We start from the raw sequence: 144,179 nt of genomic DNA, 5'->3' as shown, positions 1-144,179 counted from the left end.
TGCTCATTTGTCCTTTCCTCATCCTTGGCTATTTGATCTTCTGCTGATATGACACCCTCGGCCCGATGCGATTCCACTGTATCGGATGTAGGGGTTTGTCGTGGTGGCACGTCATGTTTTGTAAGATCAATAGTGCGCTCATCCAAGCCGCTATCTTCAAGCTCTCTAGGGCTAGACATAGTAAGCAGGTGTTGTATTAAACTTACCCGGTATCTTTGCAAATAATCATATGTGTAGTTTTTCAAAGCACTCTGCAAAATTGAAAGACCACATGGTGAGAATTCTTTTATAGACTAAACCAAAACTAACTGCATGCATTGCCAAATGGGTACCTTAGTCATGAAAGGTTTTAATGCAAAGTAGCTTTGCAAGACATATTCTGCATGGAGAAGACATCTCCAGCCGCAAGAATTCCCATCGGTTTGATTTGGGACAGGTACTTCTTTGATTGGGGCCTTGTATAGTTCATACCTTCCACATAGCTTGCCATAGGCAAGCAACAACCTCTTTATACAACTGCACAAAGCAATGTCAAGATGTTAGCATGAGGCTTCAAATTTACATGGATATCTATAATAAACACTTTCTGATACAAAACACTTACAGCCTAATTTCAGGGTGGGTTCCTTTTATTGAATTGAACACCCACACTGCTGGTTGGTCAACATCAAGGCATATGAGACTACCAGTGATGGTTGTTCTCATATGGGAAGATGATCACAGTAACTTCCAGCATAGCACAGTGGAGAAACCAGCTCTCAAAGGTCCCAGATGGACTGTTCTTTTGTCTAATAATTACAGACATTTGTGGATCAAGGAGAAACACCTCTGTGTGAGTGTGCAATGGGAGTTGACTTTTGATCAGGCTGCAGAGACTCTACCTGAGTTAGCAAACCTATTATCTGAGTTTTCAAAGCTAGCAAGATAGTAACACTTACTTAAGACAAGCATAGATAATTGTGTCTGAAATCTCAGCATCTGGATTCTGCAATAAATCAATGTCCACCTTTTCCAGAGCTAGCTTTCTGGTTCCATCTACAAATGGTATCTCTGCAAGCAAACCATTCTTCATTGAAAGTAGAGTTTCTTGATTCATTGCCTCTATAGACAAGGTCACATTGCACTCTGTTTGTTTCTGGGACTCCACTGCTACTTTTGCTTTCTCCTTAAGCTCTTCTTCCCTCATTTCCTCTGTTTGGCGAGCAATAGTCTCTGCCCTTGCCCTTGTATTCACATCATGTGTGACATCTACAACTGTGAGCTGTGGCACTAGCTCCGGGGGGTATAACAAAATTTCCCTCATTTTTTTATCCTTGCAGACATTGGGGACCAGCAGTTTGTCATACCTCCACCTTATTCTTTTCAATGTCTCACTATCTTTGTCCATTATAGTAACCCTGTGGGCATGGGCTGCAACAATGGTCATGTCACTGAAGTACTCCAGTAGGAAGTCCTCTGATGCTTCCTGTAGAGCCATTAATGCCACCACCTTCCACCTTTTGGTGCCCCAGGTAGCTTCATCACATATGGACCTCACCATCCTCTGGAAGGGCAGCTTTGGTATGCATAAATCTACACATTTCTGTGCCTTTCTGATTTCTGTGAAAAGTCCCATGCAGGTTTGCAGCTTCTTCATCCTTGGCCCTTTCAGAATTTTATTTGGTTTTCCAAGTCTTTTCTTTGGGGTTGCAGATCTACCACTTGCTTTCGATGCTAATCCTGGACCCTTGCCTGCCTTCCTTGCAGTGGCTTTTGTTCTAGCCATCTTACTGTACACCAAAAGAAGAGTCTCAATCCCCTTCTCTCTTTCTATGAATCTCTCTCTCTCTCTCTCTCTCTCTCTCTCTCTCTCACTCTCTCTCTCTCTCTCTCTCTCTCTCTCTCTCTCCTTTCTATAGCTTAGCATATATAACTAGAGAGAGAGAGAGAGAGAGAGAGAGAGAAAGAGAGAATCCACATTACTAAAGGCGCGCACGGACCACTTTTTAACCTCAACAAGCACGTCCGCGCGCCGTTAGTATAGGGTAAAATAACACACCCATACTCTCTCTCTCTCTCTCTCTCTCTCTGTCTCTCTCTCTCTCTCTAGTCAATGGATAGTACTAACGGCGCGCATAGAGACATGCACTACGGGTATGGCTCTCTACGCGCGCCTTTGGTATAGAGAGAAAGAGAGAGAGAATGTGTGTGTGTGTGTGTTTGTGAGTGTGTCTGTGTTTGTGAGTGTGTGGGTGTGTATGTGTGTGTCTGTGTGTGTGTGTGTTTGTATTTTAAAGATGTGTGTCTGTGTGTTTGTGTGTGGGTGACAGAAACAGAGATAGAGAGATTAAGGCAAAGGCAGAGGGAGAAGCAGACCTTCGTTATGTCGCTGCATGGCCTTGCTGTCGGAGACGCAGGCGATGCTCTTGCACACTCTCTCTCTCACTCTCTCACTCACTCACTCTCTTTCACGAGGTGTGTTTTTTCTCTCTCTTGACCGCTTTATATGGCGTACAAAAAGTATACGGTCTCAATAATGACCACACATGCGACAGCATGCAAATATATTATAATTTATAGTGACACGTGGGGCGCCGCCGTGTGTATCCGTTATAAGTGTGATTTTGAGAGAGAGAAAGAGAGAGAACAATAGAGAGAGAGAGAGAGAGGGAGAGAGCCAGAGAAAGAGAGAGAGAGAGAGAGAGAGAGAGAGAGAGAGAGAGAGAGAGAGAGAGAGAGTCTTAGAGAGACAGAGAGAGAGAAAGAGTGATCAGATTGTACAGAGAGAGAGAGAGAGAGAGAGAGAGAGAGAGAGAGAGAGAGAGAGAGAGAGAGAGAGAGAGAGAGAGGGAGGGAGAAAGGCAGAGTCAGCTTGACACAGAGAAAAGCAATGGAGGAGACACCTCCCTTTGAGTTCCTGCAAACCCCACCAAAAAAAGGTGATCCCTCACTCTTTCTCTCTGTATTTCCAGCAGTTGGTACAAATTGTGTGTGTGTGTGTTTTTCAACACACACACACACCTCAATACCCTTAGTTCCATAGACAGAGACACAGACATAGCCTCTCTCTCTCTCGCTCTCTCTCTCTCTCTCTCTCTCTCTCTCTCTCTCTCTCTCTCTCTCTCTTTGCATTTGTCTATTGGACTAAAGGCGTGCGAGGAAGGAAAAGGGCCTTTTGCAACTCTCTCCGCGCGCCGTTAGTATTGTTATTGCTCTCTCAGTTGTACTTAAGGCGCGCGGAGAGGTTTGCAAAAGGCACTTTTCCTTCCTCGCGCGCCTTTAGTCCAATAGACAAATGCAAAGAGAGAGAGAGAGAGAGAGAGAGAGAGAGAGAGAGAGAGAGAGAGAGAGGAGAGAGAGAGAGAGAGAGAGAGAGAGAGAGAGCGAGAGAGAGAGAGGGGCTGTGTGCATTTTTTAGTGTTCTTTGGAGAGAGAGAGAGAGAGAGAGAGAGAGAGAGAGAGAGAGAGAGAGAGAGGCTGTGTGTATGTTTTAGTGTTCTTTGGAGAGAGATAGAGAGAGAGAGAGACTAGGTGTGTTTGTGTTTGTGCTTTGGTGAGAGACAGATATATATATATATATATATATGAATATATATATATATATATATATATCTATATATATATATATATATATATATATATATATTATTTATATATATTTATATATATATTTATATCTATCAGGAGAGAGAGAGAGAGAGATCATGATGGTTTGGTTTTGGCAGAGTTGTCATGTTTCCTCATGGTTTTGACTTGTTATGTTTCTTGATGAATAGGATTAAGGTCCAGTAGGCAGAAGAGGCTGAAACCAGATCCAGAGCTTGTGCCAGGATTTCAACCCTTGCAGGCTCAGTTGCTTAATGTATCTGCCAAAAGAACTGTTGACTTTTGTCAGGACATATTTGAGGAAAAGTCGATTGGTGAAGATCAATCAGAGAGGTCACCAGGGCAAGAGGATCCCTCACCCTACAAGGGTGTGGTGCCCTGTAAAGTATTTCTGAAGAAAAATACAAGAAAGAGAAATATAGACTTCTCAGATGATGCAGATGTGCTAGAAAGTACTAAATGTAAAGAGAAGGAGGATGTGTCTTCTCTGGAAGACCCAACTGCAACTGATGAGAGGCTGTTTGATTTTGCAGCATCTTGTGGTGCTGGGGACAAGTATGATCTAGTTCATTCTATGTTTAATCCAAAGTTTGACATTGAAGACCTGTTAGCTCAGCACAGTAATTTCTTGCAGTCCTACAGAGATAAGTTTGAAGTGATGGTGCAGGTAGGAAGGGTTGTTCTGCCTACTATGACTCTTGTGCATTTAAATGACTGTGGTGGAAAGGGACAGGGAGTGAAGAAGTATAGGGAATTACCACCCTCTTGCCGACATTCAGTCTGCCCTTTGCACCAAAAAGAATGCAAACTCATTCAGGAAGCCTTTGGCTTTATGATTTACCTCAACAGCCTGTTTGGATTCCTCATGCAGAATCCTGATGAGGTGTTAGAGGAGCAGGATGCAGCACCAGATGAGGAATGCGAGGAGACAACTCATATGCAAGAAGTCGAGGAGGTTGAAGACACAGTCGACCTTGAGGTTGAGGCAATTGAAGTACAAAGAAGTAAGATGCTCTCTGTGAAAACCACAGAAATCAAACTTCCATTGGATGTCAGTAACTTCACTGAGAAGCATGCTCAGATGATGTTGCCTGCTATGCCTGACTTCAAGATTGGGGACAGGACCTATATCTTCTTACATGATGTGCAAAGTGTGTTTTATTTAAGGGAGGATTTCTCCCTAGCTATTATTTCCAGAGTCCAAGAGGAGAGGAGTGGATTTGTTTCAGAGGATAGTAGTGATGATGAGGCAATGGAAACATCCAGCAATCCAATGGAATGCCTTCGAAGATGCTTTGAGAAAGCTGAAAAATACAAGGAGACACTACCTGATGAAGCCACCTTCCAAGCAATAAGACAAAGCCTAAGACCATCGAAAAGTAACAAAGAAGTGGAGGATTGGTTTAACCATTCAGGTCAGGGGTCAACTACATCTGTAGACCTGTGGCAAGAAAACCTCTTTCTGCAGGATGAGAGCTTCATGGTAAGTCTCTCTCTCTCTCTCTCTCTCTCTCTCTCTCTCTCTCTCTCTCTCTCTCTCTCTCTCTCTCTGTTTGTGTCATTTTCTGACATTGTATGTGCAGTCTTGGATTGCTGACAAGGATGACTTCCTTCGGCGCCGGACAAGAGAGTATCGAGGAAGGGATGCGGCCCTAGCACAGTACCTTTCAAAGCTTTGCGAGTCACCGATAGTAGTTTTTCACAATTCCATGTCACAAGAGGGTTCAATAGCAACTTACACATTCAAGACACTATCACGCTTCTTGGGTGGACCGGTGCTGCCCAAAAGTGCAGATAAAGTCATTCTTGTGGACAAAGTGTTTGCTAGAGATTGTTTTGGTTACTGCCCAGGCTATACAGGTGGTCGGGCAGCGTATTACTACACCTACACAGCAATGGCACTAGCTCTTGGTAGACATAACCCAGATGAACTTTTAGAGTATGGCAAACATCTCATGATTCGTTACAAGGGTGACGTGCCAAAAAACAAAATTGAACCTGCAAAATCTTGATACACTTCAAGTACCAATTGTATAAGATCATGTATTACATAAATTTTGTACAATGTCATCCACTCAGAGTATCTTTCTCCACTTGTGATTCACATACACCATTGTCTCTCTCCACCTTCGTTGACTTTCACGAGCTCCGGAGTTGTTGTATGCCATTGATCTTTTAGCTTTTTGTTGTTGTAAATGTCTGATGGCTTGTGCTGTTTCTGAATTTGCCAAGACTTCTTTTGCCTGCATTCGATGAATGATTCTACGATAGAACCATTCAAATAGTTCTCTCAAACTATTAGCCTTGATTCGAGAGCCACCATGTCGTGTGTGCCTGAAATAAGCATTTCTCGCCATGTAATGAGACTTTTCCATCCCTTGGGTATTCCATATTGCCGGGTTCCCATACTTCTGTATAAAATATGGCAAATGATTGAAGATGATGTGCTGGATATGAAAACAGATTAGTTAGAATGTTTTACAGTCACATATTTGCACATAAGAGAGAAAGAATACATTATAATACCATGTAGTGAGTAATCTGGGTGTCTGTCCATGCTGTCTTGAATGATTTTTTCAGAAGGTTGAGATTTTCCTTGAACTTGTTCATATCACCTTGTGACCAGTCATCTTTGTCGCACATCAAAAATAGGATGTCTATTGATCGCCAAACCTCAGCCTTCGCGTTACGAGTAGTTGGTTCGTGGTCTTTGACTGCAATATGTAGCTTTTTCCAGCTCTGATACTCTACCTTGCTAACATAAGATGTGTTATATATTTTTCCATGTTTTGTTAGCTTTGGATCTCTTGTACCTTGGGGCTTAGATAAAAACCTCCGTGCCTTCACCCCACCGATGGATGGTTTGCATGGGACATCCTTCTCAGCAGTTGATCTCTTTTCATCCCGTTGGATTTTCACATTGCCACCATGAAGCCCCATATCCGACAGTACCATTTCTAAGCACTGCAGGGCTACTTGTCGTTCTGCGGAGTTCTTAATCTTCCAAGCAAACCCGATGTATAAATAGACCAATTTCTCCACAATTCTACAAAGGGCATGCATTGTACAAATGTGGACATTCACAAGTGGTATTTTCAAAACTGGTCGAAAAGCAGGATCCTCAATGTGACGTGTTGGAGCTTTTCTCCACCACTTTGGGTCCATGACCATTGCAGGCTCCATGCAGAACAAACATGGTGACTTTGCCATTGCACCCATTCCACAATTATACATGCACTTTAATGTTTTAAGGTCACCTGCAAGATGCCACTGAACTTGAAAGTCTCCCCTTCCATCTAGACGTAGTACCTCTCCCTGGTTAGTCTGTCGATCAATCAGCTCCGGAATATATTAGTTCGATGGAACACCCAATATAGAATCTCATGATCTTCTTTCTTTACCTGCAACACAAAATAAATGAGACTTAAGTAGATCTGAACATTTGAGCTTACTTGAGAATATCGCTTACCTCAAACGCACCAAGCCACCATATGTTAGATTCTGATTGAACACTAAAATATAAAGGATCATCACTGGGACACTTTGAGAGGGCTCTATTCATTAAAGTAATAGTAACACGCTCTAGCTTTTTCTCTTTAACAAGCTCACACTCATCCAATTTTAACACAAAATGTAATAGCCCACGTGACTCTTCAAATGTGATGTTGTAAAACTCCACCATTCTCTTATGTAGTATCCGCAGGTCCATAAAAATATTATTGAACTCATCATATGCCATGTTCGCTCCATGGCCACTGTAAGTTGCTTTAATATGAAAGGGCTGTCCAAGATAGTCTCCCTGTGCCTCGTTGAGCTGAAGCCTCTCTTTCCAAACACTTGAGATTGATGGTAGAAGTTTGGATTTTATACCCTTCCTAACAAATATGGATGAGACAAACTTTTGGATAGCCGAATATCCTCTTTTGCTTACACCAAGTGAATCAAGTGTGCCTTGTATCTCTTTTGCAGGCACTGAGTTCTCTGAAATAAAGCGGTCCACTACATTTCTTTGTAGAACCTTAAACTTCTTGTCATGTACTATATCTGCTGCCAGGCTTTTACTTATAAGTGGCTTCAATCTCTTTCCTATATTGGCTTTGGGGTCAATGTTTTCCTTGTCAGGATAGATTGAATCTCTACATGAAGACAATGCATAAGTAAATAACAGAAAATTTGCTTCACATGAAAAAAGATAACTATTTAGGCACATGAAAACAATGCATAACAAGAAAAAACAAAGAGATTACTTAACTAAGACAATGTAGCCAACCAAGAAGCATCACCTTAATGCTCGGATTCTTTTCTTGAGACCTCCTGATGCAACCTACAATGTTTCAAGATTGCGCAATTTCTTCTTTCGGATACGACCACCCAAGATGGTGTCCCTCATTTGACAACTTCGCACCTTTCCTTTCAGTTCTTGTACCTCTGTTTTATGTTGCAAAATGGTAACCTGATCTGTAGAATGTAAATGTGAAAGGCGAACAATCTCACATTGTTGAGCTTGGAGAATGCTCTTGTAAGTTTCAGCTTCTCTTGTAAGTGATTTACAATAACCCAGAAGGCCCTTTTCTCCATCACCAGCAAAGGTCAATAAGCTTGTAGGATTGACAAACGGTGGAGACGCATTAGTTATTGGATTCTTAGGGTAGAGAGAGCCTCTCGTCCAGATATCTATGTGTTTAGCTCCTTGAGCTCTGAGCGTGTCTATGGAGGCGGGAGGTATATGTGTGTTTGTTTTACTACGCTTAATCAATGGTTGGTACTCATTGTCCAAATCAATGTGAAGGTGATATTTGGCTCGTTTCTGGGTAACACTTGTGCCATTTGAGGAGTGCGCCATTAGCCAAATGTGCAGGTTTAATGGAAAGTGAATAGCGGCTGCGGATTCGTCCCTCCATGTTAGCCTCATTCCCTCCGTATTGACGTTGTTCATTCAATGCAACTGAAAAGAGGATTATCCCTCAATCACTACGAACGAATGTTCAGAGGAGTAAGGAATCTACTTAAAGTACACTTTTTGAAGTTTTACTATGAAAGACCCAGCTCTTTTATATGCCATTTTTTCTAGAGAGAGAGTGCAAAAAATACATTTTCTTAGAAGGCCCTCCAAATGACCTCCGAAATTTCCTAATGGAGCCCCAGGTGGCACGGTTCAAGCAACCCAAGCTCACACGGCTCAAGAAATCCAAGAGACAAGTGCTTCAGAAGATATAGAAGGTAGCAATGTATTGCTTAAGAATATCATCATTCCTAAGTTTCACGGCGAAGAACGTGATCGCAACAAGGATGCGGTCAATACATTCTTACACAAATGGAGTGATATTCATAGGTTGAGACACACCCCGGATATAAAGACAGTTGTGGAAACGAGTTTGTCTCTTAAAGGAAAGGCCTATAAGTGGTGGATGACATTTACAATAGATGCTCATCCTCCGCCTTGGGCTGCGTTTCAAGCTTCTTTCTCCAAATAAGTTTTGGACTCCAATGAAGAGAATAAGATTTGGTTAGAATGGGATGCATGCCGCATGTTTGGCCTCTCTCTCACTTAGTACCTTTCCAAGTATCAAGAAATCATATTAAAACTAGAAGAGATACTGGGTTTTAATAGGGGTCTTGACAAAGTCTATCATCTTCATGTCAAGACCCAACATCCTAAAACTTTTGAATAAGCCATCGGTCATGCCCAAAGATATGATGATGACCAAGAGAGGAAGGAAAATGCTCCCTACTCTAAGGATAATTTTGCTAAGAGCAATGTGGCTAAGAGCCAATGGCGAGGTAGATCTCCCACACGTTCCAAGAGGAATAAGAGACAATCTACCTCTCCACACCCACAAGAGGCTAAGAAGCCTAAGCAGTCACAAGATACTCCACGTGGGTCTCTCAACACTGCTGATTTTGAGCGTGCAAAGAAACACAATTTGTGTTTCAGATGTCTTTCAGACCACCATAACAAGGAGGATTATCCTCTTTTGCAAGGCAAATAAAAGGCCATGCACATGGTGCAACACCTCGGATTAGATTTATCTCCTAAATATTGTGCTGTAGAGGTTCTTCATAGGGAAGAAAAGCACAATTATTTGTGTGCCCGCTTCAATGTGACAGATCACCTTTGCCCCCATGAGTCGATTCACATGCATGACACTATTAACGGACAACGTGTTTGTTTTTTAGTGGATGATGGTGCAACTCATAACTTCCTGAACTGTAAACTACTCAAGAAATTGAAGCTTACACAGACTCCTTGCTCCCACAAGTATGTGGTAGAACAGATGTCCAAAAATGATAAAGAAGTATGGGACACAGTAGTTCAAGGGATTGAGCTTATTGTTCAAGATCATACGATGACCCTTGACTTTCAAGTTATGAACATGGACCATGCTGATGTAGTTTAGGATGCCAGTGGCTGCATGGTTTAGGAAACACATTGTACACTAGTTATGAATAGAACTCCCTATCCTTTATGGACAATGGTAAACATGTGCTTTTGCTTGGTGAGAAAAATATACCATCTACACCTCTTATATGTATAGTGGAGCTTTCTATTTTACATAAAGCAGATTTAATAGATGAAGTCTTTTTGTGTTACTGCTTGTCTCCAAGTCTTGTGAATTCTCAAGAGCAAAGTGTTGTGAATTCTAGTTATGGTATGCAAAGTGCAATAAACTTTAAGAAAAGTGTTGAAGAGCGAAGTGCTCTCAATTTTAATTCTATTGAGCAATGTGCAACTATTGTAAAACAAACATTATAGGACTTACAAGATTCTCCATCCCATCATAACTCTAGTTTACTTTCTCCTTTTTTACGAAAAAATATGACTCATTTACTCACGGAGTATAGTGATGATTCTCAAGTGATTTCTCGCCGGGTTTACCCCCTGCGTGTGAGGTGCAACATGGCATAGATGTCTTGCCGGGCACTAAACCGATGAGTAAACCACCTTATCGTATGAGTGCTAGTGAGGCCAAGGAGGTTGAGAGTCAGTTAGCTAACTACCTCGCCCATGGTTTCATTAGACCTAGCACTTTGCCTTGGGCATCAACGATTCTATTGGTAAAAAATAAAGATGGTACTATGCACATGTGCATAGATTATCACGGATTAAACACCATAACCATCAAGAACAAGTATCCTCTACCTTGAGTGGATGAGTTGTTTGATCAACTTCATGGGGCAAGATATTATACAAAGATAGATCTTCATTCAAGATACCACCAGGTGTGTATCCTTTTGAAAGATATCTCTAAAACCGCCTTTAGAACACGGTTCGGGCATTTTGAATTTTTGGTTATGTCTTTTAGTCTAGCCAATGCTCCAGCTCCATTTATGACACTCATGGATAGTGTCTGACGTCCCTATCTTGGAAAATTTATTGTGTTTTTCCTTGATGACATTATCATTACAAAAGGATTGCAGAAACACATAGAACACTTACGATTACTATTTGAACAACTATGAGCTCACACTCCGTATGCTAAGCAAAGCAAGTGTGGTTTGTTTAAAACAGAGATACATTACCTCAATCATGTGATCTCTTATTCTGGCATCAAAATGGACACTGACAAGGTCGTTGCCATTCTTTGATGGCCACATCCCAACACGGTTGAAGAGCTTCAAATCTTCTTAGGCATGGATGGATTTTATCGATAATATATCCGTGATTATGCCAAAATAATTGTTAATATGACGGATCAACTTAAAGCTCATGACCTTTTCTTGGGAAGAAACCCAACAACACAGTTTTGAACAACTCAAGGTAGTTGTAGTCACTACTCCCATCCTAGCAATCATTGATCCACTTAAGCCGTTTGTGGTGGAGACTAATGCTAGTGATAAAGCAACTGGTGCGGTACTTCTTTAGGAGGGAAGATCTATAGCCTTTGAAAGTGAAAAGTTGGATAGAGCTCAAAAAGATTATTCTATCTATGAGAGAGAGAGTTCTATGCCATAATTCATGCTTTACAAAAGTGGCAACACTATTTATATGGTGCCGAGTAGTTTGGGACCATGAGAGTATTAAATGGTTTACTACTCAAACGGACTTGAAGGGTAGTAAAGCTAGACGGGCAAAGATCCTTCAAGATTATGATTGTAAGCTACGATATCGCAAGGGGTGATATAATGTAGTAGCGGATGCACTAAGTCGGATGGCTCAGATTAATGTACTTGCTTTCATAGAAATAAAGAGTGCATTTTTGTAGTCATTATATGGCAAGTGTGCATAAGATCAATCATATGCTAAAGTGTGGAGTGCAGTTTTAAGAAGGGATCCCTCACACTCACATGTCTTTGTACAGGTAGATCAACATGTCTTTGCATGTGCAGATTAAAACTCCAACACACAGAGCTCCACCCCTACTCAGGAAGAGCTTAAGCGATGGAAGAATTTTTCCATTGATGATGGCTACTTACTCCACAAGGGTAGAGTATGTGTGCCAAAGGACTCAAATACTAGGCACCAAATATTAATTGAGTGTCACGATAGTCCAAGTGTTGGTCATCTAGGTATTCGTAAGATGTATGCCTTAGTTCGATGGCAATTTTGTTGGCCATGCCTACATCATGATGTTCAAGAGTATGTACTAAACTGCCTACAGTGCCAAGTAAATAAGGCAGAGTGCCTCAAGCTAGCTGGCCTTTTACATCCTTTAAATAGATTCCACAAGGTAAGTGGGAGAGTATCTCTATGGATTTTATAGTAGGACTACCTACTAAAAATTGTGGCCATGATGCCATATGGGTAATTGTAGCCCGTCTAACAAAGATGGGTCAATTCATTCCCACTAAGACTACGATTAAGACACCAAATTTAGCACGGCTATTTATAGAGCATATATATAGACTCTACGGTCTTCTAGCTAGTATTATTAGTGACAGAGATTGAAAGTTTGATGATCACTTCTCGAGAGCTGTGTTTCAAAATTTGGAAACTACACTTAATCTTACTATGGCTGATCATCTAGAAAAAGATGTTCAAACCAAAAGAGTTAATCAAGTGCTACATGATATGCTACAAGTGTACATTAGCAAGAAGCAAACCAATTGGGAAGACTACTTACCTATATTGGAATTTGCTTATAATAGTTCAAAGCATGTGACTACAGGGTTTAGTCTGTTTATCCTTTGGTTAGTCCGTTTATCCTTTTATATGGTTTTCAACCTAGATCAACCATTATGGTGGGGTTGGCTAAGGAGAAGATACAAAAAGTGAAGGATTTTCTCCAAGAACATTTTGATATGCTTCGAGTTGCTCGACAGAATGTTAAGCAAGCTCAAGATCGATATAAGAAGTACGCAGATGAGCATCGTCGTCTTGTTACTTCTGAAGAAGGAGACAAGGTTTTCCTCAAAGTTTCGGAGCATTCAAAAAGTCTGAAGACGGGAAAAGTTTCTACACTTTCACCATGCTATTGTGGACCGTTTACCATTTTCAAACGTATAGGTCAAGTGGACTATAAGCTAGCTCTTCTTGAGCACTCACGAGTTCATCCTATTTTTCATGTTAGCCATTTACGAAAATAGCTAGGACAAAATGACAATGTCATTGACACAAATGACATTGTCATTGACACAAATGACATTGTCATTGACACAAATGTGTTAGTTGACCGTATTGAATCGCCAAGCATTCCTCATGAACCCAAATTTTTTGGATTCTCATGATATTGGCACCAAACATCATGTTAGATGACAAATGTTGGTAAAATGGTTAGATAGACTTAAAGAAGGTTCTACATGGGAGAATGTCTACGCACTTCAGAAACGTTTTCCTTCGTTTGTTTTTGAGGAAAAAAATGGTTCTCCAAGGGGGGGGGGGGGGGGGGGGGGGGGGGGTAATGTAAGGACATGGGCCCAATGGGCAAGGCCACCGGCACGGCCGGACAGTGTGTATGTTAGGGGTAGGCTATAAGATAGCATGATTGGGTGGAGACTAGCACACGCATTACTCTCCTCCTGTCAAATAGCTAAGTTTCTTAGACCACACAAAATATTACTTGAAGATTTGGGACTAATGCCTCACTCATTTAGTGGCTTAGCTGCTCGCCTTTGACTTTTATGCCGTGCATTTTAATGGCAACTTGGACGTACCTCTTCAAGGCCAAGTATGCTGGCTCCTCTTGCTTTGTTTGTCGAATGGCAATGCTACATTGTGAAATAGGTGCTACAATTGTAGTAGGGACTGATGAAGACTGCGCTTTGAGAAGCGGTTGTAGATGTGTGTGGGTTCTTTGTGGTTGAGTTTCTACTAACAATTGTGGAATCCACCTTTTCTTTGGTCCCCGTGTGACCATCCTTTGCATTTGCTCCATTTACTTGATAACTTGATGGACACTAGGTTTTGTTATCTAGACCTCATGACTATTGTTATAAAAGACTTTCTTTTGCAGTTGATGATGAAGTATCCATCTAGATGTTGTTGCACCCTCGATTGTGACTGGTTTCTACTGGATCTCTTTTGTGAATGCTTTCTTTTGGGTCAAGTTGTGTGCTACATGACTGATTTTCCTTGTTCCAGGTTGCGCTACTGCTTTTGATAACCATATTCAAGTGTTACCTTCATAAAACCCATGTGCTTCAAGTAGCTTGACTTGAATCATTTGTTGTTTCTCCTGTATTTGTTGGGTAGCCTGGTTGAAGTATGACTTTGACACACAAACTTGTCATGTTGGTTGCTTCTTTAAATGTCTTCACTTTTGCCTCTTGTGGGTGTTGTTTCTCCTAGTTGAGGTGCTCTTCCATTGTTGATGGCTCGACTTGCTCTTTGTAGAACTGCTTTCTTGGGGTGAGTAGGTCCAGAATATTACCTTAGCCTTTTTGGAACAAATATTTGTGTTTCCTTGGAAGTAGCATTGAGCAATGATTGATGCATTTGATGCGATCCACCCAATGACCTTTGGTTGTTGAAGTTGAACTTGTGCCTGATGTAGCCAAACTCAATCTTTGACTTTGATGTGTTCTTTGGATACCGACACTTGGTTGACTCTCTTTGGATTGTTTTGGAGTCTTTTTTGTGATAGAAGCTTTGATTGATAATCTTTTTGCTTTGCTTTCCATTGCATTGTTGATGGTGTGTCTCTTGATGTCAAGGCTATGCAAGAAGTTTGATGGAGTCTTGTGGAAGTAAAGTTGACTTGTGAGATTTATCTGCTTCAGTGTTTGATTTAGCTTTACCTTTTTGTGCTATAATTGGATGTTTCTTGTTTGCATGTACTTGAGGTTCTTCTAAGGCTTTTGGTGTTGTTGTTGAAGCTTTTTGTTGTTTTCAAAAGAAGATGTCCATCCAGGTTTTGGTGAGGATCAAACTCTCTTTGATATGTGATGGGAATCGATTATGTGGAAGGTGTCCTTGAACTCCCCAATGATCAACTTGAGTATGGATTTTATCACTCCAAAGCTAGGAGTTTTTGTTTTAGAACTTGTGTACACTATCTCCTCTAGTTCGGTGATTGGTGGCTTTCCCATCATTATCCATGTTCCATAAGACATTATATTCCTTGTTGCAAAATGATCTATCACAACTAAACATGTGATTTTGAGTCTTCTTTCTCCACATATGCTGAATTTGATCATTATAGGAGAAAATGTTTTTTTTCCCTTCTTCATGTTCTTCTCTAGATCTTGAGTTTGTTGGGCATTTGGTTGTTGAGCATCTGATTTAGAACTTGGTTCTTTATCTTCTTTTAGTTGTTCATTTTTTGGATTTGGATTCTTTGAAAACAACTTTGGTCAATTCTGTAGGTATGTCAATAATGACATATCTTCTTGTGGTTACTCTTCCTCCTTCATTTGCACTTTTGCATCACACTCCATGACATAGCTATCTGTCTCACATTTTCTACTTTTATACTCATAAATTTCATTAGCTTACTTCAACACTTTTATCATAAAAGAGGGAGTTATGTCATAGCCATGCTCATTGCAAAACTTTGTAGGTGTTATTTTGTTTACGCACACATCTAGAGTATCTAGTATCTATTCCCAACCAAAAGGCTCAAACAATTCTTTAGGAAATGAATCTTTGACATAGTATCTATCTTCCATCAATCTCTCTAGGATAAAATTTGGCTTTCTCAGGCTTCCATATTCAGATGCTCCCTCTAGGATACAATTTTGCTTTCTGAGGCTTCCATGTTCTGATGCTCCGCACATCCAAACATGTGCTGGTTTAATCAATCGAGTAGAAAATTGTGTTCCAAATTCCGTAGTTAAATCAAAGTCTTGTACTGGGGTTTGATTTATGCCTTTGTAACTATGGTCCTTTGTGGTAACCCTTGTCGTTACACCCTTGTGTCTCAAGTAGAGATGGTCATAGCCCCAATCTTGAACAATTTTGAGTTGACGCATGAATGGTCATCCCGAAATAACCTCAAAGTTATTGCTTTTTTCAAAGTCTACCACCACAAAAGTGTGCTTGTACTCAATTCCACGAGAAGATACACTTATTTTTTCAAGCATCCCCAAGGGTCTCTTTATCAATCTGTTTGCTACTTGCAACTTCATTTGTGTTTTTTTGAGAGCTATTCTACCCACTTATCCCAGATTTCCTTTGTAGCAATGCCCTTCTCTGACCCACTATCAAGTATGGCTATCAATTTTACTCCCTTGTACTTGAGTGGATTACTCCCTTGTACTCTAGTGGTGTTTCCTTCTTCAAATTCATAGTAGTCACCTACCTTATTCATCGGTACCTCTTTGCCTTTGGTTTCTCGGATTGAATTGTACCCATGTTCTCATCTACGAGTTTGTCATGTGAAGGCATTTTCAATCCTATCTTTTCTAGGTGTTTGCTCATTTCCCCCCGAAGATGTTGTTTGATCTTCAAAAGTTCTGTGAGAGTAATGGTGAATCTTATAAGGGATGACATCAATTTGTGCAGGCTCTTTGTGTCCATCATCTGTGGAATTGGATTCCATTAAAATGGCACAATTCTCACCTCAAATTTTGTCTCGTGTTCCCCTACAAAAGAACGTAAATTCCTTAACATTTTTGGTATACTCTTTGTGGATACTTTTGTCCCTGCATCTCCGTACAATGATTGTATATCCTAGGATAATCTCATGGTTCATGTTGATCTTCGAGATGGGTACTTACTACAACGTTGTTGTGATGCTGTCCATCTAAAGGGGGAAACTCAAAGACAATATCTCTTCCTGAGTGTTATCATCTTTCATACAAATTGTTGGCGGTTGTTATTGGACTACCATGGTTAATATGCATGTCATATGCTGAGGATTCATGCCAAATATGGTGCATTGGGCTATGCCCTAGCTGATATGCATGCCAAATAATGTGCACTTAAGAGTGCAATAAGTGCTTGAGGAGCTATTGAGTGTGAGATTATGCCAAATACACAAGGAAAAGTGGAGCTATAGGGGGAAAATGCCATGCTCATCATTTTCTTGGTCATTATGTATGTCAAATGATGTGGTGACCTTCTGAAAGAAAATAAAGTTCTTGATGAACTTTTAGTTCAAATGTCGTCTATTGGAACACATTCATTGTTGGGTATGCTCATTCTGGATTGTGGCAATGAAGCTTTGTCTTTGTTAACCAAATGCAAAGGGAAGGCATTCAGCGAAATGCATTCACCTATGCTTGCAACTTGAAGGCAAATGGCCACCACCCAAGGATGCTACCCATAAGGGTTTTGGAAATGGATGGGCCGCCCATGGGATGGCCACCATTGAGCAAATAAGGGCATACTATATGTGAAGACGGGAAAAAATAGAGGGAGGGCAAGGCAAAGCAGTGAGCAGGGTGTAGCAAAGGAGGAAATTAACCTTGCACTGGTGGGCTGTAGGGGGCTCAAGAGAAGCTCACGAAGAAGTCGCCTATGAAGCAAAAAACCCTCAGCAGCACATGGAACCCCTTTTTGGCCTTCCTCTTGCTGAGTTGCGAGTTGCTCAAGAATTCACCTACCATATCATCACACCCAATTCACATGTCACATCATTCATGACACCTTGATTGACGTGCAAGAGGAAAAGAGGGGAGATAAGAAAGGAGTAGCGTGTGAAAGGAGGTCACGAAAGCAAATGTGGTGATGAGGTGAAACAAAGATGGATAAAGGGAGCTTGATGGCAAGGGATAATAAAGGGGAGATAAGAATGGAATAGCATGTGAAGGGGGGTCACGAAAGCAAATGTGGTGATGAGGCAAAACAAAGCTCGATAAAGGGATCTCTCTCTCTCTCTCTCTCTCTCTCTCTCTCTCTCTCTCTCTCTCTCTCTCTCTCTCTCTCTCGGCAAGGGGTTCAAAGAAGGAGATAGAGAGGAATGAAGGGGAATTGTTGTATGGCTCTCTCTCAAGCTTAGGCACTCTGATAAAACTTGGCTCTCCCTCCCAAGCTCTCTAGAGCTCTCACCTTGTCACAAGGGCATATGGGGCAAGGAAGGAGCAAAGAGGACGGATGGAAAGCATAAAAAGGAATCTCTCTCTTTTGCTCACTCAACATCGGCAATGGATAAGTTTCATTCAATCTCTTGACTAAGCTCAAGAAGGCTTTCCCTCTTTTGACCAATTTGGAAGGGTCTCTCGCTATTATACGTACCTTGGGGAAAGAAAAGTTGTTTCTCTCTATCGTTCAAAAGAGGTGGTTTTCCTAACACACGTTGTGGTTTCTGCTGAATTCTACACCATGGGGTGGGATCATCCCCTCCACAAGTATCAAACCTTCTCGTGGTTTGTGGTCATTCCTTTAGGTTCTGTTTGAGGCCTTGGTTTATTCTCCTTACCGCTTCTTTGACCACTAGATCAATGCTCAGAACGTAGGAGTTTGAACATCTCTCTTTTTTTTGGATTCGATCATCATTCAAGAGGCACTACTAGACGCATTATTTCCATCCTTCATCACCTCTCCATAGGCCTTACAATTGTCAACTAGATATAAAGCTTCTCTAGTGACTTGTTTGAACATTGTGCATCCTTTTAAATGTAGGGCCTTTTTGAGAGTTTTGTTCCTCAATCCCTCTATGAAGAGAACTGATAATCTTTCATCTTGTGATAACTCTCTCACATGACACCTCTCTATGTATTGTTTGAAGTGAAGCAAAGCTTCCTTCCCCTTCTTGTTCTCTTTCTATTTGAAAGCATTGATTTGTGACACAGTGTTGTTCTTGATCCCTCGTTTGGAGAACTCCCATGAAAATCCTTGTAAGATTTGTTCTATGTGTGTAAGGTCATCTTTGTTTAGTGATTGGAACCATGTCAACGCTATCCCTTCCAATGTGAACCCAAATCCCTTGTATTGAGTATGAAAATGTGTAATCTGTTCAACTTTCAAAACTTGTTGAAAGAGTGAGACATGAGCATATGGATCCCCTAGCCCATTGTACTTTGCTTTAATATATTTTCCCACTTGAATGGTCTCATTTTTCTTGGTTCAGTCACCCATCTAATCAATTTTTGGTCTCTTGGAAATACATCTCTCTTTCTCTCTTTTCGTCTTGGAGAAAATCCTGGTGGAATCCTCTCTGATGTGCACTCTAATCGTTCTAGATCAATCGGATCAACAATTTTGTGCTCTCATCCATAATTATCTACCATCAAAACTTGGGCACTCATTGGACATCTGTATATGTCAATGCATAGAGGTTACTATGGTCATTCAACTCTCTCACATTGGGTTGCAAGCCCTCATGGGCATAATTTATTGAAACTCTCATGGCTTCATTGATTTTGATGAATCTCACATTTGATAATTTGTTGATCAGAGGATGCCTCTCTTCTAGATATTCTACCAATCCCACTGTTAAAGGTATTGTAGCATTTCTTGCGGTGTCTATATCTTTTAGCTGAGTAGAAAACCCTCATGGTGGATGATTTTTCATGGTCAAGGCTCACACAAATCTCTCAAGATATTCTAGGACAAGCCCATCTTGGCTTAGTGCAACTTATCCCTTTTTGCACTTATTTTTGGGTTTAGATCAACTTTTGGATTTTGACCATCAAATTTTCATTTTTTAAGAGTTTATGGTCTCTTACCAAAACATGGTTTGTGCATTCCCCCCCCCCCCCCAACTTCTCAGCCTAATTTGATGGTTTGGATTGTACTTACCTAACCTACTCCTAAGTGAAATGAGACTAGGAACAAAAACAAACAAAACAATGTAAATGAAAGTTGTAGATGAAAATGAAACAGCACTCTGAAAGTAACAAGAAAAGCAAATATCAAATCCTTTTGGTTGTCTCACTCACAACCTTCTTTACCTCTTGAGAATAAATCTAGCAAGTCTCCAACTTCTAGACTCTACCAAGCACTAAACCCTGTGTCTAGCTACTTCACTGCTAAGGTGTAAATGGAATGGAAAGACAAGTCTTTAAAAAACAATGCTCTATATATGCACTAGTTCACTCACCATCTAAGGATCATTCCCTGAAAATGGTGTCAATGAGTGACTTGAATGGGGCATGAAGACTCTTCGAGGTTGTCAGTACTCAAGAAGTGAACCTAACAAGAAAACACATCAACTCGACAAGCAAATCACTACTCAATGATCAAATTTTTTTCCCATGTCCTTTCTCATCACTCTCGATCATCACGCCATTTTGACACTTGAATGGATTTGAAATACAACGAAACTATAGAACTATCTAAAAAGGTCTCCCTATGGTCTAGGAACACTCTCCTATGGCCAAAACATAAAAAAATAGTGATTTAAGCACTCAAATCTGACGATTAATCTCACTGACGTGTAGTTGTGAACCACAAAAAAAATTAAAAATGCTTACACTTGAATGAAAGAGCATGAAAAGAGGAACACAATGCAAGTTTCAAAATAAAAACTGGATTACCCAATCATTAGTTATGTCGATTACAAATCTGAGCTAAGATTTGCTTGAGCGTATGTATAGTAGAGCCCCTTCTCTTCCAAAAGGTTGGCCTCCTTTCACATTAGGGTTATTGTCATTTATACCTAGGGCTTTCTAAATGGCTAGTGGCTAGCTCACATGGGCCTTTACAACTATCATGATAGAATTACAACGTAGGAAATCGACCTGCTACTCTGGAATCAAGATTTACACACAATGTAGCTACACTAGCGTGAAAAAATAAGAGACTGCACATGTGGCGTTTGTCTAAGTGTCCGGCCAAGCTGGCAATTATTCAGTGAATCCGCCAACATTGCTAGTAAGCACAACCAAGTGGTTGATGCTGTAATGGAATTGAGATTTTGATTTACTGTAGCTAACAAGTGGAAAATGGATAGCTGCTCTACGGAATGTGAACAGATAGAAGATTCATTATCATCGTATTATTAAAGAGCTATTTGTGAGCTATAGTCGCTTTATGTTCGGGTGAACGATGTGTATTCATTTTTTGAGCATTCAAAAATCTATCAGTAAATATGTGCAATAGGAAAATGCTCACTTTTGCACGGGAGGAGATTGCACCTAGTGCTCGTGTCCATTATTCTCTTCTCTTCTCTTACCTGCCTGCACATGCTCTCTTGCTCTATATCACTCTCTGTCAAGTATGCAAATGTGTCATTTTATGGCTTTTAGTATGTTATTTTTGGTATTTTGCAGGACCTTCCATGTCTCCGTTTGTAGTAGTGGTATCAAGGCATGGCTACGCTCTTGGCTACACAATAATTACAGATAAGCGTGAACGAGTGATCAAAGATAAGTATTACTAATTTTATTTATTTATTTACCTTCTTAAAATCTTGAGGTTAGGTCTTCTCCCTTTCATGGACTGTTTATGTTTAACTTATTTATCCTTGATTGATTCGAGCACGATTGATCGTTAGATGTAGCTCTTTGAAGTGTATAATAGAGAAATTAAGTACTTAATAGTGGATGTATGCTAGAAATAACACTAATCAAGTATATAGAAGAGTTAATAAGTGCAATTTCGATTGCAATTGTGGAAATATATACATGGACAACCATACTAGAAAATCGCAAAATGAGAGTTTATGGCGAGTGCAAGGATACATGTGAAGAGTAGTAGAGGAATGGGAAGTAGAGAAATTGTCAAGGGAGTGGAAGGGAGGTGAATTTTAACAAAAGAGGGCCTCAAAAACCTGATCTCTTGTTGACAAGGAATTTGATTGACAAATCTACAACACGTCAGCTTGGTGGGAATGAATCTAAAGATATCTTTGTGAAAATAACTGACAATTCATATAACAAGTAACATCGTGACTTGCAACAAGTGGGTGACAGATAGTGTGGGGATGGTGCAATACGTACTGGAAGGCAGTGATAGAATTTGAAGGGCTACCCCAAATGTCTAATGACAAGCATGTGCACCTTATACCCTTCTACATTGAAGGGCAAAATTTACAATTGCCCTTCTAATGAACAAAAAGAAAATTTTGCACCCTTCTACATCAAAATGGCCAAAAAATAATTGAGACAAAATAAAGACACTATGTAAAGATAAGCTAGATGTATCATTGGTAAGAAACTATAGCACAAGATAACACACCCGGTCAAGCCATATGACCATGTGGGAAATTGAGACCATAGAATTTATAACTACATAGAAAAGAAACTAACAATCTTAAAATCTATAACGCTTTTTATTGTAAAAAGAGGCACAACTAAACATTGGGTAGGAATGGATAGCTCAAGAGACCCGGTCAAGCCATATGGATAGCTAGAATAACTGAAGGTAAAAATCAATAGCTCAAGATAGCACACCCGGTCAAGCCATATGACCATGTGACAAATTGAGACTATATTTGTAATTTTATACAAAATAAAGACATTGTGTAAGTGAGATGTAAACATACCCAAGGTATGCTAGACATGTTTTGGCAAGAAACTATAGCTCAAGATAACACACCCGGTCAAACCATATGACCATGTGGAAAATTGAGACTATAGAATTTGTAACTACATGAAAAAGAAACTAACAATCTTAAAATTTTTAACGCTACGATGTCACACACCCAGTTTGAGATTAAGTGTACATTCTTTATTGAGTTAATACAACACTACCACTAAAATTGTGAGTATGACCAAAACAAAAAAGATTGCGGCGTATTAAACTCTTTAATGGACATTGAAAATTGAGATAATGTATTCTAATTTCTAAAGATTATCACTAACTTACAAAATCTATGCTAGTTTTGAGCTTGCCTTGAAAAAATTTGACAAAATGTGACAAGATTTAGTATAATTACCAAGAGCTGCTTCAAGCTGTGATCTAAAAACCGATTTAATGTAAAGTATGCCTTCAAACTGTGCTTTAGTGTAATTACCAACAGATGCTTCTAACTGTGAGCTAATATCATAAAATCCCGATTAGATTTTGAGCTGGCCTTGAAGTAAACCGAAAAAATTACATAAGTTTTAGTGTAAACATCGGACAAAAACTTCAAATTTTGACCCAAAACACAAAAGATTTCTGGATACTTCACATTACAACATACCCCCCGAATGCACGCATGGGGTCTATGATGCAACTAATGGTCCACATTACCATTGGTTAAGGCAACAATAACTATAATAGGCTGTCATGACTCATAAATTTAAACTTAAAAGACCACAAATAAAGAAAGTATTAAACTCACTCACAATAGCCTGCACTGTGCAGGCTGCAATGAAGACGAAGTCGGGACTCGGGGCTAGGAGATAACTGGTTGCAGCACACACGCAGAAGGCTCCAAGGGGTAGCAGGCTGCGGTGCGGCAGGTCGTGAGTTGAGAGGCTCAACCAGGTGGGCGCAGGTCGTGCCTCGGACAGAGCAATAGGGAACGACAGACTTGAGAAGACTCAGGCGCGCAGTAGCAACGACACACTCTCACTGGCTCAGGACTCCAAGAGTTAGTAGCGCCGATATCGATGCCTGCAGCTCGGATGCCATAGCTACGAGCAAGGAGCAGGCAAAAACGGGTGTCGCGCTGCGGGCAGTGAATTCAAAATTAAAATGTTGGCTCTTTAGCCTTTAGGCCCTAGGGATAGTTTAGAGCCTTACGCGTTCAAACCTATTATCTCACACGACCATGGACAAACCTCGGCCCCAGGTCCAGACTTCAAACTTTAAAAGTCAAATATCGATAAGAAAAATACCCCTCAAATTTCAAAAATTCCCAAAATACCCCCAATATTCTATAGTCTTTGACATTGGTTTTTGAAGGGAAATTGAATGGCTAGCCCTTCTAATGATAGATTGGACAAATGTTCTTCCTTCGAAGTTGAAGGGAAACTTCAATTCGATCCCTTCAAGTGCAAGGTTTTCCACCAATCGACCCTTCTTACGCAAGGTTGACAGCCGTTTGAAGGGCAGAAGGGCGTCAAAAACTATCGCTGCTGGAAGGTAGTAAAGGCGAGGGTCTCCTCAACCGTGGACCACAGAAGTAGTAGAGTAGAAAGCATGGTGAGAAGTGGAGCTAATTGCATGGATAGTTGGCATCAAATCTACCTATCACCCCGTGGCTTCAATGCAAACACAAGAAATATCCCTCCACTATGCTCTCTATTGTCATCGCTATCAGCACAATAACTAGTGCTCGTAGGCCATGAGGAGTTGTGTGCAGGGAGACCTTGATGAGCTGCATGTAGGACATCGACCACCAACCAGCAGCCAAATAGCTAGCATGCAACCACCAACAATTGGACCCTTCCACTTGCTTGAATTGTAGGCCCACTGCCCACCATCATCTGCACCATCAGGTGCATGAGTTGTTCATGACCAATCAAACTCTCTCTCTCTCTCTCTCTCTCTCTCTCTCTCTCTCTCTCTCTCTCTCTCTCTCTCTCTGCATGCTCTCCATTTTCCTATCTCTCTCACCCTCGATAGGTACACACACCACACAATCATGCAGATGGCCAACCAAACTCTCTCTTTCTCTCTATCTCACTACAGAAACCAATTGGTGGCAGGTTCAGCTCTTAGTAGTTCAAGCGCCACCACTACTTTTTTTTCCTTGCATGAGGTGGGTAGCACCCTCTAGCTCGCTTTTCTACCCCCACCAAGCCACTCTCTTTCTCTGTCTTTGACGACCAGTACAACGCTTTTTCTCTCACTCTGGTAACCCTCAGTTTGAGTGGTTGAGCATGGGTGATGACATGCAACCAAAGTTTGAACCCTATCCCAAGCAGTAGCAATCGTGATGCCCACTTTTAGTTAGCTTGTAGATAACTGATTGTTTTTATCTTTTAGTGGTCAATTGGCGGCTACACTGTAGGTAACATGAAGTTGCACCATCCAAAAAGACCCACCTTCAACTGTTCTTACCCACACAAAAGACTTCCGCCTAGGAACATCACATATCTCCTTTGCAGTATGTGGACCATCATTTTTTCCATCGTTCTTGGTGCTAAAGTGCAGCTTTCAAACTCGAATTTTTTCTCTTTTCTTCTAGCTCTTGGACGCGTCACATTCATTTATGTAGTCTTTCTTGTTATTTCATGTTTCTAAATTCTACATTCAAGACTCGGCCTCCTACTTAAACTCATTAATTCTATAGTCGGAGAAGCTAAAAAATTTGTTACAACCATAGCCAAGGTTTGATGAGCACATTGAGAAAAATCTTGGCCTAAGTTGGAGGCTAATTTTTCACTCACCACATGCTGAAAAGAAAAGAACCGTTGGCAATAGTACTCAATGCACCCCAGTCTGCAAAAGCCTCAAGCAAAGAAGAAGTTGGTTTGAGGGGAAGCACATCAAGTATTGCTACATACCAAACAAGAACACCTAAAGCTCGAAGGCGACAAACAGAGAAGGCCGCAACCACTGCCATGGAACCTTCTTGCTTTTGCAGGGCATCAAGAAGATGTGGGACCAAATTATCCCCAGAAGATGATGAGGTAAAGCTCTTATCTGAAAGAATTTGGAAATTTGATTGAAACCATTTCACAAAACGACCAAGCTCTATAATGGAGACATATTGTATGTCATGGAAATGGACATGATTTGGAACAATAGAAAGAAGAGATGCCTTGTGATTTTGAAAGACCTTCATGCATTGCATTCACCACATTGTGAGTGAATGGACCAACCCACACACTACCGCTCTTGATCTCACCCTAGGAGCTTTCTGCCATTGAACTCACTCTTTCCTCTTCCTATCCATCTCTCACTCTCCCTGATCGTTTGCAATAGGCGAACATGCCCAACTACACTAGATTTGAACTCTCCCTCTCTCTCTAGACATTGTATTAGATCCACAAGGATTGTCTCACTTTGTTTTCATAGGTAATTTTGGAAATTTAACAATGGTTACTATAGCATTTCATTTCATTTCTCTCTCTCTCTCTCTCTCTCTCTCTTCACAACCCCCCGTCACTGCCCTTTTGTTATGTTTTGGTAATTGACATCAATAATGTTATATTTTTAACATTAGATAACACTCATTTACCTGGTACTTGAAAAACACAAAAGGCATGGCTCATATATAATTTGGGCACTAGTGTCATGCACTAACCACCCTTAGAATTGAAGCTTATCTCGAGAAACTTTTCTCATTCTAGTTGAACATGGTCACCGAGTTGAAAGAAGTTTTTCAATGAAACTTTCAACCAAAATTAGGTGCTTCAAACCTACCTGAGCACAAGTTGACCTGCAACAACTCATAAACTTGATAAGTTCTTTCTATTGATATTAAAATGTTCATAATTGTTTTCTATGTTTATCTAGCATTCTTTTCAAATGAATCCACCTGACTTTTAATTACACAAACTATTTGTGCATTTATATTTCTACTTTTAATGCCAATTGTACATAGATATATCACACATTCATGTCAACTTCTAACTGTTAACATGGCATGTCCGTTGCATGTCTATCGATATGATTGTTCGCATTTAGTAAAAATTCTCTCTAGAATTATCAATTTTAAAATCAATAGACTCAAGATATTTCGGCTTTTGGCCACTTTACGTGGCACTTCTATGGATTTCAATTAAGCATATGTTGGGAAACGCTTACTAATGATTACTTACCTCTACACCAGAATTTGATACCAACAACTTTTGGAACACTACTTGTAGTCTATGCAAACATTTATACATTGAGCTTTAAGTACCACTTTGTTACGAGACCAACCCACTAGTTTTCCTAGCTTTGCAAACCACTCTGCAAATTTATATAGCACCTTTATTATCTATTTATTTGTACTAAATTTTGTTGGCTTCAATCCCAACATTGTATCAATTTTATCATTAATAGTTTTTTTTAAAATGTTAATGTATTTAATGTATGATTAGATTATTGTTGAATTTTTAACACTTAGTCATTTTTAGTGCTTCATTTTTTAGAAAACAAGTTTTTAGATAAAGCTAACTACAATGTTATCATATCAAGTCCCAGGTATGAAATTTCTTAATGCATTTTGATAATACTCCTCTTGAAAAAACATTTCAATTATCCTTGATAAGTATGATCTATTTATGTATCTTTAGACCTAAAACTAACATTATCTAATTTGCAACAAGAGCTTATTCCATTTCTTCTCTTATCTTGGCCCTTCCAAATTCCCCCACCCTTCACAACATCTCCTTATGCGAGATTCTTTTAGTTTAGCGATTTAATAAATTAATGTTGATTATATTTAATTTCTTTTAAGTGAGTCTTTTTGCAAATATTCTCAAACCCTTATAGATACCCAAGCAACTTTGAAACAGGTAAGAACTCTTCCAAATACTTTTAAGAAGACAAAACTTTGTTACTTGCTTACATTATGTTGCAAAATCCATTGTTTTTAATGTCATGGCTTCTACTTTTGTTGATTCGAATCTTTACTGCGATGACTTGTCATACCACTACTTACATGAGCTCAGGTGGTGTGCGATGATTGCTAACATTTGGTACATGCTTACACATTCCAGTCTATTCCAATTCATATCAAACATGTAGTCTATTTTCCACTTTTTATGCCATCTCTGGTCCATTGGTCACATGCATATAGATTTGCCGATCTAAGCAGTGTGTCAATGCTCATCCTGGTGTAGATTTGCCGATTTAGGTAGTACCAGTTGTCTGTGCAGATTTGTCAATCTAGGCAGCACAACAACAAACTACAGATTCATGATTTCTCAACAATACCAAATGCAGATTCACCAATTTAGGCAGCATTAGTACAAATTTTCTGATTTAGGCAACACATCTTATTGGTGTAGATTCATCGATCTAGACAGCACTAATCACCAAATCATGTTGCAATGGCTGGCCACCACTGTAACTGGTATGATTTTGTTACCTGGGTACAAAATTAAAGTGATTTGGATTCGGAGTTATATTTGAAATTGGATTTGAACTTGGTATATGTTGATTTCCTATCATGAAAATATTTATGGAACTGAACTTGAGATTGGTGAAAATTGATATATAGATTGATGAGTGTGACCAATGATATCTTGATTCATCAGGGTATGATATATACTACTTACTTTGGTGGTATGGGATACTAAAATAGGTGTTATGTGGATGACGGCACGCATAAGCAATGTTGTTTAGTTTCATAGATTTTTCTTTTACTATGTAATATTTTTGACATAGAATACTAATCACTATTTTTTTAAAACAAGTATGACTTGCGGACTCTTATCTTTGCAACTGAGGAACGAAGAGGTATGTAATGGAATTGATATTTTGATTTACTACTACCGACAAGGAAATGCATAGCTACTCCATGGAATGTGCAATGGATAGCAGATTCATTAGCATCATATTATTATATAAAGAGATATTTGTGAGCTATAATCGCTTTATGTTTGGGTGGACAATGTGTATTCGTTTTTTAGCATTCAAAAATCTATAAGTAAATACGTGCAAGAGAAAGATGCTCACTCTTTCACGGTGGGAGATTGCACCCAATGCCCATGTCCATTATTCTTTTCTCTTCTCTCATCTCTCACCAAGCTGGCATAGCACTCTGCTCTAGGAGGTGCGCTTGCACATGCTCTCTCGCTCTATCTTGATCTCTCTCTCTCTCCATACACGTATAGCATGGATTATGCATTGTGCAATTTGTCAAGTATGCAAATCTCTCATTTTATGGCTTCTAGTATGTTATTTTTGATATTTTATAGGGCCTTTTGCATCTCCTTTGTAGCAGATGCTCTTTCACAAGACCAAGGATGAATGCTATATCATTAGCTACTCACAATGATCTATCCACTATGATAGATGAGTATGATACGGATCTAGACTTCAAAGATGTAATGTCAGCAGCTATTGCACTAGGGAATAAAGAGGAACCATGCAATGTGCAAGATGATTATCTTCTCTATGTCAATAGGTTTTGTGTTACACATAGTTTATGCTAAAAGGTTATATATGAATCTCATGTTTGACCCTCTGTGGAACATAGAGAGATTCAAGCCACTTGCAATGAAGGTTTTCATACCAAACTATGTGTCCAAGTGCATTGCATGTCAAAAGATAAAGTATGACACACAGAAGCAGCTTAGATTGCTTCAACAATTGCCCATGGGAAAGTATATCCATGGATTTCATCTTTGGATTACCAAAATCCATACATGGGATACAAGAATATGGATAATAGTAGACTAGTATAGCAAGTAAACGGGTTTTGTCTGAGTCAAAAACCACACCATATGGCAAACCTCTTTATCTCATATGTCTTTAAGTATCATGGCTTACCAACATCTATATTATTTGCCAAGAATGAACATCAATTTTTGGAACTTTGTCTTTGAGAATCTTGGTACTAAGTTGAATTTCTCTTCGGTCTATCACCCATAATTTGATGGCCAAAATGAGATAGCAAATTCAACCATCATTGATCTACTAAAATACTATGTTATGGAAGTAGATCAATGGGAAAATTACTTACACTTAGTAGAGTATGTGTACAATAACCATGTCCATACTTGTATAGGAAAGGCACTCTTTGAGGTAATTGAAGGAAGACCCAAGCTCCCATTGATAGTCAAGACACTTGGGAAGATATTTACTGCTAATGAGTGTAGTAGAGATCTTAAAGAATCTTCTTAAAAGATCAAAGAAACTATATCCATCATGCAACATAATCAAAGGTTGATACTAATAAATAAGCATAGATGAGCCTTTACCTTCAAAAAAGTGATTGAGTATTGCTCAAGTTTCCAAGAACACATCTAAGCTACACTATAGGCAAGGGAACACAAGGACACCCAATGGGTTGCCCAAAATATTATGCTAAGTTACAAAAAAGATTCAGTGGCCCATTTCAAATTCTTAAGCCTATCAATGAAACAACTTAAAAGTTAAGGTTTCCAAGTACTTGGCTCATAATGCTTTTCGTGTGAGTATCTTGAAGCCTTATAAGGGGGAAGCACCCAAAGAACTAGTGAGGGAACCCTCCACTTGAGTTGAGGGTTAAGAAGAGATTTTATAGTCGGAGAGGATCCTACTACACAAAGAAAAGTCTTTAAGAAGTGCTAATACTATTCGACAATATCTTGTCAAATTTAAGAATTATCCTTTTCAAGATGCAAGGTGGATGTGAGACATTTGGCTAAAGGATAATGTAAACCTTGTAAATACTTTCAATCATCCCCTGTCAAACATGAAAATCGTGTATGAACAATTATATTTCATAAAGAGTTTTGTCTTGTTTTGAATAATCTAAGATTTCTGTTAAATCTTCATAAGTTTTAAGTCTATGTATACCATGAAACAAGATTGTGACAGCTTAGTCTCTCAAGCATCTAGTAGGCCTTGCCAATCTACTATAGAGATGATTAGGACTAAGTGAAAACATGCTTGCAACTATTGGGTTTCAAGCCTTGGTTGATAATGGTCCAGTCAAGAAGTGCTTAGCCACCAAGATTTGTGAGCTTCACACAATCGAGATTAGTTGGATGGAGATTGATCTGATGATATATGTTGATCTAGAAAAAGGTGATCTTATGGATGAAGAGCATCCAAATGAGAGGTTTTCTACAACAAGCTCGTCAATCAACACATGCATAGTTCAAAAATGGTTTTCCTTTTTTAGTGTCATAGATTTGTTATGATTTGTCTATTATCAATACAATTATATATTTTCTATCAAAGCCTTGTTTTGAGTTGTCAATTGTCAATGATTTTCATGTCCTAGTTGTACGGGTTATAGACACTACCACATAAAAAGTGGTAAATACCTTCCAGATTGTAAATTTTGGATTGTTTTCTTATTATCCCCACTTTGATTGTTCTTTGAGAGAAGTACACACATGTTGATGTTGTTGTTATCAAGGGGGGAAGGGGGGGGGGCTTCTACTCTGCCGTGGTTTGTACTCAGCCCATTGTGAGTGGTTTGGGCTTGAGGGGGGATTGTTGGGTTTCAAGACTTGGTCGATATTGTTCTAGCCAATGTGGAATCATACCCTATGAGAAAATTGAGGAGAACCACTCCCTAGCATGGGTAAAAAGGATGGTAGTTATTGTTAGCCCTTTGATATATATATATATATATATACATATATATATTATGTATATATATATGTATATATGCATGTGTATATATATATATATATACATAAAATAAGAAATTTAATCCAATATGGTGTGTTTTGTTTTTCTCTCTATTGTTGAAGCTTCTCTGCTCTTTCTCTCTCTCTCTCTCTCTCTCTCTCTCTCTCTCTCTCTCTCTCTCTCTCTCTCTCTCTCCCTCTCTCTCTCTCTCTCTCTCTCTCTCTCTCTCTCTCTCTCTCATTTGCTTTTCCTTTCTCTGCATGATCTCACAAAGTGGAGTTAGTCACCACTATGGAAGGATGTCGGACGGGTAAAAAGAGATCCTCCCTCCAAAGCAACATGGCTAGATATGACTTTATTTTCCCTACGCTGTAGTCAAGGAGGACTATGAGTTCAAGGGAGAGTTAATGTCATGAGTATTAATTTCTAACCTTTTAAAAGTAATTTCGATCTCAATTTGGCCACTTAAGCCCAGGGAAATTAAAAAGAGCAAGTGAAATTTATTAAGTGTTAGTGGACCAACCCGATCAAGGCTTGGGACGACCAAAACGGGAAAAGTCCATAAAAGAGCAAGGTTAATTTCTATTTAGTTATCTCAATCATAGGTATAGGTCAAGGAAGCATGAATATATACTTAGAAGCCTTGGTCAAAGGTACATGACAAAGAAGATGACCTAGAGAAATTAAAGGATTTTAAAAATAGAAAGTAGTTGTGCTAAATTCAAGTCATTAGAATAACTCTTTCAAATCCAACTATGAAGTCTAGGAAGCCTTAGGGTAAAATTGCAAATCTCCATAAATTACCTAAATTTAGAAATTCTAAATTCAGCAGGTTTTGGGAGTAGCTTGGTGGCATCGCCAAAGCATTGTGCTAAAATTTCACACAAGAGGTGAAGTTTTAAAGCTCAAATGGTGAGTTTTACTTTTTACCAATGTCAATCCTAATTTAGTAGGTCCTAAATTATCAAGTAGGTTGTAGCCTGGGTTCGCTTCAAGGGAAAGTTGCACACAAGCTAATTAATAAAATGTTACTATACATATGTGGTAGTGATGTGTGTGAACACATCACTACCACACTTAGGAACACACTTAGGACCACCAAGGCATTTTTCCCTCACTAGGAGGTTCTCCACCATACATTGTATATACTCTCATCATTCTAGGACAACATTAAGCAATACATACTTTCTTTTGTGTGCCTTGATCTTCTTCATCCTTTTCAAGTTGTGTGTGTATTCCCCTATTTCCAACAATTGGTCTCAAAGCAGGTTGCGTCCTCCCATGCATAATCGCCAATGTTTCCAGCACACACCTTCTCACTTTCTTCAATTTGGGTTAGCTTTGGTGAGTGCGTCTGACTAACACTTTGAGAAGGCTTGTAGATCTTGGTCTACTCAAATTTCTCACTCAAGCTCATTTTGGCCTTCGTGGGCCACAACATGTAGTATTGTACAAGTAATTTCATCTTTTTGTGAAGATTTTCTATCAATGATTTTTTTTTCCACAACAGATCCCTTACAATCCTCTTTAACTTGTGCTATATAGCATGTGTTAGTCCTACTTCATTTTTCTTCTTTGAAGGCAATTTTCACATCAAGTGCAGGCACTCACCATGGATGACAACAACATAGATGTATTGAAGATGTTTTCTACTAAGGATAAACTGGATGGGGACAATTACCCAATGTCAATTTACATGATGCAACATGTTCTTGTGTCAAAGGGCATTTGGAATGTTGTGCAAGGCATTGATGCATGTCCAAAATCTATGGATACAGGCTCTATTAAGGATGTTGCAGGTTTTGGTGGTAGGATTGTATCTGTTAGATCTGTTTTGCCTATAGTTGAGCAGCCTCATTGGGATGTTAGATATGCACAAGCTCATGCATTTATTGCATTATTTATGAAGCCCACTATTACTCCCCACATTCATTCAACTAAAGTTGCAAAATAGGCTTGGGATGTTCTAGCTGGTCTTTATGCAAGTTGCAATGAGGCTAAAATTGCATTGTTACGTAAAGAGCTGGAGTCAAACATTATGCATGAGGAAGATGACATGAAAATTTTCCTTTCTAGTATCAAGGATATTAATGAGAAACTCATTTTTGTAGGCAGTCATTTATGGCAGTTCCCTCCTATAGATCAGCGTTCTTGATGCATTGCCCAAATCTTACTAGACTTTTGCTAGTACTTGGAGACTTATGACCCTAATCTGGATGCCATCAATTTGGATGCATTATGCACATTTCTCTACAAGAGTCACTTCCAGGAAAAAACAAGGCTAAGCATCGTGCAATTGAGCAGGCTTTTGTTGCTTCTCAAAGAAAAGGTGGTAACAACAATGTCACCTCTTCTCATGGTTCTTTGACGAGTGGAAAATTACATGTTTTCAATGGTTCTACTAGAAACATCTCATCTCAAAATTCTTATGAAAAAGGAAAGAAGAATATGCGTTGCCATTATTGTAAAGCTAATGATCACTTGATCAAGAAATGTCCTAAATTGAAGGAAAAAGAGGACAAGAAGAAAGAGGCTAATTCAACCACAAGTGCAGCTATTGTAGAATCTTCTATGAAAGGAATGACGATGTAAATGCAGAGTGGGCATTTAGTGCCGAATGCACTTATGATCCTTATGTCCATGATGCATGTGTGTCAGTTTTTTCTGCAAGTTCACATGTGTGGTACTTTGATAGTGGTTCTATAAAGCACATTACCTTATATTGTGACTTCTTTACCTCTCTTGAGGCTATCCCTCATGGGTATAGGCACTTGTGCCAACAATGTCTCTTATCCGGTCAAGGGAGTTGGAAAGATTGTGCTGACAACTATGAATGGAAGTTCTTTCCCACTTGTTGATTCACTTTATGTACATGGGATCAAGAAGAACCTTTTATCTGTATCTACACTTGCTAGAGTTGGCCTTGTTGTTAAATTTTTGAATGGTAGAAGTAATATTCATGATCTCAATTTTGGTGATGAAATTGTTGCATCTGGTGTTTTGTGATGTGGGATGTATAAGCTCACTTTATATAGCAAGTATGGGAAATTTTTTGCAAATGCAGTTGTGGATTCAAAGGGTTTTTAGATGGCATGCACGTTTTGGACATTTGAATTTTTCCAACTTGTTGCATTTGTAGAAATTTGACATGGTTTCTTCTTAGCTGCCTCTTGAAGCACCTGTGAAGCATGTTTTTGAAGGTTGTATTTTGGGTAAGATGCAACATTTAAAGTTTTTAAAGGATGGTTCAATAAGGGCTACATACAAACTACAACTTATGAATATTGATGTTTGTGGGCCTATGCAAACTTTGTACTTAGGTAATTACCTACTCTTCATGACTTTCATTCATGATTAATCCAAGCATGCATGAGTGTACCCACTTAAAGATATGTCTGAAGTGTCCATGTGCTTCAATCAATTTCTGGCTATGGCTCAAAACGTCTATAAATATATTATGGGCACCCTTTGTTCCGATCGAGGGGGGAGTATATGTCTCATGAGTGTAATGCATTTTTGGATAGTCATGAAATAAAACACCAATTTACAGTTCCATATACACCTCAGCAACATGGTGTTGCTAAAAGGAAATATGTTTCTTATGGGGATGGAATGTTGTATGGCAAGGGTTAAGCTTTGCCACATTTGTTTTGGCTTGAGGCTATTGTGTGCTACTTATTTACTTAACAGGTGTCCTAAAAAATCTTTGAGTTCTATGACTCTCTATGAAGCATGGCATAATAAGAAGCCATCTATTGATCATATACACGTTTTTGGTTGTTTAGCTTATGCTTTGGTGCCAAAAATGCAACACAAAAAATTGGAGATAACATTGTCAAATGCATTTTTGTTGGTTACAATACTCAAAGAAAAGGTAACATCCACAAACAACACTTTATCTTGGTTTTATGAGATGTGTTTGTAGAAGATTCTACTTAGCCTTTGTTGGCATGTACTAGAGAGAGTAATGTAAGCTCACATGACATTTATGATAGTCATAGCCGTTTTTTGGCTATCTGAAATTGCCATAGTGAGCTACCTCAATCTGTCAAAATCACTCAAACACTGTGGCTATCCCTACCTTTTCATTCTACATAGGCGTGTGTGAGTTAGGGGACTTTTCCCATATCTCCTTAAAACCCTCAGCTAGCTAGTCATTGGGTTAGTTGAGCCAAAAAAGTTTTAAAAAAAATAAAAAAAATAAAAAAATAATATCCCATTTGTGTGTAAATATTTCATTGTATATAGGGCCTAAATATAAGCAATTTTCATAATTATTTTGGTATTTATTTAAATATTTGTACCTAGGTGTGCGTTATTTGCCTATGTATGCTATGTACATTGACTCACCATTTACACAATTTTTCTTACCATTTTGCATACTGTACATTCCATATAGAAATATTTTCATGCAAGATTCTCTTATTTTTGGTGTGAATCCACTCCAAAGGCAGAACCTCAAAAAAATACCTTCCACCATCAATCATTTCCTTTCATTAAATTCTTATTTTTAACAGGTATTTTTTCTTACCTCTTGCAAATAAATATACATCAATAAAAACAAATGAGGGCCCTCCTCAGTTGATTCCCTATATTTTCATATATCTATTATATATATATATATATATCATACTATTCTAGATTCCATGAAGTGTTTATATATACTAGCCTGTTTTTTCCATCATATCCATATATTACATTTATGCATAATACACAACCATTCATATTTTTACTAAGAATCAATTAGGTCATGCTCTCATGCAAGGAGGAGCTGTGGGGCACATGCCTAACCTCACCATTCTATCTTATTGCAGTATTAGCGAGAACCACGATTAATTTGTCAAACCATGGGACGAAGCTGACTCAACTAGTGCATAGAGGCTACAAGAGGTTGTCAATCTCTTGGAGAACAACTAACAACTCGCATCTAACTCAAGCTACACTCAAGTGACTGAAATTACCAAAAACCAAGCGCTCATCGGCAAACAATTCACATCCGTTACAGCATCAAATGACATCTAAACATAACGAAACTTCTAGGACAAGTTTATAAGACCTAAGCACACATGCCTATGGCCTCAAACCCCTTTTAGGTCAAGTTCCAAAATCACGATTATTAACATCAGTGGATTTTTGACCTAGTCGTTTTTGACCCAAAATGCATCTAAATGCTTAGCAATGATGTCCCAATACCCCACCTATGCTTAGTTTTTGATTTGAACATGTAAATTCCTAGTTATGATGAAATTAGGCCACAGGTCGGCAACGTCAAAAGCTACGAAATACTGTGAATGGCTTACGTCAATGCGTAGAGCTCTTACTTGCGGTTGCAATGCAACAAACGCAATCGCAATGTGACAACCAGAGAGGGAGTAGGAAGCGCGAGAAGGAGAGAAGTGAGCACCGATAGCTCACGCTGTGTATTTCTTATCTATAAAAACTTACAAAAATTGGCTTTTATACCTTACCCAAGGTTTTTGGGTGGTCAAAACTAATAATTTGGAGTTCTACCAAAGCTGGGTGATGACTGTTGATACAATCTAGAAGCTTGTAGCCCGGCTCATTAATTACAAAGTTTATCCGAGAAAATAGGAGTTACAATATTCTCGATTTATCAAAATAATAAATGTTTTACAAAGAGAACTCCAAAAAATGGTGTCTATGTTAGCTTGTTGCTAACATTCCTCCCCTCCTCGCCGGTGTTGTCCCTTGACACAACATTATGGGCTGAAATAGTCTTCGGATTGACAAATGGCGAGGTGGTCATTAAGCACGTCCAATGCCTTTTGGTATTTGATTCTTCGTTCTTTGTCGGGCACTTGCAGAAACTGCATTGTTACTTGATTCTTGAGCTCCACCATTGAGTAGCCTACAAACCTGGATGTTAGGTTGCTGATCACTAGTGCAAATATCTTCATTTTCCAGGCAAAGCATCCAGTGTAGAAAGCTTCTTCAAAGGCCAACATATTATTCTATGGCAAGAACATGCACCTGGCATAGAATTTGTAAAGGACCTCTTCTAAAGGTTGCCTACTCAGATCGTAGCATAAGCCTTTGTTTCCTTCCAAGAATGATAGCCATGGGGCTCCTGTTTGCTCAGGCTCATTAAAAACTTGTATACATGTGAGCATCATTCTGTAGATCTTATATAACATGGCATAGGAGAGATTTGGCAGACTCTTGAAGAAAGACATGGTGCCCGTTAGGGTTTTCACCATGTATTCCTCCATCACTTGGCCTCTCTCTGGATCTGGTAGCCTGGAGAAGTTGATCCAAGTTGGCCTCTTCTTTTCCAGTGCTTCATGCGCTTGCCATGTCCTTACTCTGGGTACATGACAGAAGGTTGAATCTCTTTGAAGGGTTGCGGATGCTCTTGTGAATAGAATCAGGTATCTCGGATTCTTGTTCAGCCAACTTAACCTCCAATTTGGGTGGTCTTTATCTACGCCATCTTCTTGCATATCCTTGTACAACCTTTCTTTCACCTGTAATAGTTCTACTTTGATGAGAGGGTACGGCAGGGATTGTTGGTACCATTGAGTGTTGATCTGATTGGGAGTGAGCTGAGTGACGTTCAAAGAGTGTAAAACTCTCAACTCTCAATCCATAGTGGCTTTCCACTGCTCATCCACCTCTAGGGTGATCTTCTTCTTCAGTGCGTTTTCTTCAACTTTTGATAGCTAGACCATTGGCACTGTGTCTTCATCCATGATTTTAATCTGAAAGTCTTCATTACCACTCGGCTCTGCTGTGGACTGTGTCTCAAACTCACCAAACGAGACTGAGGGTATGTCTATCTGTGGAGGCTCTGAAGTTCCTGCCTCTTTCTGCATGTCTGGATTTCCATCTCTGAAGATTTGATTAATCCTCTTGAGTTCTGCTATCTCCTTTAGAAGCTTCTCCTCTCTCTGAACCTACATCAATGCTAGGTTCCTGCGTTGTGGTTGTTCTAGCTTTAATTCCAATTCTAGGTCTTTGTTTTTATTTTCAAGTGCCTTATACACTTTGTCAGTTCCTTTGATCGAGTCCATGGCTAGATTTTCTCTGATTTGCCGTAAGAAAATGGCATGATCATTGATCCTCTATTCAGAATACTACAGAGAAGCATTGGCAACATCTAGTTACACCTGAATTTTTTGAGCTGGCGAAGATGTCGTAAGAAGTTCATTTGTAACTTCTGTCAGCTGCTCATCTTTTGCTTTGCAGGCATCGGACAGTTTAGTGAGTAGATCACCTAACTCCTGTATTTATTTATGTTGTTTATCTCTAGCCAACTAATGCTATTCCGCTTTTGCCTTCAGCTCTTGCACCTGCCTTTGAAGATCAGTGATGAAAGTCATCCTATCTTCTAACTCTCCTTGGAGAGCGTTGATCACCATCTCAAGTTCTTTGGCCTTGGTGCTACGGTTTAGTGCTGCTGAGCAGAGTCTCTCCGTCATTTCTTGCATCTGCCATACATATTCATTGACCTGTACTATTACTTCGTCATTTGACTGCCACTCCTCCTGTCTTGCCAGCTGGGATGTGGCTGCAGCCTCGTGTGTGGCTTCTTGCTGCGTTGTAACTGCTGGTGGTTCTTGTGCAGAGGTAGATGGTCAATCTTCTTCTTGGGTATCCTTAGGCTTTGATGCCTTGACAGTTTCTGGCTGAGTAGAAGTAGAGGGTGTTGTCTCAACCCTTGCTCTCTCTTCAGGTGTCGGCCTTTCTTCCTTCTCTGGCTCAGGTTCTGTCTCATGTGCAGGGGTAGACTCTTTTTTCGCATCTTCTTCTTTATTTATCTCTTGTTCAGTTCTACTTGCCTTTTCCTCTTCTAGCTTTTGAGTATCTTCTTTTTATTTTTGTCCGTTGGGGTGGTCAGCCTCTTGTGCAGATTCTGTTTGTTGGGTGGACTCAGAATGTTTCTCTTTTTCAGGCTCCGCTTCATTGGTGTCTTTGCTTGCAGGTGATGGTGGCGGGCTAGGCATGGTATGGTCTTGTTGTTCTGTAGGCGATGAGGTGGGTCGGGGAGATCCACGACTTTGCTCTTGGCTAGCTGTTTCCTCGGCTTGCCTCTGGTCTTCCGCTTCCTTGGCTTTCTTTGCAGCAGCTGACATGCATATTAGTATGTCAGTTTAGTAGTTAATCAGATTTGTTTTGTTAGTCAGTCAGATATGCTTCATCGGATATGTAGTAAGCTGGATTGTAGTCAGTCGGATGTTGATCAATCGGATATTTTACAGTTATACTGTATCAAGACTGAGGTTGTTATCACTTCTTGGAAAAGTTGATATAAGTCGGTTCTGTACGCTGTGAAGGATCTGATTGTACTGAGATATCTCTGTAGCTCTTTCTTGATGAATAAAGCATCTTACTCTCTATTCTAAGTTACTTCTTCTCTCATTCCATATATTTTGTGTCATGTTACTGTTTCTGAATGTTAAATCTGAGTTATGAGAGGTTGAGAGCATTATGATGAACTGGTTTTTTCTTTGTGTTGATGAACCACAACAAATTTGGCGATCCTGTGGGTTATGTTCTCTTTGTTGAGGACGTATGCAGTTATCAGGTATTCCATTTCTGTCTATGAAGGTATTTTTTGGAATAATGCATGTCCGAGAGGGGTAGGAGACACTCTTGAGTATATTATACAAGGGCTCAGGCCATGGTAGGCAATATAGATCCTTTCCATTATGATGATATACATGAAGATGATGGGACTGATCAATCACGTGAAGAACCATTGGTAAATTCTGGTGGGGAGGGTTCTGGAGCAGCTGAGGAAGGCCACTGAGGCAATTGGTTGGAGCGTTACTCTTGACAGGAGGCCCTGCAAGAAGTAGAAGGCAACTCCACTTTGACCCACTGAGGGTTTCTAACAGGCTAAGACCTGCAAGACTCCCAACTCCTATCCCCATGGCCCAACCACCTCCTAACCCACAGATTAAATCAACCAAGTTCAGAGGGAAGTCAAAAGAGGATGAGGATTCTCATGTAGCCCAATTTGAAACAAGGTGGCAAGCAAGTGGATATCAGGTTATGTACCCTGGTCCTATCAAACTTCAGCAATTTACAGCCACATTGGAAGGAAAGGCCATGAGTTGGTTCATCCAATATGGTATGGCTCACTTTCCTACTTACAATGCACTTAGTCTATCTTTTTTACAAAGATTCATAAAGGAGAAAACTCCTACTGATATTTTAAGAAAGTTGCATCGTATCAAACAGGGTACAATGCTAGTAGAAGATTTTTCTCAAAAATTCAGAATCTTTGTTGAAAGACTGCAGGGAAATGAGAGACCGATTGATGAAATGTTGGCGGGTTATTTCTTGAAAGGTTTAAGAGGTGGAATTAAAAATGCAGTAGCTAGCATTCACATTGCAGGAGGATTTGATAACCTTGTACAAGATGCATCTAGAGTTGAGAAGAGGATTGGCATGACCAAGTCTAGCAAAAGAGGAGCCAAGAATTCTGAATCAGGTTCTGAGTCAGATACATCTTCTTCTACTAAATTGGATTCAAAAAGTTCCTCTGATGAAGAGGACAAAAAGAAGAAAAAGAGTCCTGCTAAGAAAAAGAAGGACAAGGCAGGTGATGAGGTTGATCTGATCGAGCAATTGAAGAGTATTGGATATTCAGTTATAGCTCCTAAGGACAAGAGATTTTGTGAAATCTGTGACAAGGATGGGCATACCACTACTCAGTGATGGTACAATCCTAAACAGAGGAATAAACCATCTTCAGGTACTGGTCGGGGTAATGCTTCAGCAGAGACAAATCAGGTGGCTCCATTCCGAGGAAGACCACCGGGAGAGGGGAATCAAAGAGGACCTGGTAGAAATCAAGATAATAATCAGAGAAGACCCCAAGGGGTAATTCCTTGTGTCTATTGTGGTGATCCTAAACATTGGGTAGGTCTCAGATGTGCATTGTGGGTAAAGCATAGAGAGGAAAGGGGTATTCTGGTCGTGCCTTTTAATCAAGAGAACCAACAAGTAGGTCCTCCACAACCTCCTCAGAATCAAACACAGGCACATGCGAATGTCATCATTATAGATACTCCAATCTATCAAGGGCCAAATACTGGATCAACAACGTACCAGCTTGAGGAATATGATAATGTGGAGATTGATTACAATCATCCAAAGCATCTGGAGCCAGGGATTGATGTATTGGCTATCACAAGGTCTAAGGCCAAAGGTCCTATTGACTAGGAGCATCAAAGAGGATCAAGAGATCAGGTGCATAAACATGTTCAGAAGGAGCAACAACATCAGGTTTTAGAGGAGAATTCAGATTTCGATGAACCTCTGCAACAACAAAAGAAGATGGAGGTATCTGAACCTGATTGGTTTGAGGTACTTATTAACTCTCCCTTGAACTTATCTTTGGATCAAATTCTTTCCATAGTACCAGCATTTAAGGAAAGGTTATTGCACAAGTTTTTGGGAGAGCCCTATGGAATTCTGACTCAGCAAAAAGGAACCAGGTGTGAATACCATTCATCCTTCTGATGTGGATTTCATGGTCCCAGTTATTAAGGTGACTTTGCAAGATAGGATATTTGAAGAGGTATTGCTGGAAGGAGGATCTAGAGTCAATATTTTACCTGAGCTAGCTTATCTCACAATGGGCTTAGGAAAGTTGGAGCCAACACCTTTTCCAGGTTAAAATGGATGATCAAAGAAGGGTCCAGCCTATAAGGATTTTAAAGAACTCTTCCATTCAGATTGCATGTATGCACTTTCAAGTAAATTTTGTTGTACTCAGAATGAAGGATGGAGATGCTTCCTAGGAGATGTTGTTGGGGAGACCTTGGTTCAGATTGGCCAAGGTGAAATAGGATTGGGGTGAGAATCAGGTGGTTCTTACCAAGGTTAAACAGGTAACCACTATTCCTATGCTCGGTAGAAAGCACATTCCTGGCAAAGAAAGGCCAATGTTTGCTCAATCAATCAGTCTTGGTGATGAAGAAGTAGAGGATGATGAGGAGGAAGCCTTTTTGCAGGCTAATCCGACTGTCGTTCCAGTGTTTGACATTCACATTGAAGGTATCTTGCAGAAAGAACAAGAACCTAAAGAAATTGTTGTTGAAACTACTATGGGTTAGGAAATTTAGGGATCCGACATACTAAAGTTGATGGATCAGAGTGTATCTTCCAGTACCAAAGAGGAAGTTCAGCAAAAGGAAAAATATGCTAGAGACATGGTAGAAAAGATCTATAATAAAAGGTTTGGTGGCTCTAAAAGAGTACAACTGGATGAACTTAGAGAGTTGAACTTAGGGACTGAGGATGACCCAAAGATGGTCAAAGTCAGCATTTATGTGGATGGAGAATTTTTACAGGATTTGTTGCAGTTGTTGCTGGAGTATAAGGATGTATTTGCTTGGGATTACTCAGATGTTAAAGGTATTGATCCACTACTGCATCAGCATCACATTAATCTGAGAGAAGCTGCAATTTTGATTGTGCAGCAAAGATATCGGTGTTGTGAAGCTCCACTCCCATGCTAAGAAAGATGCCAAGAAAATGCACATCAAGTTTGTTTGAAGCTTACAGGATTAATGAACAGTGATTAGGGCCTGGTAACATGCCAAGTTCAATGCTGAATGTATGTCAAATGCGGCTGAAAGAGCCAAAACATATGCCTTAATGATGCCAAAAATGATTATGCTTGATGTGAGAACATATGTAAGATTATGATGTAAAACTGCAATGCTTGAAGTGCTCTACCGGCGTGTCTTTACGGCTCGTCAATTGGAGCTACGATGAAGAAGTTATGGCAATTTGAAGTTGGAGTTAATGCAGATTGACACCGGATTGGGCAACTGCAGCTGAGGTGACAAAATTGAAGTGAATGCATGGGCTTGAAGTTCTCACTTTGTGGAGTGCATCGGTCTTTTCAGATTAGCGATCGGAGTTCCGGTTGCCAAGTTATTGGCCGTTAAATATTCACCGGGGGCCGGTTCTGTACCAATCTGATCGGGCTCGGTTAGAGTGCTAACTGGAAATTTTTTGAGCTTTATCCAGGTTTTGGAATGCAATGATTGCGGGGAAAAGTCAACATGGCTGCAGCATGCTGGAGAAAAATGAGGTGCCAGGCATTGCCTTGGCCGACATGTATGCCAATTGTGGTGCCCTAACAATGGCTATGGCCGCCCAATAGAGAAAAATAATCTGCTTGGCATTGATTTAGTCAGTATGTATGCCAATCTTAGAAACCTAGATTGTGCATGCGTGGTTTTCAAGAAAATTAGGCACCGACGAGATGTTTTCAGTTGGAGCACATTAATACAAGCTTACATGGAGCATGGATATTCCTTTGAGGCAGTCGGTATGTATGCAAAAAAGGGTGTACCGAAGATGTTATGCTTGGCAATACCTTGGCCGAGATGTATGGCATGCGTGGTGCCCGATTGTGATGCCCAAAGCCATAACCTTATATAAGGCTAGGCCGCCCGCTTATGGCGAGGCCGCCCACATACAAACTAAGGCTGCCCATTAAAACGGGGTATGAGCAAAAGCAAAGAAGGATGGCGTTCAACAACACGCAGGAAAGCAGGGAAGGCAAAAGGAGCTTGCGGCGTCTTGTACGAGCCGGGGATGAGCCTTGTGAAGAAGCGAAAAATGCAGAACTCGGTAGCGCGCACCATTTTGATCCTAGTTGCAGCAAATTTCGTGCAGTTTGACTTCGCGTTGCCGCGTCAGCCGGAGAGCGTTTTTATGCCTCCCTAGCAACGACGCCGCCGTCGTTGCTAAGGGAAGATGCATGCTATTAATAGAAGAGGTCTTTTTTGCATGAGTGTGTGGAGAAGCAAACGAGAAAGAGAAGAGAAGGCGAGCTCTCTGGAGCTCTTGATCTCCAATCTCCAACACAAGCAAGGGCTTCAGCTCATCCTCAACACATAAGCAAAGGGAGTTCTCCCTCTCTCTCTCACTCTCGTTCTCGAGGGAAGCAAACGGCGAAGAAGGGGAAAGAGCTCAAGGTCTTTGCAACCAAGGCAAGGAGGAAGAAGGCAAGCAAGCAAGCTTGAGTAGGGACGTCGCTCTTGATCTTGAGCTTGGATAGTGATTGGGAAGGAAACAAAAGGGGATTTCGAAGCAAGAAAATGAGCAAGAGAAGAGAAGGCGAGCTCTCTGGAGCTCTTGATCTCCAATCTCCAACACAAGCAAGGGATTCGACTTGTCCTTAGCACATAAGCAAAGGGAGTTCTCCCTCTCTCTCTCTCTCTCTCTCTCATTCTCGAGGGAAGAAAACAGCGAAGAAGGGGAAAGAGCTCAAGGGATTTGCAACCAAGGCGAGGAGGGAGAAGGCAAGCAAGCAAGCTTGAGTAGGCACTTCGATCTTGCTCTCGCGCTTGGATAGTGATTGGGAAGGAAACAAAAGGGGATTTCGAAGCAAGAAAACGAGCAAGAGAAGAAGAAGGTGAAGAAGGCGAGGGAGTTCAAGGAGGCCATCAACGAAGGGAAGGAAAGCTAAATCTCTCTCTCCCTCTCTCGGCCATAAGCAGCAAGGGCTTTGCAACCAAGGCAACCAAGGAGACTATTCCTCATTGGCTTAGGCAAGGAGATATCATCAAGGGCTTGTAAGCAGACATAGGAAAAGAAATACTTTCGGCATCGACATTGATTGAAGAAAAATCCAACAGATAGAATCGACACAATAGGATTTTCCTCGTCAGAAGGCAAATTAGTCTAATTATCTCTTTTTGATGGATTGTGGAGCCGTTAACGGCCCGGAGTGATCTGTAATGGGAGTTTAAGCTCCTTAACTGTCATTAGCATTATTTAATGGTGTCGTTAATGACACTTCTTCTCGATTGCGTATCAGTTTCGTCGGTGTTATCAATTTTCAAGTAGGTTTTGTGAGTTGATATTATTACCGAGTAATTAATTGATGTTGTATTGTGCGGTGCGACAATTTTTTCCACAGCCAACAGCCCGGTGCTGACTTGGCTCAAGTTTCGAACACTTATCCCCCGACATTGGATGAACCCTAATTTTGCACAGCAGGTCAAGCAGGAAATTGACAAGTTATTGGCAGTTGGATTTATCAAACCTATTCATGAGGTTACTTGGTTATCACCAATCATTGTGGTACACAAGAAAAATAGGAAGATTAGAGTATGTGTTGATTACAAGAAGTTAAATGCGGCCACAATTATAGATCCTTTCCCAATGCCTTTTTGTGATGCTATATTGGATGCAGTAGCAGGGAAAGAAATGTATAGTTTCCTTGATGGTTTTTCAGAAGGAGGGTCAACACAAAACAGCCTTCATAACAGATTGGGAAGATTTTGCATCTACAATCATGAATTTTGGTCTCAAGAATGGACCACCATCATTCAATTTTACACCTTATAAAACATTTGAGTTTTTTTTGCAAGATTTCATGAGGGTTTTTGTGGATGACTTCTCAATTTTTGGTCAAAGAGGCTTACACCTTCAGCATCTGAAGTTATTTTTTGAAAGGTGTCGGATGTTTAGATTATCCTTAAATCATTACAAAAGTGTAATGGCTGTTAGAAGTGGTGTGCTATTGGGTCATCTGGTATCTCAAGAAGGAATGTCCATAGATGTGAAGAAGATGGAAGTAATTCAATCAGCACAAGCACCTACCAATCTCAAAGAATTGAGCAGATTTGTGGGACAAGTCAAATGGCATAGCAGGTACATAAGATATTTGGCCAATGTGTGCATGCCTCTTACCCACTTAACAAAAAAGCATGTAGACTTTGTATGGTATGAACCTCAGGAGAAATCATTTCAAATTTTAAAGAAAATGTTGTCAGTTGCTCCTATTTTACAACCTCCAGATTGGGTACTACCATTCCATGTATTTGTTGATGCCTTGGATGTGGCTATTGGAGCTGTGTTAATGCAGGAGAAGACCCAAGGGTGGTTCCGACCTGTGTACTATGCCAGTAGGGTACTTACCTCTATCGAGAAGAATTATGCAGTAACTGAGAGAGAAGTGTTAGGGATGGTTTATGCTTTGAATAAATTCAGGCATTACCTCCTATGCAATAGGGTCATATTCCATGTTGATCACCAAGATTTGCTTTGCCTTATCAAAAAGCCCTCACTTACAGTGAGGCGGTCCGGGGCGGGCAACAAGAAGAGCAACCTCTAGACACCCTTCAAGGCTCCCGTGCTGCTCAATGGGGCTGGGGCACAACACAACACAAACCAAAACAACAAACCCACAGCCAAATCCCAACTACACAAGGGGCACCATCTAGTTTAAGAGCGAACTAGGACACAAAAGAGGAGAATCGTTAGAGCAACCCACAAAGAAGCAAGGAATTTACACTAACCCTAACACCAATGGAACACTCTCACACACTAAAACACGAGAGAGAGAGAGAGAGAGAGAGAGAGAGAGAGAGAGAGAGAGAGAGAGAGAGAGAGAGAGAGAGAGAGAGAGAGAGAGAGAGAGAGATAGTGCTCGGGTTGCTTTGAAACGTATCGGCAATGATCAAGCAAACACAACTATATATTTAAGAAAGAGAGAGAAAGGGGGAGGGGGTGCTTGTTGCATTAATATCTTCTTACAAATCTGTCATGACAAATCAAAGTGAAATTAGTATTTGTTCAACATAGCTTGCGTAAATTTCACCACAACACATCACAAGAAAATCCACCCCAATGACTGTCTTAAAGCCAGGGGAGTCCTCTCCACCCTGTCGCCCTCTTACAATATGTGGGATTTATGGCTAAATTGATGACAACACCAGAGACAAGCTATCAAGAACTTTACAAAAAACACCAAGACACTTACGCATCATTGTTGTCCATTACTTCACGTTGGAAGGGAGACAAAGTATCCAAGCTTAGTCCAAATCCACCCTCCTTGATTCAGCAAATGTTGGGCTTACACTAGTAGGAGAAATGATAGATTTCCTACTCTCAATTGAATGATCACTCTCTCTCTTACAATGACATAGAGTTCCCTTGCTAATCCCCTATTACAACACATGCACATGCATAAGACAATGAGCTTCCACTCAAGTGCTCCTTCTAGAGAGGTTGAGCTTGGCTTCTCAAGCTATAGCATAGTGCTCTTGCTTATGGCTCCCCCTTTTGTGCTAGCTACACCCTCCTTTTATAGCAATTTTGAAGGCTAGGGTTACTCCTCTAACCATGGTTGGGTTAGATTTTCAGCAATTTATCTAATTTCTTTTGCTTGGAATTATCAAGAAGTTGGTGGGGAAAGAGAGAGGAGAGAAATGGAGGTGATAAGACTTTTCATAGTGGCTTAGTGTTAGTAGAGTTAGTATTAATTTACAAATGGAATTGGATATTTACAATGGGAGTATCCATGTAGGATACAAATAAGGAAGAAAAACTCTTAAGAGGTAAGAAAAGGTGGATTTCTTACAAGGTTGATGCTCCAAGTGTCTTGAGTAGGGCCAATTTTTGACGCTTGTTGACGGTCCACTAGCTTTGACGGTACATTTTTTCTCCACTCTTGACCTTCCTTGAGAGACAAGGTAATTGAAGTTGAGTAATCAATCACCATGATGTTGTCTTTTAAGAGAAGAGGCTGAATTTTGTGGCTTTTTTGATAGATATGGGTAAATTGGAGGAGAAAAAATGAGACTAGGTGGTCAATTTTGGAATGGAATTGTGTGTGGGAGGTATGAGTTCACCATGGTTTCTCTTATTCTTCAAGGTTGAGGAGAAGGTGAGTAGGGTGCAGAGAGGAGTGGTGAGAGAGGTGGGGATGATGAGTGGAGAAGTGTGTGTGAAAGAGGAAAATGATAAAGTGGAAGAGAGAGTGTGGCTGCATAGCATGGGAAAACTGGGGTCCACTAATAAAATCATAGCTCACAGCTCGTAGCTCAAAAAAATATGAAAAAATTTGAGGCAAAAGTTCAGCCCACGAAATACAACTTTTGTTTGTATCACCTTTTCAAATTCGGAGAGCAAGTGAACTTTAAAAATTCAGCAAAACCGACCGTTTTTTTCCACTGCACAAGGTCCTTGTGGGGTCCTTCTTTGGATGATTCTTTTGAATACCTCCAAGAGTGAGCCCTCCATAGTGCATGTATGCATGCCACCCACCCTTGACCTTATTTGGTAGGTCTATAATTGAAGATATTGTTGAGATTATGATATAAGTGAATAGTACAACTAAGAAAATCAAATATTGAGGGGTCTAAAAAATATGTACATGTCGAATATAAATAATATAAGTGGAAAAAATATAAAGGGGTCAAAATAAATCTCTCTCATTATGAGGCTACCATAAAAAGATAAATATTTTTGGTGTTCTAATTTTTTAGAAAAAAAAACAAAATAGATGTAGGAAGGGAAAAATCACAATAGTGAAAAAATATACACATAAATAAAACTAGTTTTTTTGGATTTTTGTTGGGGTGGAGTTACACCAAATATAAGAGAAGCTTACATGAAAATATTTCTATATGGAATAAATAGTATGAAAAATGGTAAGAAAAAATTGTGGTAATGGTGAGGCAATGTACAGAGCATAAATAACACACATCTAGGTAGAAATATTTAAATAAATACCAAAATAATTATGAAAAAAATCTTTTATTTAGGCCCTATATACAAAGAAATATTTACATACGCATGGGCCATAATATACATATATATATATTTTTTAATTTTTTTGGCTCAACTAGCCCAATGACTAGCTAATTGAGTGTTTTTTAAGAAGATATGGGAAAAGTCCCGTGACTCAGGCACGCCTATGTACAGTGAAATGGTAGGGATAGCCACAGTGTTTGGGTGATTTTGGTAGGGTGAGGTAACTCACTGTGGCAATTACAAAGAGCCGAAAAACGGCTATCAACAGGTAGGTTAGCAAGGTGGATGTTGCTATTTTATAGGATTTTGACTTCATCATTGTTCATACACCTGGAAAAGAGCATGCAATAGCTGATTATCTAAGTCGGATTGAGACAGGAGAACAACCAAGAAGAGTTCATGATCAGTTACCAGATGCATAATTATTTGAAATTTAGAGTTCCATTACTGATTCATGGTATGATCAAATGCTTGTTTTCTTAACTGATGGTATCATGCCAATTGAGTTTACAACAGATCAAAGAAGGAAATTTGCTCTCACTAGTAGACCTTTTTTGGTTATTGCTAGAGATTTATATAGAAAAGGGATTGATCAGGTAATTAGGAGATGTGCACCAGATTTTGAGCAATCAGCTGTGTTGCAAGAAGCTCATTTTGGAGCAGCAGGAGGTCATTTCTCAGGGAATATCATAGGAAAAAATATATTACAAGCTGGTTTATGGTGGCCTATTGTATTGAAGGATGCAAAGAAATATTTACATACGCATGGGCCATAATATTTACGCATGGGCCCTATATACAAAGAAATATTTACATACGCATGGGCCATAATATACTTATATTTTTTATTTTTATTTTATTTTTTTGGTTCAACTATCCCAATGACTAGCTAATTGAGGGGTTTTTTAAGAAGATATGGGAAAAGTCCCGTGACTCACGCACGCCTATGTACAGTGAAATGGTAGGGATAGCCACAGTGTTTGGGTGATTTTGGTAGGGTGAGGTAACTCACTGTGGCAATTACAAAGAGCCGAAAAACGGCTATCATTAGCCCTCCCCCTGGATGATGGTATATTCATGTACCATCATAGAGCATCTTTTCCAAAGAGAGTGCTTTAGAGTCCTTGACGAGATCTTTATTGTTTGGCACTTCAGAATTTTGGCTGGAGTTACACTCATGCTTCATATAACAATACTTACATGAGACAGTGGCCTTTGGACAGATCTTTGGTAGATCCTTTGGTAGAAGGCGACTCAAATAGGGCTTCAAGCGATACTCGTTTACTTTCCTGGAGTGCTCTTTACCATTCAAGTCCATAAGCTGATAGTAACTTGAATTGAAAGCCTTCTTGACTATGTATGGCCCTTGCCATCTTGTTTCAAACTTGGCATCAAAACGATTGTCAAGTCGATTGTCATACCTCAGCACAAGCTCTGCTTCCTTGATTGCTTTGTCCTTCAGTTTCTTGTCGTGCGTTTCTTTCGCTTGTGTGGCTTTCCTCTTGTGGCACTCATATGCTGCTTCTCTTTTCCACTCAAGCTCCACTAACGTAAGAAGTCGATCCATCCATACCTCTTGATCATCTTGTGCTCCTTTTCCATGAAGTCGCATTGTTGGAATGTTGAGCTCGATAGGCTGCAAAGCCTCTTGACCATAGACCAAGTGAAATGGTGTGAACTAAGTGGCTTCCCTATATGTGGTTCGATATACCCACAAGGCACCATCCAAGAAGTCATCCCATAATTTTGTCTTGTTTTGCACGATCTTTCTAATGATTCCTGCAATGATACCATTAGCCTTCTCCACCAAACCATTTGACTGTGGGTAGTATGGTGTGCTATGATGATGTAGAATGTGAAGCTCTTCACAAACTTCTGTGAGCAATCCTTTTCTAAACCCTGGACCATTATCAGAAACAATCTCCAAAGGTGTGCCAAATCTACAACAAATGTGAGTGTAGACGAATTTGCTCACTGTGCTCTCATTTACCTTTGCCACACTTTGTGCTTCCACCCACCTAGTCATGTAGTCTACAGCCACTAGAATGTAGAGTTTACCATTCTTTGTCCTAGGCAGAGGACCCATAGCATCAATGCCCCACTTTTCAAAGGGTCCATTTGCAAGCACTATTTTCCTCGGGCCATGCACCAACCTTATATTTCCATTCATCTAACAATTGTGACAACTTTTACACCAATGTTGGACATCCACATGTAGACTTGGCCAAACATACCCCTCAAGCAAAATCTTCTTCACAGTTAATTCTTGGGAAAAATGACCACCACATGCCTCTTCATGAAAACCTTTTAGAATGGCTGGAATCTCCTCAATAGTTGGTACTCTTCTGCATACTTGATCCCTCCCTCTTTGATAGAGGGAGCCTTCTAGGAAGAGATATGCGCTTGCCTTCTTCATGAGTCTCCTCTTCTGAGCCTTCGTGAAGTCTTGTGGAAACTCGCCTTCCAAAATGTAGCTAATAATGGGAGTCAATGAATCCAATCCCTGGTATCTCGGTTGCTTGACAGTTGCTGCCACCATGATGACCTGCACTTCTTTCTCAACACATGTAACTACTTGCTGTGCAAGTAAATCGGCATCTTCATTCTGTTTCCTAGGAATATGATATAGTTGCACTTCTTCAAATTGATTAAACAATCTACGAATGGCATGAACTTTTGTCCGTAAGCCTTCATTCTTGCATGCCCAAATGCCTAAAATCTGTTTAACAATGAGAAGTGCATCTCCCTTTACCATGAGGCGTTGTATCCCTTGGCCAATGCACATCTTCAAACCATGAATTAGTGTGTCGTATTCTGCTTCATTGTTGCTAGCTGAACTTGGTAGATTGAACTTCTCTTTCATGACCACCTCTCCACTTGGGTTGAGAAACACTAGCCCTCCCCCTGCTTTTCCTGTGGCTCGACGAAAAGCTCCGTCAAAGAACAAGGTAAAAGCATTAGGAATACTTTTTGGTGGTGGTAATGGTAGGGTCTTTACTTCAGGCACCTTAATCTCCTTTTCATGCACCCTATAAGTGAGAATCCCTGCCAATTGTGCACGCACACTATCTTCTACCTTGAAAGAGTATTGAAACTCTTGCAACTCCATAATCCACTTTGAGATCCTAGTACTAAGATTCATTTGAGATGACACCCAAGGGAACAAATTCTCTGCAGTGAGAATTACAAAAGGTTTTGGTAGCAGGTAGGATCTAAACTTTCTCACCGCAAACATGAGAGAATGCATCATGAGTTCTGCTTCTGTGTAGTCTCTCTCCAAAGCATTCATGACCCTACTAGCAAAGTAGATGGGTCGCATCGTTGTAGTGTGGGGATCTTGTTGTAGCAACACAACACCAATTGTTTCCCTTCCAACACTAGAGCTAACAAAGAATGTGTACTCCCAACAAGGAGGCATGAGTGTTGGTAGCTCTGACAAAATGACTTTAATGTTACAAAAATACTCTTCAAGCTCATCAGACCATGCAAATTCTACTTGTTGTGTCAACTTTTGCAAAGGATGAAGCAACTCCGAAGCTAAGTGAATAAAGCGTGACATATAGTTCACTTTTTGAATGAATGATACTGGATAAATGAAACCTGCTGCTAGAAGCTTTCTTACCTCCTTGAGTAGAGCCTGCTACTTAATGACTCCTAGCCTTTGTAGCTTTTGAGCCTTAGGTGTGGCCTCTAGCTTCAACTCAATCTTGTGCTGAACAACATCTACTCCACGCACATCGGTGTAGTCTTTAGCAAAAAGCTTCGGAAATTTCCTTAGCACACATTTGAACTCCTCTCTTTCATTCTTTTAAGTGTTGTAGACAACATACCTTCTAACATTCCTTCATCTTCCACCTTTTGGTTCTCTTGGGAACCTACCTCTTCCAAACCTCGAGATGAGGTCTCCTGGTTGTTTGGCTTAAACCTTACCCCCATGACTTCAATGGAGGACTCCTCTTCAGTAATGCTGCCGCTACTTTCTTCTTCTGAAGTGTTTTCAGTCCAATCTTCTTCCGTCTCACTTCGAGATGATTCTTCATGGAGCTCCTCTTGGCGTTGCTCCTTCATGTCAAAGACAACCTTCTTGTGATTGTCATTCCTGCAAATTAGCTTTCCACTCTCCCAATCCTGCAAAGCTCGCATTTTCATTAGCCATGGTCTTCCTAGGATAAATGGATAACCACTTCCCTTGGTCGACATAACATAAAAATCCACCGCTTTCTTAATGCCAAAGGCCTCTACAAAGACATTTTTACAAATCCCTACACACCTAGCCTTGCTATGGTTTTCCATCTTGACTTTGATTTCAGGTGTCTCATGGATGTGCATGCCTAGTCTTTGCATGAGTCCCTCTGTCATGATGCAAATTTGTGCACCCCCATCCACTAGACCTTTCCTAACCAATCTTCCTTTGATGTAACAGTCTAGCACCGATGTAATGTCCTCATTCATTTCAGCTTGTGCAATTTTTACAACAGGCACACTCTCTTTTACCTTTCTCCTAGTGCTAACTGCCCTTGTTAAATCCCTCCTTACTTGTGGACATAATGCAAGAAATTGAGGCCATGAAATATCATGACCCTTACCTCTCATGTCTTCCAACAAGTTGTACGGAGCCATAGCATGTCCAAGAGGGAAGTCTTGGAGGTTGATACGACGTCGAGTCCTCTTGGTTTCCTTGGTCTCCTTTGCCTTTTTGCCTTGTCCATGGTCACTCTGTGAAGTGACTCCTTCTTTCTCTGTACGGGGCGGGCAACAAGAAGAGCAACCTCTAGACACCCTTCAAGGCTCCCGTGCTGCTCAATGGGGTTGGGGCACAACACAACACAAACCAAAACAACAAACCCACAGCTAAATCCCAACTACACAAGGGGCATCACCTAGTTTAAGAGCGAACTAGGATGCAAAAGAGGAGAATCGTTAGAGCAACCCACAAACAAGCAAGGAATTTACACTAACCCTAACACCAATGGAACACTCTCACACACTAAAACACGAGAGAGAGAGAGAGAGAGAGAGAGAGAGAGAGAGAGAGAGAGAGAGAGAGAGAGAGAGAGAGAGAGAGAGATAGTGCTCGGGCTGCTTTGAAACGTATCGGCAATGATCAAGCAAACACAACTATATATTTAAGAAAGAGAGAGAAAGGGGGAGGGGGTACTTGTTGCATTAATATCTTCTTACAAATCTGTCATGACAAATCAAAGTGAAATTAGTATTTGTTCATCATAGCTTGCGTAAATTTCACCACAACACATCACAAGAAAAGCCACCCCAATCACTGTCTTAAAGCCAGGGGAGTCCTCTCCACCCTGTCGCCCTCTTACAGTATGTGGGATTTATGGCTAAATTGATGACAACACCAGAGACAAGCTATCAAGAACTTAACAAAAAACACCAAGACACTTATGCATCATTGTTGTCCATTACTTCACGTTGGAAGGGAGACAAAGTATCCAAGCTTAGTCCAAATCCACCCTCCTTGATTCAGCAAATGTTGGGCTTACACTAGTAGGAGAAATGATAGATTTCCTACTCTCAATTGAATGATCACTCTCTCTCTTACAATGGCATAGAGTTCCCTTGCTAATCCCCTATTACAACACATGCACATGCATAAGACAATGAGCTTCCACTCAAGAGCTCCTTCTAGAGAGGTTGAGCTTGGCTTCTCAAGCTATAGCATAGTGCTTTTGCTTATGGCTCCCCCTTTTGTGCTAGCTACACCCTCTTTTTATAGCAATTTCGAAGGCTAGGGTTACTCCTCTAACCATGGTTGGGTAAGATTTTTAGAAATTTATCTAATTTCTTTTGCTTGGAATTATCAAGAAGTTGCTGGGGAAAGAGAGAGGAGAGAAATGGAGGTGATAGGACTTTTCATAGTGGGTTAGTGTTAGTAGAGTTAGTATTAATTTACAAATGGAATTGGATATTTACAATGGGAGTATCCATGTAGGATACAAATAAGGAAGAAAAACTCTTAAGAGGTAAGAAAAGGTGGATTTCTTACAAGGTTGATGCTCCAAGTGTCTTGAGTAGGGCCAATTTTTGACGCTTGTTGACGGTCCACTAGCTTTGACGGTACATTTTTTCTCCACTCTTGACCTTCCTTGAGAGACAAGGTAATTGAAGTTGAGTAATCAACCACCATGATGCTGTCTTTTAAGAGAAGAGGCTGAATTTTGTGGCTTTTTTGATAGATATGGGTAAATTGGAGGAGGAAAAATGAGACTAGGTGGTCAATTTTGGAATGGAATTGTGTGTGGGAGGTATGAGTTCACCATGGTTTCTCTTATTCTTCAAGGTTGAGGAGAAGGTGAGTAGGGTGCAGAGAGGAGTGGTGAGAGAGGTGGGGATGATGAGTGGAGAAGTGTGTGTGAAAGAGGAAAATGATAAAGTGGAAGAGAGAGTGTGGCTGCATAGCATGGGAAAACTGGGGTCCACTAATAAAATCATAGCTCACAGCTCGTAGCTCAAAAAAATATGAAAAAAGTTGAGGCAAAAGTTCAGCCCACGAAATACAACTTTTGTTTGTATCACCTTTTCAAATTCGGAGAGCAAGTGAACTTTAAAATTCAGCAAAACTGACCGTTTTTTTCCACTGCGCAAGGTCCTTGTGGGGTCCTTCTTTGGATGATTCTTTTGAATACCTCCAAGAGTGAGCCCTCCATAGTGCATGTATGCATGCCACCCACCCTTGACCTTATTTGGTAGGTCTATAATTGAAGATATTGTTGAGATTATGATATAAGTGAATAGTACAACTAAGAAAATCAAATATTGAGGGGTCTAAAAAATATGTACATGTCGAATATAAATAATATAAGTGGAAAAAATATAAAGGGGTCAAAAGAAATCTCTCTCATTATGAGGCTACCATAAAAAGATAAATATTTTTGGTGTTCTAATTTTTTAGAAAAAAAAACAAAATAGATGTAGGAAGGGAAAAATCACAATAGTGAAAAAATATACACATAAATAAAACTAGTTTTTTTGGATTTTTGTTGGGGTGGAGTTACACCAAATATAAGAGAAGCTTACATGAAAATATTTCTATATGGAATAAAGAGTATGAAAAATGGTAAGAAAAAATTGTGGTAATGGTGAGGCAATGTACAGAGCATAAATAACACACATCTAGGTAGAAATATTTAAATAAATACCAAAATAATTATGAAAAAAATCTTTTATTTAGGCCCTATATACAAAGAAATATTTACATACGCATGGGCCATAATATACATATATATATTTTTTTAAATTTTTTTGGCTCAACTAGCCCAATGACTAGCTAATTGAGGGTTTTTTAAGAAGATATGGGAAAAGTCCAGTGACTCAGGCACGCCTATGTACAGTGAAATGGTAGGGATAGCCACAGTGTTTGGGTGATTTTGGTAGGGTGAGGTAACTCACTGTGGCAATTACAAAGAGCCAAAAAACGGCTATCAACAGGTAGGTTAGCAAGGTGGATGTTGCTATTTTATAGGATTTTGACTTCATCATTGTTCATACACCTGGAAAAGAGCATGCAATAGCTGATTATCTAAGTCGGATTGAGACAGGAGAACAACCAAGAAGAGTTCATGATCAGTTACCAGATACATAATTATTTGAAATTTAGAGTTCCATTACTGATTCATGGTATGATCAAATGCTTGTTTTCTTAACTGATGGTATCATGCCAATTGAGTTTACAACAGATCAAAGAAGGAAATTTGCTCTCACTAGTAGACCTTTTTTGGTTATTGCTAGAGATTTATATAGAAAAGGGATTGATCAGGTAATTAGGAGATGTGTACCAGATTTTGAGCAATCAGCTGTGTTGCAAGAAGCTCATTTTGGAGCAGCAGGAGGTCATTTCTCAGGGAATATCATAGGAAAAAATATATTACAAGCTGGTTTATGGTGGCCTATTGTATTGAAGGATGCTCATTCCTATGCAAACATTTGTGTGGTATGTCAACAATTTGGTCAACCTGATTCTAGGGATAGGATGACAGATCATCCTATATTACCATTGGAACAATTTCATAGATGGGGTATGGATTTTGTGGGACTAGTGAAGCCTACAACTAGTAAGGGATGCAAATACATTTTAATTGCTACTAATTATTGCACTAAGCAGGTGGAAGCTTTGGCTTTAAAAAATAACAAGGCTCAGAGTGTAGCAAAATTCCTGTATCACAACATTATGACCAGGTTTGGTTGTCCTGTTGAATTGGTCAGTGATAGAGGGATACATTTTTTGAATGAAGTGATTTCTAAGTTAACTAAAACCCACATGATTATGCACAAAAAATCTACAGCTTATCATCCCCAGGCCAATGGACAGGTTGAAAGTACCAATAAAAAACTCATTAAAATTCTGAAGAAGATTGTTCAAGAAAATAAGAAAGACTGGGATGAGAAGCTAGATTCTGCTTTGTGGTCTTTCAAAACAGCCTTCAAGGTAACAACAGGTATGACTCCTTTTAGGTTAGTGTATGGTCTTGAAGCTGTGGTCCCTATGGAGTTTGTGGTACCTAGCCTCCGAATTAGTGCTGAGAAAATGACTCCAAAGTTATCAGTTCAGCACAAAAGCAAGTATTTAATGCAACTGGAGGAAGATAGGTTGGTCATCTAATACATTTTAGAGGTGATTCAGAGAAGAAGGAAAGCTTGGGTAAGCATGAATGTCAAATTCAAAGTTGTCCAGGTGGGAGACTGGGTTATGCTATACAACTCCAGGTTGGGTCCTCATCCTGGAAAGCTGAACTTGAGATATAAAGGACCATATCAGATTATGAAGGACTTAGGTCAGGGAACATTCATTGTGGCAGATGTATTTGGTACTAGAGTGGATAAACCTGTCAATGGGTTCAGGTTTAAGAAGTTTCAAGGAAAGCCACCTCATTTGGAATGGCTTAAACCTACTATGCCAGATGCTGATTTCTGTGAAGCTATATACTATGGAGCAGGTTACTAATGAACCTTCATCAAATAATACAGGGATTTCAGTCAAATACTGGGTCGGATTTCACTGGCTCAGAGTTTGCTTGCTCAGAATATACTGGATTGGATTGCAACTTATTGGATTATTTAAAAAATGTTTAGGATTCAATTTTGGCATGGAAGAGCATGCAAAGTGCTCTCCACTAATAGCTATCATAAGAGTTAGGGAGGGAGTAGTCACCTCACACACTTTTAGACGTTGCCGCGCTTGTGTGAATCATGTAGGCCGATCCTGCATGTATTTGCAGCAGCCCTTTAAGATTTCTTCTCCTTCTACGCCCACCATGCCTAAAGAAAAAGCAGGTTCAATGATGAGACCTTCGCCAGATGATGAGCAGGGTGATGCATGTAAGTTGCGCCCTCACAGGAAAGGTGTCACACTCAGAGTGGATGTGTCTGATCCAGAGGATGATGTTGAAGTGCTCCCAGAAGAGAAAACAACTCCTTTATCCTCTAGCAAGATGTTGTAGTGCCTCATGGAGCCATTCACAGATTTTAAAGTGGAGATTGACTGTCACGCAGAACGCAATAAGAGATGGCTGAAGGCAGTTGGCTTGTATGAGTTTGCTACACTTCCTTGGAGTCAATGGAAGGAAAACATCTATGCCAAGACACAAATGGAACTATTGAGGAAGACTAGAGGAGCTATATCGGAAAAGGTAAATCTCAGTCCGGGTGTGGTTGCACAGGTAGTTCAACTTCCTTTCACCTCTATAACTACAACACCCAAATGTTCTAATGAAGACTTGAAAAAAGAGTTTGGTCCAAGGGAAGGGGGTAGAAAGTATTTCATGTTAAAAAATGTGGACTATTGTAGAAGAGAACAACTTAAGTGGTTTTTAGAAAGGGTTTGTTTTCTAGCCAAGTATGACTACATGTCTAAAGACAACTAGGCACCATTATTTTTTGCTGAGAATGGGGGTAAAGTTAGCTGGCCTCACTGGGTTTAGGAGAGAATCCATGCAGAGATTTTCATCCCGATAAGAGGAAGACACAGTGTAGCAATAGGCTATCAGCATTTCTTTCAGCTCTATTTGTTTTTTCTCAAAGAGTGGATACAGGGGAGATTTCAGTGTTTGTTATGACTCCTAGTCTTGATTCAACTCCAATACAGGATCAAATTAAAATATTTGAGAAATCAGCTATCACTACAGGTTGTGGAGACAAATTGCAGACTTTACAAGATTTGATTGATGCATGTTATACTGAGCAAGAGTCAAAAATGGTATTGTCTAGTCCTGAGCATAACTTATCATGGGTGATCTATTGAAAAATCTGGATGTTGATGCCCAAACACCAAGCAGGATTATAGGAAAGACTTTCACAATGCCTAAAAAGAGGAAATTGGATGCTTCTGTGCGTGAAGTAGCCACATCCCTGGACTTCTCTGTAGCTGGTCCAAGTTCTACATCAAAGTCTGAAATTAATGTTTCTCATGTACCAACAGCTCTTAAAATTCTTAAGGCTTTACATGGCTTTGTCACTAATCAGCAACAGCAGATGGAAGATCAATTACAAAGTGTAGCAGATTTTGATGTTTCAAAAGTCATGCTACAACAGCAGTCGGAATTAGTGGAAGCTCTGAAATTGGAAATAGTGGACATGAAAGAAAGACATCAGCAGGAAATGCAGCTTCAGTTACAGCTACATCAACATAAAGTAGCCAAGGTTAAATTGTCCTTGGGTATGTTTTAGGATTGGACAAAAGATCTGGAAAGTAGAGTTAATTCTGAATTGGATCAGATTTCTATCAGAAATAATAAATTACAGGTACAAAATGAGATGCTTCAACAGAGGTTGAAACCTTTACACGAATTAGAGAAGCAGGTGTTGGCTCAAGAGGATGTAAATGTGCTTATGGAAGAAGGAGATCTGAATTTGGTGAGGTAGCAGTTAGTAGAGGGGATGCAAGATGTGTGGAAGGCCATGAGAGAGAGATTGAATTCAATTGTCAAATATCCTTATGAAGCTGTGAAAGTAGGATTTGTCAGTTCTTATGAAGCTGATTTGTTGGAGACAATGGAACACTTGAAGAAAGAGAAGCAGATTTATATAGAGCAGTTGTAGGATTACAAGGGAAAAGAGTTGCATAAAGAGAAAGAACATATGTTTGGATCAGGTTCTGCATTGAAGAAGTTGGTGGATGTTTTTGTTCAGACTTTGCAGGCTGATGATCAAGTTTAGAAGTCAAATGTGGGAGATCAAGTTCATGAAGTTTTTACTGAAGATGTTGCCAAAGAAGGATCTGCAATTTAGGGTGGTAAAGACTTAGTATTTTTGTCTATCACTTTCTCATCAAGAGATATGTGGATTCGAATTGGATTTCTGGGAAATCCACTACCGGGACGTGCCATGTGTTGACATGCATATTAGTAGTTAGTCAGATCTGTTTGGTTAGTCAGTCGAATATGCTTCATTGGATATGTACTAAGTCAGATTGTAGTCAATCGGATGTTGATCAATCCGATATTTTACAGTTATACTGTATCAAGACTGAGGTTGTTATCACTTCTTGGAAAAGTTAATATAAGTTGGTTCTGTACGCTGTGAAGGATCTGATTGTACTAAGATATCTCTGTAGCTCTTTCTTGATGAATAAAGCATCTTACTCTCTATTCTAAGTTACTTCTTCTCTCATTCCATATATTCTATGTCATGTTACTATTTCTGAATGTTAAATCTGAGTTATGAGAGATTGAGAGCATTATGATGGACCGATTTTTTCTTTGTGTTGATGAACCACAATAGCACCTTCTTCTGCCTCCTTCAACTTTAGAGCTTCAGCCTCTTGGTACATTCTTTCTAAATGCTCTGTTGGACCATCCGCCTCTTTTCTTGTATGATGATTTGTTCAAGGGCCTTTTAGTCCTGCAGGTACCCATTTTTCAGGGTCCTTCCCTTGTGCTTGCCTACTGCGCTGGTACGCCTGTTTCTCTCTTTCAAAGCATGCTTGTTTTTGAGCTGGCTCTTCTTGGTGTGCGGCAACAACTTTCCTTTTTATCTCTTCTCTTCAAGCTCTCTTTTCTTCGTTGTCAAAGCTCTCGCTGTTGTGCCGTTCTGGCGAGCATCAACTGACTCATCATCAGATTTATATGATCTTTTACCTGACCTTGTAGCTCTTGGAGAGGGTTGTGCTACCAATATCCATGTATTCTAATTAGGGGCAGGTGGTAGGTTGTCGGCCATGACGATGGCATGATATGCTATTTGAGTCAACACCTCTAGCGCACCTCAGTACGTGTTTTTGCCTTCCTTTTTCTTGGTGCCCTTTAAGGTTGTCAAGACATACTACTGAGGCGGTCCGGGGCGGACAACAAAAAGAGTGGCCTCTAATCACCCTTCTAGGCTCCCGTGCTGCTCAATTGGGTTGAGGTTGGAAAAAACAACAAACACACACACACACACACCCGCAACCTAAGCCTACACAAATTTGGGGCACCACCTAGTTTTGGATGCGAACTAGGACGCGTAAAGAGCGAGAGAGAGAGAGAGAGAGAGAGAGAGAGAGAGAGAGAGAGAGAGAGAGAGAGAGAGAGAGAGAGAGAGAGAGAGAGAGAGAGAGAGAATGCTCGGGCTGCTTTGAAATGTATTGACAATGATCAAGCAAACACAATTATATGTGTAAGAAAGAGAGAGAAGGGGGAGGGGGTGCTTGTTGCATTAATAACTTCTTACAAATCTGTCATGACCAATCAAAGTGAGATTAGTATTTGTTCAACATAGCTTGAGTAAATTACACCACAACACATCACAAGAAAAGCCACCCCAATCACTATCTTAAGGCCAGGGGAGTCCTCTCCACCCTGTCGCCCTCTTACAGTATGTGGGATTTATGGCTAAATTGATCACAACACCCAGAGACAAGCTATCAAGAACTTTAAAAAAACACCAAGACACTTACACATCGTTGTTGTCCATTACTTCACGTTGGAAGAGAGAAAAAGTATCAAGCTTAGTCCAAATCCACCCTCCTTGATTCAGCAAATGTTGGGCTTACACTAGTAGGAGAAATGATAGATTTCCTACTTTCAATTGAATGATCACTCTCTCTTACAATGGCATAGAGTTCCCTTGCTAATCATTCCTAATACAACACATGCATATGCATAAGACAATGAGCTTCCACTCAAGAGCTCCTTCTAGAGAGGTTGAGCTTGGCTTCTAAAGCTATAGCATAGTGCTCTTGCTTATGGTTCTCCCTTTGTGCTAGCTGCACCCTCCTTTTATAGCAATTTTGAAGGCTAGGGTTACTCCTCTAACCATGGTTGGGTTAGATTTTCAGCACTTATCTAATTTCTTTTGCTTGGAATTATCAAGAAGTTGGTGTGGATAGATGAAGAAGAGAGAGAGGAGAGAAGTGGAGCTGATAGGACGTTTCATAGTAGGTTAGTGTTAGTAAATTAGTAGAGTTAGTTATTTTTATTGATTTACAAATGGAATTGGATATTTACAATGGGAGTATCCAAGTAGGATACAAATAAGGAAGAAAAAACTCTTAATAGGTAAGAAAACATGGATTTCTTACAATACTAATGCTCCAAGTGTCTTGAGTAGGGTCAATTTTGACACTTGTTGACGGTCCACTAGCTTTGACGGTACATTTTTTTCACTCTTGACCTTCCTTTGGGAGCCAAGGTAATTGAATATGAGTAGTCAATCACCATGATGCTATCTTTCAAGAGAAGAGGCTGAATTTTATGGTTTTTTGATAGATATGGGTAATATGGATGAGAAAAAATGAGACTAGGTGGAGAGGTGTGTGTGAAAGAGGAAAATGATAAAGTGGAAGAGAGAGTGTATTCTGCATAGCATGGGCAAACTGGGGTCCACAAATAAAATCCTAACTCACAGCTCGTGGCTCAAAAAAATATGAAAAAATTTGAGGTGAAAGTTCAGCTCACGAGCTACAACTTTTGTTTGTATCACCTTTTCAAATTCGGGGAGCATGTGATCTTTAAAAATTCAGCAAAACCGACTTTTTTTTCCACTTCACAAGGTCCTTGTGAGGTCCTTCTTTGGATGATTCTTTTGAATACCTCCAAGAGTGAGCTCCCCATGGTGCATGCATGCATTCCACATACCCTTGACCTTATTTGGTAGGTCTATAATTGAAGATATTGTTGAGATCATGATATAAGTGAATAGTACAACTAAGAAAATCAAATATTGAGGGGTCTAAAAAAATATGTTCATGTCAAATATAAATAATATAGGTGGAAAAAATATAAAGGGGTCAAAATAAATCTCTCTCATTATAAATCTACCATAAAAAGATGAATATTTTTGGTGTTCTAATTTATGAGAGTAAAAGAGAAATGATGTAGGAATGAAAAATCACAATAGTGAAAAAATATACACATAAATAAAACTAGTTTTTTTGGATTTCTGTTGGGATGGAGTTACACCAAAAATAAGAGAAGCTTGCATGAAATTATTTTTTATATGGAATAAAGAGTATGCAAAATGGTAAGAAAAAATATGGTAATGGTGAGTCAATGTACATAACATAAATAACACACCATAGGTAGAAATATTTAAATAAATACCAAAATAATTATGAAAAATCCTTTTATTTAGGCCCTATATACAATAAAATATTTACACACAAATGGGCCATAATATACTTATATTTTTTATATTTTATATATTTTTTTATATTTTTTGGCTCAACTAGCCCAGTGACTAGCTAGCTGAGGGTTTTTAAGAAATGGAAAAAGTCCCCTAACTCACACACACCTATATACAGTGAAATGGTAGGGATAACCACAGTGTTTGGATGATTTTGGTAGGGTGGGTTAACTCACTATGGCAATTACGGAGAGCCGAAAAACGGCTATCATTAGCCCTCCCCCAAGATGATGGTATATTCATGTACCATCATAGAGCATCTTTTCCAAAGAGAGTGCTTCAGAGTCCTTGACGAGGTCCTCATTGTTTGCCCCCTCAGAATTTTGGTTGGAGTTACACTCATGCTTCATGTAACAATACTTACATGAGATACCTGCCCTTTGATAGGTCTTTGGTAGATCCTTCGGAAGAAGGCGACTCAAATAGGGCTTCAAGCGATAACCATTTACCTTCCTAGAGTGCTCTTTCCCATTCAAGTCCATAAGTTGATAGTAACTTGAATTGAAAGCCTTCTTGACTATGTATGGCCCCTGCCATCTAGTTTCAAACTTGATATCAAAACGATTATCGAGTCGATTGTCATACCTTAGCACAAGATCTCCTTCATTGATGCCTTTGTCCTTCAGTTTCTTTTCAAGCTTTTCTTTCGTCTGTGTGGATTTCCTCTTGTAGCACTCGTATGCTGCTTCTCTTTTCCACTCAAGCTCAGCTAAGGTAAGAAGTCGATCCATCCATGCTTCTTGATCATTTTGTGCACCTTTGCCATGAAGCCGTATTGTTGGAATATTGAGCTCGATAGGCTGCAGAGCCTCTTGACCATAGACCAAGTGAAATGGTGTGAACTCCGTGGCTTCCCTATATGTGGTTTGATACGCCCACAAGGCACCATCCAAGAAGTCATCCCACAACTTTGTCTTGTTTTTCACCATCTTTCTAATGATGCCTACAATGACACCATTAGCTTTTTCTACCAGACCATTGGATTGGGGATAGTAGGGTGTACTATGACGATGTAGAATGTGAAGTTCTTCACAGACCTTTGTGAGCAAGCCCTATCTAAACCCTGGACCATTATCAGAAACAATCTCCAAAGGTGTGCCAAATCTACAGCAAATGTGAGTGTAGACAAATTTCCTCACTGTCCTCTCATTTACCTTTGCCACACTTTGTGCTTCTATCCATCTCGTCATGTAGTCTATGGCCACCAAGATATACGATTTCCCATTTTTAGTCCTAGGCAATGGACCCATAGCATCAATGCCCCATTTTTCAAATGGACCATTTGCAAGGACTAACTGGCGTGGACCATGTAACAGATGCTTGTTTCCATTAATCTGACAGATGTGACAGCTTTTACACCAATGTTGAACATCAATGTGCAAGCTAGGCCAAACATATCCGGCAAGAAAAATCTTTTTTGCAGTGAGTTCCTGTGCAAAATGACCACCACACGCTTCCTCATGCAAACCTTTTAGAATGGCTGGGATTTCCTCAATAGTTGGTACTCTTCTGCACACTTGATCCTTCCCTCTTTGATAAAGGGATCCTTCTAGAAAGAGATGCGTGGTTGCCTTTTTCATGAGTCTCCTCTTTTGAGCCTTCCTGAAGTCTTGTGGAAACTCACCCTCCAAAATGTAGCTAATAATGGGAGTCAATGACTCCAATCCCTGGTATCTCGGTTGCTTGACAGTTGCTGCCACCATGATGACCTGCACTTCTTTCTCAACACATGTAACTGCTTGTTGTGCAAGTAAATCGGCATCTTCATTCTGTTTCTTAGGAATATGATATAGTTGCACTTCTTCAAACTGATTAAACATCCTACGAACGGCATGAACTTTTGTCCGTAAGCTTTCATTCTTGCATGCCCAAATGCCTAAAATCTGTTTAACAATGAGAAGTGCATCTCCCTTTACCATGAGACGTTGTATCCCTTGGCCAATGCACATCTTCAAACCATGAAGTAGTGTGTCGTATTCTGCTTCATTGTTGCTAGTTGAACCTGGTAGATTGACCTTCTCTTTCATGACCACTTCTCCACTTGGGTTGAGCAACACTAGCCCTCCCCCTGCTTTTCCTGTGACTCGTCGAAAAGCTCCATCAAAGAACAAGGTAAAAACATTAGGAATACTTTTAGGTGGTGGCAATGGTAGGGTCGTTACTTCAGGCACCTTAATCTCCTTCTCATGTATCCTATAAGTACGGATCCCTACCAATTGTGCACGCACACTATCTTCTACCTTGAAAGAGTATTGGAACTCTTGCAATTCCATAATCCACTTTGAGATCCTAGTGCTAAGATTCATTTGAGATGACACCCAAGGAAACAAATTTTCTGCAGTGAGAATTACAAAAGGTTTTGGTAGCAAGTAGGATCTAAACTTTCTCACCGCAAACATGAGAGAAAGCATCATGAGTTCTGCCTCTGTGCAGCCTCTCTCCAAAGCATTCATGACCCTACTAGCAAAGTAGATGGGTCACATCCGGGTACTATGGGGATCTTGTTGTAGCAAAACCGCTCCAATTGTTTCTTTCCCAACACAAGAGCTAACAAAGAATGTGTACTCTCAACAAGGAGGCATGAGTGTTGGTAGCTCTGGCAGGATGACTTTAATGTTACAAAAGTACTCTTCAAGCTCATAAGACCATGCAAATTCTGCTTGTTGTGTCAAATTTTGCAAAGGATGAAGCAACTCGGAAGCTAAGTGAATAAAGCTTGACATATACTTCACCTTTTGAATGAATGAGATGACCTCTTTGAGATTCTTGGGTGATGGGAGCTTAATAAGAGCCTTTGGCTTTGAAGGATCCACCTCATTGCCTTTATAGGAAACCTTGTGACCAAGCAAGATCACTTCATCCTCACCTATGTGACATTTGTCGGGGTTGAGTTGACCTCCCATGTTATAGGGATTCTTTAAACCTTCTTCTACCCTTTGTAGATGTAATGATTTTGAGCTATAAATGCAGAAATCATCAATGAACACCCTAATTGACTTTCCAAAGAATGCTTGAAACACCATGTTCATGAAACGTTGGAATGTTGCAGGAGCATTTGTTAGACCAAATGGCATGACTCTAAAAGCATAACAAACCCAAGGAGTGATGAAGGTTGTTTTTAACTGATCTTCCAATGCAATACCTATTTGAAAGTAACCCGAGTAGCCATCACACACAATGTACTTCTCATGACCAGCTACCTCATTTAGTATCTCATCTTGAAATGGGAGGGGAAAGTGATCTCTTTTTGTTGCTTCATTAAGTGGATGGTAATCCACACACACCCTCCACTTGCCATTTTTCTTTGGAGTGACAACAACAGGAGAGACCCACTCTGAATTCTCCACTGGATAAATGAAAACTGCTGCTAGAAGCTTTCTTACCTCCTTGAGTAAAGCCTGCTCCTTGATGACTCCTAGCCTTCGTAGCTTTTGAGCCTTAGGTGTGGCCTCTGGCTTCAACTCAATTTTGTGTTGAACATCTACTCCATGCACATCGGTGTAATCTTTAACAGAAAGCCTCGAAAATTTCCCTAGCACACATTTGAACTCCTCTCTTTCGTTCTTTGTAAGTGTTGTAGACAACATACCTTCTAACATTCCTTCATCTTCCACATTTGGTTCTCTTGAGTACCTACCTCTTCCAAATCTGGGCAAGAGGTCTCTTGGTTGTTTGGCTTAAACCTTAGCCCCATGACTTCGATGGAAGACTCCTCCTCAGTAATGCTATCGCTACTTTCTCCTTCTGAAGTGCTATCAGTCCAGCCTTCCTCCGTCTCACTTTGAGATGATTCTTCATGGATCTCCTCTTGGCGTTGCTCCTTCATGTCAAAGACAACCTTCTTATGATTGTCGTTCCTGCAAATTAGCTTTCCACTCTCCCAATCCTGCAAAGCTCGCATTTTCATTAGCCATGGTCTCCCTAGGATAAATGGGTAACCATTTCCTTTGGTAGACATGACATAGAAATCCACTGCCTTCTTAATGCCAAAGGCCTCCACAAAAACATTTTTACAAATGCCTACGCACCTAGCCTTGCTATTGTTTGCCATCTTGACCTTGATTTCAGGTGTCTCATGGATGTGCATGCCTAGTTTTTTCATGAGTCCCTCTGTCATGATGCAAATTTGTGCACCCCCATCCACTGGACCTTTCCTAACCAATCTCCCTTTTATGTAACAATCTAGCACAGGTGTAATGTCCTCATTCATTTCAGCTTGTGCAATTTTTACAACAGGCACACTCTCTTTTACCTTTCTCCTAGTGCTAACTGCCCTTGTTAAATCCCTCCTAACTTGTGGGCATAATGCAAGAAACTAAGGCCATGTTATATCAGGACCCTTACCTCTCATGTCTTCCAACAAGTTGTATGGAGCCATACTATGTCCAAGAGGGAAGTCTTGGAGATTGATACGACATCGAGTCCTCTTAGCTTCCTTGGTCTCCTTTGCCTTCTTACCTCATCCATGGTCACTCTGTGATGTGACACCTTCTTTCTCCTTCCCTTTTCCACGGCCACGCTTAATGCCATTTGCTTCCATGTCAACCTCTTTTGAATTTGTCACCTCTACCACATGCACATTTGGGTCTGGCAAAGGTGGAACTCCTTCCACTCCTTGTGAAGGTGGTCTAGCTCCATTTGGCCTATGTAGAAGCCGTGGTTGCTGACTATTTCCTTCACCTGCATTCATCACTGGGTAATTCAAGTTAGGTCTCCCTGGCTCCCCATGGGGCCAAGGACAATTATACATCCCATGTCCAGACTCACCGCAATTCCAACATTGTAAGACTCTCCTAGGTCGTGGATCTCGCTCTTCAGACTTCCTTGCTTGTCCTTTTGGACCTACAGCTTGTGCAAGGTGAATTGACAAGCTGCTTAAAGATTCATTTAACTTCTCAATCACTTCCGTCGTTACCTCAAGAAGCTCCCTAGATGTTGATGCTTGTGACTTACCTTTGGGTCTAAGACCTTCTATTGGAACCTCTCCCCTTAGGCACTTGAGTTTCCTATACTTCTTGGAAGCTCTAATTTCAGCTGCATCATAGGTGGCAGGTGCATCCGCCTCCACCTTTACCTTAAGATCAGGAAAGAGTCCAACTATGAATCTCTCCTTCTTTAGAAATTCTGCACCATCACCAAGGTTAGCAACATTTCGTATCCATAGAGCCCAAAGACGTAGAAACTCTTGCTTGTACAAGTAGTAGTCATCTAAATCTTTTTGCTTATGAGAAACAATGTCTTGCCATAGTTTTTGAGTGTTTTGGGGATCAAAGAAGTATCTCTTGAAATGATTCACAACTTCCGTGTAATTCCCTTTAACTTCCTCAGGCAAAGAGTCAAACCAAGTGCTAGCATCTTTCCTAGGGACCACCTCAAACATCTCTACACGTTCTTCATCAGTTACTATCCTCTTGATACGACAAGACATCTTGAAATTTGCTAAAAATAATTCTGCATCCTCTCCAGGCTCTCCAAAGAAAAGAGGGTATCCGGACATTTGGCGTTGGCTTTCCATTATTATGAAATATTACAACACGAGTTGTAACAAGGGATACAATAGAAATTTAGAACCACTCATCTGCAAATGAAGAAGTAAGAAAGTACCACTCTAGGTTTTCTTCTTCAGCTATCCAAGCTTCAATGAGGTCTCGATGTTTTTGATCGAAACAAAAGGGTAGACTATTTAGGAGCTCTAAGAAGGGTTGAAATTCCTCAAAGCTAAGACGATATACAAAAATATCTAAAACTTCATTTTCTGGATCTAGAAGATCAACCATGTCCCAAGTAATGAATTGTACTTGCTCTACAATTCCCAATGCACAAGCGGTTTGTATAAAAACTAGATCTTCATGCTCGTCGAAGGCTGTGAGAAAGTAGCAATTGACTAGGAGCTCCTTTCTTTCGAGTTCCACATAGTTGGAATGAGGCAACCTTCTCACAATTTCATAAAGAACATCCTCCTCAAGTCCAATCAAGCTTGCAAGATTTAAAGACTCCACTTGTGCTACAAAACTCCTGGACAAAAACTCCTTAGGATTATGGTTAAATCATTCATAAGCATCAAGAGATTTACAATGTCTCTATGAACAAAGTGTCATAGAAAGTAGAGAAGGATGAGAATTTATACAAATTTGCAATCTTCTTGATGCTCTCTTTATTAACACAAGCCCTAAATAGCTCCCTATCTCCTTTGTTGAAAGTGAAAGGAAGACTATTAATAAGACCCAAATGAGGGAAAAATTCACCAAATGTGAGTCTATGAAGCATGAACTCTGGCCGCAAGTTTCCTGAAGAGTCTTCCTCAATGGTGAAATGCACTCGCCAAACACCAAATTTCACTCTATTTACCAATCTTAGGGCACACACTATTTGGATGAATGTACGGTCTTCCTTAGTGCCCAACAGCAAAAGGAAAATGGAATCCATACGCAGGACCTTTCGTCTTAGCTTCACCACCCTCTTGTTATGAGGGAGACGCTTTACTACCTGCTCCTGCAACTCAATCGGTAATAGAGATAGATCTCTAAGGATTGAATTTTCAATGCACACACACTCCTTGTTAGAACAAATGATCGTTTTTTTGTTTTTGTAACAAACGTGGACAAACAAAAAGCCAACATATACACTATTTTGTTTGGTTGCACTTCATTTTAAAATAAAATGAACACATTTACATCAAAAGAAGTGTGGTAGTTGATGAGAGGTAGAATGACAGGTTGTGGAGATGCAAGAATTTCCCTTGTTCTTTTAGCCCCAAACATAAACACCATAAGCTGCTGAAAATTTATCTTTCTAATAAGTGCAATATTTATCCTAATATGTGGTGTGAAGGAAAAAGGGAAAATTTTTGGGCCATTATCCATGCTCTATACATAACCTAATGCCTAAAATAGAACAAAGATATATACATCGAAACAAAGATCGTACCTAATGAGAGGCAAAATAACAGGATTTATCGAAGCGTTTATTTCGGCTAACCTAAGAGAACCTAAAATTCTACGACTTACTCGTTGAAATTCCAACTTAGTACTAACAATTATGTGTACCTTTTGCCTTGCAATCGGAATGAAAGGATCATACAAATTCTCGTGATTCATGCAAGCTACTTGATTATGCTAAAGGTTGAGCCTTCACAAAACATACACAAGCCGTCCTCCGTGGGGGCACCAATTTGAGGCGGTCCGGGGTGGGCAACAAGAAGAGTGGCCTCTAAGCACCCTTCTAGGCTCCTGTGCTGCTCAATTGGGTTGGCGTTGGAAAAAACAACAAACACACACACACACCCGCAACCTAACCCTACACAAATTTGGGGCACCACCTAGTTTTGGATGTGAACTAGGACGTGTAAAGAGAGAGAGAGAGAGAGAGAGAGAGAGAGAGAGAGAGAGAGAGAGAGAGAGAGAGAGAGAGAGAGAGATAATGCTCGGGCTGTTTTGAAATGTATCGACAGTAATCAAGCAAACACAATTATATGTGTAAGAAAGAGAGAGAAGGGGGAGGGGGTGCTTGTTGCATTAATACCTTCTTAAAAATCTGTCATGACCAATCAAAGTGAAATTAGTATTTGTTCAACATAGATTGAGTAAATTACACCACAACACATCACAAGAAAAGCCACCCCAATCACTGTCTTAAGGCCTAGGGAGTCCTCTCCACCCTGTCGCCCTCTTACAGTATGCGGGATTTATGGCCTAATTGATCACAACACCCAGAAACAAGCTATTAAGAACTTTAAAAAAACACCAAGACACTTACAAATCATTGTTATCCATTACTTCACGTTGGAAGAGAGAAAAAGTATCAAGCTTAGTCCAAATCCACCCTCCTTGATTCAACAAATGTTGGGCTTACACTAGTAGGAGAAGTGATAGATTTCCTACTCTCAATTGAATGATCACTCTCTCTTACAATGGCATAGAGTTCCCTTGCTAATCACCCCTAATACAACACATGCATATGCATAAGACAATGAGCTTCCACTCAAGAGCTCCTTCTAGAGAGGTTGAGCTTGGCTTCTCAAGCTATAACATACTGCTCTTGCTTACGGCTCTCCCTTTGTGCTAGCTACACCCTCCTTTTATAGCAATTTTGAAGGCTAGGGTTACTCCTCTAACCATGGTTGGGTTAGATTTTCAGCACTTATCTAATTTTTTTTCTTGGAATTATCAAGAATTTGGTGTGGATAGAAGAAGAAGAGAGAGAGGAGAGAAGTGGAGCTGATAGGACTTTTCATAGTAGGTTAGTGTTAGTAAATTAGTAGAGTTAGTTATTTTTATTGATTTACAAATGGAATTGGATATTTACAATGGGAGTATCCAAGTAGGATACAAATAAGGAAGAAAAAACTCTTAATAGGTAAGAAAACATGGATTTCTTACAATGTTGATGCTCCAAGTGTCTTGAGTAGGGTCAATTTTGATGCTTGTTGACGGTCCACTACCTTTGACGGTACATTTTTTTCACTCTTGACCTTCCTTTGGGAGCCAAGGTAATTGAATATGAGTAATCAATCACCATGATGCTGTCTTTCAAGAGAAGAGGCTGAATTTTATGGTTTTTTGATAGATATGGGTAATATGGATGAGGAAAAATGAGACTAGGTGGTCAATTTTGGAATGGAAGTGTGTGTAGGAAACATGAGTTCACCATGGTTTCTCTTATTCTTCAAGGTTTAGAAGAAGGTGAGTAGGGTGCAGAGAGGAGTGGTGAGAGAGGTGGGGATGATGAGTGGAGAGGTGTGTGTGAAAGAGGAAAATGATAAAGTGGAAGAGGGAGTGTGGCTGCATAGCATGGGCAAACTGGGGTCCACAAATAAAATCCTAGCTCACAGTTTGTAGCTTAAAAAAATATGAAAAAATTTGAGGTGAAAGTTCAGCTCACGAGCTATAACTTTTGTTTGTACCACCTTTTCAAATTCGGGGAGCATGTGATCTTTAAAAATTCAGCAAAACCGACTGTTTTTTCCATTGCACAAGGTCCTTGTGAGGTCCTTCTTTGGATGATTCTTTGAATACCTCCAAGTGCGAGCTCCCCATGGTGCATGCATGCATTCCACATACCCTTGACCTTATTTGGTAGGTCTATAATTGAAGATATTGTTGAGATCATGATATAAGTGAATAGTACAACTAAGAAAATCAAATATTGAGGGGTCTAAAAAAATATGTACATGTCAAATATAAATAATATAGGTGGAAAAAATATAAAGGGGTCAAAATAAATCTCTCTCGTTATAAGTCTACCATAAAAAGATGAATATTTTTGGTGTTCTAGTTTATGAGAGTAAAAGAGAATAGATGTAGGAAGGAAAAATCACAATAGTGAAAAAATATACACATAAATAAAACTAGTTTTTTTGGATTTTTGTTGGGATGGAGTTACACCAAAAATAAGAGAAGCTGGAATGAAATTATTTTTTATATGGAATAAAGAGTATGCAAAATGGTAAGAAAAAATATGGTAATGGTGAGTCAATGTACATAGCATAAATAACACACCATAGGTAGAAATATTTAAATAAATACCAAAATAATTATTTAAAATCTTTTTATTTAGGCCCTATATACAATGAAATATTTACACACAAATGGGCCATAATATACTTATATTTTTTATATTTTTATATTTTTTTTGGCTCAACTAGCCCAGTGACTAGCTAGCTAAGGGTTTTTAAGAAATGGAAAAAGTCCCCTAACTCACACATGCCTATATACAGTGAAATGGTAGGGATAACCACAGTGTTTGGATGATTTTGGTAGGGTGGGTTAACTCACTATGGCAATTACAGAGAGCCGAAAAACGGCTATCACTACGCGTGGTCCACGTGTTGTCTTGTTGTCGACTTGAGAACCTGAGTGAATGTGGTGGCCACGTCATGATTTGGTGCAGTGTACCTTGGTGGCCTTTTTTCCAGAAAATGAAAGTGCTAGTGGTACAAACGGGCTAGCTCTTTTACCTCTTTGTGGATCAAAAAATGTAGCCGCGGTTGTCTCTTTGGTAAATGTGCCCGTGGTTTTTCTGTCTCTTGCCCGCATGGTCATTCCTTCAGTGGGCAGTCTGAGTGTCTCTGCCACTATCACTTTTGTGATCACTACTTCAACCTCGTTTCCTTGGGTGTCTGATATCTGTGTGGTTCCGTCTTCTTTCATGGTGGATAGAAGCTCATAGGCCTTCTGAAATTCCACTCCGCAAGGCTCTTGCTCGTAGAAATGCCTGAGCCCCAACCTGGGGTTAGCCTCTTTTGTCTCTGACTTGGTAGCTTTATCATAGACTTCTTTGGGCAGGATTTGCAACTCCACCTGATGCCCCTCTTCACTTTTGAACCTGCCAGTGAAGACCGTAGTGTGGTGCTCTTCTAACTATTCTCTAGAAAGGTAGGATGCCTCTGCTGCTTTGACTGACTCGGGGTCTAGTTGATACGCGGGGAGTTCTTGTAGTTTCTCTTTTTGGTTTAGCTTCTTGTTGGCCCTCTCTGCTACTTGCATTGCTCCTGTTCAGTCAATACCGTGCAAAGTTAGCAGATTTGTTAGAAATTTCTTTAAATGTCCTTTTAGGCTGAAATGCTAACAATTTGGTCCAATTTGCTTCAAATCAATTTTTGAACAAGCAAAGATGCATAAAAACATGCAAGGAACAAAATTGTATGGTCAAAACAAAAATTTGCAACCAAAGTAAATAATCGTGATTATTTACCGCTGAGGAAAATTTTCAACTTTTTGCAAACTTGGCTTTATAGGCTTGAAGTATATACCAAATACATGCTTTGAGTGAAATATGGGCTCATTTGGATACACAGGGTGAAAATGGTACCAGATTTTGGCTTTAGGTCTCTAAAACAGTAGATATAAAGGAAATTTGAGATTTTGAACTCCAAATTGATTCAAAATTGGCTAGTGGGCTTAACAAATCATGTACTTTGGATGTATGATGACAAAATATCCAAATTCCCAATTTTGACCAGAAAGTAAATAATCACGATTATTAACTTTTCTTTCAAAATTGACAGTTTTTGGTACAAATTGGTTCTAGGCATTGTATGGACCTTGGGTATGGGATATGAAGTGATTTGGATCAAGAAATGTGGTCCATAACCCAAATTTTGGCTGGCAAAGACTTCTTTGCGTTTTCTGGAAATTTTACAAGTAATGGGTTGTCATTTTGGCTCATACTTGATTTTTGGCATGTAATAGGTGTGTACACATGATAGGTGAGGTGATTTGACAATTTCCAAGCAAAACTGATGCAAAAGTAAATAATCGCAATTATTTACAACAGTGACAAAAACTTTGCAAAATCTACAAATTTTGACCTAGACATGTTTTATACACATAATACAAGTCCTAAATTGAATTTGGTCAAGTTTGGTCATGTCGGCATCACTTTGTGCTTTGTTGACTTTGGAATCACCGTTCTTTGTGACTACTCTGTCTGTTGGGTTGGTCGGTCAACTTTGAGGCTTTGGACATGTCCACAACATAGTCGGGAAGCAATCTGTCCAATTCTGGCTCATTTGGAGCCAGTTTGACTTCGTATGTTGAATTTGATGCTGTGTAACCTTCGAGAAATTTTTTACTTTTCGAGGGCTTTTCTTGATGGATTTCACCAAACCAATCATATACATTGTATATGGACCTCATTAGCAAGCCATCTGTGGAGTCAAGTCGGAATTTTGGCATTTGTCAAAAACCTAACTTTTCTACTGGGGACCCCCTTGACCCCAGTCGAATGGTCATCTGATGGTATAGAAAGGTTCTATTATGCTAGGGCATGCTATGGTTCAAATCCCATCCAATTTGATCAAGCTGGTAGGCCGCTATGGTCAGTTTTAGGTCGTAGGTCTTCGTGCACTGCTCGATTTCTAGGGCTTTAGACTAGCTACCGTACAAAATGGATCATTGTCGAGTAAAGAACTTACCCCTCATGTCTTGTGTGAGACGGCGCTTAAAATGGGCAACTGTGGGCTCCAGAAAAGTTGCACGAAAGAGGCCGAAATCTCTCTTTGCAAAGGCTCCAAGTGGAAATGAGGTGGTTTTAGCCTACCTTGGATATCTATACCCGGACTACCCGAACCAATTTTCCCCAGATTCCCCCGTCAGTCCTACTAGGCCGTGAAATCTATGTTAGACTAAAAAATTTCCCTGATCGAGTTCCTGTAGCTCATTCTGCAAGAATTTCGCAAAAGTAGGCATGGCCACCTAATTTAGGCTTCCCGCTTCCATCTTCTGATTTCATTGAAATTTTTTGTGCTTGTTCGCCTTGTCTTTCTGATCACCATCGTGTCTTCCATTTTTCCATATGAGCGTCCCTGCTATTTATTATTAATTTTTGACCCGTTTATTTATTAAATCATAGAAAATAGCAAAATGCTCTAAAAAAGTAAAGTAAAAATCCAATAACTAAGAAAATCCCTTGAAAAACAAAGCTTTATTGTTTTTTTGTTGGATTTCTCTATTTTTAAGCCTCATTATCAACAAAAATGATGAAAAATACTAAAAAAAGGACTATTTTTTATGATTTTCTCATATTATATAAACTATTTACACTCATTGGGAAGATATTATCAGTAAATTTTCCCTTGATGACGAATTATAAGGGCATTATTAGATAATTTTGCAAAAAATTATGCCCTTAATTACTTAGTACTTAGTGCTTAGTGCCCTTCCACCCCTCCTAGATGGCATACTCCAGGACGATTGTGTGCATGGGTTGAACAATTGTGTCTATGCATAGCCATGATTGGCTCTACCATGATATGCAGATCAATGCAATTCAAACCAATATGCTGTGCAAGAGCTGGGTCTTGAGTGATTAACTCAAGGGTTTCCGATGTCGAGGTTTGCTGCTGATGTCTTCCAAAGAGCAAATCTTGTAGTTTGTGTGCTCTCTGTTTGATTGTACCATCAGAATGCTTTAGCACACTGATTGCTTGAGGTGTTGGTAGCACTTTTGAATGTTGTCAAGCTTTTTCTCGCCATTGGTAATTTGGTCGGCGTGGTGCTGCATGGTGTGGTGGAGTCTGTTGAGACTTAACTCACCATTTCTTGATTGGTTTTGCGGGTAGGGGAGAAGATAAGTGATCCTTTTTCGTCCAAACCATTTCCATAATAGGTTCCTTGCTCAGAGATGCTCGTCTCTGTGTTCGAACCCTTGAAACCTTCTTTTGTTTCGTCGGTAAAGTTTTAGGCACCCATATCTCAATCGATTTATCCTTAAGCTATGCTTTTGGTACCCAAATTTTTCTGACTCCTTGCATGCTATATGTAGCATTTGATTGTGAGGAGATGGAGAAGACTGACTACTTCGTGGTTTGGTCTGTTGATTGCTTCTTTTCTATTCCTCTTTTCTTGGTGCAATTGAAACAATGAGTTGCCCTCCTTTAGGTGATAGCTTTAGTTAATTCGTATCCCAATCTGGTATTGCTTTGTATGTATGCATGCAGGGAATTCCAAGAATCATCATCTCATTCATGTGTTCATCTGGTAAGCATACAAACTCATGACGACATGAACATCCATGTACTATCACGTTCAAGTTGACTACTCCCAATGTTGGAGTTGGGTTCTTGTTGCATCCTTTGATTGTCGCTATTCCTGTCGTCAATGCTTGACTTGTTTCCTTCTTGTATGTGGAATAACTGACTGCACTTACTCTAGCTCTTGTGTCAACCAAAGCATTGGTGCTATGATTGTTGACCTGTACTTTGATGTGCAGGTCCATTCCATCTAGCCAGTCATCGTTTGTTGAAACTGCGTCTTTAGGTAATTCCTATTGTCGATCATCTATCTCCAAAGTGTTGATGGGAATCGGGATCTGTTGATTCTTGAGAGCAGCTTTTTGCTTAAGTACCCACAGCCTAGCTTCCTCTTGGGATTCATCAATAACCTGCTGTCATGTGATCTTTCTTTGTTTGGCTGCATGCATTCTCTCTAGCCATTCATCGATTGGTGGAAATTGTCTTTCTTTAAACGACATCCACTAATCCAATTAGCCATTGGTTCACCATCTAGGGTGGAAAATTTTAGTGCTTCACTTGGAGATACATCTTCAATGATAAATGGTCCGTTTCCCTTTTTCTTAAACTTGGGAATGTGTTGCTTAAGGGGATAGACTAGAACTAAGTCTCCTTTCTTGAAGATCTTCGTGATTAAGTGGAATCAAAAAACTGTATTTGTTTCCGCTTTTGTGCATAGATATGAGCTACAGTAGTTAGCCGTTGCTCATCTAGCTTTTCCAAATCTTCAAGTCTTTCTGACAATTCATGTCCCGTCCACTCAAGATTTTGTGCTACCCTTAATGTCGGCAATAGAAATTCTATTGGCAGTATGGCATCAAGACCATAAACAAGATTAAAGGGTGTAGCATAGAATGAAACTCGATAAGATCATAGAGTAGCATGGAGATTCATTTCCTAGTCCGTCCTTCCTAAACTAACCACTTTAGTCAGCACCAAGGTAAGAATTCTATTTGTATGCTCAGCTTGTCCATTTTCTTGTGGGTGATAGGGATCTGATTTGTTATGAATGACCATAAACTCATTAAGCAAATACTCTATTACCTCATTGAGGAAATGAGCTCCCCGATCACTGACAATCTCTATTGGAAATCCATATCTCATGAATACATACTCATATAAGAATGCAGCAGTGGTTCTGGAATCATTCTTTTGAGTTGCTTTAGCCTCGGCCCACTTGGTCAAATAGTCCATAGCTACAATGATATATTGAGCTTGGCTTCTATAAGCAGATGACTGTATCGATCCAACAAAATCTATACCCCATTTTGCGAAGGCTTTAGCCCCCATCATTGGTCTTAAGGGCATGCTATCTACTCGTGTTGGCATTTTTGCTTTTTGAGAAGCATCACATCTTTGAACATATTCTTTGGCATCTGCAAAAAGTGTTGGCCACCATATGCTTGCCACATCAAGATTGCTCTTGCGGTGATCTCACTAGAAAAGTGACCTCTAGCTAATCCAGCACGTGCTTGTTCTATAATCGGAATATACTCGTTTCATTTGCACAAAGACACAAATGTTGATCTTTACCTCTCTCATACAATTGGTTCCCAATAAGAGCATAGTCTCTTGCTTCAGTTTCACTTGCTCTTTGACCGTGTTTACTCATATCCTCAGGAGATGTTCGGCTCGATAAGTAAGTAACTAGATAATTACTCCACTTAGGAACAAGTGACATTTGAGACAATGTTACATGAAGTATGGGTGTCTGTTTTTGACATTGACGGCAATCCTTTACATAAGATTGAACATCTCTCCTCATAGTCAGCCAAAATACTCCAAGTCTCAAGATTTGTTGCATAGTTTGATCTTCCGCAAAGTCAAGTCCTACTATGGTAGCATGTGCTTGACTTAGTGAGTGGCATAAAATGGTAACCATCTTTTTGCAACATTTTTCAGCCTACTCAACGTCCTCTTCCTCATATGTGTATATATTTTTCTACTCTATTAAGTTATCTAGAGTAAATTCCCCCTCTTCGTTTAACCTTTGTGGCGACACATACATTGTACTCTTCCAAAAAATGTCATCTTAGTCATATATTTATATTACCACCCTTTTCTTTTTTGCTTTGAAAATAAAAGTAAGCATACAATAACCAACTATCTACCCCCAAACTTTCTTACCTCTTGTGAACTAGCAGTAGAAAAATAATATATCCATCTTCCATCCCATATAGATAAATTACCATGGAAAATCAACTCTCCACTTGTCTTTACCAAAGATTATGGTCCATCTCTACAAGTCTTCTATGCCCCCTACATAGGTGGCCCAATATCTCTTAAGAATATACATATAGTTTTTCTCCTTTCAAAAAGACTCAAATTGTATATTCTTTTCATAAGCAAATAATATTGGGCCCTCCTCTATTTGTTTAAGCATCATACCCTTTTGAAAAAGCATGATTCCCCTTGGATGCATACCAGCAAAGGGCCCATACAAGAAGACTTGGAAGCAAAAGGTTCCCTAGCCTAGTGTGGACCTTCCAAACCGAATTCCTTGGTGAATGGGTGTGAATAATAGTACAAATTCATATCAAACATGTTGAGAAGGTCAAATTTTTCTTTTGAAGCATGTCATTCTGAGCTACAGGTAAAAAGTTATGGTCAAAATAGTGTAAATCTGTCAGATTCGCAGCAAAAGGGAAATGTAAATCAAGTAAATCAAGAGGGTGAGATCTTATTTTTCCCCTACTCATCTTTTAGAAGAGCAATGAGTGTTCAAGGTCACTTGCATGTGATGGGACCAACCTAAAGATGCTTTCTAAATGCCAAAACATACAAGTTGAGATACCCCACAGGAGCCACCCGTAGGGCCTCATGGTGGGGCCCACCTACGTTATGCACCCCTATGGAGCCTTCACGGTCTAAAATGATATTTTTTGTAAATAAATAGTCCCTTTTATGTCCAATATTCAATGAGTGGTCAAAGGACACTTAATTAGGGCTAATCACTCACCCTAATTAAATGTAGCATAATCCCACTCCTACACAACTATAAATAGTCCCCCCTTGGAGAGACTCAAGGACACACACCTATATTTTCAACTTCATGTTGTTTCTTGATCAATAGTAGAGAAAACCCCAACTCTCCCTCTTTCACATCCTCCCTCCTAACCCTCCTTTTTGGAGGAAGTGCAACTCTATCCTCCACTCTTTCTATTCTACAATCTCTTACTCCATCAACCCAATAAATCATTTGTAGCACCTCAATAACTTGTAAATACATCATGATCTCTCTCATGGTTATGTTAATGATCATTAAATCATCTTCAAAACTTTCAAGTGTCGCAATTCGTGATGGTTAGCCAGCGTCTGTCCTCCCCTTAAAAGGTGTGCGAGAAATCAAGTAAGTGGTCTATTCTCAATTTACCATTGGTTTGTTTCTCCACACTTATTGAATTGGTCTAAATAAATTTATCACTCCAACTCTCTTTTGCTTCATTACATATGCATGTGGCTACCTCTCATGGTGATTTTATTTGTGTCATGGAATTGCATAGATGGAGATGAGCTCTCTATGCAAAGTGTGTTAGTTTGATGTAAATGATTCTCTTGTGTGTTTGAGAGGCAAGTCTTGTGCACATGATTTTTTGATGAGTGATTGAGAGAGGAGGATTTTGTATGTATTATGGGTATTCTTATGGGGAGAAGGTGAATGCTATTCCACAAATTGAATATTTCATTTGATGCACGGCATTGGGTTGCATAATTGTTGATGGTGTTCAAGTGTCCAAAGTGTATATAGAATAAGGGGGTTTTCAAAGTGTGTTGCTTGAGTGGGTGAGTGCAAGTGTTATTTTGATTGGTTTCCTTCTCCACTCCCAAAAGAAGGTGGTGCCCCAAGTAGTGTGTGTACCTCTTTACAAACATTTTGTGAGGATAGGCACATTGGTTTGGGTTTAGAGACCCCATTTGAAAAAGCTCGCCCTCATAAAGTGGTGCCCCCATAGAGGAACATATTTCCAAGTTACCTTCAAATTTTTTAGTGATGAACAATGGAGCTCCCATCTATCCATTTCATTTTGCACAACACATTAGAGTAAATGTTCACATAGATAGAAAAGTCTTTTTCCAGCAATGCATTGTTTTTATGTTTGGTGCAGAAAGACTTAGAGAAATATTGGCATCACCCAATCCAATTATACTTCCAATCATCAATTATGAAACCTCTTTTGATGTTTACATTTTCATTTTGTTTTAAAGGAAGGAACAAGGAGTGGTGAAGGGGTTCTCAAGGGCCATATGAAGGAACGAGGTCTTCAAACCAATAACGAGGAGTAGCACATGAATCACGATCAAAACAATGAACCTTTTAGGCCTATTGCTCTGCAATCCATTCATATAATCATTGCAACTAAGTTTAGGTTTCAATCTATCATAAGGAGGATATTTGGATCCACTCGCCTCAATGAAATCAATGCTTCAATTAATCCATTTATTCTACCTATGATAAAGTACAAATTAACAATGGATGTGTACATCTTCATTTAATGTAATCAGATTTATAGTGTCAACAATCTTGTGCGGCCCGTAAGAGAAATGTTTCTTTAAAAAAAAGAAATTTCAAAAAGTCTATACAAAATGTCAAGTTTTTTTCCCACATTCTATGCAAGAAGTGGGGAAGATGCGCAAGAGTTTCTTGACAACTTGGAGATGGCACATCTCATATCCGGGAGAGATGAAGAGGAAGTAAAGCTACGAGCCTTCCCGTTGGTTCTAAAATCAGAAGCTAAAGCATGGTATGAGACCTTGCAACCCCAAATCAAGTCCAACTGGGACTGCGAGCAAGCTTCCTCTCCAAGTTCGGGCAAGGTGATACTTCTGAAGGACTATGGAAATGTCTTATTGGACATAAGCATGTATCACTTGAAGACTATCCCTCTTATGAAGCAACCTTTGTCAATCTATGGGGTAGGTGGGAGGCTACATTAGAAAATCATGGTGGTGCACCTAACTTTCTAAAAAAAGAGAGATTCATGGTTGGCTTGTATCCACTTTTAAAGGCTAAAGTAGAGCTAAAATTCCCATCCACCTTCGAAGAAGCACGTGAGGTAGCCATCATCAAGTTTAGAAAACTACACTTCCAAGCACATAGATCAAGGGGTTTGAATGAAGTGAGTGAGAGGGAGTCTTCACAAACCATGGAAGCACCAATTAGGGCCCCTCTTGCACAATCTTCACAAATAGGAGATAACTCTCAACAAGAGGTTTTACAAAGGCTAACTCAACAGCTTGAGAACCTCACTCTGAATCTAGTACAAGGCCTACCTCAACAACGACAACCAAGAGAAGGGAATCGCAATCAACAAAGACAAGCTCAAGAGTTGCGATGTTGGAATTGCAATGAAATGGGCCATGGCATGTACAATTGTCCACATCCAAGGTGACTTCTGGGAGACATATATCCCCCCAGACCGCCTCCTCTCATTGTGCAGCAAGAACTAGCTCAAGGCCCACAAATCCTTCCTCGACCACCACCACCAGCAAATATACCTCCCGTCCCACATGAGGAGGAAGAAAGAGGAGTCAACATCATCAAGCTAGAAGAGGTAATAGATGAGCATACTCTAAACTTTGATGTTATGCCGGCAGAAAAATGCACAAGAGCACATGATAAGGATGAAGACATGAGAAGTGAAGGAGCAAATTCAGCCAGAAGGGACAAGAAGAAGAAGTCAAAGATGGAAGAAGCTGAAAGTAGCAGGAAGAAAAGATCAAGGCGAAGGGAAATTGGTATCAACGACTTCCCATTGGGAAAGGAGCTAGAGCCCTACAACATCCTGGAGGATTTACAAACCCAAAAGCCAAACATTTCATGGCCTCAACTTCTGCACCTATCAGCCAAAGTAAGAAGGCAATGGCCAAAGTTGGTAAGTACAAGAATTCCAAAAAAGAAAGAAAATCTTTCCATTAAGGTTGTGGCCTCAAAGCTACAAAAAGATGTGGAACCCATTGTGGATGCTTACATAAGGGGTAAAAAGGTGTCTAATGTATATGTTGATGGTGGAGCTCAAATGTGTGTGATCACGGAAAAATCAATGAACTGGTTAGGGATTGAAATTACAAAGTCCTCTAATTGTCAAGCTAGGCTAGCCAAGAACTCAAGTGTGAAGTGTTTGGGGATCATTGAAAATGTAAAAGTCTCTGTATGTAACATATATGCACGAGTGGATATGTATGTCATGCCAGCTAAGGGGGAGGGCTATCCCATCATCCTAGGGAGACCTTGGCTCATTGCTGTGAATACAGATCAAAATGGGGAATTGGTCGTTTGATTCTTAAGAAGGGTCAACCGGTGGTGTATGATTGGCGAGAAGGAAAGCAAATAGATATCAACTATGAAACCACGACAGATGAAGAGAGCGAGGAGGAGAGTCCTTACTCAAGTGATGAGGAAGCATCAACCAGTGAAGAGGAGTCTTCTTTGGAGGTAATGGGAATTGTATTCAACGCCAACACCCAAGATGTTTCTGTAGAAGAAAAGCCAACAGACAATCACACACGAGGGGATGAAAGATGCCACCACCTTGAAGAAGGATTTGAGAAGATGCTTGCAAAAGATCTTACTTGTGAGGAGAAGAGGTCCTACATCAATATGTTAAGGAGGTATCCCAATTTGTTTATCACTAACTACTCACAAATAAGAGGTGTAGATGTAATAGAGCATCGAATTTAATTGAAACCAGGGACCAAACCCGTGGCTCAAAAGTTAAGGCGACTAGGATCTGTGCAACAAAAGGCTCTCCTACAAGAAGTGAATCGACTCTTGAAGGCTGGCTTTATCTATCCAGTATCCAACTCCGAATGGGTATCACCTATTGTAGTCACTCCCAAGAAGAATGGTAAGTGGAGGGTCTGTGTGGATTACAAACCCCTCAATGGTGCGACAAAGAGGGACCACTTCCCTCTCCCTTTCCAAGATAAAATTTTGAATGAAGTAGCAGGTCACGAATGCTACACTGTGTGTGATGGGTATTTAGGATATTTTCAAATTAGAATAGCAGAAGAGGACCAACCAAAAACCACCTTCATCACACCTTGGGGATGTTTTGCATTCAGAGTAATGCCTTTTGGGCTCACCAATGCTCCTAGCACCTTCATGAGATTCACAATATTTGTATTTCAACCATTCTTTGGAAAATCTATAAGAGTCTTTATGGATGATTTCTGTATTTATAGTTGTAGATCACTTCACTGCCAAAAGGTTGAAGAGGGGCTTAAGAGGCTCCATCAATTTGGGGGACAACTCAACCCAGAGAAGTGTCATATCAGTGAATCTCGGGTGGTTTTTCTAGGCCATGTGGTTTCTTCACAAGGAATTCAAGTGGATCCCTCTAAAGTAGAGGCCCTTTTGTCATTATCTCCACCAACAACAACTAAGGAGCTAATGACCTTCAACCACAAAGTGAGGTACATGTCTCGCTTCATCCATCTCCTAGCAGAAGCCATCGCCCCTTTGCATAGGTTGGCAAGCCAATCTACATTTGAATGGGGGAGGGAACATGCAAAATGTTTTGAGGAAGTGAAGGGCATTCTTAGCTCTCTCCCAATCCTAATACCACCAGATCCAAAGGAGACCTACTATGTCACTCCAAGTGTAGGTTTCGAAGCAATTGGTGTTGTTTTGATGCAAAAAGATCCTAAAACATCATACATGAGGCCGATCTATTTTGAAAGCAAGGTGATGACTCCGGCCGAGAAGGGATACACTGAATTGGAGAAAGTGGTCTTTGCAATCTTGTTTGCGGTAAGGAAGTTTCAATCGTATCTTCTCCCTGTGCCATTTGTTTTTCTCACCTTAGAGCACAATCTACCATATGTAGTACAACACATGAGCCTCTCATCTAGAATAGCAAAGTGGGTGCTTGAACTCCAAGAATTTGAATACACTTTCCTTGTAGAAGATAGAACAAGAGCAGGACTTGCAGACATTCTCACCTACAAAGTGAGAGAAAGGGAAGGATCACCACTACAAAGAGAGGAAGGCTCAAAACAGTTCAAAGTGAAGGAGATTGATAAAGCCCATACTTTATGCTTTGACGGAGCTTATCAATGCCAACAAGACAAAGCAGCAGGGGGGATCATCATTTTGAACCCACAAAAGGAGGTAATGGTTAGAAAAGGTATCACTCTACCCAACGTTCACTCTAACAATGAGGCTGAGTATGCTGCTCTAACCCTTGGGTTAGAAGAATGCAAAGAATTAGGCATACAAAGACTTATTATAAAAGGTGATTCTTTGCTAGTGGTCAGGAAAATCCAAGGGACTTGGAGGTGCAAGAATCGTACATTGTTTGAGTGGCTTAGTAGTGTAAGAGCTTTGATGAAGGGTTTTAAAGCAACACAGGTACAACACATTGTGAGAACTCATAACAAGGAAGCAGACTTACTTGCAAATGAAAAGATTCAAATGGCGGTAGGAGGTGTGAAACTATATGAACCCAAATATCAAGGTCAAGAGGAGCTAAAAGACATTATCTTCTTTCTACAAGCAGGTGAGTGTCCCAAACACTTAGACAAGGTGCAAAGACATAGACTAGTTAAGAAGGCCACACCTTACCAGTTGATCGGGGATGATTTATATCACAAAGGGAAAGATTTGTTCTTGAGGAGAGTACCAAGTGTGCAAGAGATAGAGAAAATTCTTCTTTCATGTCATGATGATGTCTGTGGTGGTCACTTTTCTCAAGATATTACAAGTAGGAAGATTTTACAAGCAGGGTTTATTTGGCCGAGCTTACATCGTGATGTCCAATATTGGTGTAAGGCATGTAAGCCATGCCAAATTGATGGGGATAGATGACTAACATATGAGCCTCGAGTCCCAATTATATCTTATGGCCCTTTTGAAAAGTGGGGTGTGGATGCAATAGGTCCCCTACCTCGTACTTCTACAGGGAAGGTTTTCATCATCATGGGTGTTGACTACATGACACGATGGGCGAAAGCAACAAGCACGACCCGAATCACAGCTGAAGAGGTATCAAAGTTTATTTTTTACCATATTTGTAGTAGGTTTGGAACACCCCTAGAAATATTATCAAATCGAGGCCCAGGTTTTAGGGCTGACCTTCTGAATGATCTCTTGAGGAGGTTAAAAGTGAAACACCTGCATTCCACACCCTACTATCCTCAATGCAATGGATTGGTGGAAAAAGTGAATGGAATGATATGTAAGATCATTTCTAAGTAGGTTGTGGACCGGCCTAATGATTGGGATTGCCATTTGATGGCTGCTCTTTGGGCGTATAGGAAATCTTTCAAGGTATCTACCCAATTCACCCCTTTTCATCTACTTTATGGACAGGAGGCACTTCTCCCCATTGAGGTAGAGCTCTCAAGCTTGCGCGTTCTTGCAAGAGTGGCAAAAAAACCAAAAGAGGTTCTACATGAAAGGATCTTAGATCTCCAACAACTTGAGCTAGATAGAGAAGAGTCCATTGATCACTACATCACCAAAGCGACAAGCCAAAGGGACAAAATCAACAAGAAGCTCAAGGGGAAAGGATTGAAGGAAGGTATGTTGGTTCTTCGCTATGATAACCGACTTGATAAAAAGTTTTTGCAAAGATGGGAGGGAACTTTCATGATAAAAACAAAGTTTGGGAATGGTAGTTACAGATTAGCAGATTTATCAAGAAAACTCCACAAGACCAGAGTCAATGGATGGAGATTAAAGCCCTACTTTCAACGTATCAATCCGTTGATAGGAAGTCATCTGCCTACATCGTCTAAGCTCCAAATTGGCATGTCTCCCTTAGGCTTGGCAAATGCTCCACCTATTTTTAAAGCTTTGATGTGCAAAGAAGAACCAGCCTTGGATTCTGAACATACCCAAGGCAACCCTCCCATCTCCGATTTATGGGATTGAGGTAATGAAAAGCAGTTCTAATGGAGTAAAAGAGTGCATGACACTCCTCCTATTGAAGAAAAAAAAAATTGGAAAAGAAAAAATGACAAAAAAAGAGAAAAAAAAAAGAAGAAAAACAAGCAACACCGTCCTCCTAAAGATATGAATATCTCTAGGCTTGGGGGAGGGCTAATATGAGTGGCATAAAATGGTAACCATCTTTTTGCAACATTTTTCAGCCTACTCAACGTCCTCTTCCTCATATGTGTATATATTTTTCTACGCTATTAAGTTATCTAGAGTAAATCCCCCCTCTTCGTTTAACTCTTGTGGCAACACATACATTGTACTCTTCCCAAAAATGTCACCTTAGTCATATATTTATATTACCACCCTTTTCTTTTTTGCTTTGTAAATAAAAGTAACCATACAATAACCAACTATCTACCTACAAACTTTCTTACCTCTTGTGAATTAGTAGTAGAAAAATAATATATCCATCTTCCATCCCATATAGATAAATTACCATGGAAAATCAACTCTCCACTTGTCTTTACCAAAGATTATGGTCCATCTCTACAAGTCTTCTATGCCCCCTACATAGGTGGCCCAATATCTCTTAAGAATATTCATATAGTTTTTCTCCTTTCAAAAAGACTCAAATTGTATATTCTTTTCACAAGAAAATAATATTGGGCCCTCCTCTATTTGTTTAAGCATCATACCCTTTTGAAAAAGCATGATTCCCCTTGGATGCATACAAGCAAAGGGCCCATACAAGAAGACTTGGAAGCAAAAGGTTCCCTAGCTTAGTGTGGACCTTCCAAACCGAATTCCTTGGTGCATGGGCGTGAAGAATAGTCCAAATTCATATCAAACATGTTGAGAAGGTCAAATTTGCCTTTTGAAGCATGTCATTCCGAGCTACAGGTAAAAAGTTATGGTCAAAATAGTGTAAATATGTCAGATTCGAAGCAAAAGGAAACTGTAAATCAAGTAAATCAAGAGGGTGAGATCTTATTTTTCCCGTGCTCATCTTCTAGAAGAGCAATGAGTGTTCAAGGTCACTTGCATGTGATGGGACCAACCTAAAGATGCTTTCTAAATGCCAAGACGTACAAGTTGAGATACCCCACAGGAGCCACCCGTAGGGCCTCATGGTGGGGCCCACCTACATTATGCACCCCTATGGAGCCTTCACGGTCTAAAATGATATTTTTGGTGAATAAATAGTCCCTTTTATGTCCAATATTCAATGAGTGGTCAAAGGATACTTAATTAGGGCTAATCACTCACCCTAATTAAGTGTAGCATAATCCCACTCTTACACAACTATAAATAGCCCCCCTTGGAGAGACTCAAGGACACACACCTATATTTTCAACTTCATGTTGTTTCTTGATCAATAGTAGAGAAAACCCCAACTCTCCCTCTTTCACATCCTCCCTCCTAACCCTCCTTTTTGGAGGAAGTGCAACTCTATCCTCCACTCTTTCTATTCTACAATCTCTTACTCCATCAACCCAATAAATCATTTGTAGAACCTCAATAACTTGTAAATACATCATGATCTCTCTCATGGTTATGTTAATGATCATTAAATCATCTTCAAAACTTTCAAGTGTCGCAATTCGTGATGGTTAGCCAGCGTTTGTCCTCCCCTTAAAAGGTGTGCAAGAAATCAAGTAAGTGGTCTATTCTCAATTTACCATTGGTTTGTTTCTCCACACTTATTGAATTGGTCTAAATAAATTTCTCACTCCAACTCTCTTTTGATTGATTACATATGCATGTGGCTACCTCTCATGGTGATTTTATTTGTGTCATGGAATTGCATAGATGGAGATGAGCTCTCTATGCAAAGTGTGTTAGTTTGATGTAAGTGATTCTCTTGTGTGTTTGAGAGGCAAGTCTTGTGCGCATGATTTTTTGATGAGTGATTGAGAGAGGAGGATTTTGTATGTATTATGGGTATTCTTATGGGGAGAAGGTGAATGCTATTCCACAAATTGCATATTTCATTTGATGCACGGCATTGGATTGCATAATCGTTGATGGTGTTCAAGTGTCCAAAGTGTATATAGAGTAAGGGGGTTTTCAAAGTGTGTTGCTTGAGTGGGTGAGTGCAAGTGTTATTTTGATTGGTTTCCTTCTCCACTCCCAAAAGAAGGTTGTGCCCCAAGTAGTGCGCGTACCTCTTTACGAACATTTTGTGAGGGTAGGCCCATTGGTTTGGGTTTAGAGGCCCCATTTCAAAAAGCTTGCCCTCATTAGGTACTGTTCTTTTTCTTCAGGGTTAATGCATAATAGCAATACTCCGTCCCGATTTCTTTTGTATAGCCTTTCAACTAGTAATTGATACATAGCCGATTGCTCGATTAATCTGATTGTGATATGAAGTGGTATTTGTGAATCCACTTGAGCTATTGTCATTAATGACACAATGTTTTCCGACCATCTAGGTATCATTTCTACGGAGAACAAATATGCATTTGGTAAATCATCATCTACCCCTTTAGGTGATTCCCCTGAAACAATCCTTGACAAATGATCTGCTTGTTGATATGTAGTGCCTTTTTTACAACCACAGTGAAATCAAATTCAAGAAGAATGTTGAGCCATCTCACTATTCTCCCTATGCTACATGGCTTGTTGACCAAATAAAACAAAGCTTGGTGGTCCACAAAGAACACAATTTTGTTGGCTAATAGGTAATGTCTATACTTTTTAACGGCATAGATCATTCCTAGTCCTTCTCTTTCGGTGGTGGTGTAATTCTTTTCTGCCATGTTCAACTGTCGACTAGCATAAGAAATAGGAAAGTTAATTTTCCCATCTCGTGGTTGAGCTAGTATACAACAGATAGAAAAATTAGAAGCATCTACATGTACGTGGAATACCTTATTCCAATCTGGTGCTTTCAATATTGGAGCTGAGGTGAGAGATTGCTTAAGCTTCATGAAGGATTCTTCACATGCCTCGGACCATTCAAAGTGCGTAATCAAGCTATACATGGGTTTTGTAATTATAGCGTACATGTAGATGAACCGTCGGTAATATCCAAAATGTCCCATGAAGGCTTGTACCCCCTTGACTATTGTTGGTATAGGCAAATCAGCAATGACATGAATCTTCTCAATATCAGTAGCTATGCCATTTTTTGACACTATATGTCCAAGAATTTTTCTTTGTCTACCAATGAATGTACACTTTTTAGGATTTAAGCAAATCCTATAAAGTCTACATTTTTTGAATACCTTTTTGAGATGCTCAAAATGATCAGCCCGGATTGATGAATGTACGCATAGATCATCCATATATACTTCTAAGAATTTCCTAAGATATTCTTTGAAAGCATGGCTCATCAACCTTTGAAATGTGGTTGGAGCATTAGTTAACCCAAACGGCATAACCTTATAGGCAAATATACCGCATTTTGTTGCAAAACCCGTTATGTGCTAATCTTTTGGGTCAACCAAAAGTTGATTGTATCCCAAAAAGCCGCCTAAGAAGCTGTAAGCTTCTTTTCCTGCAACTCGTTCTAAAACATGCTCAGTTATCGAAAGAGAAAATTTTTCTCTAATGGTAGCTGCATTCACCTTTTTGAGATTAACACACACTCGTAATTTTCCATTCTTCTTGGGTACTACCACAATTGGAGACATCCAATCTGTGTGTTCAATTTCGTAAATGAATTCGGCTTCCTTCAGTTTTTCAATCTCTTCTTTGATCTTCCTATCAAATGTTTCGTTATACGTGTATGGTCTCTGTCTACTTGGTTTTGCGTCATCTCTCATGGGTATAGTATGTAGACAGATTTTTGGATCAACACCCTTAAGATCCTTGTAAGACCAAGCGAAGATATCTCGGTATTCCTTTAACAAGCTCACTAAAATATTTTCTTCTTCTTTTGTTAGGTCCTTCGCAATGTAAGCCGGTTTAGGCTCTTCTCTTGGTTCAGCCAAGTCTATCCTTTCAGCATCTTCAGGCCCTTTGTAAGATTTGCCATGTTTTCGTAGTTCCCTAACAGGTTGTTGAATTATGATTTTTCGATCTTGGAGAGTATACTTTTTGTAATGGGATGGAACATGCATTACATCCTTACCATCCTCTTCCGTGGTTTCCATTTGGTTGTGTATATCTCCTTTAGAGCTTTTTTCAACTATTTGTGGGAGCGATGGGGTCCCTCACTGGATGAAGGTGAAGGAGCACCTAATTTCTTGAAGAAGGATCGTTTTATTACTAGCCTATGGTGATCGATTAAAGAGAAGGTGAAGGGGAGATTCCCTGCAACGTATGAGTTGGCAGTGGAAGTAGCCCGTCTTAAAGACAAGAAGCTGCACATGCAAGCAAGAGTCAACGAGTCAAAGGAATTGAGCTCAATTCGACTAACCCGAGTGACTACAACAGTCGCTCATAGAGCCCAACCACAAGAGGCATCAAAAGAGCATCAAAACCTGCTGAGATGCATCACTAAGCTTGAAAGTTTATCCGTGCATGTGGTACAGCAAGGGCATGCACCGGTCAAAAATCCAGAGCAAGGGAGAGGACAACAAAGGCAAAAAGAAGAATAGCACTGCTACAATTGCGGGAAGACGGCCAGGGCATGTACTACTGTCCACATCCGAGAAGGTAGAACTTCAATAGGGGAGGGAGACAGAATCAAATTTCCCCACCAAGGGCAAGACCACCACCACCTAGGCAACCAGGGCCGATTCCATCGATCCAAATTCTTTGACCACCTTTACAATCACCACCACCAGCACAACCTCTCATTCCACCGCTTCCTCCATCTCCCGCTGGAAACCAAGCAGTGAGTGTCATTATCCTAGAAGCTAAAGGGAAGGCAAAGATATAAGAGCCGGTCTGAGAGAAGAACAAAGGAAAAGCAAAGGTAGAATAAGTGGATGCCATAAGAGTGAAGCATGCTAGGCACGAAGAAGCCTCTCAAAGGGAGGAGAAGATGAATGGAAAAGGCAAATCTAGCAAACATGCATCTAAGCCTCGACAAAAGATCGGCATTTGGGATTTTTCACTAGGTGAGTATGCTAAACCATATGACCTAGTTCAGGATGTATTGATGCAGGGTCTAGAGATAACTTGGCCCCAATTACTCCATCTTGCACCAAGGATAAGGAGACAACGGACGAAGATTGTAAGTACAAGAAAATCAAGACCAAGGATAGCTGGGGCTATCTCTCAAAGGAACCTTGATGACATCCTACCAACTATGGATGCCCACATCAAGGGGCAATGTATCTCAAATGTCTACATAGATGGTGGTGAACACATATGCATCATGAGTGAGAAAATCATGCACCATCTTTGCCTAGAGGTAAGTAGGCCGGCACCCTGCTGAGCTAAAATGGCAAATAACGTTAGAGTGACGTGCGTAGGTATAGTAAATGCAGTCAAAGTAAAGGCATTCAACACAGAAGTGGAGGTAGTCATTTTTTTCATGCCACACAAAGGGGAGGGATACCCTATCATTCTTGGAAGATCCTAGCTCACGGCTATGGAGGCTAAGCAAGACTAGAGTATCGAAATGATTCAAATGAAGGATGCTAAAGGGAAGTCCATATTCTAGGACATGAAGACTGAGAAGCAATGCAACATAATCTTGGAGGCATCAGAATATGAGTCCACTAGTGAGGATTCGTTCACCTCTGGAGAAGAGACAACTACAATTTAAGAGAGTGACAGTAGCATCAAAGTGATGGGGGTCATCCTCAAAGACCCATAAAGATTGACACAGTCTGAAACACCACCGGAGAACGAAGAGGGACCATCAGGTACGCAACCCTTGGTGGATACAAGTAAGTTACACCATATGCTCTCTAGTGAGTAAACTGGTGAAGAGAGGAAAGAATATGTCTCTATGCTAGGTAACTTCACCACATTATTCATTGATGGTTAGGACAAGATCACAGACATCACAGTGGTACAACACCACATAAGACTCAAGGAAGGAAGTAAGCTCGTAGTGCAAAATATCATAAGGCTTGGGGTAATTCAACAAGAAGCATTGATCAAAGAGGTAAGGAATTTGCTACAGGCAGGTTTCATTTACCGCATCAAAGACTTAGAGTGGGTCTCTCCAGTGGTGGTCACGCCAAAGAAGAATGGTAAGTGGAGAGTCTGTATAGACTACAAACCTCTCAATGCAGCCACAAAGAGGGATCATTTTCCCCTCCCATTTCAAGATGAAATTCTCAATGAGGTAGCAGGTCATGAGAGCTACACAGTATGTGATGCCTACTTAGGCTACTTTGAGATTAGCATTGCAGAAGAAGATCAAAAAAGACAACTTTCATAACACCATGGGATGTTTTGGTTACAGGGTGATGCCTTTTGGCCTCACCAATGCTCCGACCACATTCCAACACTATGTGACTTTTGTCTTCTAGCCATACTTTGGAAAGTCAATATGAGTCTTCATAGATGATTTTTGCATCTATAGTTCACGCTTCCTCCATTTGAGGAAGGTCTATGATGGCATGGCTAGGCTACAAACCTTGGGTGACCAGCTTAACGTGGATAAGTGTCACATTGTTGAAAGCAAGGTCACTCTTCTTGGCCATGGAATTTCAAAAAAAGGGATTGAGACTGACCCTAGAAAGATTCAAGCTTTAGTATCTCTATCATTGCCCACCACAGCTAAGCAACTGGTCTCCTTCCTTCAGAGGTAAGGTATTTGAGCAGGCTCGTTCACTTGCTCTCTCAGGTGGTTCTCCCTCTACAACAAGTCACCCATAGAGATGTCTTCTCATGGAGTGAAGAAAATGAACAATAGTTTACCGAAGTGACACAAATCCTAGCTACACTTCCCACCATTGCGTCCCCCTAGATGGATGAACCATTTTATGTGAACCTTAGTGTAGGAAGTAATACACTTGGAGCCGTACTAATGCAAAAGAACCTCCAATCCTCTTTCATGCATCTTACCTACTTCTCTAGTTGTGTCATGACCCCATCAGAAAAAAAATTCACTGTAGTAGAGCACATGGTGCTTGCATTAATGGTTGCCACTACAAAGTTCCGCTCTTATCTATTGCCTTGGATTTGTAAATGGCACTTGGATTTGGAAAAATCAGGTTTTACTTGACCAATTGTTCCAAGTTAAGGATCGTTTAAGAAAGTTTGAAGCAGTGCAGTTATTTCATGTCCCTACGGCAAAAAAACAAGAGGTAGATGCTCTAGCCAAGGAGAGAATACAAGATGTTTCCATAGCAGCAATCAAACTGAAACTACCCCTCTTTCAAGGTAGCAATGCTATGCCTGATATCATGAGCTTCTTAGATACAAAAGAGTGTCTTGAAGGGTACACCAAGGGCCAGAAACAAAGGCTTTTCAGGAAGGCTACAAGACACCGCCTTGTAAACAACAACTTATATTGCAAGGGCAAAGACCAGATTTTCGGGTGGGTGGGAGGAGAAGATGAAAGGAAAAGGCAAGCATGCGTCCAAGCCTCAGCGGAAGATCGACATCGTGGATTTTTCACTGGGTGAGTATGCTAAACCATATGACCTAGTTCAAGATGTATCAATGCAAAGTCCAAAAATAACGTGACCCCAATTACTCCATCTTGCACCAAGGATGAGGAGACAATGGAGGAAGATGGTAAATACAAGAAATTCAAGACCAAGGATAGCTGGGGATATCTCTGGGAGGAACCTTGACAACATCCTACCTATCATGGATGCCCACATAAAGGGGCAATGCATCTCAAACATCTACATAGATGGTAGTGCACAGATATGCATCATGAGTGAGAAAATGATGCACCATCTAGGCCTAGAGGTAAGTAGGCCAGCACCCTGCTAAAATGGCAAATAATGTCAAAGTGAAGTGCGTAGGCATTGTGAATGCATTCAAGGTGAAGGAATTCGATAGAAGTGGAGGTAGAAATTTTTGTCATGCCACACAAAGGGGAGGGCTACCCTATCATTCTTGGAAGACCATGGCTCATGGCTATGGAGGCTAATCAGGACTAGAGTACCAGAATGATCTAGATGAAGGATGCTAAGGGAAAATACATATTCTATAGCATGAAGACTTGCAAGCAACACAACATGATCTTGGAGGCATCGGAAGATGAATTCACCAATGACTCTTCGAACACTGGGAGAAGAGACGACAACAACTGAAGAGAGAGATAGTAGCATCTAAGTGATAGGAGTCATCCTCAGAGATCCAAAGAGATTGATGCAATATGAAACACCATCAAAAAACCAAGAGGGACCATCAAGTACACAACCTTTGGTTGATACAAGTAAGCTACATCAGATGCTCTCCAATGAATTAGCTAGTGAAGAGAGAGAATAATACATATCTATGCTAGGTAACTTCACCACACTATTCATTGATGGTTATGACAAGATCACATGCATCACAATGGTACAACACTGCATAAAACTCAAGGAAGGAAGCAAGCCTATAATACAAAAGCTTAGAAGGCTTGGGGTAATTCAGCAAGAAGCATTGCTCAAAGAGGTAAGGGATTTGTTATATACAGGTTTCATTTATCCCCTTGAGGACTCAGAGCGGGTGCCTCCAGTGGTGGTCACACCAAAGAAGAATGGTAAGTGGAGGGATTGTGTAGACTACAAAACTCTCAATTCAGCAACAAAGAGGGACCATTTTCCCCTCCTATTCCATGATGAGATTCTTAACGAGGTAGCAGGTCATGAGTGCTACACAGTATGTGATGGCTACTCAGGCTACTTTCAGATTAACATTTCAAAAGAAGACCAAAAAAAGACAACCTTCATAACACCATGGTGATGTTTTGCTTACAGAGTGACGCCTTTGGACTCATCAATGCTCCAGCCACATTCCAATGCTATGTAACTTTTGTCTTCCAGCCATACTTTGGTAAATCAATACAAGTTTTCATAGATGATTTCTGCATCTATAGTTCTCGCTCCCTCCATTTGAGCAAGGTTTATGATGGCCTAGCTAGGCTGCAAACCCTGGGTGTCCAGCTTAATGTAGATAAGTGTCACATTGGTGAAAGCAAGGTCACTCTTCTTGGCCATCTAATTTCATCCAAAGGAATTGAGACTTGACCCAAGAAAGGTTCAAGCTTTAGTGTTTTTATCATCACCCACAACAGCTAAGCAATTGGTCTCTTTCTTTCAGAAGGTAAGGTATTTGAGTAGGCTCATTCATTTGCTCTCTCAAGTGGTTCTCACTCTACAACAAGTCAGCCGTAAATATGTCTTCCTATGGAGTGAAGAAAATGAGCAACAGTTTAACGAAGTGAAACAGATCCTGGCTACACTTCCCACCATTGCATCCCCTAGATGGGATGAGCCATTTTATGTTAACCCTAGTGTAGGGAGTGATACACTTGGATCCGTACTAATGCAGAAGGACCCCCAAACCTCTTTCATGCGTCCTATCTACTTCCACTAGTCGCGTCATGACCCCATCAAAAAAAGGATTCACCACATTAGAGCATATGGTGCTTGCATTGATGTTTGCCACTACAAAGTTTTTCTCTTATCTATTGCCTAGACCCTTTGTAATTCTAACAATGGAAGAGGTCTTTCCATACGTGATGCAACACATGGATGTCTCATCTAGAATCTCTAAGTGGCTCATTAGATTACAAGAGTTTAATTACAGTATTCAAGTGGAGAGCTCCACTAGGGTTAGTCTAGCAGGTATTCTTACTCATCATGACTATGAGAAGAAGTTAAAGGTCAACAGAGAAGGTAAAGGAGTGACACCAATGGTAGAAATTCCTAAGCTAGAAGGAGCTCATTCTCTTTTCTTTGATGGATCTTACAAAAGAACAGCGGACCAAGATGCAGCTGGCATCGTCATTTTTAATGAGAAAAAGGAAAAGGTATTCTCTATTGGGTAGTTTCTACACTCCCACTCCAGCAACGAAGCAAAGTACACTACCTTAATTCTTGGATTAGAACAATATGTTTTAATAGGGTTTCAACACCTAAATGTATTTGGTGATTCCATGCTCTTGATTAAGAAGATAAATGGCCCTTGGACTTGTAAAAATCAGGTTTTTCTTGGCCAGTTATTCCAAGTTAAGGACCTTTTAAGAAAGTTTGAAGAAGTGCAGTTATTTCATGTCCCTAGGGCAAAAAATCAAGAAGTGGATGCTCTATCCAAAGAAAGAATACAAGATGTTCCCATATGAGCAATCAAACTCAAGCTACCCCTTTTTCAGGGTAGCGATGCTATGCCTGATGTCATCAGCTTCTTAGATATAGGAGAATGTCCTAAAAGGTATACCAAGGGCTAAAAACAATGGATTTTTTGAAAGGCAACAAGATACCACCTTATAAACAACACCTTGTACTACAAGGGCAAAGACTAGATTCTGAGGGGAGTTCCAATCTCCAGTGAAATCGCGGAGGTAATCTCAAGCTGCCATGATGGTGTTTGCAACGGCCACTTTGCTCTAGATATTACTAGTAGGACGATTCTACAGGTAGGATTCTGTTGGCCTTGTTTGAACAGGGATGTGCATCATTGGTGTAAAAAGGGCAGAGCTTGCTAAGTATCCAATGGTCGAACACTAACCTATGAGCCTATCATCTCATATGGCCCAGGGCCCAATCAAGTAAACTGTACATTCTAGTTGGTGTAGACTACATGACCCAATGAGCGAAAGCAATAGCCACCACACGCATTACAGCCCAAGTAGTGACGAACTTCATATTTGAGCACATTTTTTGCCGTTGTGGCACACCTCAAGAGATAATATCTAATAGAGGGACAGGTTTCAAAGGCGACTTGCCATGGAAGAACTGATGTCTCTTTGGGCCTATCGCATGACATTCCGAACATCACTAGGTTTCACCCCTTTTCATCTGGTATATGGAAAGGAGGCCATTCTACCCATTGAGGTACAGATAGCCAGCTTGCGAGTCATGGCTAGTCAATTACAGAGCCCAATTGCCCATCTCCACACCACATCTTGGATGTAGAAAGGATTCAGCTAGATAGGAAAGATGCGATCAACCACTATGCAACGCAAGCAGAATGCCGCCAACTCACATTCAATAAAGGGCTTAAGAAAAAGGGTCTAAAGAAAGGCATGATAGTATTGAGATACGAGAACAAATTCAACACTAGGAAAGATAAGAAGTTTCAGTCTAGATGGGAAGGGCCATTCATCTTTAAAAAGCGATACACCAATGGTAGCTACAAATTGATGGAAGAAGATTGTTGAATTCACAAGACCAGAGTCAATGGATGGAGGCTCAAAAGGTACTTCTTAAGGTTTGATCCGCAGTTCATGCTAGATATCCGAGAGGAGGGAGAACCCTCCAAATTAGCCACTAGGGGATCAGAAGCAGAGCTAGAGGCATAAATGTCTCTAGCTAGAAGGGGAGGGCTAATGATGACCCGCTTTGACAAGTTATGCCACGGGAAAAAACCCCATTTTGGGGAGCTTCATAATGCCAAACAAATATTTAAAAAATCATTTTTCCTCCCCTGCACCGCAACCACCCCCCCTTGCTCATGTGCATGCAGGTGGGCCGCCACCCCCTTGGCACCACCCTTCTCCCTCTTCTCTATTCTTTCTCTCTCTCTCTCTCTCTCTCTCTCTCTCTCTCTCTCTCTCTCTCTCTTCCCTCAGCCTAGTGCCATGTCTCCCTCCCTCTCTCCCTCATTCAACCTCCCTCTCTCCTGTGTCGGCAGCCCGTGCACGACGCATAGGTTCATGCTCTCTCTTTCTTAACACACGCCACACACACTCTCTCTCACACCTCTCTCTCTCTCTCACGCTTATTGAATCCCTCTCTCTCTCTTCATCCCTGTGTCGGTAGCCGGGTGCTGAATACTCTCTCTCTCTCTCTCTCTCTCTCTCTCTCTCTCTCTCTCTCTCTCTCTCTCGTTTCCCCACCCATACGCACACACACACACACCACCTCCCTATCTCTCCTCCATTATCCACTCCCTCACCCTCTCCCTCCATCTCTCCCCCCTCTTGCTCACTCACTCTCCCTCCCTCTCTCTCCTTTCCTGTGTCGTGAGCCAGCCAGCAATATCTCCCTCTCTCTCTCTCTCTCTCATTTCCCCACCATACACACACACACACACACACACAAACTCACCCACACACACACTCACACACTCCCTTGGCCTCTCTCTCCATATCTCTCACTCACTCCCTCTCTCTCACCCTCATTGAGCCTCCCTCTCTCTTCCTCGTTCGTTGTCAGTTCAACATGTAAAAAACTCTCTCTCTCTCTCTCTCTCTCTCTCTCTCTCTCTCTCTCTCTCTCTCTCTCTCTCGTTCTGACACACACACTTATCGACATATCTACACACATACACACACTCACAAACATTCACATACACACTCTTGTTCTATGTAATAAATCTCTCTCTTAACCTATACACACACACTCACACTTACCATGCACACTTACAAGCACACACAAACAATTACATACACCCACACATGCACATACACACTCACAAGCATGCACATACGTACTCACAAGCACATGTACATACATACACAAGTACACTGCACGCATGAGCGCACGCACACATTCAAATAGACACATGCACTCCATACGCGTGCACAAGAAGAAGAAAACCAAAAAGGAAACAACAAAGACGTACGAGAAGCTTTGACAAACACACCAAAATCACGTGAAGGCAACAACAAATCAAGAAATGACGTGGAAGGCATGTCTCGCCGGCCCCAAAAGTAATGAACGTGCTACACCGATGCACCAATGAATCCTGCCATTCACCGGTATCTCATCCATTACACATCTCTGCAGTAAACATCCGTAGGATAATCTATTTTTTTCTGGTTTCAAGACAAAACCTTGTATAAAAACCAATTGTATGTTGCCACCTCTCTCTAGGTCATGGTCACAAAGGCCCACCTAGGAGATATCATTTTAAAGTTCTAATAAAAAAAAAGCAAGGGTCAACCATCTGGGACCTATTGCTTTGTCTCTCCTGATTAGGTCCCTAACCTAATCAGATTATCCTAAACTAATGCAGCTTGCACCTATAAAAGAACACAAAGAGGTCACTATCCAAGAGCACTTCCAACAATCGGGGGGGGGGCAGCATTTGTGAGTCAGCACTTGAGAAGGAAGTCATGCACACCCCTCACTCCAAGGGTCGCCACACAAAAGAGTAGAATCTCCATGTATATGGAATTTCCCCTAGAGAACGCACTATAGGCTCTCTCTCTCTCTCTCTCTCTCTCTCTACCACCACGGTCTCCATCTTGCCGAAACTGAGTTGTTTTGTAAATACCACAGTGGATCAAGATTGCCCTCACATACGAAGGGTTTTTCATCATCTACGTCTACATCTCTCTCTCTCTACGGTGTGCAGTACTAGTGTTAGCTTAATCAATATTTTCCATGTCCTAGCTGTTCAAAGCTAGGTGGTGCCCCCTGTTTACTTCCCGTGAGGAGTTCGACGTGTATGGTTCTGGCGTAGAGATGTCGGGGTTCGTTGCGCTTGCGCTTGTCACTAGCTTTAGCATGATTGGCCACTTTCATCCACACATTTGTCTTGGCCAATGCCTTGACACCTGCATCTCTCATACATTAGGTAATATGGACTTTGCATGGGCCTTGTAAGGAATCCTAATTTTTAGGGGTTAAAGCTAATGTTGTGTAGGGTTAAGGGGACAAGGGCATTCAAGAAGCTAGTTTGAAGTAGGCTTTTCTAGCCTTTTTTTTAGTCACATGTAGGATGTCGACCTAGGAGGTCACTTTCTCTCTCTAGCTTTTTGAAAGTGAAGGGAGTACAGGGGTGTGTCCACATAAGCAAAAATGTGGGTCACTAAGAGCCAAAATTTGATTTTTTTAAAAAAACTATTTTTACTTATTTTTGACTTAAAACTCCCCCCCCCCCAACATATATACATATGAAAAAATCATTTTTTGACCTTTTTTCAAACCTAGAAACATTGAAAGTCCACTTTTTCGAATAAAAATCCCCCCCCCCCCCCCCCCCCCAATAAAAAAATCCTTTGTTCTCTCCTCCTCCTCCCTCTCCCCCTTTTCTCTCACTCCCAGCCCCCTTCTCTCCTCCTCCTCCCCTCTCTCTCCCTCTCCCCCTTGCCCCCTTCTCTCTTTTCATCCTTTTCTTCCTCACATAACAGCTTCCATGGTGCTCACGGACATCACAAATCATATGCCTCCACCACCATGTACTCCGCACAACAAAAGCATACATATTTGCTTGTCGGTGGCATTTGCATCGAAGTTCGCACATGAGGGTGAGAAGAGGTCATCCCAGGAAAGTCGTACCGTTGGTGAGACAAATGTTGATGGTTCTTCAATATCTTGGGAGGGGAGAAGTAGGTTTGTTAGGCTATTTCAATTGGTTGTACATGGGTGCAAGTGCATCTTTGCATTCGTGGATGCACAAATGTCAATCTCTTCAGCTTAAAACAATGGCATTACAAGAAAGTATTGCCTCTTTGAAGAGGGAGGTTGAAACTCTCCAACAACAATTGCAAGAAAAAGATGTGTACATTATGAAGCTTGCCAATACCATCACATATTTGAAAGAAACACCCCTTGGTGCAAGGTAGCAATATACTTCTTACTGTTGGTTGTATTCTTCTTATCATAGGCTTTGAAGTCTAAGGTGTTGTCTCTAATTCTTTTGTAGTGCTTGATACAAAGGTTGCTATTGTGCAAAGATAGTGAAAGCCTACCGGTTAGAGAGGTCAAATATCACCACTTTTTCTCTAAAACAGCCTACTTTGTTACATCCTGCAAGTAGGTGCTTCAAATCCATGCTTATTAGAGGTGGGTAATCTCATCCTAATGTATATTTTAGGATTATTGGATGGAAATACTTGAAAATTTGTACATCATATACTTAAGAAGTGTCTTTATTATACAACTTGAAAATGTTGAATTCATATATGTTTTTGTTTGAAGAACATGTCTCTAACGTGTCATGATACAAGGTGACCTCTTACTATGCTAGTTGAGTGGCATTGTTTACAAGAATGGCTCAAGAAATTGTGATAACACGAAGCTTTTACGATGGCACAAATCTCTCCTCAAGAAATGTGGCTCCCATTGCACCAAAAATCATTATGCTAACATGGAGAGATCCCTAGTAGGACAATACAACAACTTTTCATCAGCAACACACCCTTTCCTAACATGAGGGCACCCCCACCAGAGATATTTCTACGAGATATGTCACCCCATGAGCATACCATGTCATGGAATGGATGTAACTATGACCGAACTACCCCTTGGAAGCTGTTCATGAATGTATGTTTATCAAAGTTAATGAGAAGAAATTTGGACTTTTTTGGTTGTTGATGTGTAAGAGCAATTTAGGTCTACCATATTTTAGATTGTTTAATAAGTTAAATAAAACCTAGAGACATTTAAAGTGTAAATTTGTATTTTTTTCGTAAGATTGTACATGAGAAGACACGATAAAGTACAAGAGATCTTGATGGAATAAACCTTGAGGAGATTCCTACCATGCACTTGTGACACCATACCTCTCCTTGACCCCTTTGATTTCTATCGTTGTGGGAAGTCCAAGGGAAGCCTATTTTCAAATTTTTTTCAATAGCTTTTTTTGAAGGAAATTTTGGTTATTTTAAAGTTTGTACACAGTCTAGGAGCTCATTCTGCTTTTTTTCCCTTTAGTTTCAAATTTTGACCGAGGGCATTCCTTGGAAGCCACTTTTGAAGGTGTTAGAGCGAGATTTTGGGAAAATTTTGTATGTAGGAAATACAGTCCTTAACACAATTAAAAACATTGATTCTTTGAGTATTTTCAAATTCCATGGTTTTAATGCTTGTTGGAGCCCGTAGATTAAGAAAAAAGTAAGAAATGTTTGTTTTACATCATTTTTTAATAAATTGCCAACTTGCACGTTGATTTTTGGAGAATTCAAGAAAGATATGAATTTTTTGCATCACACGATGGTCGAAGAGCGTGACAAGATGAACAAATTCATGTGATACAAGCCCAGATAGATTTGGAGCCGATTGGAAGCTAGAAGCTGTTGAAAACAGCTTAAAATTAAACCTTGGATCATGCTCTCACACAATAATTTTGCAAGTTTTTGCCATGTAAAGGCCCCCAAGGCCCCCGACAAGAGTGGCCACAAGGGCGCGCGAAATGCCCATCCAAAAGTCCTGGATGGGCATTTCATGCGCCCTTGTGGCCACTCTTGCTGAGGGCCCTGGGGGCATTTACATGGCAAAAATTTGCAAAATTATTGTGTATGAGCATGAGATGAGGATGTAATGTTAGATGTACAGAGAGCAAGAGCTCGCCCCCTTCCCCCCTCTCCCCCCCCCCCCCCCCTCCCCACCCCCCTTCCATTTTTCTATAGACTGGATGGCCATTCTCATGCCCTTGTGGCCTCTCTTGTTGAGGGTCCCTGGGCCTTAAATTGGCAAATACAATCTTTTTTTATGCATAGTCATGAGATAGAAATGCGCAGTTTGATGTATTCATAGCAAACTCCCCCCCCCCCCCCCCCAACGAAAAATACTTAAACCTTGTATCATGCTCATCAACCATTTTTTGACTCCTTGTGTCTACTACCCCTGTTCTTGAGAATGTCTTGGTCTGTGTTTTTCATTATAAGGCCCGAGGGACCCTCAAAAAGAGGGGCCACAAGGGGCCCCCTGGGGGCTTATAATGGCAAACGCATACCAAGGCATTCCCAAGAACCTTGTGGCCCCTCTTTTTGAGGGTCCGTGGGGCCTTATAATGGCAAATAGGGGCTTTTTTTAATGGATGGCCATGAGATAGAGGTGTAGTGGGTGCTTGTGATGGAAAACACAGACCAAGACATTCCCAAGAACCTTGTGGCCCCTCTTTTTGAGGGTCCCTGGGGCCTTATAATGGCAAATAGGGGCTTTTTTTAATGCATGGCCATGAGATAGAGGTGTAGTGTTTGATGTAATCAAAGCAACCCCCCCCCCCCCCCCCCCCCCCCCCCTTTCTCTGTGTTCAAAGGTCTAGAACATTCACTATGTAAAATTTTCCTATATCATGTGCGTTCACCAGAATGGATTAAAAGTACCCATTATAGGTCTTATCTACACATGTTTCTGTAACTTTACAAGAATATAAAATCCCTTCTCTTGAACACATGTGCTATGTTACATATACTTTAGTGGAATCCCTAGGTCAAAGGTCTCACAAATCCTGTGCACTAAACATTTCGCACTAGAAATCGACCAAACAAGGAGCCAATTTTTACTTCCTTGTGTCCACCTCGTGCTCTTAGGAATGTTTTGATTAAGCCATCTCTTTGGTATTTGAAACCACATGTGACCCCCTATTGTTATAGTATCCAACCAAAGGTTTCTTGATTAGCAGTTTACATAGGCTCGAGTGGTACATATCTTCTATGTTAACAATGCATGTATCTATAATTTATGTTTACACTTTCTCTATCCAAATGAGCTACATTGTAAAAATCAAATCCACAATTTAACAGTTAAGTTCACAAAGTAGTAGCAATTGTTATCATCCTTAGCAACACCAAAGAAATAGCTAACAATAGCTCATTAATAAGGATGTTTAAGAAGATTTGATACCAAAAACTTGTCAACACTACTCAAAAAGTTGGAAACTCAAAGGCTTTACAATATATGTATGATGAAACACGAGTAAATAATAAGTCACCCCCATACATTGATACCTCCATCTCAAGTTGTCTTTTCTCTAAGTCAAGCTTGGAATAGGCATAATATGGAAACAATAACATGTTGGAAAGCAAGAATTTAGCTTTCTCAACTTGTGAAACGTTGCTAATGATATATATTCAACATCCCCAAATGAGAAAATCTTCACAAAGGTTATGATCCACTTTAATAAGAATAACCATTAATGATTAAACTGAAATAAAAATATTGCTTAAATTTCTTCATGGTGGAGTGACTAGGACTTGAAACTTGAAAGATCTTATAGACAAATCAAAATATCCATAAAGTTCAACAATATTTCCCAAATCTGTATGAAACTCCGGTAATCTAAATTAAATACTCTCACTCAATGTAACACCATTTAATAAAAAAACATATTTACATTGCATGTATAGAGGAATCCAGCCTGATGAAAATAACTACAGACGGAGACAATGTTGTTGTTGTTAGGCTTCTCTTACTTGTATTTGTCTTCCTCATCTAGAGATTCATATACACTTGAGTATTTGTGTGTCTATGGCACTAGGGAAGATAGTAGTACTATATGGATGGCTTTTCTAAGAGCTCCTAGAGAGTACCTATTGGTTCAAGATTCTACAAAAACTCTAATATTCTTATCAAAATCCTTTAACATGGTAGTGAAAGGTTCCTCACAAAACAAAAATAGAGTAATTTCCATCTCTGCAAATGATTGCTTGCTCATGTTCTCTGAAAAAAGTTGACTCTATAAGGGTGAAAGCATGTTAACCTGTCATGCTTTTTCATGTCCCGGACAATGCTAACTAGCACAATTTTGACATATGCTAACTAGTACAATAACTTGAGCTACACCTCCAAGATCTATGACATATGATATATCAATAGAAAGCACTAGAAACAAGGAATCCAAATGTACAACCTTCGACAAATTTTGATATTATTTGTAAAAAATTTACCGGACGCCCAACTTTTTGAAGATGTGCTAACTTGAAACTGCTAACTAGCACAAAAAGCGCGACAGGTTAACATGCTTTCTCCCATAAGTGAACAACAGATTATGTGAGCACAAAGTTATAAAGTACAAAATGATATCATTCTAATAATCTAATGACAGCTATACAAAGAATAAATTATAAGAAAAATCTTTGATGACTCTCCATAGATAACACAACTTACTTGCATTGTGAGACTCAATCACGTGCTACACAACTATAGATGGTGCACCAAAGTCATCAACAAAATAGCACCACCCAATGTTATGAGGTGTGAAGCCTAAACATTGAAATCCATAAAGAGGTTTATTCTTGCCAGCATGGTAAGCTCAAAGATGGAGATGATGTTAAGCTCTAAATGAAGCTACAAAGATAGTTTTCTTACCATTCTATCTTTATGTTGGAGATGAACCCTTGCAATGCCCACATACTATTCACCCCTCCTGTTGTTGTGGTATGCAAGTCATGTGAGCTCATAATTTTTCCATCTTCGGGAGTAGAGGTTTCATGTAGTGTGAGTGAATGAAAGTAGAAGGAGTAGAATCTTGATTCATGCTGTAATGGAGGTGAGCCAAGGGAGAGGAGCTAGATTGGTGTGAAACTACGTGGTGGGCAAGGGGAAGAGATGGGGGAGGAGCTTGCTTGGTGCTATAATGGAGGTGGGAGAAAGCTTGCAGAGAGATAATGCTATACTATAGGGGGTGCATGTGGTTGTTGCAGCTAGAGAGCTTGGAAAAGGGTTTGTAGAGAGAGAAAATCACTTTTTAGCTATAGAATAAGTTTGGAAAGACTTTAGAGAATGGAAAATGATGTTTTAATTTTTTTTGGAAAATTTTAAATTTTTGGATTTTTTAATGCAGTTTTTTACTTTTGGAGGTCAAAATTACTTTTTTGACCATGAAATAGGTTTGGGAAGCATTTAAGGAGGAAAAACTTGAAATATATATACTTTTTGAAAATTTGAATCTTTCAGTGTATTTTTAAATCCGGGCCAAAAAGTGGGGAAAAAGAAGTCAAAGTGGTCCTCCCCCTGCCCCCTGTTGGGTTTCAAGCCCAGATTGTCAACACCCATGGGAAACGACTTTTATAGCCATGCAGTTACAAGCTCAGTTGGAGTTCGAGTTGTGCATGAAAGCTTTTGCTTTATATACATTGTAAAGTTTTTAAGAAAGGATCATCAATCAAAAAAAATAAGTAGCGTGATTTTCTGAGTCTCTCCTCTCTCGTTCTCTTTCTCGCTTCTGCTGTTGCTCATCATCTTGCCATGGCACCCCAAAGGCGGCATCCCCCGTAGCTGCAACACCAACAACTGGTATCAGAGCTTTGGCTCAAACCTCGGCTCTCGACTCAACACAGCGCAGGTACAGCCACTTAGAGAAGGGAAGCATGCGCAGTCGACTTGCAGGGAATTGATCAGACCCGGCATCATCCATTTCGCCTTGGCTGTGTCGTGAAATTTTGATATACCAGCAAGCCCTGGTTCGGCCTTCTCAGCCTGTTGCAAGCCAAGCTCTTCATCGACGCCCTGTTTCGGCTACTCTGCAGACAACTCGTTTTTTTTTTGTTGTGTTTTATTGTGATTTTCACATTGCAAGCAAAGGGCCACCCAATTTGGTCTTGAACGTCCTATCCAAGCAGGTGGGCAACATCAAGACGATTGTGCTCAGTTGCATATTGAAACACACGCCCGTAGGCCCTGGTTGGTGGTGATAGTAGAGTTTTTCGAAACGCCTACCAAGGCAATTTTTCGCAAGGCTTGGTCCAAGGTGCATGCAACCCGTTCAAGAGCATTTTAAAATGCTATGTGAAGTACCTTGTCAACAAGAGCAAGGCAACTTCAAGGATTTGAACGAGCAACGTTTCAACACAATAATAAAGGTTCCTATGACTATATGGATGTGTGTAGCAGATAAAGGGCTATCTAGTACTCGAGAAATCAACTCGATGGAGATTGTTCCAATACATGTTGATCTAAGGAATATGCAAAACATCCATAAGCCAACCTTTTGCTTCGAGAACCAAGAGGTGCATCAAAAGATGCTGAATATCCAGATTTGCTTCGAGACTACAGTACAAGTTTTCAATACTATTTTTTGTCACTTTTGGTGTCATAGAGCTGTCCTCTTTTGTCTATTATGAAAACCATCATAAACTTTCCAGTCAAATCCTCTTTTTACTTCATCATATGTCAGTCATGCCATGATAACAAAACTTTGTACGGGTTAGACACTTCCACCAAACAGATGAGTGGTAAGACCTCCCAATTTATCATTTTTGTTCTCAAGTACCATTTTGTCCGCTCCTCATGAGGTTACTGGGTACATGTACCTTAAACCCAAGGTTTGGAAGTGAACCAAAAACTCCAATATTTTTGCTAACTAACTTTTTTGACCTACACCCTATCTGTTCAAGGGGGGGTTACTGACCTAGCACCAGGTTATGGATACACCAGAAATCCTTGGTTGTGAGAAAACCTAAAACTCACGGTTGACGAGTACACCAAAAACTCGAGGTATCATGAGAGTAGTCTGTCTAGTTCGGGCTTGAGGGGGGGATTGTTGGGTTTCAAGCCCAGATTGTCAACACCCATGGGAAACGGCTTTTATAGCCATGCAGTTACAAGCTCAGTTGGAGTTCGAGTTGTGCATGAAAGCTTTTGCTTTATAAACATTGTAAAGTTTTTAAGAAAGGATCATCAATATAAAAAAAATAAGTAGCGTGATTTTTTGAGTCTCTCCTCTCTCATTCTCTTTCTCGCTTCTGCTGTTGCTCATCATCTTGCCATGGCACCCCAAAGGCGGCATCCCCCGTAGCTACAACACCAAACCCCCCCCCCCCTCCCCCCCCGATCCCTTTCCCCTAGCCACCTCCCTTTCCTTCTCACTAGGTAAGAGGCCATTAAGAGGTGTAAGGCTACCTTGTCCCCCTACTTTTTTCAGGGTATAGAGTGTGTCCACCACACTCTTCCTATTGGCTGGCCTCTAATTAACCTTAACCCCAAAGGGCCCCTAGAGGGTTCATATTTTTCCTAATGAGATACTTCATTCATGATAGAAACCTGCACTCCATCATCTATATAAGCCTAGAGGACAAGGGTGATGTGAATGCCTTGAGCTATAGAGAGGCATTGTGTTGTGTTTCAGGTGTGTTCCCTATTTCCTCTCTCCATCCTCTGGGACCCCCACAAAGGAGGACACTAGTTGCTGCTAGTTTGACGAAGAAGAATAATTTTGTGCTTCTAGAGGCATGTCTACACGAAGCTATGTACCAATTTTCACAAGTGAATAGAATTGAGATGAGTGGACTAAAGATTTTGAGTTGTACATGCTATCACTGCATATACCTAACGAGGGTAGCAAGATGCACACTTCCCCGTTGGTGATGCACGGAAAAACCAAAGTGTGGTTTGAAGCATTGGAAGGCAAACCAACGCATACATGGCCGGCTCTATGGACACGATATTTGCATGATTATCCCAGGAGGCATTCCCACTCGAGATGGATGCAAAGCTAAAGGCTCTCAAACAAGATGTAGGTGAAGAATTTAATATGTTTCTTGATTGTTTTGAAGCATGTTGGGTACAATTAGCAGTATCCATGCAGTTGGTTAATGGTAATTACTTCAAGTTGGATAAGTTTATGGTATGCTTGCACCCAAGGTGCTAGGAAAGATGGAATTTAAAAGCCCATACAATTACAATGGTGAAGTGGAAATTGAATGGTCAAAGAGCAAGAAGATCAAGCAAGGCGTAATGGGCTATGAGATGATGGCTCCTACCCAGCAACAGAGCCCTTGCAATATTGTTTAAGAGTAAAATAATAGGAAATAAGGTATGGTAGTTGTTCTTTAACAATGGGTATGTACATCTCATGACTTGTCAAAGAAAATTCAAGAATTGCAGGTAAGTGTGATGGACACGGGACAACCAATAAGGGGAAGAGGCATGCCTATTATGCATCAGATTGCTTGCACCCACCTAGGGAAAGAGGGGATATCTACCCATTCTTTGGTAGAGGCACAGAACAAGGGTAGTTTAATGGCCAAAACAAGCAGGAAATCAAGAATTCAATACCGCCAACTTCATCAAACGATCGTGAAGTCCCTAGGGTCAACATTATTGGGGTGGATAAGCAAGATGTGGAGGTCTTGGCTAACAAAATAGTTGGGGGTGAAAGGGAAACACAAACTCAGCGGGAAACCAAAGCTTGCAAAGGCAAAGAGAAGGCAGGGGGCATCCAGAGGCTAGCAAGAGGAAAAGGTGTATGAAGACAGGGAGCAACAATTTAGGAGCAAGAGGAGGAGCAGTCGCAAAGTAGCAAGAGGAGAAGGCATTGTGAAATCAAGTGGATGGACTTTTATCTAGGGCGTGGTTACCCCAAATATGATCCGATGAGTGATGTTCAAAGTCAAAGGCTAACATTACCTTTGGGCTATTCGCACTGAATCATAAACTAAGGAGGCATTGATCTATGAGTGTTAGCACTAGGCTACCAAGAGTTAAGGGTGATGTGCATATTGTGCAAAACATGGCCTTGAGGGTAGGGAATCCAACCTATGTTCTTCTTTTTATTCATGTCATCATTGAGAGGAGAATCCAATAATAGGTATATATAGATGGTAGAGTGCAAGTTTGTATCATGACGAAAGTGGCTATGAAGGATGCAGGTGTCAAGGTGGTAGTCAAGTAAAATGTGCACATGAACATGGAGGTCAACCATTATAAAGAGGCTTGTTTAGGGGTGTCCCATATTGCTCTTGAGGATCAATTGAAGACCATATTCACCTCTCCATGGGGATGTTTTCCTACCTCAGGATTCCATTTGGTTTATTGAATGCATATGCCACATTTTAGAATTGGATGAATAGGGTATTTGGGGAGATAATTTGGCATGTTTATCAAGGTGTTCATCCATGATATACGGTGCTATAGTTCTAGGTCGGAGTACTAGTTAAAGTTGCACCTATGTTTCTAGAGACTAGGTGGCCTACTGAACCCTAATAAGTTCAAGTTGGCACAGCCTCTTGCGTAGTTGTTAGGTCTTTTGGTGTCTCAGAATGGGGTAGATGCTGATCTAGAGAAGATGAAGGCTCTAGTGTTGATGGAGCCGCCATCAAGCTCTCAAGGTTTGGCTTCAGTCACGCATAATCTAAAGTATTTGTCGTGGGTTTTTTGGATGCTTCCACAATATGTGTATCGTCTTCGAAAGATGGCCCAGCAAGTGCATGGTTTCTAGTGGAGTGAAGAAGCACAAGAGGCTTCTGTTGACAAGGTGAAGGAGATCTTGTGCCAGCTATCAACAATGTGTCCTCCCAACCAAGAGGATGATTTCTATGTTTTTGTGATGGTAGGTATGGTGGTGGCCATTGGAGCCATGTTGTTGCAAAAGGTAGGCAGAAGCTACAAGGCTACTTACTTTGAGACCATGGTGATAAGTTCAAGGGGAATAACCTATTCCAAAGGAGAACAATGGGTGGTTGCTTTGGTTTTGGCTTGCAAAATATTTAAAGTGCATCTAATTGTGTGAAGATTTTATGTGCTAATGTCTAATAATCTATTGTGAGAGGTGGTGTTGTAGTTGAAGCCCAGGAAGCATATTATAAAGTGGGTGCTAGACATCCAAGATTTTGAGCTTGAGTTCAAGATCAAGCATACTAGTTGGTCTCACTGGGTGGACATTAAAAAGCCAAAGTTGGTGTATGCAAGGAAGAGATCTATGCCAAGCGGTGGGTTCTAAAAGGTGGAAGACAAAAGGCTAAGGCAAATATGGAAGACCTAGTCAAGCAGGTGTTAGTGGAGATGTATGCTTAATGCGGCTTTTTAGGCCAAAAAGGATTCAAAATGGGATAGGTGGGATGGCAGGTTCAAGTGTCCAAAGTGCTCTATCACTATTCTAGAATGTAGTTCTCAATATGCTCTAGAAGCTAGTCGAGATAGCTGGGGATAGGTGGCTAGAGTGGCTGTCAGCAAATAGACTTGTAATATTTGAATAATGGAGCATGCCTATCTTTTTAGATTGCAAATATGACCTCTAGAAAGAAAGTTATGACCATTTGAACAATTGCCAGGGGGGTCGGGTCTGTGGCAACTTGGTCGCTTTGAAAATCGGGCCATCAGGTGTTTTTTGGCACTTTCCAAGGTTCCAAGAGATAGAGGGTATCACATGGAGATAACAAGAACTGACGGCTCGGCAATTGAAGTTGCGGTGACAGCTATGTCACTCGGAAGTTGGGCCCAACTGGAAGTGCAAAAGTTATGGATGTTTTTTCTCATTTTTTACGGCCTCGAATTGTGGGCCCAGAGACATCAAAGTGCGGCATGGCTGGGGGGGGGGGGGGGGGGGGGGGGATTAGAGTCAACCATGTGAATTTTGGGCCGAACTTGACGGCTCGGACATTGGACTCATGAACAGAGAGAAAGCCCATGTTTAAAGTGGCACCATGACGGGCTTTTCTAGGGGGGTTTTCTAAGCTCAAAGGGTGATCTCAAGGGCGCATCAAGGAGATAATGCCACATGTCCTATGAAAAAACCCGCATGCAGGTTCACACTCTAGAAGTTCGTGGTACTTAGGGTAGGGCATGGCCCATTGTAAGAATCAAGTCGAGGGGAGAGAGCTCCCGTCGAGCTGAGCCATGCCGATTTTGGGTGGGCTCTGCGTGTGGTGGTGCAACGGGGAAAGAAGGCTTGTTTTGGTCGAGGTCGGTGGCATAGACGCTGTAGGTGGTGGTTAGGTACTGGTGTGTGAGAGGCACCAATGTTGTTCTTGTGTGATGAAATGGCATCCTAGAACCCACCCCTTTTTGAAGGCAAAGTCCAAGCCCCCCCACTAGTGATATCGCTAGTGGTAAGGAGAAGGGTGTTCATGTGTATGTTGTCATTTCACCTTCCCCCTTTCTCTTTCTCCTGCTCTTGTGTTTCCCCACAGTGCCGGCAGTGTGGATGTGTGTGCCCCCCTAGACCGGCGGTGCCTTGTGCGAGAGAGTGAGATTGATCATGTGCATGTGTGTGCAAGGTTGGAGACACAGGCTATGGTAGTAGGTGTGCATTTTGTGGTAGTCTTGTGGAATGTGTAAGCATTGGGAAGTGAGCAGGCAATGGTTTGATAGTGTAAAGTGTGTTTTTTGACGGTGTTTCTAAGAAGATAAGGGCACTATGAATACCTTGAGCTATAGAGAGGCCTTTGTTTGAGTGTTGGTGTGTTCCTTCATTCCCCCTCTCCAATTTTTTGGTTAATAAGGGTGTTGATTTGTCGATATATCCTAGGGTGGCTGCAGCGGTGGTTAGGTGCTGGCGTATGAGAGGCACCAATGGTGTTCTTATGTGATGAAATGGCAGCCTAGCACCCACCCCTTTTTGAAGGCAAAGTCCAAGCCCCCCCACTAGCGATATTGCTAGTGGTGAGGAGAAGGGTGTTCATGTGTATGTTGTCATTTCCCCTTCCCCCTTTCTCTTTCTCCTGCTCTTGTGTTTCCCCGCAGTTTCGGTAGTGTGGATGTGTGTGCCCCCCTAGACTGGTGGTGCTTTGTGTGAGAGAGTGAGATTGATCATTTGCGTGTGTGTTCAAGGTTGGAGACAGGCTGTGGTAGTAGGTGTGCATTCTATGGTAGTCTTGTGGTGTGTGTAAGTGCTGGGAAGTGAGCAGGCGATGGTTTGCTAGTGTAAAGTGTGTTTTTTGAAGGTGTTTCTAAGAGGATAAAGGTGCTATGAATACCTTGAGCTATAGAGAGGACTTTGTTTGTGTATTGGGTGTGTTCCTTCATTCCCCCTCTACAATGTTTTGGTTAATAAGGGTGTTGATTTGTTGATATATCCTAGGGTGGTACAAGATGAAGTTGGAGAAGAGCCAAATTTGGAAGGATCTTTTACTATGTGGTTCAACGAAGCATAGCAAAGAGTGGTACAAAAGGTAAGAGGCAATATAATTTCTGGTAGCCATTGACTACCTCACTAGTCAAGGAGGTGAATGCTCATATAGTGGCTCGGTTTGTCTTTGACTGCATTTATTGCCGTTTTGGAGTGCCTTGGGTGCTCATTTCTTATAGAGGTCAGGGTTTTAGAAGAAAAATGATGTGTGCATTAGTAGAGAGGTTGGGCATTCAAAATAAATTTTTGTCACCCTATTACCACCAATGTAATGGCCTAGTGGAGTGGCAAATTATCACGATGCTTATGAAATATGTGTACAAGAAAGAGAAAAACTGGGAAGCTAACCTTGAGAGATGCTTATGGGCATACTGAACATCCTATAAGGTAGCCACGAACTTTACTCCATTCTAGCTAGTTTATTGTAAATAGGTAATGCTACCAATGCATGCACAACTTGGATCTTTGAAGGGTATGTAGCAAATCAATTCCACTCAATAGGGTTTTTTTTAAGGATTGGATTGCTAGTCTTAAAGCCTTGTAGGTGAACAAGAAAGTAGTACCAAATTTCTATGTGAAGCAACGAGAGAAGAAGATTATGAAGCTCAACCAAAACCTCCTAGACAAACCAATAAAGGAGGGTGACCTTTTCATGAATTATAAAAGCTACCTTCATTTCACCTTTGAGAGGAAATTCAAGAAGAAGTGGACAAGCCCCTAGAAAGTGCATAAAGCTTTTCCTAATGGGACCTATCAGAGTTGGGGTAGGTGAATGGTAAACTTCTTGGGTAGAGAGTGAACGGTGTGCAGCTCAATCTATACTTTAACAAGAGGACTAGTGTCGAGCTAGTGCATGATGTACATCAAATTGTGTTCAAGGGGGTTGGGCAACCCACCTAAAAAGGGATTGTGTGTAGTTCAGATGAAGCCTTGTACATATGTTGTACATATGATTGTTGTTCTTTTAGTTTTCTCAATTGTTTGTGTAGCAGTTTCAAATTCAATAAATGTTTTTGGTTGAACATGAATGTTCAACAAGGGGGTTGGGCTAAGATGGTGCTACCAAAGATGGTCGGTGCTGTGAGCAATGCAAAGCAGTGGAGAGGGGGAATGGGGAGCATGACCAAAACACACAGAACTGCCTCTCTATAGACCAAGGTATTCATAGCACCCCTCTCCTCTCAAACAACAACTTCGATTGCATAGCAAATTCACACTTGCACTCAACTCAATGTACACATGCTTGTGTAGAACACAACTCAACACACACACAACTATTGTCAATGTCCTCCCTAATTCACACACAAAATCCACTCTCTCTCTCTCTCTCTCTCTCTCTCTCTCTCTCTCTCTCTCTCTCTCTCTGCACACACAACCTCGAGGGGGAACCACTATTAACACATGCCCAAAAACTTGCAAAAAAGCAGAGAAGAAAAGGGGGAAGGGGGTCCAACATGGCACAAATGAAAGATGCAGTTCAATGGGGGGATTACCATTCATCAACAAAGAACTTGTATAACCTCACTCACAACACCATAGCCGCTCCTCATCATACAACAAAGCAGGGGCTCAATAGCCTCTCATGTGGCCTCCTCTCCCACACAAGTACCCTCCCTTGTGCTGGCAAAAAGATCTCCCTTTTACAATCCCAAACTCCCCTTTATTGGAAGAGGCCTTTTTTATTTTTTGGGAGGTCTTGCTTGTCTACTCAGCTGACCTGCCCACACTAAAATATTATGCACACTCACCCACCTGGATCCCCGTTTTTGGAGGCTTTACATGGCTTTACTTCTCTCTCTTTATCTCACTTAACACAAGAACACCCCTAGGGGCAAGAACGATGCCGTTGTTGCTTAAGGGGAGGGGCCACTTGCCCTCAAAAAACTATGGGCATGGGAGCTATCTTCATGTGGATGAGTGCATTTTATTTTGCAAGCTTTTAATTGCATGATTTTGTAATTGTTTCACTATTTTTGAGCTTTTTACCATCATTCTAGTGCAAAAAGGTGTCCCAATGTGTTGTAATGTATCTCACCTTTGCTACATTGCAACTCAATGTGAGCCTCTATACGTTAAAAACTTTTGTAGCATCAAAATATCAAATCAACACCCAACACTATTTCTAAGAAAAAACATAACACATTGCTTAAGTTGATAATAATATAATTAGAGGCATGTTCTGTGTGTAATCATCATAAGGATGGGTTAATATTACATGGCTATCCCAAAATGATTGGGGGACAAGGTAAGCTGGTGGATTTTCTTTTTTCAAGGATTCCGAGACTAACAATATGCTCGTGCAATCGACAACATAAATATTACTCATTATCACAAATGCTATAAATCATGTGCAGTAATAATGTGCAATTTCATGATGTAAAGTTTCAAGAAATAGGGTAAGGAATGGACAAAAGGTAAGATAAGGAAGGAAGAAATGAGAGAGATGCAAAGGTAGCCCAAGCTATAGCTGCTTCATTAGAAGTTAACTTTTAAGAGAAGGTTAAGGCTAGCCGTAGTGTTAGTTGCAAGGTGTGAGGCAAGATTTAAGAGAGAAGGAAGTGAAAGACTCAAATTAAAGCATAAGGATTGAAAGAGAAGTGCTACAATTAGGAAAGGAAATCCATTAAGAGGGATTTCAAGTAAATAAATGTACTAAGAAAGGTAGAAAGGAGAGTAGGTGGCATTGAGTGGGGTAGTAGGGCTAGAAGAAGAACCCTTCCTATGTGAGCTTAAACTTGAGCAAAGTAGAGGTATTTGTAGTCTCAATGTATACAGAGAGGTATTTGAAAGTTTGCAAAAGCTAGACATGAAGCCAAGCATGTTGAGGGTAGGTTAGGGTTACTTTGTAATTGACTCTATAACACTAGTCTATGGTTCATTTAACAAGAGGCAAACCAAATTATGCTAAGATTGAAGCAATGTGAGTTGTTGGATGTCAAGGTTTAAGGCAGAAGAAATTTACTAGTACATTTATTTCAAGGTTTAAGGTTCTTAGTACATTTATTTCAAGTAAATAAATGTACTAAGAAAGGTAGAAAGGAGAGTAGGTGGCATTGAGTGGGGTAGTAGGGCTAGAAGAAGAACCCTTCCTATGTGAGCTTAAACTTGAGCAAAGTATAGGTATTTGTAGTCTCAATGTATACGGAGAGGTATTTGAAAGTTTGCAAGAGCTAGACATGAAGCCAAGCATGTTGAGGGTAGGTTAGGGTTACTTTGTAATTGACTCTATAACACTAGTCTATGGTTCATTTAACAAGAGGCAAACCAAATTATGCTAAGATTGAAGCAAGGTGAGTTGTTGGATGTCAAGGTTTAAGGCAGAAGAAATGAAGAAATCAACAACAGGAGAAGGTGCTCCCCACTGTCTAAGAGGGCCCTCTATGTTCAAATCAAGATAGAATCTAATGGATAAAAGAGGTGTTGCTAGGTCTTTAATTGGAACTATTAAAGTCATAGCATCTCAAGTGCATAGCCCAATGTGATCCCAATATTTATTTTGGCTTTAGGTATATATTTTATTTTTTTGTCAAATCTTGGATAGGGAAATTTTCCCCCATTGTAAATCATCAATTCAATGCCGAGGTTGGTTAGTTCAACGGTCTCTCTCTCTCTCTCTCTCTCTCTCTCTCTCTCCTATTTTTTCCATTGCCCTACGGCTCCACATCATCAATTTTGACATGGTATTAGAGCTTTGGCTCATTGATCTTGGGAGACCATGTTGAGAAGAGGAACACGAGTGGAAAATTTTGAAACCATTTGAGAAGGATCTCGCAAGAAGCATCACCTCAAGCTACACATGTGGCCAAGACCAGCAATTCCCTTTATGTGGTGTTTTTTGAAATGCAGGCCAAGATCATTGTCTTTTCCATCTAGAATATTTATTTGCATTTTGACACATGGTAGGAGAGCCTGTCAGATGCATTGGAGTGGGAAACATTCTAAAACATGCATGCTAAAGAGAGGTAGCGGGGCGCTTGTTGTCAACAAGCATTTTGAAACGCTAAAGCAATGGAGATTTCTCGCAGGTAGTTCAGGGTGCATTTTGAGAGGCGACATTTGTGGAGGACATCTTTTTGCATGCATCTTTATGTCATTCATCAACATGGCCTTGCTTTGCAACATTTTAAGAATCTATTTGGGAACCTTCAATGCTTTTTCATGCAACTTGAAATGGAAATGGACTATGAACTTTGAGAATAGCAGAATTAGGAGAATTAAAGAGAGAATTTTTGTGAGACTACTTTGAGAACATAGAGGGTGAACTTAATTGATGATTGCAACATAATAAAAGTACTTAATTAACTTGGCATGAACAATACTTTTGAAGGAGAGAGAGTTTAGAGAACTTGACAACAATTGCGGACCGTATTTATGTGGAGCCGGTCCCCCCTCCAATAGGATTTTGTATTATAGATTCTCCCATCAAGAGAGACTTGGTACAATAAAATCTTTGTGTTCCTTGTGACCTATGTGATGCAATGAATATGGAAAGCTTCATGCATCATGAGCATAATATAGAATTTGTAAAAATCATTAACTATCCCCAACCTCACTCCCAAGGCCTCAAACACCTTCCAAGGTGGAGAGATCTAGCGGGAAATGAGGGTAGGGAAGAGGGAGAAGAACCATTAAAAGGAGAAAGAAATAGTCTCTTAGTTACCATCACTCTTCTTACTAGCATACATAATAGCATAGTAATGATTATGGAGAAGATGGCAAGCTTAAGCATTGAAGAATGGCTCTTGGTTGGATTTTCATTCCATAGCCAAGAGTGTTGGTGTAGGCTCTCAACCCCTCTACTAGCTTGGAGAAGGAGATGGAGCTCTTTCACTTGCAACCCCACACAATGAGAGAGAGAGAGAGAGTGTGTGTGTGTGTCTGTGTGTGGGAGAGTATACCCCCAAGCTAGCCCCCTCCTTCCTTGGTTGACCCCCTCTTCTAGCACTAGCTTGAATTTGATTGGACCTCCTGGCCAATCACATGCTTAGTGCATATCAAGCAACAAGGATAGCCTTGGGACAAGTGTCCCCCTTTCCCCTTTGAGAGAGAGGACTTGATAAATGCATAGACAATTAATTAAATTAGCTAAATTATCGTTGGCCCTTGGGAGGCCAACCAATAGGCTTTAGGCTCACTATGAGGGGAACATGAAGAGAATCTTGAAAAGTTTCCTAATTTCTTTCTTTGTACCAAGCTTGCATTGTGTGAGGGTATGTGTGTTCTCTTACTAGATCCTACAAAGAGGGATCGCCCCCTCATGAGTAGGGATCGTGTTGACTTTGTGGAACACCTTACCATCAAGCGCCTTAGTCATGCATCACCTTAGAACCTTATTCATTAAGAACCTCAAGAACCTTAGTCTGCAAGCACGACAAGGACCTCAAGCACCTTAGTTAGTAAGAATGAAAAGCACCTCAAGTACCTTAGTTAGCAAGCACGACAAGCACCTCAAGCTTGGGCTGGGTTCCCACCTCAAGCACAGCCCTAACTTACCTAAGGTCAAAGGAATTTTTACACTAACCATTGGAGGTATTTAATGAAGATAACCCTAAGGTCTTTAAGCTCCATTAGCTAGCCTTTCTCTTTGACATACCATCTATCATTTGGACCCCTTTTCATTGCCCCGTGTTGAGATAGATCTATAAGCACATCTCTATATTCTATCCCTTGTTCCCTATTTATCCTCCCACATTAAATGATAAGTTTAATATGAGAAAATCATTTGGGTTTGTGCGCTCCTTGCCGCACTGCCGAAGCAAGGGACTTGCCAATACACCGTGTGCGAGCCGCAGACGGATCCAAGCACACAACAAGCCTAAACTAGCAAGCTCAAGAGAGCAAAGGGTGTGTCACTCACCGCTCTACGCTCGCCTTCGTGGTGGATTCTTCGCCGCGATGAAGAAGAAGTTGCAGTCGTGCCGCACTCAACCGCCTCGCCGCCGTCGTGCCTTCGTAATGCTCGATCGCACACACACTCTCCCTCTCTCTCTCTCTCTCTCTCACTCTCTCACACACACACAAGGAGGTGAAGAAGAAGAAGATGGAGATGGAGATGGAGCAAGAGCACTCTTCTATTGCACAAATGAGAGAATGAGTAAAAATTAGGTTTAGTTGGCTTTTATATGAGCTCACCCCATTCACACTTGGGCACCCATCCTTAGCCAACTAATCCCTTGAATGTCCCAGTTAGAGTGCGCCTCTCATCGGCGATCACTCTTACCCTTCTCTTATTGGTCCGACAAGCCCGGTACCTGACTCTACCAAATACATAATACACGTCCGTCGTACGTGATGGGGTGTCCGTGATCCGTGAGGGTTAACATGCCCCCCTTCCTGATGTAGATTCCGTCCTCGGAAGCTATTGAGTTGAAGCTGGTTCGTCGAGGTGGAAGAGCATTTGAGATGAATGTCCTTAGCCTTCTTCAGTCACTGCAAAATCAAACAACATTGGCACAGTAATTGCATTCTCTTAAAAAGCATATGCAGTTTTAGGTAGACAAATTGATTGGTCAAAGAATTTCAAACAATTTGTTAGCAATGAACATTAAATTGCAATGTAAGCAAATGCATAAACAGATGTAAAGGTAAAAAATTAAACAAGTCTGGGGTCGCTAATTTGACGGTCGAAAGGCACTAGAGATTGAATATTAATACCATGGGTAAGCTTCTTAATTTTCTGTGGTCAATTAAGTTGTTTAATCGCAAGAGCCAAGTACTCATGTTCGAGGGATGACTAGAGGCTATACCTAGAAAACCTTGTAGTTAAGCTACCATAAAAGGAATTTCTCATGAAATCATCGCCTGACTGATTACTTTTTCTTTGACCCCCCAAAGTCTTTTCACATTGATTCAATTATGATGTGTGTGCTTATTTTGTATGCCTTGGGTTTTTTGCTTTTCAAGGAAAAGCGCCCACACTGGGAACCTCTAGGGCTCTAGTACCATAGGCGATACATGTGAGTGAAGTACCAATTCAAGCTGAGATTTCTCTTCCAGCTTAAAATTTTACATTGTGGCACTTTGATTTTTTGTTTGTTCATTTTCAGCATTTTAATTTTGTATTTTTGGGGGGTCATATAACACTGTTACCCTCCCCAGGCTCATCACATTAGTAAACTCCCTTTATAATACTTAAGCTAAAGGTCAATAGGGTTAAACCCACTAGAAAGCCCTAGTACATTTCACACAATGCTGCCTAAATCAGATTAAGAACCTAAGTAACCCTTGCTTATTAGGAAGGCATTCCCCATGGTATTAAGAGAAGATTTCTAATACCTAGCTTGGTCAAACTATCTTAGTCGGACTGCTTGATTTTTACACCTAGACAAGTGATTATGACTAAACATTACATTGAATTAAATGTTTGATACTAAGCAAATGCGGTGAATATTAAGCTACCAATCACAATCAAAGCAGACAAAACATGGATGCAAAAAGATAAGGGCAATGCTAATGGACAAGAAACACCTGTTTGTGTCGATGGTCGCGCTTGATTTGAAGTGTGAACGAGAGAAAGGTTCCATGAAGGTCCAAATCCTATCAATAGCAACACGCTCCTGTACACACTAGGAAACAAAAGGAATACCTCCAGGAGGCACATTAGTGGGAAAAGAGAACTTTGCGAATCACTCAACTCTAAAACAGAAACACTCCTATCGTACTAATCTTACCTACCCTCCATCACTCAAGTGATGAGGATCGAAGGTGTTTTATGGCATAGGTTTCTGTTGCACTGTACCGGATGTGAATGTGTAGGTCTGAGTCAATGTTTTGACTTTAAATGTGCATACTCGTTTGCTAATTGCTCTTGCTCTTTATTTTTTTGTTTTTTTTTTTTGTGAGTATAAAGCTTTATATGTACATTCCCTAAGATTGGAGATTAAGAGGTCAGGGAGAAAGGTTGAGAGGGAAGCAAGTGAATGATGGATGTCCACAAACACTCCCCCCTTCCTTGGGTAGATCATACCGTTTGAAATGAGCTTGTCACCCTTTGAAACCAATTGTTCCAGTTGGTAATAGGTGAGGATTTTTGCCAGTAGTTGTCTATTACCCTAGGTGCCTCGTCAAGTTGCAAGGGTGGTAAGGTACTCTCCCAGGATCGAACTTGAAGTGGTTCATCAGGTGATTCTTGAACACTGGGAGGTGTGGATTCTTTTGTAGCTTCATGGAGGTCCACTACTATAGATGGAGGCTGTGTAGAAGCTTTTACCTCTATGGATGTATTACATGAGGAGCTAGAAGCTTCATGGGACTCCCCCCTTCCTGAGCTAGGTGGAACAAATCGTTCTTTCTTTGGTACCCAAACTAGCTCGGGAGCGGGTGTGTAGCATTCTGTGATTTTTTTCTTTCCACGATCATTGATTCGTTTTGGAGCTACGGGATTGGGCTCACTTGGGTCAGGTGATAGGTAAGAACACAATCTACGTTTTGGCACCCAGATTTGATCATTTCCTTGATAGTAGCCTTGGGCTTCCAATAGTCATTTAGGGATCCATCGCAACATTTTCTTACTTTTCTTGGAGCGAGTGGTACGTTTCTTACAAGGCTTCTGTTTTTTAGCACTAGCTATGGTCACTAAGGAAGCTTTAGGGACCCACTTGTATGTTTTCTTCGTTACCTTAGGATGAGTCTTGTCGGAAGCGATATGCATTGCTTGTAGCATATTTAAGGGTACAGGCATTTCATCCCCCTCAGGTGTTACCCAGGTCGTCCCCCTATTTTCCCAAGTGTCTATGGTTGCTGCTAGGTGGACCCAATCCACATTGTCCGACTCAGTCATCCCAGGTAGGATATCCATATGGACACTCTTTGGGGGTGTGGGGTCCACGTGCGATGTGAAAGGAGAGTCCATTTCCCCACCCCCTTCGTGTGCTTCATTTGCATCAGGTTCCGAGCGAGTAGCTCTACCTAATGTTTCCATGAAACGGCTAAACATACTAGTACTAGGCTGTGGATCTTCGGGAGGTGCATGGCCTTCTCTCTCAGTGTTTTGGGTAGGGTATGCTTCCATGATTTCTGAGTCGGAGGAGGAATCACTAGTAGCTATTTTAGGGTCTTGGGTGGTGCTACCTTGTGTCCCCGCTGAGGGTCTAGAGCTTATCGTGGATGGGTAATGGGTATCCGTATGAACAGAGGCACTACCAATGTGATCGTGCTCTAACACTCGTCCAGAGCGTAGGTTCATATGACTTGATCCCCTAGAAGTGTCAGTGAGTGCCCGTGAAGGCTGCTCACCTAGTATTTTTGGGTGTTTTGCAACCCAAGTCTTTCCTTAATTTGACTTTTTGGTCCTTTTTTTTCTGACCCGGCTATAGAATAGAGAGTATGATAGCTCAAAACGAGTGTCTCGGTCAGAGGGTCGTGCCGTGCTTTACAGCCCTCCGTTTGGTCACTCTATGCCCTCGGAATCCCTAAAACTGTCAATTTCCAGTAGGGAACTAGGCCCAAACTAGAAAGTCTAAGGGTGCAAGTGGGAAGAGAAAGGAGGAGAGAGGAGGACTTGTCCCACATGCTCTCATTCTCTCTTGAGGGAGTAGGGTATATATATAAGAGTGAGTCTAGTATATATCATAAGGCTGAGGACTGAGGCTTGGGCTTGGGCTTGGGCTTGGGCTTGGGCTTGGGGAAACGATCCCGATCTATCTTTTATACAAACCAACCCGTCCGTTTTTATACTCACGTTTTTATTTTTCAAAAAATTTATCCTCCCCCTCACCCACGTTTTTATTTTTCGATTTTATTTTCTTTTTAGAATTTTTTTTTCCCCAGGAATTGCAGAAATTGGAAAAACGCAAGAAATGCAGAAAATTGAAAAAACACAAAAAATGCAGAAAATTGCAGAAATTGGAACTTGACAGAAAATTTAACACAGAAAATGCAGAAAATGCAGAATTGAAACTTGACAGAACCAGAAAATGCAAAAAACGCAAGAAATGCTAACTGTGCAGTGCAAACCTGAAAACGTAGAAAACGCAAAAAACAAAAATCTCCACACAACTACACACACTCCTTCCCTGCCTTTCCTATGATAGAGATTGCACCACAAGAAAGCGTAAAGTGCTAACCGAGCTTAGTGTAGGGCATATCCCCGGCAGCGGCGCCAAAAATGTGCGCTCCTTGCCGCACTGTCGAAGCAAGGGACTTGCCAATACACCGTGTGTGAGCCGCAGACGGCTCCAAGCACACAACAAGCCTAAACTAGCAAGCTCAAGAGAGCAAAGGGTGTGTCACTCACCGCTCTGAAGAAGAAGCTACAGTCGTGCCGCGCTCAACCGCCTCGTCGCCGTTGTGCCTTCGTAATGCTCGATCGCACACACACTCTCCCTCTCTCTCTCTCTCTCTCACTCTCTCACACACACACAAGGAGGTGAAGAAGAAGAAGATGGAGATGGAGATGGAGCAAGAGCACTCTTCTATTGCACAAATGAGAGAATGAGTAAAAATTAGGTTTAGTTGGCTTTTATATGAGCTCACCCCATTTACACTTGGGCACCCATGCTTAGCCAACTAATCCCTTGAATGTCCCAGTTAGAGTGCGCCTCTCATCGGCGATCACTCTTACCCTTCTCCTATTGGTCTGACAAGCCCGGTACCTGACTCTACCAAATACATAATACACGTTCGTCGTACGTGATGGGGTGTCCGTGAGCCGTGAGGGTTAACAGGGTTGGTTAGATATTAGATTTTATGACACATCTTGAGATGCCATCAAGAGAAAGCGTAGGCTTCACAGATGAAAGTGGTGGAGAACTGCAATGCATGGCTATGGTAGTCCCATAGGGAAATTTCATGAGTTTTCATTGATACGATAATTCCAAAGGTCAATTCCACAAGGTTATTCCCAAGACAATTTCAACCACATAGGATGAACTAGAATTAACACCAATGGTTGGCTATAGAAAGTGGATTGACCAATATCTAGTCAGTGGCCTATGCTTGACGAAAAATCTCAAGGAAATCGTCAAATTGTTTGGCTCAGGATTGTGAAGCCAAAAGAGAATGCACGAGTTTTCTTGAGGATAGAGGCAAACGTAAGCTGAAAAGGATGGTATAACTAGTGCTCAGCTAGCTATCTTGCTTACCACAAGGTCCGAGAGTTGTTGTTATAAATACAAGAAGGTGCTTTTTTTGTCTCAAGAATGCGAAGCCAAAGGAAAAATCCGGAACTCACAAGAGGAAAAAGGAAAAGGCAAGCTAGTCATAGATAATGTGGATGAAAATTTGACAGAGGAGATCGCCATGGCACACATGGTGGTGACCACACTGGTCACTAAGCTAGATTTTTAGTCAGATGGAGGTTGATGCAACTGGATTCAATAGACAAGGACAGGCTTATGAGCGGCAGAGAGGGGTAAAAGAAGCACCCTACAAGTGATTTGGACCCATGTGTTGGAATTCAAGTTATTGGCATATAAACCTTTGAATGCAGGTGGGCCACAAAGAAAAGAAGAAGAGGATGTAAGCTTGTGGATTTCATCAAGAAGAATAAGGGCCACAGCAGCTAGCAGACCTTCCCCAAGCTTGCCGATAATCCTCACTTTCAAGTCCTTGCAAAAAATTATCAAAATACCTTAATCATATTAGTGAGTTTATGATCATTAGGTTAATTTTAATTTACTGTCAAAATGCTTGACTTGCACTACTCATCAGAGAGCTCATATTTTCTCCATATTTTCTTCTTTCTTTGTTTATTTGGGGATAAGTCAATTCTGCAATGCGTTCATTACTTTTTTAGTGCAATTGAACTCTATACTATGTTAGATTTATTAACAAGGTGTGTTTGTTTAATTGGTAGGGTTGGAACAAGGTGGAAAGAGGTGCCAACTCAGGTGGATGAATCATGTTCCATACAAGTACGTCCTTGTTGATCTTCCAGGAGACATGTGTTGCACTCAACACACACATGGGTACTTATGGTCATAATGCCATACCTCATGTAGATAGTAAAAAATGAGGCGAGGAGAGTGAGTCTACAAAGGGTTGTTGGCATCTACATCTTAATGGCCATCTTTGACATCATCATGTCATTTTCTTTGAGCCCCAATCATGTTCGTGGAAGACATGGTGAGAGTTTCTACTGAGGCGGTCTGGGGCGGGCAACAAGAAGAGTGGCCTCCAAACACTCTTCTAGCCTCCCATGCTGCTCAATTGGGTTGGGGTTGGAAAAAAACAACAAACACACACACAAACCCGCAACCTAACCCTACACAAATTTGGGGCACCACCTAGTTTTGGATGCGAACTAGGACGCAGAGAGAGAGAGAGAGAGAGAGAGAGAGAGAGAGAGAGAGAGAGAGAGAGAGAGAGAGAGAGAGAGAGAGAGAGAGAGAGTGCTCGGGCTGCTTTGAAACGTATCGGCAATGATCAAGCAAACACAACTATATATTTAAGAAAGAGAGAGAAAGGGGGAGGGGGTGCTTGTTGCATTAATACCTTCTTACAAATCTGTCATGACAAATCAAAGTGAGATTAGTATTTGTTCAACATAGCTTGCGTAAATTTCACCACAGCACATCACAAGAAAAGCCACCCCAATCATTGTCTTAAGGCCAGGGGAGTCCTCTCCACCCTGTCGCCTTCTTACAGTATGTGGGATTTATGGCTAGATTGATGACAATACCAGAGACAAGCTATCAAGAACTTAACAAAAAACACCAAGACACTTACGCATCATTGTTGTCCATTACTTCACGTTGGAAAGGAGACAAAGTATCCAAGCTTAGTCCAAATCCACCCTTCTTGATTCAACAAATGTTGGGCTTACAATCGTAGGAGAAATGATAGATTTCCTACTCTCAATTGAATGATCACTCTCTCTCTTACAATGGCATAGAGTTCCCTTGCTAATCCCCTATTACAACACATGCACATGCATAAGACAATGAGCTTCCACTCAAGAGATCCTTCTAGAGAGGTTGAGCTTGGCTTCTCAAGCTATAGCATAGTGCTCTTGCTTATGGCTCCCCCCTTTTTGTGCTAGCTACACCCTCCTTTTATAGCAATTTTGAAGGCTAGGGTTACTCCTCTAACCATGGTTGGGTTAGATTTTCAGCAATTTATCTAATTTCTTTTGCTTGGAATTATCAAGAAGTTGGTGGGGAAAGAGAGAGGAGAGAAATGGAGGTGATAGGACTTTTCATAGTGGGTTAGTGTTAGTAGAGTTAGTATTAATTTACAAATGGAATTGGATATTTACAATGGGAGTATCCATGTAGGATACAAATAAGGAAGAAAAACTCTTAAGAGGTAAGAAAAGGTGGATTTCTTACAAGGTTGATGCTCCAAGTGTCTTGAGTAGGGCCAATTTTGACGCTTGTTGACGGTCCACTAGCTTTGACGGTACATTTTTTCTCCACTCTTGACCTTCCTTGAGAGACAAGGTAATTGAAGCTGAGTAATTAACCACCATGATGCTGTCTTTTAAGAGAAGAGGCTGAATTTTGTGGTTTTTTTGATAGATATGGGTAATTTGGAGGAGGAAAAATGAGACTAGGTGGTCAATTTTGGAATGAAATTGTGTGTGGGAGGTATGAGTTCACCATGGTTTCTCTTATTCTTCAAGGTTGAGGAGAAGGTGAGTAGGGTGCAGAGAGGAGTGGTGAGAGAGGTGGGGATGATGAGTGGAGAAGTGTGTGTGAAAGAGGAAAATGATAAAGTGGAAGAGAGAGTGTGGCTGCATAGCATGGAAAAACTGGGGTCCACTAATAAAATCATAGCTCATAGCTCGTAGCTCAAAAAAATATGAAAACATTTGAGGCAAAAGTTCAGCCCACGAGCTACAACTTTTGTTTGTATCACCTTTTCAAATTCGGAGAGCAAGTGAACTTTAAAAATTCAGCAAAACCGACCATTTTTTTCCACTGCACAAGGTCCTTGTGGGGTCCTTCTTTGGATGATTCTTTTGAATACCTCCAAGAGTGAGCCCTCCATAGTGCATGTATGCATGCCACCTACCCTTGACCTTATTTGGTAGATCTATAATTGAAGATATTGTTGAGATCATGATATAAGTGAATAGTACAACTAAGAAAATCAAATATTGAGAGGTCTAAAAAATATGTACATGTCAAATATAAATAATATGAGTGGAAAAAATATAAAGGGGTCAAAAGAAATCTCTCTCATTATGAGGCTACCATTAAAAGATAAATTTTTTTGGTGTTCTAATTTTTTAGAAAAAAAAACAAAATAGATGTACGAAGGGAAAAATCACAATAGTGAAAAAATATACACATAAATAAAACTAGTTTTTTTGGATTTTTGTTGGGGTGGAGTTACACCAAATATAAGAGAAGCTTACATGAAAATATTTCTATATGGAATAAAGAGTATGAAAAATGGTAAGAAAAATTGTGGTAATGGTGAGGCAATGTACAGAGCATAAATAACACACACCTAGGTAGAATATTTAAATAAATACCAAAATAATTATGAAAAAATCTTTTGTTTAGGCCCTATATACAAAGAAATATTTACATATGCATGGGCCATAATATACTTATATTTTTTATTTTTTTGGCTCAACTAGCCCAATGCCTAGCTAATTGAGGGTTTTTTATTTCAGTAAGGAGGTATGGGAAAAGTCCCCTAACTCACACGCACCTATATACAGTGAAAGGGTGAGGGTAACCACAGTGTTTGAGTGATTTGATAGGGGGGGATAACTCACTATGGCAATCACAGAGCCCCGAAAAATGGCTATCATTAGCCCTCCCCCAGGATGATGGTATATTCATGTACCATCATAAAGAATCTTTTCCAAAGAGAGTGCTTCAGAGTCCTTGACAAGATCTTCATTGTTTGGCCCCTTGGAATTTTGGTTTGTGTTACACTCATGCTTCATGTAACAATACTTACATGAGACAGCGGCCTTTGGACAGATCTTTGGTAGATCCTTTGGTAGAAGGCGACTCAAATATGGCTTCAAGCGATACCCGTTTACCTTCCTGGAGTGCTCTTTACCGTTCAAGTCCATAAGCTGATAGTTACTAGAATTGAAAGCCTTCTTGACTATGTATGGCCCTTGCCATCTAGTTTCAAATTTGGCATCAAAACGATTATCGAGTCGATTGTCATACCTTAGCACAAGATCTCCTTTATTGATGCCTTTGTCCTTCAGTTTCTTGTCAAGCTTCTCCTTTGTCTGTGTGGCTTTCCTCTTATAGCACTCGTATGCTGCTTCTCTTTTCCACTCAAGCTCGGCTAAGGTAAGAAGTCGATCCATCCATGCTTCTTGATCATCTTGTGCTGATTTGCCATGAAGTCGCATTGTTGGAATGTTTAGCTCAATTGGCTGTAAAGCCTCTTGACCATAGATCAAGTGAAATGGTGTGAACTCCGTGGCTTCCCTATATGTGGTTCGATATGCCCACAAGGCACCATCCAAGAAGTCATCCCATAATTTTGTGTTGTTTTGCACCATCTTTCTAATGATTCCTGCAATGACACCATTAGCCTTCTCCACCAAACCATTTGACTGTGGGTAGTATGGTGTGCTATGACGATGTAGAATGTGAAGCTCTTCACAAAATTCTGTGAGCAAGCCCTTCCTAAACCCTGGACCATTATCAGAAACAATCTCCAAAGGTGTGCCAAATCTGCAACAAATGTGATTGTACACAAACTTGCTAACTGTCCTCTCATTCAGTCTTGCCACACTTTGAGTTTTCACCCACCTAGTCATATAGTCTACAGCCACTAGAATGTAGAGTTTACCATTTTTTGTCCTAGGCAGAGGACCCATAGCATCAATGCCCCACTTTTCAAAGGGTCCATTTGCAAGCACTATTTGCCTCGGGCCATGCACCAACCTTCTATTTCCATTTATCTGACAATTATGACAGCTTTTACACCAATGTTGGACATCCACATGCAGACTTGGTCAAACATACCCCGCAAGCAAAATCTTCTTCACAGTTAATTCTTGGGCAAAATGACCACCACATGCTTCTTCGTGCAAACCTTTTAGAATGGCTAGAATTTCCTCAATAGTTGGTACTCTTCTGCACACTTGATCCCTCCCTCTTTGATAGAGGGAGCCTTCTAGGAAGAGATATGCGCTTGCCTTCTTCATGAGTCTCCTCTTCTGAGCCTTCGTGAAGTCTTATGGAAACTCGCCCTCCAAAATGTAGCTAATAATGGGAGTCAATGACTCCAATCCCTGGTATCTCGGTTGATTGACAGTTGCTTCCACCATGATGACCTGTACTTCTTTCTCAACACATGTAACTACTTGCTGTGTAAGTAAATCGGCATCTTCATTCTGTTTCCTAGGAATATGATATAATTGCACCTCCTCAAATTGATTAAATAGCCTACGGATAGTATGAACTTTGGCCCTTAGTCTTTCATTTTTGCATGCCCAGATGCCTAAAATTTGCTTCACAATGAGAAGTGCATCCCCTTTTACCATGAGACGTTGTATACCATGGCCAATGCATATTTTTAAACCATGAAGTAGTGTGTCATATTCTGCTTCATTGTTGCTAGCTGAACTTGGTAGATTGAACTTCTCTTTCATGACCACCTCTCCAGTTGGGTTGAGCAACACTAGCCCTCCCCCTGCTTTTCCTGTGGCTCGACGAAAAGCTCCATCAAAGAACAAGGTAAAAGCATTAGGAATACTTTTTGGTGGTGGCAATGGTAGGGTCTTTACTTCAGGCACCTTAATCTCCTTTTCATGCACCCTATAAGTGAGAATCCCTGCCAATTGTGCACGCACACTATCTTCTACCTTGAAAGAGTATTGAAACTCTTGCAACTCCATAATCCACTTTGAGATCCTAGTACTAAGATTCATTTGAGATGACACCCAAGGGAACAAATTCTCTGCGGTGAGGATTACAAAGGTTTTGGGAGCAAGTAGGATCTAAACTTCCTTATCGCAAACATGAGAGAAAGCATCATGAGTTCTGCTTCTGTGTAGTCTCTCTCCAAAGCATTCATGACCCTACTAGCAAAGTAGATGGGTCGCATCCTTGTACTATGGGGATCTTGTTGTAGCAACACAGCACCAATTGTTTCCCTTCCAACACTAGAGCTAACAAAGAATGTGTACTCCCAACAAGGAGGTATGAGTGTTGGTAGCTCTGACAAAATGACTTTAATGTTGCAAAAATACTCTTCAAGCTCATCAGACCATGCAAATTCTACTTGTTGTGTCAACTTTTGCAAGGGATGAAGCAACTCCGAGGCTAAGTGAATGAAGCGTGACATATAATTCACCTTCTGAATGAAAGAGATGACCTCCTTAAGACTCTTCGGTGATGGGAGCTCAATAAGAGCCTTTGCCTTTGAAGGATCCACCTCAATGCCTTTATAGGAAACCTTGTGACCGAGCAAGATCACTTCATCCTCACCTATGTGGCACTTGTCGGGGTTGAGTTGACCTCCCATGTCGTAGAGCTTCTTTAAACCTTCTTCTCTTAAGTAGAGCCTGTTCCTTTATAACTCCTAGCCTTCGTAGCTTCTGAGCTTTAGGTGTGGCCTCAGGCTTTAACTCAATCTTGTGTTGAACAACATCTACCCCACGTACGTCGGTGTAGTCTTTAGCAAAAAACCTAGGAAACTTCCTTAGCACACATTTGAACTCCTCTCTTTCATCCTTTGTAAGTGTTGTTGATAGCATACCTCCCAGCATCCCTTCATCTTGAACAACTTCGTTCTCTTGAGGACCTACCTCCTCCAAGCCTTGACAAGAGGTCTCTTGGTTGCTTGGCTTAAACCTTACCCCCATGACTTCAATGGAGGACTCCTCTTCAGTAATGCTGCCGCTACTTTCTTCTTCTGAAGTGCTATCGGTCAACCTTCTTCCGTCTCACTTTGAGATGATTCTTCATGGAGCTCCTCTTGGCGTTGCTCCTTCATGTCAAAGACAACCTTCTTATGATTGTCGTTCTTGCAAATTAGCTTTCCACTCTCCCAATCCTGCAAAGCTCGCATTTTCATTAGCCATGGTCTCCCTAGGATAAATGGGTAACCATTTCCTTTGGTAGACATGACATAGAAATCCATTGCCTTCTTAATGCCAAAGGCCTCCACAAAAACATTTTTACAAATGCCTACGCACCTAGCCTTGCTATTGTTTGCCATCTTGACCTCAATTTCAGGTGTCTCATGGATGTGCATGCCTAGTTTTTGCATGAGTCCCTCTGTCATGATGCAAATTTGTGCACCCCCATCCACTAGACCTTTCCTAACCAATCTCCCTTTTATGTAACAATCTAGCATAGGTGTAATGTCCTCATTCATTTCAGCTTGTGCAATTTTTACAACAGGCACACTCTCTTTTACCTTTCTCCTAGTGCTAACTGCCCTTGTTAAATCCCTCCTAACTTGTGGACATAATGCAAGAAATTGAGGCCATGAGATATCAGGACCCTTACCTCTCATGTCTTCCAACAGGTTGTATGGAGCCATACCATGTCCAAGAGGGAAGTCTTGGAGGTTGATACGACGTCGAGTCCTCTTAGCTTCCTTGGTCTCCTTTGCCTTCTTTTCTCGTCCATGGTCACTTTGTGATGTAACTCATTCTTTCTCCTTACCTTTCCCTCGGCCACGCTTAATGCCATTTGCTTCCATGTCAACCTCTCTTGAATTTGTCACCTCTACCACATGCACGTTTGGGTCTGGCAAAGGTGGAACTCCTTCCACTCCTTGTGGAGGTGGTCTTGCTCCGTTTGGCCTTTGTAGAAGCCGTGGTTGCTGACTAGTTCCTTCATCTGCATTCATCACTGGGTAATTCAAGTTAGGTCTGCCTGGCTCCCCACGGGGCCAAGGACAATTATACATCCCATGTCCAGACTCTCCGCAATTCTAGCATTGCAAGACTCTCCTAGGTCGTGGTGGATCTCGCTCTTCTGACTTCTTTGCTTGTCCCTTTGGACCTACAGCTTGTGCAAGGTGAATTGACAGGCTACTTAAGGATTCATTTAACTTCTCAATCACTTCCACCGTTACCTCAGGAAGCTCCTTAGATGTTGATGCTTTTGACTTACCTTTGGGTCTAAGACCTTCTATTGGAACCTCCCCCCTTAAGCACTTGAGTTTCCTATATTTCTCAGCAGCCCCAGTTTCAGCTGCTGCATCAAAGGTAGCAGGTGCAACCGCCTCAACTTTTACCTTAAGGTCGGGAAAGAGTCCGGCTATGAACCTCTCCTTCTTTAAAAATTCTGCACCATCACCAGGGTTAGCAACATTTCGTATCCATAGATCCCAAAGACGTAGAAACTCTTGCTTGTACAAGTAGTAGTCATCTACGTCTTTTTGCTTATGAGAAACAATGTCTTGCCATAGTTTTTGAGTGTTTTGGGGATCAAAGAAGTATCTCTTAAAACGATTCAAAACTTCTGTGTAATTCCCCTTAACTTCCTCAGGCAAAGAGTCAAACTAGGTACTAGCATCTTTCCTAAGGACCACCTCAAACATTTCTACACGTTCTTGATCGGTTACTATCCTCTTGATACGGCAAGACATCTTGAAATTTGCTAAAAATAATTCTGCATCCTCTCCAAGCTCTCCAAAGAAAAGAGGATATGCAGACATTTGGCGTTGGCTCTCCATTATTATGAAACATTACAACACGAGTTACAATAAGGGATACAATAGAGATTTAGAACCACTCGCCTGCAAATGAAGAAGTAAGAAAATACCACTCTAGGTTTTCTTCTTCGGCTATCCAAGCTTCAATGAGGTCTCGATTTGTTTGATCAAAACAAAAAGGTAGACTATTGATGAGCTCTAAGAAGGGTTGAAATTATTCAAAGCTAAGGCGATAAACAGAAATCTCTAGATCTTCATTTTCTGGATCCAAAAGAGCAACCACGTCCCAAGTGATAAATTGCACTTGCTCTACAATTCCCAACGCACAAGCGGTTTGTATAAAAACTAGATCTTCATGCTCGTCGAAGGCCGTGAGAAAGTAGCAATTGACTAGGAGCTCCTTTCCTTCGAGTTCCACATAGTCGGAGTGAGGCAACCTTCTCACAATTTCATAAAGAACATCCTCATCAAGTCCAATCAAGTTTGCAAGATTTAAAGACTCCACATGTGCTACAAAATTCCTGGACAAAAACTCCTTAGGATTATGGTTAAATCATTCAAAAGCATAAAGAGATTTACAATGTCTCTATGAACAAAGTGTCATAGAAAGTAGAGAAGGATGAGAATTTATACAAATTTGCAATCTTCTCTATGCTCTCTTTATTAAGACAAGCTCTGAATAGCTCCCTATCTCCTTTGTTGAAAGCGAAAGGAAGACTATTAATAAGACGTAAATGAGGGAAAAATTCACCAAATGTGAGTCTATGAAGCATGAACTCTGGCCGCAAGTTTCCTGAAGAGTCTTTCTCAATGGTGAAATGCACTCGCCAAACGCCAAATTTCACTCTATTTACCAATCTCAGGGCACACACTAGTTGGATGAATGCGCGGTCTTCCTTAGGGCCCAACAACAAGAGGAAAATGGAATCCACGCGTAGGACCTTCCGTCTTAACTTCACCACCCTCTTGTTACGAGGGAGACGCCTTACTACTTGCTCCTGCAACTCAATTGGTAATAGAGCTACATCTCTAAGGATTGAACTTTCACTGCACACACATTCCCAGTTAGAACAAATGATCATTTTTTTGTTTCTTGTAACAACTTGGACAAAGAAAAAACAAACATACACACTATTTTGTCGGGCTGCACTTCATTTTAAAATAAAATGAACACATGTACATCAAAAGAAGTGTGGTAGTTGATGAGAGGTAGAATGACAGGGTTTGGCGATGCAAGAATTTCTCCTACTCTTTGGGCACCAAACATGAACACCATTCATTGTTGAAAATGGATCTTTCTACTAATTGCAACGTTTATTCTAATGTGTGGAGTAAAATGAAAGGGAAAAACCTCTATTCCTGGGCCATTATCCATGGCCTATGCATGTCCTAATGCTTAAAATAACACAAAAATATAGACGTCCAAGCTAATATCGTACCTAATGAGAGGCAAAATAAACGGATTTACCGAAGTGTTTATCTCGGCTAACATAAGAGGACCTAAAATTCTACGAATTACTCGCTGAAATTGCAACTTAGTACTAACAATTATGTGTACCTTTTGCCTTGCAATGGGAATCAAGGGATCATACAAATTCTCGTGATTCATGCAAGCTACTTGACTATGCTAAAGGTTGAGCCTTCACAAAACATACACAAGCGTGTCCTCAGTGGGGGCACCAATTTGACGCGGTCTGGGGCGGGCAACAAGAAGAGTGGCCTCCAAGCACTCTTCTAGGCTCCCATGCTGCTCAATTGGGTTGGGGTTGGAAAAAAACAACAAACACACACACAAACCCGCAACCTAACACTACACAAATTTGGGGCACCACCTAGTTTAGGATGCGAACTTGGACGCGTAGAGAGAGAGAGAGAGAGAGAGAGAGAGAGAGAGAGAGAGAGAGAGAGAGAGAGAGAGAGAGAGAGAGAGAGAGAGAGAGAGAGAGAGAGAGAGTGCTCGGGCTGCTTTGAAACGTATCGGCAATGATCAAGCAAACACAACTATATATTTAAGAAAGAGAGAGAAAGGGGGAGGGGGTGCTTGTTGCATTAATACCTTCTTACAAATCTGTCATGACAAATCAAAGTGAGATTAGTATTTGTTCAACATAGCTTGCGTAAATTTCACCACAGCACATCACAAGAAAAGCCACCCCAATCACTGTCTTAAGGCCAGGGGAGTCCTCTCCACCCTGTCGCCTTCTTATAGTATGTGGGATTTATGGCTAGATTGATGACAACACCAGAGACAAGCTATCAAGAACTTAACAAAAAACACCAAGACACTTACGCATCATTGTTGTCCATTACTTCACGTTGGAAAGGAGACAAAGTATCCAAGCTTAGTCCAAATCCACCCTCCTTGATTCAGCAAATGTTGGGCTTACACTAGTAGGAGAAATGATAGATTTCCTACTCTCAATTGAATGATCACTCTCTCTCTTACAATGGAATAGAGTTCCCTTGCTAATCCCCTATTACAACACATGCACATGCATAAGACAATGAGCTTCCACTCAAGAGATCCTTCTAGAGAGGTTGAGCTTGGCTTCTCAAGCTATAGCATAGTGCTCTTGCTTATGGCTCCCCCCTTTTTGTGCTAGCTACACCCTCCTTTTATAGGAATTTTGAAGGCTAGGGTTACTCCTCTAACCATGGTTGGGTTAGATTTTCAGCAATTTATCTAATTTCTTTTGCTTGGAATTATCAAGAAGTTGGTGGGGAAAGAGAGAGGAGAGAAATGGAGGTGATAGGACTTTTCATAGTGGGTTAGTGTTAGTAGAGTTAGTATTAATTTACAAATGGAATTGGATATTTACAATGGGAGTATCCATGTAGGATACAAATAAGGAAGAAAAACTCTTAAGAGGTAAGAAAAGGTAGATTTCTTACAAGGTTGATGCTCCAAGTGTCTTGAGTAGGGCCAATTTTGACGCTTGTTGACGGTCCACTAGCTTTGACGGTACATTTTTTCTCCACTCTTGACCTTCCTTGAGAGACAAGGTAATTGAAGCTGAGTAATTAACCACCATGATGCTGTCTTTTAAGAGAAGAGGCTGAATTTTGTGGTTTTTTTGATAGATATGGGTAATTTGGAGGAGGAAAAATGAGACTAGGTGGTCAATTTTGGAATGAAATTGTGTGTGGGAGGTATGAGTTCACCATGGTTTCTCTTATTCTTCAAGGTTGAGGAGAAGGTGAGTAGGGTGTAGAGAGGAGTGGTGAGAGAGGTGGGGATGATGAGTGGAGAAGTGTGTGTGAAAGAGGAAAATGATAAAGTGGAAGAGAGAGTGTGGCTGCATAGCATGGAAAAACTGGGGTCCACTAATAAAATCATAGCTCATAGCTCGTAGCTCAAAAAAATATGAAAACATTTGAGGCAAAAGTTCAGCCCACGAGCTACAACTTTTGTTTGTATCACCTTTTCAAATTCGGAGAGCAAGTGAACTTTAAAAATTCAGCAAAACCGACCGTGTTTTTCCACTGCACAAGGTCCTTGTGGGGTCCTTCTTTGGATGATTCTTTTGAATACCTCCAAGAGTGAGCCCTCCATAGTGCATGTATGCATGCCACCTACCCTTGACCTTATTTGGTAGATCTATAATTGAAGATATTGTTGAGATCATGATATAAGTGAATAGTACAACTAAGAAAATCAAATATTGAGGGGTCTAAAAAATATGTACATGTCGAATATAAATAATATGAGTGGAAAAAATATAAAGGGGTCAAAAGAAATCTCTCTCATTATGAGGCTACCATAAAAAGATAAATTTTTTTGGTGTTCTAATGTTTTTAGAAAAAAAAACAAAATAGATGTACGAAGGGAAAAATCACAATAGTGAAAAAATATACACATAAATAAAACTAGTTTTTTTGGATTTTTGTTGGGGTGGAGTTACACCAAATATAAGAGAAGCTTACATGAAAATATTTCTATATGGAATAAAGAGTATAAAAAATGGTAAGAAAAATTGTGGTAATGGTGAGGCAATGTACAGAGCATAAATAACACACACCTAGGTAGAATATTTAAATAAATACCAAAATAATTATGAAAAAATCTTTTATTTAGGCCCTATATACAAAGAAATATTTACATACGCATGGGCCATAATATACTTATATTTTTTATTTTTTTGGCTCAACTAGCCCAATGCCTAGCTAATTGAGGGTTTTTTATTTCAGTAAGGAGATATGGGAAAAGTCCCCTAACTCACACGCACCTATTTACAGTGAAAGGGTGAGGGTAACCACAGTGTTTGAGTGATTTGATAGGGGGGGATAACTCACTATGGCAATCACAGAGAGCCGAAAAACGGCTATCACTACTTAGTGTGCTGTTGGGTTTTCTAGCCGTTGTCCTTGGGGGGGCGAGAGAGAGAGAGAGAGAGAGAGAGAGAGAGAGAGGATCACGAGCTAGTTAAAAAGAAAAAAATGTTCATCATCACAATTTGCACGTATGTGCTTATGTAGAAAACATTGCTTCTTACTTGGCTTTGTCTCAATCTGTCGTTGCTCTATTGACACAAAACGGGTGATGGATCAACCTTGTCTTCTCACCTTCCCTGCTGGCCTTGATCTTCCCTCCCTCGTCCTAAGCTCTAGCTCATGCTCAAAGAAAAAAATCTTAGTGCCTAAAGCTTACTGATCGTCAGCTTGTGCGTGGATGACCATGCTACTCTCAATTCAAATATTTCACTTGGGTTTCAGCACTCCTTGACAAAAAAAACTTATTACCATATAAAGCTAGCCGATCGTCCGCGTGTGTGCAAGCAACCATGCTGCTCTCAAATCAAATATTTTACCGTGGTGTTAGCACTACTGGACAAAAAAACTACCACCATATAAAGCTCGCTGATCATCCGTGTGCCGCGTGGATGACCACGTTGCTCTCGAAGCGAAGATCTCAACGGATAAGAGTTTTTTTTCAATGTAAATAAAAAAAGCTATGATACAAAGGCCACGCACCATATCTACGGTCATACACCATACCATGGTGGCTTCACAAATCAATTTCCAAATAGGGGCTAAGAGAAATCTTAAGCCCACGGAAAACAAGGGTTCCAATGAGCCTAAGGGGAAAGACAATGTCCAAAAGTCTCCTAAGGGAAATTCCAATAACAACAAAGCTAAGGAGAAGGGGGTTTACAAAGGCAAAAACAAACTCTCTCCTGAAGAGCTTGAGCGTTATCATAAAGATAACCGTTGTTTCAAATGCGGCGAGCAAGGGCATGCGTATCGTGCTTGCCCCCAAAAGAACACCCGCCATGAGCGTCCTAGAGCTACCTTGGTCAAAATCCAAGAAGAGGAACCTCACCATAAAGGATCTCCTCTATGCCATGCTTGGGGAAAGGTAAGAGAACCTGATTCTTTTATTCTCTTTGACCCTGGTTCTACTCACAATTTCATATCCACAGAGTTGTCCACCAAGCTAGGCATCCAAGCCTTTGAGATGGGAGATATCCTACCCGTAGATGGTGCTTCAAAGCGGAAAGAAGCTTCAGTCACTCCCTTAATCGGGAAATTGAGTTTCCATGTCCAAAGCTATGTGGACAAGGAGGACTTCTTTATCTCTCTTGTTAAGCATGAGGATGTAATCCTAGGGGCACCATGGTTTGATCGCATGGCTGCCAGTGTTAAATTCCCAAAAAGAAAAATCTACTTTAGGTTCAGAAAAAAAGATATGTACATAGATGCTAAGGAGATGGATAACACCATACCCATTGTACATACACAATCTTTCAATAAGTCAATAAAGAGCTCTATTTCCGTGTACATGATTTTTGTTAAAGATTCTCAAAATAAACCTAATGCTTTAGCAAAAGAAAATATAAACAACCACAAGGAATTAAAGTTATCCAATTTTCTCAAGGGATTTCAAGATGTCTTTATTGACGACATCCCTTGTGAACTACCTCCTAAACAAGGAAATGATGACCATGCAATTGAACTTCTTCCAGGAAGTTCACCGCCTAATAAACCTGCTTATAGAGTTTCTCAAGCTCAGAAAGAGGAGATTATGCGGCAAGTGCATGAGTTAGTTGATAAGGGCATGGTTAGGCCTAGCTCATCTCCATTTTGTTCACCCGTGTTATTCGTGAAAAGAAAGACGGCACATATCATATGTGTGTCAATTATAGAGCACTAAACAGGATCACTATCAAAAATAGGTTTCCCGTTCCACGCGTAGAAGACCTATTTGATAAGCTACAAGGTTCGAACTACTTTAGTAGAATTGACCTAAAAAGTGGCTACCATCAAATAAGGATAGTTGATCAAGACATTGTAAAGACCGCATTTTGCACCACGTTTGGTCTTTACAAATACATTATCATGCCTTTTGGCTTGACCAATCCACTAGCCACATTCAACTTCTTGATGGAGAAGCTATTCAAGCCTCATCAAACCTTTACTAGAGTGTTCTTAGATGATATTATCATCTACTCTAATTCACTAGACGAACACAAGCAACATCTCCATGTAATATTTCAAGTCTTACGAGAGAATAAACTTTAAGTTAATAAAAAGAAAAGTGAGTTTTTCTTACAAGAGATTCAGTATTTAGGTCACATTATCTCTCAAGATGGCATCCAAATGGATCCATCAAAGCTAGAGGTAATAAAAGGATGGCCTAATCCAAGGAGTCTTCATGAACTAAGAAGATTTATAGGTATGTGTGCATACTATAGAAGCTTCATAGAAACGTTATCACTAATAGCAGGACCATTACATGACCTAACAAAGAAAAACGTTAAGTATACATGGTCTACCAAGGAGAACAATGCTTTCAAAAAGCTTAAAGAAAAGCTTATCTCTCAACCTGTTCTTACACTACCGGATCTCTCAAAGCCATGTGAGGTCCAATGTGACACTTGTGGTGATTGCCTTGGAGCTGTCTTGCTCCAAGAAGGGCACACCGTAGCCTACAAAAGTCGAAGGATTGAACCTGTTGAGCAAGCTCTAGGCATATATGAAAAGGAACTCCTCGCAGTTCTACATGCCTTAGACTCATGGAAGCACTATTTATTGGGGACTCCTTTCATTCTGTGGACGGATCACCAAAGCCTTAAGTACTTCATGATGCAAGCCAAGATCTTTGACAAACAAATGAGGTGGGAAAATTTTCTTTTGCAATCTAATTTTGATTATGCTGGCAAGCATAATCAAGTAGTCGATGCACTCTCAAGACGGCCGAGAGTGAATGTTGTTTCCATAGCAACTCACAATGATCTATCTTCTATGATAGATGAGTACGCTATTGATCCCGATTTTAGAGATGTGATTTCATCCCTTGCACTAGTGAAGAAAAAGAATCCATTTACTTTGCAAGATGGTTATCTTCTCTATGGCAATAGACTATGCATTACTAACTCACTATGTGAGAAAGTAATGTATCAATATCATGCTCCTATTTATGTGGGGCATAGAGGGATTCAGTCTACCCTAAAAGGGATTGAAACATATTTCTATTGGCCTGCCATGAAATCAAACATAAAAGAGCATGTTTCTAAATGTGTGGTATGCCAAAAGACGAAGTTTGATAGAGGAAGCAACCTAGATTTCTTCAACCTTTGACAATACCTAATTCACCATGGGAGAGAATATCCATGGATTTTATCTTTGGATTACCTATATCTATCCATGGGAATACGAGAATATGGACGATAGTAGACAAGTTCACTGAACAAGCTCATTTTATTCCTGTCAAAAAGAGTATCAAAGCCCATCAAATGGCAACCCTCTTCATATCACAAATCTTCAAGTACCATGGCTTGGCAATGTCGGATAGAGATCCTAGAATGACCAGTAATTTCTAGAAGGGTCTCTTTGAGAATTTAGGGACAAGGCTTAACTTCTCTTCAGCCTATCACCCCCAAACGGATTGCCAAAGTGAAATAGCTAACCTAACAGTTCTTGATCTACTAAAAGCCTATGTAACGGAAGTAGATCAAAGGTCCCAATTATGGGAGAAGTACTTACCCTTAGTGGAGTATGCCTACAATAAAACTCTACATAACTCCACGAGAAAGTACCTTTTGAATTAATTGAGGGAAGATAAAAAATGTCCCCTGCTACTTAAAGTACACAGGAAGATATTCGCTGCAGATGAGTATAGCCGAGAACTACAAGAATCTTTCCAAAAGACAAAGGATGCTATCTGTATCTCACAGCAAAGGCAAAAGGCCGTTGTTGATAAGGAAGATCCCAAGCCTTTAAAGAAAACGATTGGGTCTTGCTTAAATTTCCCAAGGCTCGATTAAGGCACACCACGGGCAAGAATCCTACGGGACACCAAAAGTATTATGCTAAGTTTGCAAAAAGGTACTATGGTCCCTTCCAGATTCTTTGACCAATCAATGAGGTGGCCTATCAACTCGAGTTGCCCAACCATTGGCTCATACACAATGATTTTCATGTAATCCTACTAAATCCTTACAAAGAAGAGCCACCTCAAGATCCAACTATTGAACACCCACCGGAGATCGAGGACCAAGAAGAGGTGATGCAGCCCGAGTCCATTCTCTGACATGAAGACAAGGTATTAAGAGGCGGTAAGAATATCCAATGGTATCTTATTAAGTTTAAGAATTATCATTTTGAAGATGCCGGATGGATGCAAAGCATACAATTAAAGGATAACCTAAACCTTGTCAATGCTTACAATTCTTCCCTAGAGTAAGCAAATGTACAAATGTTTAAAATGAACAAAATTTTTGTCTTATACTCTCTTTCTCTTTATTGTGCACAAATTCTAAGTAGTATGCATGCTTAGAATCAAGTTTGCGGAGATGACGTCTCCCAAACACCAAGTAGAGCTTGTCACTCTACTATGGAAGATCGATAGGACTAATGCGCAGACATGCTTGCGGCAGCTTAGGATCTCAAGAACCAAATGGATTAATCATCCATTTTGGAACGATGCCATAGGGTAAAGTAGGCTTTGTCTTCTCTACCCCATAGTCGAGAACGACTATGATTTCAAGAAAGAGGTAATGTCATAATAACTAATATCTAATTATCCTAAATGATTTTCTCATGTTAAACTGATCATTTAATATGGGGATGTACCAAGGGAGAAAAAGCTAGATTATTGGCAAGGCTAGCAGATTGGTCACAATATGGATCCAAAGGAGGGAAAATAGGGATCCAAAGGGGGGTCATGTGCAAAAGATCAATGTGCAACAATGGGCTCCAAAGACCTTAGGGTTGAGTCCATTAACACTGAGTCTGGTAACCTAACAAGCCATAAAAGTGTCCTTTCAAGGTTTTGGGAACAATTCCAAAACCAATGTAAACAAGAGTGGGGATATTTGTAGGACATGAGATAAAATGCCCGTTAACTTCAATGGGTTGGTGATTAAAAAATATGGTTTCTTTTGCCTCCTTTTTTTTGGGGGCAAAAACAATACGTACAAAAAAGTTGCATTTTTGCCACCTATCATCAAAGTTTCTATAGTCACGCTCAATACTGATACTATACACATGTTTTCTTAGTTCTCTTTGGGCCATTGTGTTTAAAAGAAGTCATGGAGCATGTCAAAAGAATACTGGATCTCTTATTAAGTGAAACCTTGGGAACAATGATGAAGTGCTAAATACAGTAAACATGACAAAACTGGGTTTAGCATTACGACCTCTAGAATCCAAACAAACTACTAAATATCTAGCCAAATTTGTAGTTTATGATTAGATACTACCTACAAAATACACACAATTGGCCTAAGAAACTAGAAATATTGAGAAAGGTATACTTGCTACACTAAAATGTCTTGTATTCTTGAACAATGAAAAAACTCAACCATCATCATATACTATGATATATATTGTATTAGGTCCCTAAAAACTCAAGCAAGATTAGCTTTATGTTATAAATGCCACTTACACAATAAAAATTGCATTTGGATATCAAGAAAGCCACCAAAAAATTCATAAAAAAGCTAATTTTGGCTAAATAACAGGATTATGCAATTCTTGTAAGTTGGTCATAACTTTCAATTTTAACACTTAGTTCTCCCTAGAAGCATCAAAACATGTTGAGAGCTATGAATGCTTATCCTCTAGCAATCTAAACCTCACAAACATGGAGTTTAGAGTAGTATAGTTGCAAAAATTTGAGAAAAAGCCAAAAACAGGGGCCGTTTTTTCACATCGTTTAGGTTCAAAAATGTTGTGCAAGAGTAAGGCTAATGGTGAGATTGATATTCCAAAAAAAAATTCAAGTTTTTTTTAGCTCATAAGAAAACTTTGTGGATATATAGCACCTAGAAATTCTTTTTCATAGTCTTCAAATAATTCAAGAGACATCGTCACTTAATAGGACACAAAAGTGTCCAAGGAAATAAAAGTGTCATGTTACCATTCTATTGTTAACTTCCAAAATGCAAAGGTTCCAAAATTCAAAGGTAAGTCCAAATGGTCAAGCTTAGTGGAATTGGATACTTATGTGATGATAAAAAAGTCTTCAAGTGGTCATAGATAGGAGGGAGCGAGCCTTAAAGGTAGGGGAAGAGAGAGAAAAGGTGAAAGAACACACACACACACACACTCCAAAGCTTCCCTTTACACAAAGGGCATAATGGACACATGTCAGCTCCCTGGCCCAATTGCCCGCAAGGTGCACTCAAATCCTATTGGATGGCCATAGAGGTGGACCAATGAGAATTAGGCTAGAGTAAATCTAGTTTAATTCATTTCAAAACACTTAATAAAAGAACCAATAAGAATTAATCTCTCTAGAAGACTATTGGCCAGTCTCCTAAGGGATCCAATGAGCATTTAGCAGTCCGATGGCTTGCCTGATTCCTATTGGCCAGAAGACAAAGGGGTCCAATGAGAGTTTAGTTGCATTAATTAATTACCTAAACGTCTCACAAAAGGGGAAATGGGGACACATGTCACAAGGCTATCACTCATGCTTCTTAATTATCATTGGCTATGCTTTGCAGGGTCCAATGGGGTGTCAGCAAGAGTAAAAAGCATGAGGGGTCGACCAAGAGAGAGAGGGGGCTGATTTTGTCCAGGCATTATCACACACACACACAAACAATCTAATGTGTGAAGCAAGAAGACTCTCTCTCTCTCTCTCTCTCTCTCTCTCTCTCTCTCTCTCTCTCTCTCTCTCTCTCTCTCTCTCTCTCTCTCCTTCTCAAGCTTTAATGGAAAGCTCATCATCTACTCCAAGCTTGTGAGAAGGGAGACCTACACCAACAACTCTTGGCTTTGTGATGAAAATCCAACCAAGAGCCAAGATTCAATGCATGCTCATCTCCTCTACCATGTTAATTACTAAGCTATTATGAGTGATTATGTGAGAAGATATACTTCTTTCTCATAAGACTGCTCATTCTTCCTCTCAATCTCCTCTCATACCCTGCTAGATCTCACCATCTTTGAAGGTGTCTAAGGTTGTGGGTGTAAAACCATGAGGGAATTGATGTTGTGTTTTATAAGTGTGTGCATGGTGCTTGGAGCTTCCATGCACCAGTAAGTTATTGTAGGAACACAAAGTATTGTATTGTAAAGTGTCTCCTTTGATGGGGGAAACCTATAATACAAAGCCTTTGGAGGGGGGACTAGTTCCATGTAAATCGGGTCCTCAACTGTTGTCAATAGCTTAATTTCTCTCTCTTTTGAAGTATTGTTCATGCCTATCTAACTAGGTGTTATTCCTTTTG

This window comes from Adiantum capillus-veneris, chromosome 5, assembly GCF_014529385.1.
Source record: "Adiantum capillus-veneris isolate H3 chromosome 5, ASM1452938v2, whole genome shotgun sequence".
Lineage (NCBI taxonomy): Eukaryota > Viridiplantae > Streptophyta > Polypodiopsida > Polypodiales > Pteridaceae > Adiantum > Adiantum capillus-veneris.
This window is presented reverse-complemented; position numbering follows the sequence as displayed.